Raw genomic sequence first — 129725 nt, 5'->3', positions numbered from 1 at the left:
CACCAGGGTGGCAGGCCATGCCACAGGCAGGCAGCAGAGCCCAGGCAACGAGCACCAGCGGCCAGGTTGGCACTGGGTGCCGAGGGCCTGGGAGTCAAGGGTGGAAGAGGCACTTGAGCCATCTGAAAATTTGCAAGCAAGCGGATGTGAGATTTGGACAGAGAGAGGTGGAGGCTGGGGCAGGCAGAGCCTCAAGGAAGAAGCACAGGCCTTTCCCGATAAGAAACCTCCCTCCCAGCAATGCTCAGCTCCTGCGAAGGCATGCGCTGGCTTGCCTTGATTAGGTTTGATGTAATTACAGCTTTTGCTGGAGTTCCCAGGAGTCACATCCCAGATGGCTCCTCTGGCTGGGAGGAAGTGATGGTGGAGTTCCTCTGTCCTTTGCATGGGAAAAATACTCGTGTGTTTCACGCTGGCTTCGTCTCCCCTGCAGCAGGCTGGGACTCACAGCAGGTCTTGCTGTCCCTGCAGTTAGCTGTGCTTCATTTTTGACTGGGCTTTCAAAGTTCAACACAAAATGCTTCAGCGAGTCAGGAGATCAAAGCTGAGCTGTTTTGAGTGGCTGAGTCTTCACAAATGCACCAGGCCAGAACAGAAAGCAGACAGGTGTGTGAGCCACCCTGCTCTCCACCTGCGTGCTGCCATGACTGATTCGTTTCCCGATCTGCCTTCAAAAGGGCTGTCTGGTTCCCCAGAGACACGCTCCCAGGGGTTGCAGCAGGGTGCACCGACACTGTGTCCTGCTTCCAGGGCCGCTCCTTTAGCCCAGGATGGCCAGGCAGGGGAGCGTGGGACCTAATCACTTCCAAAAGGCAGGTGCAAAGTGGCAGTGGTGGCAGCTGAGCATCTCTGTGCTTTCTCCTCTTATCAGTCTGGGCTGAGATGCTGTCCCCAGCTGGGCCAGCACAAAAGGTTTAGTGCTGTCTGTTTTCCAACAGTTCTCCTATCTCCTCCTTTTCTGCCGTGGGCTCTTTTGAGGCCATAGATCTGCCTGTACTTACAGGTGATGTAGAGTTCCCAAAAAAGCTATTCTTCAAGAAGAGTTTCCTGAGTCTTTGCTGAAACAGGCTGATCCATGACTTACCCAGGATTTTCCCTAGTGCAAGGCTGTTTTGGGAGAAGGAAAACACTTCTTTCCCCATCCAACCCGCCAGACCACTGGCATGGTGAAAGCGTGGACAGGGGTTATCAGAGTCTGGACCCACAGTGAGGGAGAGAGCTCTCATCTCCCCCAGTTACCAGACATGAGAATCAAACCAGTTTCAATAGATGTTAGCATGTGAGCTGGCAATGAGAAAGGGAAATATGTGAAAAGTGCTAATGGTTAATTCTGTCTCTGAGGCTCTTTTCTGGCTGAAAAGCCCAGCTTCTCTCTTATATTGTCCATGAGCTGTTGCTGCCACCTTTCCTGCCCTCCATTTCCAACCCATAGCTCAGAAAACACCATTGCCAGGTCAGCATATCACACCGAAGCTTACTTCTACAGAGAACGGCCTTCCTCTAGTTATGGGACAAATAATAAACTATCAAAAAGCCCAACTTCAGTGGACCTCAGATGATGCACTGGTTGTTTTGTTTCATCCCTTGCACCTACCCGACGTGGGTGGCAGGCCCCTTCAGATTTAGCAGTGTTTCCACACCCACCCCCCACACATTTTGCTGAAGGTGTAAATGATCCTCAAAGCACAAGGCCACTGGAGAATAAGGCCTAGATTTCTCTGTCTCCACACCTACACGTGTTCCCACACACAAGATACAGCATTAATCTAGAGTCGAACACCACATGTTGACAATGCTAACGGTACACTTGAGAAAAACTCAGATCGAAGCCCGAAATGCAAACCCACGAGAAAGTCACAAAGCAGGGCGAGTCAGGACAAGGTCTGGCATCATGTTGCCTGCGCCATACGGTTTGCTTCTGGGAAGGCGATATCACGCCAGATTCCCTTTATATTCCTGCTACTTTCAACAGCTCTCTCAACGCAAGGCTGTCACCTTGAATTCAGGCAGGCTGGGACCAGAGGAGCAGTTTGTAGCAGCCAGCTGCAAATTCTGTGCTTTCCAAACACAGTCTCGAAAAATGAGTAAGACTTTGACCTTGATAGAGTGACATTTTTGTTGGTTAGCCTTCTCCCTCCTCTCCACCACGGTGCCGCAGCAAATGATCTCCCCAGTGCGTGTTTTTTTCACATTCAGGATCACACCATCAACCCAGCCAGAACACTTCCCCAAGGAATTTGCAGGCAGAGGTTTCTTCTCTAAGGAAGGTGCACAGAAAGTGTTGGGCTGGCCAGAAGTAGGAAGATGACAGTGAGGATTGCCAGGGCCAAGCCTGAACAGGCAGGGAGTGATGGTGATGCAGTAGCTAAGCAAGCCTCAGCAATGAGATCTCAGCAGCACTGGGCAGAGAAGCTTGCAGTAGGCATTTTTTTTTCCCCCACACAACTGGTTCAGAACCATCTCAAAATGTAATGAGATGCCCTTTGCCATAGGGCTGCAGGTAGAAAGTGGCATTGAGCCACCAGCAAACTGGAAGATATTTCCAAGATCCTGTATGGAACCCTAAGAGAGGGTTAGTGGCAGAGATGCTCCTGAAGATCCCACCCTCTGGCTTCCACATCCCTTGGGGTTAGACCCTTACCTTCCTCAGAAGCCCCAGCCAGATAAACAGCCAGATTCTGCGCAGCCTGAGGTGACACGCTGATGGCTCATTTGTCAGGACGTGCACAGGAGCCTTGGAGCTCTGTAGCTCTTCCAGCAAATATGGTGCAGGCACTTCCCCATCTTCTGATGAGAAAGCATCAAAACGGAGCTGTCAGTCTAACCACTGGCACCCAGGAGCATAAAGGTAGGTGGCTGTAGCCTTGCTCTTGCTGAAAGGAGGCTGTTGAGAGCTGGGATGCAAGTCATCCCGGGTAAGAGTACCGGGGTCTGCCTCATGAGGAAGCCAATATGCCCAGTCTGTACTGGGGAGGATGCAGCCTGAGAGGTGACATTTCCTGGCACTTTTCAGAAATTTCAGAGATTCACATATAAACACTCTTCCAGCATGCAAAACACAGCACTCAGGAGGCTATAGATAGAGCCCACTCTCTTCTAGGAGATTTATCACCCGCCCCCGGTGAAAACGATCCTAAAAGAACTGCAAGCCATTTCTGAAGAGCTACTAGCAGTCTTACAACTCTGGCATTCCCAGACAACATACAGGGATCGAGGTCCTCAGCCAATTAATTTTGAGTGCTCAAGGGAGTTCAGGGGGACAGGTTGTTTGTTTTTAATAGGGTCAGGAGAAATTACTTGCTTGCTTTTAGGAAGGCTGGAAATTTCCCCTGAAGCTTCCGGAGGAACATCAAGCTTTTCATGAGAGAGACTGAGACACCTTGGCTCCCTACCATAAGGGCACTTGCTGGGGAGGGGGTGAGGAGCTCTGGTTCAAATCAGTGGTCTGGACCAGACCCATCAGGCTCAATGTTATATCTTCTCTCAGCAGGTAGGCGTCAAAATCTTCTGGTTTTGAGCAAAAATTCCATCCTTTGCTGACAAACAGTAACAAATTCCTGTGAAAAGCCTTTTTCTTTCAACCAACTGGCATTTGATCAAGGAATCCCCAACCTGTTCAGATTTTTTCCACTCGAAAGCATATGCCAAAAGCTGGGATAGATCCTCCCCTGAACACCACCATTTCAGAAGCTGTGCAGAGCAGGGCTGGAGCTGATGGGCTGAACAGAGCAACAGAACCAACGCATTTCTTTGCACCAGGCTTTAGAAGACGTGTAGCACTATCAGAAGCAGGGGTTCAAGCATGCCAATGTGTCAGAGCAGTGTCTCTCCACATGAGAGGACAACCCAATATTTTTGGATTTAGAATGGCTTCAAAACATACCTCCCTGACACTTGTGCACCAGCTGATTTATTGCACCAGGTGCCAGCCTGACTTCCTGCCATCAGTGACACAGCGCTGTCAATATCTGGGCGTTCATACCGTTTATCTGGCTGGCTCATCTACTCTTGAAGCACCTTCTCACTTAGCAGTGAATATTCTTATAAAAGAACCCTCTCAAACACAGAGAAACCGTTAAGAACTATTGGTGGAAAGCAAAAAAAAAAAAAAACAAAACCCAAGTTGTTTTTGCTGTTTTCTGTCTGATTTTCATACGCAATTGATTATTGTAGATTGCTATTATTGTAAACATTCTTGTGAATACCAACATGAAACCCAGAGGAGAATGGAGGTCGAGTTTGGAGGTGACCCTTTCTTGCAAGCCAGCCTGCCCTTGGTGTAAAGGGAGTTACTGGGGTGTCCGCCCTGCAGAGTAGGGTGACATTTCTGGGGATCTTAGCAGGTAGGAGATCCCTGAAACTTAAGGATGAGCTGCTTCTGCCCAAAGGAAGTGTCACCCCCTTAGCAAGTGCCAAATCTTTTGCCTCAGCACTGGGAACAGAGTTTGGAGTAGGCAAAATCCAAAGGAGGCCATGGTTGTAGTGTTGCTTGAAAGAGACATAACTGGGAGAAACTGGGCAATCAAGTCAGAAGAATTATAGCTTCCAAATGCATATTGTCATCCTGCTAATTCCTAGCTCTCCCCCTGCTCCCTCCTCTGCTGATGCTCCAGTCCCCACTTCAATACCTGCCAGGTCCTTTTAGAGAGCTGACATTTCCATTTCTGACATTTTCTGCAGCTCCATCTGGGAATTAATGGCCGGATATTAGCAGCGATGGGGCCATTTATCATAATTAGTCTCATGAAGCTACTAAGCATGCAACTATTTTTCATCAGCGCTGAGGAAATAAACTGCAGAATCCAGTAGACGAGATGGACGATTTATTTATTGATTGATTTATTTTGGTCTGTCAGGATGCGGCTTTAAAGTTTGCTGAGATGAGCAATGCTTCTCAGAGGCAATGACGACAGCAGGGCTGGCTCGCCTTGGGTGCACGAGCTGCGGAGAAGAAGCCCTGAAATCCCCTGAGACAGCGAGGGGGCATTTGTGACCCTACCTCTGCTCTAGCTTCCTGCTGATATGAAATGACAGCTTGCAACGCGTTGAGCCCTGGCTGGATAAGCTCAGGAAGAGACAGCTGCTAGCCACACGATGGCATCATGAATGAAAGCCATCTCCAGGCGTGCCTTTTCTTCTCCGTCGGGAAAGCAAATCCAGGGTGCCATTTACCCTACGGGAAGTGGCACATGGGCCAGCAGCTCCAGCACTGTCGTTTGGCTAAGCATGGCAGGTCACCCTCGGACCTTAATGCCAGGACGAGGATGCTGCAGATAGCACGTGTGTCTGTCACCTTCCAGAGGTGCCTGGGAATAGATGAACCTCTTTTCTTCCTTGTCTTCCCACTCAGAACAGCGTGAAGTGCTAGCTTGTTTTCCTTCCCTGGAGGGTCAGCAGCAAAGGGCTGGAAGGCAAAGTCTCATACACAAGAGACATCAGGCTGAGTCCCCCGTGGGTAGGGGAAGGACCCTTGGGAGAGCAGGGGCTCACCATGAGCCACCTTCTCTGGTCCACCCTGTAGTAGTTAACACCTGCTGTGCTCTCAATCTTACTTTATAGGGGCCAGTGCAATATACTGTGTGTTTCTGCGAGCTTGGGTGCTCAAGAAACACGCCAGAGCCTGCACTTCTCTCTGGGGATAGCTGGTCACCAAGCTGCTGAGATCCACCAGATGCTGCTATCCATCCTGATGGCTACTGCTCTGGGCAAGGAGCCTGTGCTGAATTCAGTAGCTCTTCTGCTATCTTGCAAGTTTTGATGACCACCTCACAAGTATTGAATGGGAGGGGATGGGAGACCCCTGCCAGGGTCAGCTGCCTTGTACCGCACTGCAGTGCATGGCTGGTAGCCGGAGCTCCTCTGCCTGCAGCTCCTCTCCATCCAAGCAAGAAATGAGGATTGCAAGCTGTGTGGAGCTTCTGCCTGGAGTGAGCCACAAAGGGCTCCTGGACCCCGTGTTACTCTCTCCTCTATTCCCATGAAAACCCACAAAGTCTTGCTACAACCCATGCACCTCAGTGCTCACCTGCAGCAGGCCCAGCTCCTCTCCCACAGGCTGATTATCAAGAGCATCCTGAGGTTTGCTATGCAAACATCAAACATTTGTGTTTAAATATTACACTCTTCTGCTGATGTGAAGCTAGTAATTACAGCCAGATGGGACCTGGCTCACAGGCAGACACAGGGCCCACACACTGCTGGGTAGTGGCTTTTTTTTTTTTTTTGGCAAAACCACATGGCCAACCACTGTCAGGAATATCAGAAAAGCTGAATGTAATTAAAAACAATGGGGAAAACAAAAAGAGTTTCTAAATATATCAGGCAACGTATTCCAGGTGAGCACTAAGTGTTCCTGACTGCAGTGCCTGGCAGCCTCCGTACTATGCCTGGGACATGATCCAAGCCAGCGTGCTCAAGCTGTACGTCCCTCCAGGCATAGCCTGACAATGACATGCACTGATTTGGTATCAACACCTCCCACAGCACCAACAGGGTCTGATCCTGCAAAGCTTTCCCCAGCCCAGGGTAGGAAATACTTCATTTTCTACCAGCTCTGGGATTTCAGGTCTGATTCTGTTCAAGGTGAAACAAAAGCATTGTAGTGAGTGGTGGATTTTTTTTCCCTGGATGATAGTCCATATTTTTTTGCAATGAAGGTGGTGAAGCACCGGCCCAGGTTGCCCAGAGAGGTGGTGGATGCCCCATCCCTGGAAACATTCCAGGCCAGGTTGGACAGGGGTCTGAGCAACCTGATCTGGTTGGAGATGTCCCTGCTCATTGCAGGGGGGTTGGACTGGACAGCCTTTGAAGGTCCCTTCCAACCCAAACCATTCCATGATTCTATATTAACATTCAACCTCTGATTGTATTTTTAATAGATAATCCTCTCCCTCACTGCTTCTCCCCTCTACATCAAACAGATCCAGAAGGTGAACAGGAACATACCAGATTGAGCAAATGCCTCAGTATTTGTCCTGCCCAACACCTGTGTTTTATATATATATACACACACACATACACTACCAAGTGCTCAGGAAGCCATCCCTCTCCTCACCCTACTGACCTGATCAAGCTCCAGTGATGCAGATAACAGCCACAATTTACTGCCTGAAAGAGAGACCAGATCTAGCTCATCGTGCACCGTTTAAGTAGCCCTGGTAAGGAAGCCACCACAGGTGCCACCACTCCAGGGGAAACGAGCTAAAAAGGCTACAGCCTTTCTGCAAATCAATCTAGCTCTGCTTAACCTCCATCTTCTCATGAGCTGGTGGCTCCCCATCTTTATAACCGGGATACTCTGAGGGTGTTCCCAAGCCAAGTGCAATGCCAGAGCCCAGTCTCCTGCCCAGACAGCCAGGGCTGTAGCAGTCAGCATCACACAGCTACCTGCTCACCTGCCCAATGTAAGCGGTGTCCTGCAGCCAGCCTGCCGAACAGCAGCCAGTGTCTCTGGCTGCAAGGGGAGGAAAGAGAGAAAGCAGCAAACAGACAAAAAAAAAAGGAGGACATCTGGGAGATGTAATAGAAATCATTGTTTTGTGAGAAACAGTAGAGCCCTAGCAAACACGTGCTGTAATTTCAGACAAGTGCCAAGCCCTGATAGGTTTCCCAAGGAAATCGGGATCAGCCTTGGCGAGAGGCGAAGAAGGGGAGGCACAGGGAGATGGGAAGCTCTGATACATCCATCCAGGAGCCCACACCAAAGCTCTTGGACCCTGTCCTCTGAGGCTGTCCGACCAGAAGCCTGGGGCTGTCTGATGCGCAATCATGCTTCCTCTGCTTCTCTGCCACCCTGATCTCACGTGTCTGCTGTCTCTCTGCAGGAGCTGCTTCTCCCTCTTCCTGTGCTGAATGGGCTTCTAACTTCCCAAATCTTCCTCAAAGGACCATGAGTAGAGTTTTCCAAGGAAGCTTATTTCTGCTGTCATATACCCCAGGAGAGTGCTATTTGCTGGGAAGGGGAGGGGAGGAGAGGACTCATCCCTTCTCTGCAGCCAAGCAGCAGAGCTTTGGCATGTGGTTACCAACCTTTGTTTCTGCAGTAACCTTATCCGACGCTGCGTGGGTCTGTGGAGGCTGTGTTGTGCCACTCTTGCCTTCATGAATAATGGATCCCCCCTCCACCTTCCCTCTCCTGTTCCCTGTTAGATCCCATCTCATGTTGAGCATATCTGATATGTTTGCTGCGTCCTTGGGTTGATCTGAACACTCTGATTCCCAGCTCCAGTTCCCCCCCTTCCCGAGATCCAAGTGATACACAGGAGGGCACTAAGAAAACTTTAAGTGGTTATTAGCAGAGGCATGAGCAGGATCTACCTGTTGGGTTTTGTAGAGATGTAAGGTGTTTCTGTTGTTTCCAGTGAGGCTGGGAAGCTCATATTGTCAGGGCCCTGAGGGCACTGATAGGCTTTAGTGGCCCTGACCAGCCCCCCACGTCAGGGGCACAATTTAAGCTCAGACCTGGACCCCCAGTCCTTGCCTGAGCTACATTATAGGTGTGTCCATCTCCAATCCCATGTCTGACCCTGCCTCCTGGATGCACTTTAGACCCGTGTTGTAGCCTTGTCTCCAGTTCTGTCTCTGGCCCTTTTGCTCCTAACGGGACTCTGGATGGACCCTGGAGTGGGTTCATCACTTTACCCAGTCTGGGACTGTCTGTGGCCCTTGTTACCAGCATTTGGCTCTACCTGCCAGGCTCAGATGCTGTGGAACTGTGCCCTGACTGGTGAGGGCACTGCTTATACTGGGGTCACCTTGGGCTCCTGCCTTGCCTTTCGTTAGGGAACAGCTGATCCTTGCTGTTCCTAGAAACCTATAAGCTCTCTTCTGGAACATCACATTTTAAGGACAAAAAGTACAGCTTCAGGAAAAAAAAAAAAAAAGCCTGTCATTCTGGGTCTAAAATGCCAAGTCTCTATGGCTAAAAGAAGCACATCTACATTTCTATGTGTTTTCAGGCGAAAGGAACGCTGGGGACCACTTCTACAATACAGTCTGGAGAATTTCATTTCCCTTTTCTCTGGAAATACTCAGCTTTATTCAGCTTTATCTGGTAAAGACTGGTATTTTAGCTTTATCCCTCTTCAGAAGCCACAGGCTCAGCAGTGAGATAGCCCTGATTTTAGCAGGGAGTATGCTGTGGTGTTCAGCAGCATCATGGGTGTCTCTTTCCTTAGGTCCTGCTGCAGTAGCACGGTGACCCGAGATGAGAATTTGGTGGAGCTCAGCCAAATCTCTTTTGAGTGGCTTTGTAGGGTTTGTAGGTCTGAAAGCCTGTCAAAACTGTGTGCTGATCCCAGTTCATTGTGTTTCTCCTTTAGTCTAATCACTCCAGGCTGTGAGAAGCACCAAGCTTACATGTGCTTCTACCTTACCACTGTGTCTTCTTCTGCTGGCCTCACTAGCCCAGCTCTTTAATCTCTGCTGTCCTCACTTTGTGTTCCTGCCCCCACAGATCTACCCACTTTGGGGGTTTCCATGAGGAAAGCCCGTGTTGTCTGGTATTTCAAAAAAGAACTGTGAGGATCTGAAAATCAAAGTCAAGGGACAGCAAAAAACCTGCAACCAGGAGAGTGGAATCTCTGCGTTTTGGGTGAAAGCCAAATGATTACAAAGGGAAGGGAAGAAAACAGGGTCCTGGGTGAGAAACCCCACTATCAGAAGCCCTTGGAAAGCCACAAAATCAGTTGCCTGGAAACTAATGATGCTCCTCATTATTGTCAGCAACAGGAGAAAGCCACAAGTGCCATAATTTGGGCTGCCACCACCGTCTTTTTCTCTTGACTGAATGGAAGAAGTAAAGAGACTTTTCATATTTTGTGGGTAGAAGGGTGTCACCTTGCCCTTCGCTCACATGGGACCACAGGCTCAATGCTGTTGCATTTGGATGGTCAGTTCTCATGGCAAACCTCATATCCTGAAGGCTAGAGGCTAAACCATCTTCTCCCAACCCGCTGACATCCTAAACGGCTAGTTGTCAGGAGCCTGAGGGAAGGGTCACAGATCATCTCTCCTCCAAGCACCCACCCATGGCTGCCAGAAGGCGAGGCGAGTCTTCAGTCTGACCTGATATGATGAATAAATCCAATTAAGATATTCTGAGAAAGCATTGGAAAAAGCAGTTTGTTCACATCCCTTGTCAAAATTCAAGCTTCTGTTGCTGTGTCTGTCTTATTATAGCAGATAGTAGCTCCAAACACCTAAAGTAGCCTTAGGTTTTGCAGAAGATACTTAAAAAAGAGAGACAACCCCGTTGTCAGCAGGGTCAGAAGTATCTGTTAGGGCTGCTCAGTATTTCCCACTATAAGACCAATTTTTCAGCTGCTTAGAATTTTGCCCAACTTAATCGTTTTCACTGATTTTTCTCTGTAGGGCATCTACTTCTTAAGTTCGGGGGGAGTATATGTATATATTTACTCTATCACCTCTACAGATAATCATAGAATAGTTGAGTTTGGCAGGAACCTCTGGAGACCGTGTAGTCCAGCCACCTGGCTCAATGCAGAGTCAGCTTGAGCAGGTTGCTCGGGACCGCATCTCATCAGGTTTTGAACATCTCCAAGGATGGAGACCCCACAACCTCTCTGGGCAGCCAGTTCCAGTGATCATCCTTATAGTAAAGTTTTTTGTTTGATATTTAAAGAGAAGTTCTTGTTCATCCCAGCTCTTGCCATCCCTGTGAAATATACTCAAATTTGGCCAAAATTAAAACAACTCTTTGGCAAAAAGGATTGTGTAGGTGACTGTCAGAACAAAACATGCTGCATATTGCACTTGTGAATTGCCCAAAGACCAATCTGGTTGCAGTATGAAAAATGCAAGGTCAAAGTCATTTGCACAAACCTTATTTTTTTTATTGCACAGATTTTTTTATTTTGATGTTAATTAAACAGTTGAGCTATTTTCCAGAAGACCCTGGTTCATCCTGTGCACAGGACAAACATTGCATGGTTAGCAAAAAGTCTTACAATACTTCATTTCCACAGAGTTGTTCAGTGCTTGAAGCCTTAGGCAGGATTTACTGCACGTTATTCAATCTCTGCCAGGGAAGTAAGATTATTAGTCTCCTAAAAAGCTCTTCAATCGAGTTCGTTAAAATAGCTGGATGTTTTGAAACTGTTAATGATTTTAGCTTGGCAACTCCCCTGCCAGAGGATGGGTCTGCGCTGTGGCTGTTTCACGGAGGACAAAACTTGAGCCCGGAAAGGCTGAAGGGATGGGATCTCTGAGGTGTTGTGTGGACAAACCTTGGGTGGGACATTGCAGAGCACTTAGAAAGGTGTAGTGGCTTCCCTTCAGACAGGAGTCTTCCTGAAGGACAGCTGCTCCATGGCAGACACCTGGAAAATGAAGCGTGGAAGGAGTTGCTAAACAAGCTGCTGCACAAAGAGCAGATCTGTGCCTGGGTGGTGGCGGAGGGGTCTGTGCTAGCACTGTACTGAGGCATCCCACTGCCTTACCATGCTCACCAGTGCCAAATCATTTCCTACAGCCCAGAACCAAAGGGGGTGCCCATCATTTCAAATAGAAAGAGACTGAGATTGTCCAAACGTGGGTCTAGGCAAGTCTGGCTCATCCTAGCCTGACGACACTTGACGTTTGGCAGGCAAGCTGAAAAAGGAAAGACCTCGAGGGCCAAGCTTGGGCAGACAGGTAGCACAATGCATCTGTCATGTGTCCTCCTGGCCCCGGGGCTGGAGCCGCATAGCCTTCACCACGCAGGTGGCGGGAAATCCCTGCTGTCCACAGCTGTCTCTATAATCCACGGCGGCACTAACCTGCCTGTCTGTAGTCCAGGGAACCTTTTGTCATCAGACCAGAGACCACTGCAGGGACTCCTTTTTCTGATTGCCCCTAGGAGAGGGATTTGCCTTTTGTTTGGGCGAGTGCTTTCCTCGTTCAGTGTGGGAGACAGGGAACACGACACATGTTTCAGGGATTAAATCCGTTGCAGGAACTGAAAAGATCCTAGTCCCCAAAATGCAGACCCACAGTGTCAAGCAGAGGAGGGAAAAAAGGAAGGAAGGTGGACAAAAAAGAGTTTGCAAGGAGCAGACCAAAGGCAGGTCTGAATGTCACCGGCTGCACAGGAGAGCGGAGCCTCCCCTCCCTCTGTCGCCAAGCCCTTCCCTCTCCTGAACACAAACTGCACGTCCCTGGGAGGCCCCTAATCTTCTTTGCTGTACAAAAGGCCCAGTCTACTGGCTTTCCTTTTCTTTTTCCCTCTTTAAAGTTGAAGTGGGGATCGGTTTCCAGACATGCAGGCGGGGTGGGGGAAGGAGCAGAGTGCAAGCGGTCGCTCTGCAAAAGAGATCCCGCGGAAGGCAAGGGCGCAGGTGGCTGCGGGTGGGCTGGGGACACGGGGGGGACAGGGTCTTTGAGGTCGTCAGGATCCTTGCTTTCTAATTACTCAGTTTTTCTGATGCGCTTGGATCTCACTCATTCTTGGGCCAACATCGCCCCTTATTTTATACATTTTTTCTTCCTCCCATGTGCCCTTTCCACCACCCCGGCTAGCGAACCAACAGAGATGATAACTCCTTCCAGCCTTTGTTTTACTTGTGAGATAGAATCTCCAGTCTCTTGATCACACTCGGAGAATTTTTCTACACTGCTGCTGCAGCCTACCTGCCCAGGACTCCTACCCGATGCTAGACGAGGTCTTGTCAGTACTTTGCAAATGCTATTCATAATTTCCTGCTTCTGCTGGAAATATCCCAGGCCCCTCGGGTCTCGTTCGGCGTTTTGTGCCTTTAGCTCATTGGTGCTTCGTAATCACCCATGACTGCTACAACTAAGTTCACCTCCTCCTCAGTCATGTCCAACTGACACACTCCCTGTCTAGTGCAAAAAAAAACCCAAACCCAGCCCTGTGATTAGTCTTGCATTTCGTGCTGTTGAATTTCAACTCCTTCCTGCGTCTCTGCGCTCAAGGTTGTCTGCTGCTTTCTGTTTGATCTCCTGTCTCTGCATTCACAATGCCTCCTCCTTCTGCGTCATCGGCTGGCTTAGCCTAAGCGCTTCCACTTCTTATGACAACATAATTCATGGAGACACTAAACAAGATCGATCCCAGGATCGATTCCGGAGAAACTCCGCTGGTGAACTCTGTCTGGCCTGTTACTGCCTCTGTCCAGAGGTACAGCTTCTGTACCTGACTTCTATTTCTTCCACTAATCCCATCATTTTCAGTTTAATTAGTAATTTTCCTGCTACTCCACTGAGCACAGCTTGCTGCATTTGTCTAGAAATGTGTCTAGATAAATTGAGATGAGCAGGCTGTCTCAGCCGAACGCTTTCCATGGCGTGCTGAGCTGGTTTTCCTCCAGCCATTTAAACATGCTGTTCTGCAAGTTTTGTTCCAGGTCTTTGCATGCTGCTGACCTGTCCTACAAAATGCCCAAGCCTCACAGTAAAAAAAAATAAAGCAAAGGAAGAATGAATGTTATGTTGACAATCTTCATTGTGGTTCTTTCCCTTCCACAAGAGCTTCTGCTTCTGAAAACCTTGCCACTCAACCTGCAGTTTGGCACATTGCTTTGTTCAGAAACCACAAATACCTGCTTCTCCTGGCCGCAGTACATCGACATATCTGACTTTTGTCTCTTATTTTATTACAGCAGTCAGTCTTTATATGGTCATTCTCTACCTTGCATGTTGACCCTACACCCAGCACTCTCATCTCCTCCAGGCTGACTGGGGGCCACATCACGAACATCTTTGCCTCCCAATAGACCTGCTATGTTGAATTGATGCCTGAAGGGTCTTTTCCCCTGTGTCATAACACCCTCTATAAGATTTATCTCAGCTCAGCTTGCCCTATTATCCTTCCTCCTTCCAGGTCTCTTGGCACCAAAACTGGTAGGGGAGGACATTGCTCCCATTAGTTCCCATAGCTGAACTCATCAGCGTGAAGCCAGCACATCCCAGATCCAGTACTCAGTTAGGGGCTCAGGGAGCTTTAGCTTTGCTAAATATCATGCCAGGGCACCTGGCAGTACTGCTTCTTCTGGCCCAGATGGGTCCCAGATGTTCCCATGCCAACCCAGGCCTGCTAGAGGTGCTCTCTGGGGACAGACCAGATCCCCTCTAGTGGGGACGACACCAGACATGGCAGTCACCAGCTTTCATCTGAAAGAAAAATAACAGCTTTTCTCAATGTGATCCAGCCTGCCAGGGTACTGGCATCCCCAAGCAGAGACAAAGGGGTAAACCCCTTCTCAGTGAATGGAGACGAACGGCTTCAGTGAGCAGAGGGATGAGTGGACCTCATGTGTTGTAGAGGAGGCTGGGACAGAGCCCACATCCTGTAATGGGCAGGTGGGACGGACCCCCGGAGGGTCACTGCTCTGCATTGCCCGTCGCAGGACATGCCCTGAGCATCGCTTTGCTCCCTGTGCCGCCCGGGATGCTGCCGGCTCTCTGGGTACCCAGCTTCCCTGGAGACTGTGCCGCTTGCTCCCACCTCACCTGCCTTGCTGCAAACACCAAAGGCGAAGCCGGAGCCTCGCCGTGCATGCCCTCTAAAGCCTCTGTCTTGCGGTGGAAATAAATTGCCTCAGATTCCTGTAACTCAGGCAGAAAACCCAGGCCCCTTGCTGATAAAACCAGGCGGCCTGGACAGCGTTGCCCTGGCAACGTGCACTTTCTTCCCCATCCTTTTGTTCGGCCTCGGACCCAGACTTTTGTACCCAGCCATAATGGGGCCAGACTCTCGGGATGTTTACGGGGTGAGGTGAGAGGAATTTCATTCAGCTGCGTCTTGCTTGGCCCGTCTCCTTCCGCAGGGCGAGGGAGGAATGTTATTGACCAAGGCCCCATGCAGCGACGGGAGGCACTAAAGAAAAGCACTTTAGACTTTTGAGTAAGAAAAGAAATTCCTGCCCTCCCCCATGCAAACATACCCCCCCCTGCCCCAACGTGCCTTTTGTTTCCCTATTTCTCTTTTTATAACTTCCTTGCTCACCCACTTCTGCCTACAGCTGCTCTCACCGGGCACAAACAAAACCCTTTAGCATGCCCCGTGTGCCTGCCAGCTCCAAGCTGCAAGACATTCAACCCTCCTGGATCCCTGTCCTCTGAGGCACCTTGCTGACAAAATGAAGCTGTACGTGCACCGAGTTTGCAGCAGCAGAAGTGCTGCACAGCTGAGGCCGGGGTGTGGAGCAGCCAAGCATGGCAGAGAGCCGGAGCAGGAACCCCAGCCCGCTCTGAGACACCGCTGCACCGGTTCAGGCTGGAAAGGGTTAAGCACATCAGGTCCAACTGCCTGCTGAGAAGACAAAAGGCTGCCTTGACATCCAATATTGAAGCTCCCAGGGACACCACTGAGGAATTCCCATTAGCTGGTGTTTGTGGAAAGCCTTATATCAAGTGCTGAGGACGGCCAGTTTGCTTTCCTGCCAGGCACTGGGAGAGCAGCAGCACCTTCCCAGCGCTGTGTTGCAGGGAAGAAGAGATGTGGGCACAATCTGAGTTGTGCCTTTGTGGAGGACAGGCTGGCAAGTCTTGAGCCTTGTCCTCCCCTCCGTGCTGCCAAGCAGCTCCAGCAGCAGCCAAAACCCCCTGGAGAAACTCTTGCCTGACCTGACTAGGACGGTACCGGGGTCAGGCAGCTCATTTCAGAGGTGGACCCCATAGCATCACTCTCTTCCTGGCCTTCAGACATCATAGTGTCTTAGGATAAGGTAAATAAGTCCAGGGTTTGGGCAGAAAACTTTGAGGACCTGTCACTGGCAAGGCAGTGCCATTTCTGATGTACCCTGCCCCATGCTGCTCTGTTTTCAGGGAAAATGTGCAAAGCAGAAAGTATGGACAGAGATGACATGCTGGGCAGGATGAGCATTGGGTTTTCTTCAGTTCTGCTGGGGACATAAATGAAAACTAAAGCCCAAGTTGTTGTTTGGCTGGGCAAGGACCCATCGAGAAGTGAGTGGCTCCTGCTGTGGGCAGCGTCCCACGGCTGTCCTCCTTGCCCCAGTGCTCAGCCATCCCGAGGGACCCTGGCCCGGTTGATCTGGTGGCAGAGAAGAGCCTGCAGCTCTTGGCAGAGACACTGAGTGTCTTGGGGATGGTGAGAGGCACTGGTGGAAGCTTTTCCTTAGCCCCAAATGGATTTATGTGGTGTTGCTCTCTCCCGGCTGGGTTATCTGATGTGTAACTAAAGGTGGGCTCATCCATCACAGCCTTTCCCTTCAGTTGGCACTGTAAGAAGATGGAGGAAAAAGACCTGGACACATGTTTTCATAACACTTGTCTTTGAGACTCCTACTCTTCCATCACATTTACCCCAAGAAAACCAGCTAGTAGATTAAAAAAGTGATTAGTGAGCTGGGCAGGGGAGAGGAGAGACAACACAGACAGTGGAGGACCACAGACACCTTCTCCTGGGACTATCGCCAACGAAAACCAAAGCCCAGGGCAAGCACAGTTGGCTCTTGGCAAAGGACTGTCGCGCTGGCACCATTTCAATGCTGCTTGCCTCGAAGGCATGAAAACCCAGCTATAAAGTGAGCTGGGAACCAAGTGGAAGCAAAATGCACACCAGCCATGAATAATGGGGCAAATGTGTCAAGGCAAACAGGAACACGTGGCAGCCCTTCCTTCCCGCCGTTCAGTCATGGCAGGGTCTTTCCAAGAGCTGCGGCTAAGGTGAGCCCTCCTGGATCAAACGGGGTACATCCAGAGGGGTAATCCCCGAGCTGGGTTTGATAGGTGTGTTTCAGGGGTCAGTGATTCAGCCACAGTGAGGGTTCACCACCCAGGGGCACTCTCCCATCCTTCCTCCATCACCTGCGCCTCCCTCCCACCAGCCTGCCAACCCCTCATTTTTGGGCAGGTTACCTGAGCATTGCTTTTCCTTTTTAAGGATTTAATTGTGTGATTTGAAGTGCTTGAAAAGGGCTTCTGAGCCAACCCTGAGACGTGAAACCACACTGAAAAGGTCTCTTTTAGTGCATTTGTGGGAGCGTCAGCGTTCGTGTTTCTTCATTTTCCTCCTCGTGGGACTGAGCAGGGCTCAGGGCGGGTGGAAGGAAGCAGGCTCAGGTGCGCTCACAAACAGATCTCCAGCAGGAAGCATGGCAGAAGGGACCTGCTTCTGGATGAGAAGAAGGAACGAGGACTGAAGTTCTCACTGCTGGTGGGAACAGGACTCTTGGAAGGCTGGGAGGAGGCAAGACCAGCTCAGGAGGGAGAGCAGAGGCTGAGACAGTGATCCCTGAGACACAAGAGGGAGAAAGCAGTTCTGTTAGGGAATGTTTTGAGACAGGGAAGACTGGCACAGCGTGCCATCTGGTAAGTAGTCCTGTGAGCTTCCCTGTGACTGTACCCAGTAGGAGCACAGGGGCCAGGACAATGATAGAGAGTAGGATGTCAACCTCCAGTTCCCCTTTTTCCTCCATGTGCCGCATACCCCAGTAGAAAGGCTCCCCAGTAATCATCTAGAGACATCCAGAACGGGGATTTCTCTCCGGAAACGCAGGCCATCTGATCTGAGGCTTTCTCTGAAAGGAAGGTTTGTCTCGCCCTGAGACATGCACTTGAACAGGGGGAGACTCATCTCTGTAGCAGCCCCTCTCTCTCCTCTGATGACAGGAAGAGCACAGCTGATGGTTTCAGCACTGGGCTACTAAACCTTTAGATAGCAGAAATCACAGGAGACTTAATTCACCCAAAGGTGGCCTAAAGTTACTTGCTGCTATTCTTGAGAACATAGCGAGGTGGGGAGGGTTGGTCCTAGATCTTCCAGCCCCAGATGACAGCCCCAGGCCACTCTGGGAAAGGACACTCTGTGGCCACTGCTCTTGCGGTATCAAGGCAGGACCACCACAGCCCTATGGAAACGAGCCCCTCCAGCCCCCATCCCAGCCTTTTCAGGTATTTCCTCGGCTACTTCTCACCTTCACAAGGAGCTGGGATGACCAGCTTCATTTCTTAGAGGTCCACGAAGCAGTGATGCCCCAGGCAGGAGAGGGTGCTGCAGGGACCTCTGTACATGTGAGGGTGTTGGGCAATAAGAAGCCAGATGCCCAAAGCAGTAAATGCACTCACTGCATCCAACCTCATCTTGAAGGAAACCAATTTTGTTTCTATGTGGTTGACAGCGATCTTCAGAGGGCTTCGGGGTCCGCATCAGGTCTCAGTGGGGGAGACGTGCTGCAGCGACTTCTAATGCTGCTTTCAGCAGCGGCTCATCGCCGGACATCCGAACGGGAGGAGCAGGAATCATGGCAGGCTGGCACCAGAGAAGTTCTGCCACTAATTCTTGTCAAGCCAACACGGGCTTAACCTGTCAGGCAAAACAAGAAGTGGTCGAGACAGAGTACCAGTTAATAGGCTTTATGGTATACAAAGCAGCAGGAAACCCATTTTTCTCCAACCACCCACGTCCCATACTGATGTAGCCTTGGGCTTTTTTTTTTTTTCGGCTTTGTGTTGGTGGAAACAAAAGCAAGTCCCTTCTGCAACTGATTTGAGCAAGAAAAATGAGATACAGTCCAGGCTTCTCGGGAGGCTTGTTTTGTCAGAGATGCTGGTGTTCAGAGGGTAGAAAAGAGACCAGTGAGATATGAATGTTGCACTAAATTTCGGGCTGTCAGGAATGTCTTGGATGGGAAAGGGACGTCATTGCGTTCCCTCTCGCTTCGGTCCAAGTGGGTTTGTGCTCTCAGTGCCATAGATGGTTGACAAGGTGTTAGCTGTAACGCTGGCCCCTGCTCTTCAGAGGGCAAATTAGGGCTGGTTTGGCGCAGCGGCAGCCTTTCTTTGTCCAGCCATGCCCAGGAGTCCCCAGGAGAGGTGCAGGTGGAGAGGTACAAGGCAGTTCTGCTCCATGGGGTGTGCACCAGAAGTTCAATGCAGCCAGAGCTAAACTGTTTGTAAATCTGATGAAGTCAGATGGGGTTTGTCTCCTGTTTCGGGTATTGGGTACTTTGATGTGCATAAAACACCTTGGATGGTCAGAGACTTTTACATGAAAGTATTTCCTTGGGATCACTTCCAGCGGAGAGAGAGAGATTTTATCTGAAGTTCCCTTAAAAAAAAAATCCATATCCTCAGTTTTCAGATCAATGTAACCCCCCCCAAAAGTCTATCAAATGATTTCCTCCCTGCTTTCTTCTGACGCTGCCTTTCCCAGCGCTCTCCTCCTCCCAGCCCGTTGGCTGGAGGAGCACTACAGGGTGCTGCAAGGTGGCAGGAGACGATTCGATTGCGGCAGTGCTGGCCTCCCAGCGCCGTCGGTTCCTGCTGCAAGCTGCTGCTTGCGGGGAGCACAGCAGCTGTGTCATCCCACCCCAAAGCTGGGTGTCCACTGCTTCAGTGGGTGGCGGGAGGCAGAGGTGCTTCTGGTTTAAAAGGTGAATTGTTGCTGTCCTTATTCATGAGCTTGAGTTGTGTCACTGCAGCAACAGACACAAATAGGGAAGAAAAAGAGAGACCAGCTGAAGAAATTCCTCAATTTACTTTTTCTGTCTGAAGAACGAAGATAAAAATGTAAAGGGGATCAAACAAATGGAAAACGCATCAAGACGAAGCAGAAACGGTGTCAACTTTCCAGCAAATTACACACTCAGCGTTTAGAGACCACAACTTTGATTTCCAGTCCTCTGGGATATTCCCGTGCATCATCTTCAAGCTGGCTTTCTCATTCAGCCGCGGCTGGGTCCTGACGGCTGGTGTGGGCTCTAAAATCGTGAGAGATTAGTGTTAATAAAGGCAACGCTCCCCCACCCCTTTGCTTTATTTTAAGAATGGCCTTGCACTGGAGATGGCACATTGTTTCCCTTCCACAACCATCCATCAAGGACAGTTCATCGCAGCCTCCGATAAATCCTATTATTCCAGCTGCACATTTCCACTGCCTCCAAATCAGCGGCTGATGATACGCAGAGTGTTGCAATAAATGCTTATGGCTCTGCTTCTCCTCAGCCTTTAATTTCAATGGTTTGATGTTGATCAGAGCGTTGAACGGCAGCCTGTTCGCATCATTACTGGTGTGTGCAAACAGCTCGCGCTGGGGACCAGCGCCAGCTTAGCTGCCGCGCTGATCTTGGCTTGTTAGAGGTGTTCCCAGATACGATCTTATAACTCATGAAAACGAATGGTTTCCTCCAGCCTTGAGCTAGCATCCTGTGCCGTACAAAAAGCATACACTACGGATATGTTTATGCATGGATGAGTGCCCTGGGTGTACACATAGCTTGGGATTTTATTAAAACATATACCCATCTCAGTGCTCCTGGGCAAATTCACAGCTGAAGCACATCATCAGTTTAGGAGCTAGATGCTGGCTGCGAAAGCAGCAATTAAACATTCCCCCAAACCAACAAGCTGCCATTTCCCTGCCAGCCTCCTGCCCTTGCCCACGGAGCAGACAGATGCAGGGGAGGATGCTGCGGCTCTCCTGTGATGAAGCGTTGCAAAGGCCAGGGGATGCTGCCACGGAGGTCAGGATCTGCTGGTGCAAGGCACCATGCAAACACCTACTATTTGCCATGTTTTGGACCCAGCAAGTGCAGCTTGGTGCAGATTTTGGGCAAACAGCCTGTGCAGGAAATCCAAGGCAGAGCTGAGCCTGCATCACTCAGGTCCTTGTCCAAGGCAGCCATCCTTCTACAGATCCCAGGGCAGACTGAGATCCCAGTACCGCCATCAACATGAGTAGGCTTTCTCAGCCGAACATCCTACTGAGACACACAAGCCAAACTTGTAGGCCACCATGGTAGCCAAGTTGAAGGACAGATGACACCAAAGCGAGGTGTGTTTGCAAGGGGGGTGCTGGTTCCAGCTCCTCGCAGGGTGGTCCTGCATGGCTGAGGCACATAGTTTCTTGAAAGATGCTCCAATTCTGGTGAAACCGGAGGCATCACTGTGCAGGTGTCACGGCTGGAGATCTTGCTTGGAGACGGTTCACACTGCAGGAGGTCAGTGGAGATGGGCCTGTCTTCTCTACGCCAGGCTGAAGTCTATGGGTGATGGACAAGGGAGACGGGAGAGGAAAGAGTGGTTCCTCCACGCTGTAGCTCTTTGCAGGTGTCCCTGCAGAGGAAGGCACAAGTCCATGGAGGTTGGTTGTGCTGGGACTCATTGGACGTGAGACCAACAGCCATAGGCCCCAGTGCCTGCACCGACACAGCGATGTCAGGTGGCCGTGGCTGGGGGACCACACATGTCCTCCATCCCCACCACAGGACGCAGGCTTCCACCTGCAGCTGTGGCAGAGCTGATGCTGGGAGGCCCAGGCACAGAGGAGCAAGGGAGGACCAGGAGCTGGGGATGGGTGACACCTGCAGATCATGTTACCTGTCCGGTGACACCACCGTGAGTGGGGAGCAGAGCCCTTACAGGACCAAGAGGAAGGCTCCGGCCAGGAATACCTGCTGGCCCAAGCCCAGGGAAGCAGGGCAAGGAAGATAAGCTGGGGCTCTGCTTACCAGAAAAAAATGAAGTTCACAGCTCGCTTGTCAACACAGAAAGGGGAAGGGGGGGCTTCCTGGGAGAGGGATGGGGCTGGGGAGTGCGGGTCGTTAGCCTTCTGCTCACATCGGCGGGGGAAAGCAGTTTCATTTGCTGGCCTGATTGGACTGATGAGATTTCCATATTCTTCATTAAGGGGCTGCCAGCAAGCGCGGCTGGGCTGCCATTTCCCATTACTCACAGCCTATCCATTATGCAAAAGGCGAAGGGGAGAGGGATGAGCCGGTGAGCCCAGATAGCGGCTGTAATGATCCTGTCAGCCTGCGCACCCGGCTCCGGGGAGAGGGCAGCCGGGGTGCTGCGGAGCTGCCTCGGTGCGCGCTGCCTGCCTGGGCGCACGCTTACTCCCGCGGGTGCCGAGTCGGTGGCATCACGCTCCGCGTCTCATCTGTGCCCAAGGTGCAGCTCTCCTGCTCTGCTCTGCTCCCGCTGCTGGAGCCAGACGCTGGGCAAGTGAAGCCCTTGCCACCCCCAGGACGTGCCCACCAGCCTCCCGACCATCCGAGGGGGACCCCAGCCCCGTGGCAGATGAAGTGGGGCTGCCTGGTGCTCCGCGCATCCCTGATGGATAGGGTGACAGGGAGCTGGGAGAGGAAGGTGGAGAAGCTTCTTGTGGTCATGGAGGGATAAAGGGCAGGAGCAGGTCCATCTGTGCCCCACTGACTCCCAGGTGGGCACTGTTCCTGCCTGGCTGCTGCTGGGTGCTCTCACTGCACCCCACGGGAGCCCCAGGGCTTTGAGCTTGGTACCCTGCTACTCTCCATCCCGAGGGTCATGGTCCATGTGTTGGGCCATTTGATGGGGCTGCATGCGGTGTGAAGGCAGGGATGCCCGAGGGATCACCTCCTGGACCCCAGTGAGAGCCTGCACTGGAGGAGAATCAGGAAAACTGCTTCTCAACCACAGTGTTGAACTGGGTTGCTGCAGGGATGTCTCAGAGCCGGGAGCTCTTCCCGAGGTATCCGTCATGCCTGACCTCAGCTGTCACCAGCAGGCAATTATCTCGGTGCTCAGAGATCGCGGCAGGGATGCAAGGACCTGGCTCTTCTCCCACCTCCCCTCCAGCCCCTTTTTCCCTATCGCACTTGCCGCCGTGGCGCAGGCAGCGCTAACTTTCCATCGGCCCGAGGGCACAGGCTGTGCTCCCCAGCATCCATCCCGGGTTAGGGATGGGGCTCTGCCTGGCTCCTGCCTTGGCGGGAGCTGGTTCGTGGCGTGGGGAGAGGGATGGAGGGAGAGCTCCTCGTGCCTGTACAGCCCCTCCATCCTCTCTCTGGCTGCCAGCCGTATTTCACGGGATTGTTTCTGAGTCTTGCCTCTCCGGAGGGAGCGCGGGTCCGCTCCGAGTGAGGCTGCTACCAGCAGGGCTGCGCTGGCAGGAGAATGCCAAATGCCCAGACGTTGGAAGGAGCAGGAACACGTGGCAAGGGACAGCCTCCATTCATTAGTGACAGCGACCTCGGTAAAAAATAGTCTGGTCTTTGTCACATCTTCATCCCTCCGGTGTCTCCGCGGGGCGCAGGCAGAGTAGCTCTAATTGCTCCCGGGTGCGGAGAGCGGAGATCAGAGCCTGGCCACTCTCTCCTCGCCCTCTCCTGCTTTCTTCTTGCCTTTCTCTCATCCTCTCCACCCTTTTCTCTGCCTTCCCTCTTTCATTTGCCAGTGCTGCTACCACCAGCGCGCTCGGCTGTCCCTGCTTCATCCCTGCCCGTATTTGCCTTCAAATGCCTCCAGGGATCCCGGCCCGGGGACCCTGCAGGGCCCTGGGGACATGTTGCCAGCTCTGTCCCCTGCCTTCCTGGCTGCTCTTGGGGACGACTGTGGCAAATGCTCTCGTCCCTCCCTTGCGTGCGGGCAGGAGGGCCGCACCATGAGGGACGGGCGGGGGCTGCGCACAGTGCCCCACGGCCAAGCCTTGGCTTCACGGTGGGAGACAGGGGCACGGGCAGAGAAGGGTCCCTTGCCCGCGGTGCGGTGCCACGCTCGGAGCCCGTCAGCCGCTGGGTCTTGCGCCAACAGCGGGGCGCTGAATACCTTCCTTGTTGGCCGGGCTCCAGCCCGGCGGAGGAAGCTGCTGAGAAAATGCAATTACAGCAAACAACAGCCACGCGCGCAAGCGCTGCAATCCACACCTGGCACTAATTAACTTAATTAGCCCTTAATGAGCTACACTGGTCGGAAGGCCTATTTTTACTTAATTATCCCCTAATGCGCTTGGCAGAAAGTGGGGGCCCTGATGGATGGAGAGGTTTTGCCTGGCTTCCTCTGCTCCGGCAGGATACTCCATCATCCCAGCATCCCTAACGAGCTGAGCTGCCTGTGAGCGGAGCGGGGCTGTGCCTGGGACGGGTGGGAGCCTGGCACCTGGCAGGCACCTGCCTGGCAAGCGGCGGGGTTGGGCCATGCTCATGGGGGACATGGTTGTCACCATGTCCCGCCTCCCCCAAGGCTGGGTGACAGCTAGGAGAGCCTGTGGCCATGCACTGGGTGGGTGAGATCTTGGTGCTGGAGCAAAAGGCTTTCCTGAGGGCATGGTGGCCTGGAGGCGTCAGGCTGTGCCATGTGGTGCCCAGTGGGATGGCTGGATTCGGCGGCTGGGAGAAGAGGTGGTGGCCAATGTCTGGCGCATCCTCTCCTGTCCCGGGGAGCCCCATGTGAGGGAACACCCTGTGCGTGACACAGGTGGAGTGGGACAGGGTGACCCTGCCAGTCCCCAGGGAAGATGGGACCGGAGCAGGCTGTGGACCAGCACAGCCCTGCACCACTGGTGTTGCCCTCCTGCATCCTCCACTCTCCGGACAAAAACTGGGTGAGAGGAGCTGGTCCTGGGTGCAGGGAGGATGCTGCTGTCCCCGGATCCAGCCCTGCCGTTTCCACAGCAACCAGCATCATCTGGCCTGGCCCCAGTAGCTGCAGCATCTCTCCAGGGGCTTCCCAAGAAAGTACGTCCATCGCAAGGATTTGATTTCTCCCACGTGGGACCTGACTTAAGCGAGTTAAAGATGCAGGAGCCCGCACCTCCAAACCGTGCCCTCGCCGTGGCAAGCCAAGGGGGCTGGCGGTGGCCAGGGAGGGAGGTGATGGCACCTGTCACCAGCCCTTATTGATACTGTCCCTCGATGTAAAGATTTTTTTAAATTAAAAGAGGAGCGAGAGCCAAGAGGGCAGCGCCACTCTCCCAGGTTCGTCAAGCTGCTCCCCAGACGGACATCTCTGTAAATTATAGATCAAATTCACTGCTCTTTCCAGCAGCAGCCGAGCTCGTGACGTGCTTGCGAATGGAGTGGCGGTCCGGAGCGGCGGTCCCCTGCAGCACGGCATGGCCGGACACCTTGGGGCTGGTGCTCTTCTCTCACCACCATCACCACACAGCCAAGTTTGTCCTCGTCAGCAAGCGGCACCGGGCTGTGCTGAGGTGGTGGGGCAGCCCTTCCTCCTCACCTTCCTCCTCCTCATCCATTTCGTAAGCAGATTCAGTGAACAGAGCCGTGTCAGATATTACTGTCCCTTGGGTTTTGTGCCCACAGCTTCCCCTGCTCCTCATCCCGTTGCTTTGGTGGGATGATGTCCTAATGCTATTTTAATAAAGTTTCTATTTCTAATTTCTTCCTCATTAAGCTATCACTGCTCAGACCTTGGCAAAACCCTTGCCTAGTGCAGGCTGTAGTGCAGAGCCGTGGCAGGTCCCTGGCTGCTGGGGTCCCTGTCCCTGCGCCCCGTCCCACCGGACCCCCCGCCTGCCTCCCTCCAGCCTCTCTGGGCTGAGGGGTGCTTTTGCCCCTCCAGCTCCTTTGTTTAATGGGTTAAGGACCCATAAATTGGTCTTTATCTCCTTTCCTGGGTCCTGAAGGATTTTGCTGGGTGTGGGGAAGGCACGCAGGCTTTTGGGACGTTTCTCCTGATCTGAAATTTGGTGAATTCACTCCATTCTCCCTGATGAATGGAATCAGAAGCACGAGGTCCTTTATCCACACCCCCCGCAGCAAAGAAACTGGCCTGTCCCCTGGGGCCATCGTGTCCCCAAGAGGCAACCTGTACCCAAGGGTTGTCCCTGCCCCAAGGGGATTTCTGTCCGGAGGGGAAATCCTGTCCTGCATGGGGGTCCTGTCCCCAAGGGACACTATGTCTTCCATGGGCATCCTCTCCCCAAGAGGTGTCCTGTCCCTAAGGGATGTCCTGTCCTACATGGGGGTCTTGTCTTTAAGGGGCATCCTGTCCTGGAGGGGGAGATCCTCTCCCTGAGGTGTTTTCTGTCCCTGAGGGATGTCCTGTCACAGGCAGAAGTCCTGTTCCCAAGGGTCATCCTTCCCTGGATGGGGATCCTCTCTCCAAAGGGTTTTCTGTCCCCACGGAACATCCTGTCCCCGTGGGTGTCCTGTCCCCATAGATGTCCTGTCCAAGACAGGGCTCCTGGCTCCCCAGCCCCACTCCACGGGACATTTTCCACCCTGCTCACACCATGGCACAGCCGGGCGCCCAAGAACCCCCTGGGCACCCCAGCCTCCTCGAGGTACCACCGCTCCCCCAGCCCGGCCCTCCGCAATGCCCTCCCTACACCCCCTGTTCCCCATGGGGTGCTTCTGTCGGTGCTTTGCTGTGGGAAAAAGGCTCTCAGGTCGCTCAGAGGAGGGCTGGTGGCCATTTCCAACACCAAGGCTGTTGTTTTGTTGTTGTGAAGAGAAAATAGGGCACCGAAGTGCGTTTGAAGGTGAGCTGATACAGATTTATTGGTGGCCAGGTCTCTTTGGGAGAGGCGTTTAAGTAGTGCTAAGAGGATGCTGGAAAAGTGTTTCCAGCAGTGAAATCTGTCATTTGTCCTTAAAGGAGAGCGGGGAGCCCTAGCTGTGCAGCCCACCCAAAAAGCACCTCCTGCTCTCCGTCAGGTCCAGCATCCCCGCCATTGACCCCCACCTTCCTCACCAAGCACCATTTTGGCATCTAAATCCCACAGAAAGAAGTTTTTTTTTCCAAAGGCACCTCGCTCCGGGTTACCCAACGGTGCTTGCCGGGGACAGCAACCACCTCCCTCCCCAGCGAGGGAAAAATCCCACGGCGGGGCGCAGGCATCACCCCCCACTTGGGCTTTATATTTGTCATTTCTTTCAATCTCTCATCTGAAATGGATACCAGGAGGGGAGAGATAAATTAGTCCCATTCTTCTGGGAAGAATGAAGTGACCCTGCGAGGCGAGGGACGGTGGTGATGCCTGCCCCAATGCTAATCTCCCCTTCCCTCCGCCAAACGCGGGAGCAAAAAATGCTAATCGGGCCGACGGCGGGCTGGAGATAAAAGTCTGTGTGTCTGCCTGGGCGCACACAGATGGGTTTGAGCGCCGCGATAAGCTGGCAAACAAGGTAATTAAAATAATTAAAATGCTAAACAAAGGGGAGGATGGAGGCGAGCGGTACAAAGGGCTGGGAGGGACGAGCGGCTCCTGGGAAATGGCAACCAGGAGGAAGTGGAGGGCAGAGGGACGGAGGTGGGTGGTGGGTGGGCTGGGTCTCCCGGGGGAGTGCATCGGGGTCACTCACCCCATCGCGGAGCCCTGTCCCCAGGCTGCAGCCGGCCATGGCCGCGGGGACGTTCGCCTCTCCCCCAGCCCCTGCCGGCTCCTGACCTCTGTGGTGTCCTCTGCAAAGCTGTTGTAGGGGTGGGGGTCCAGCACCCCCAGCCAGAGGGGAACCTCGTGCAAAGGGAGCACAGGCGAATCCCCACCGGCTTGGCGAATTGCTCTGGTGTTAAACAAACTGCCCCAAACCAGGCATGTTCTGCTGCTGGAAATGATGATCCCAGAGTCTCCCTTTCATTAACAACAGCCATTAAAAAAAAAAAGTGAGTTAGAAATTAGAAATTAATTTTTTGTTTCAGGCCATTTGATTTGAGCAAAGCAAAGTTTTATTTAAACCTTTGCCTGGTGCTGTCACTGGGCCTGGCACAAGGGACAGTGCCACCAGAGGTGCTCCAGCCCTGTGTCACCCGGTGCGTCCCTCCTCCCCAGCCACGCGGCACCCACCGTGCCATGGGCAGTGGGGACGTCCCTGCTAGGCTGGCCCCACCACGCAAGGTGCGAGGTGCAACGTGCGAGGTGCAACGCGCAGCAGGGACATCCCTGATGGACCGTGCCCGTCGTGCAAGGTGTGACATACAACATGTGAGGTGTGAGGTGCGACGGGGACGTCCCTGATGCCCTTGCCACGCCACATGTAATGCGCAACGTGGAACGCGCAATCTGCAGTGTGCCATGGGGACATTCCCGCCAGGCTGTGTGCCCCGTGCCAGGCCTCCGAGTGCCCCAGAGGAGTGCGCTCGTCCTTCCCAGGGGCTGCGCGCCCATCCCTGCAGCTCTGCCCGCTGGCCATGCCCCCTGGACGCCCGCCCTTGCTGGAGCAAGGAGCCCGCTAGACAGTTTTAGCAGAAGCTGTGGAGGGTGAGAGAAAAGCAGATGCCCTGTGAGATGGAGTGGGGGGGTCGGGGCTGAGATCCCTCCTCGCCCAGCTTCCCGCTGCGGAGGAGCTGCAGCCAGCAAGCGGGCCGGCAGCTGGCAGAGTGCCCGCTGGCGAGCCGAATCTCCGGCTGCAGTTTGAAGCTCGCAGACAGCTATTTAACACAAACAGCCAAGCTGTTATCTTTTCCCTTAGGGCCACCATCCCTTTCGCTTCTCAAATGCCGAATTACAGCCTACATTTAATTTCAATGCCACGGGGAGATGCATGTCAAGGGAGGGCAGCTTTGTTTAAAATTAGCCACGTTAGATTAGCGGTGATAGAAGCGGGGAGGAGGGTTTCGGAAAGAGGAGCTGTGTCCCCGTGAACTCTGGGGGAATTCCTCCAGGCACCTCGAGGTTTCGGGGTCTGGCAAAGCCGGATCTGCCCCATCTGCTGCATCCCTTGTTCCTTCGGGGATGCTGGCTCCAGGTGGGGATGTCCCATGTCACAGGGGACTGGGGAGGGATGTAGGGTGCGGGAGACACGATGTGGAGCTGCCATGGACAGATGCAGGGCACGAAGCGTGTTTCCAGCCATCAGCTGTTATTTACTTGACCAAGGGAAATTTATAAGGATCTTCAATGAAAATCGTATGGTTTTTTCCCCAGCAGCGCTCATGGGAGCAGGGCGTGAGCTACGGCGTTGGCTTCCCGGCCGCAGCGTTGGCACCAGTGGGATTCCTGTGAGGAATGTTGCTTGTCAGCGTACCGGTCCAGCAAGCGAGGGGGAAAAGAGCCATGAGCCCCTGCTAGTGCACAGCTGCATCCTGCTGTGGTCTGAGCCCCCAAAGTGGGCTTTGGGGAAACAATCAGAGGAGTCTGAAACCAGCCATGTGCACATGAAAAGTGTCGGCCCAGATCTCAAAATTGTTTTCCTTTTTTTTTTACATTAAAATGCAGAAATGCTATAATTGTGGGCAATGCATTCATGGGGAATAGTAGTGACAGCCAGAAAAAAAAAGAGAGAGCCCGTAATTGCAGGCTTTCACTGACAGCAAAACAACCCTTTAATAATAACTAAATATAAGGAGCATGCAGAGAGCAATCTTCTCCAGAAGAAACAAACACTGATTTCTCTTTTTTTTTTCCTCCTCACCAGAAGCATCTCTGCTACAAAAGGGCCGGCCAGCATTGCCCAGCACCTCCTCCAGCCCTGGGGTCCCAGCTTGCCCAGACGAGGATTTCCAGGTTGCTGGCACATGGCAGGAGAGGATGAGCCCCAGTGATGCTCCTGCTCCTCCGTGCTGGTACCCAGCGGTGCCAGCCCGGCCGCTCGCAGGGCGTGCAATGGGTTCATGGCTCAGCAGGTCCAGCATCCCTCGTGTGCTGGGAATCAACCCAGGTAATAAAACTACTCGAAATCACATGGGGTAGCGCTACGGGGGCAAGAAACGGGCACAGCACACCAGGAGAGAAGCAGGAGAAATGTGGAGAAGGTCCCCAGGGAGGTCACACTGCCCCCTCTTTGTGGGCAGCTCTTCCCCACCCTGAGACCACCCAAAATACAGTTTGCCTTCCCACGCCACCGGCCAGCTATTTTTACAGCAGGTGAGAAAGTGGCAGCTGAGGAAGCAGGGAGCAAGGCCGGGCAGAGCAGCGCCCAGCTGCAGGGATGCTGCATCAACATGCGGAGCAGCGTGCCAGCTCGACGGCGGCCGGCCGGTGTCTAGCTCGCCCAGACAAACCGCCGCTCGGAAAGATGGCAAATTCAGCCCCAAAAATAATGGTGGAGGATGGGCCCCCTTGGTGGGCTGAATCCCACCCCTGGGACCTGCTGGCGGGAGCTCCTCGTGGCCCCGTCTGTAATTAGGCTGTAATTTAGGTGCTAGCTCCAATTAGAGAAGCGAGGTCCTCAGCTCGCATAGTTCGGCAGCGTAACCCCGGTGCCGAAGCCGCCCCGCCTGTCCCCTCCCGCTCCCCGGGCTGGTGTTCGGGGTGGGAAGCCACCGCGCCCGGCCAAGGCGCTGGTGCCAGCCCCGGTGCTTGGGAATCCGCCACCTCGTGGGGCTTCAACTAATGTGACTTGCATCTGTAATTTATTTTTAAAAGGGGATTCTTGCTTTCTGTCTCTCCAAGCTGCCTGCTGGCTGCTCCTGGATTTTCCAAGCAAAGGGAAGAGGAAGAGGGGTATGAATAAAATATCATGATGACAGCTTTTATATATATACATGAACCCGCTCCGCCAGGCTGCGAGCTCCATTTTTAAATAAGAAGCTCGACTCCGTTCCCAAGGGGCCGGGAGAACGCAGCGGGCTTTTAAGAGAAGGGACCAAAACAGAAGAGCATTTTCCTCTTCTATCACATCAGACTGGAGCTGGGTTAATTACGCTTCTCTGTCCTGATTTAAGCACGGGAGCTTATTCAGTACAACTGTTCCTTTATTAATGAATTGCAACCCAATTTTAACCAGAGGAAGCTGGCGAGGAGGAGGAAAAAAAAAAAAGAAACCTTTTGCCAGTGTGCTCTGTTTGCTGCTGCCTTTCATTTACATAACTTCAGAGTGATGCATTTTTTAAACCAACCTATTTCTGGGTCTGGCTGGACTGCATGGGTGCAGGGACATCCGTGCGGATGTGCCGCCCGGCATCTCTCCGTGCGCGGCCGGTGCTGCACCTCCTGCTGCATCCCCAACGGGCACGGTTGGGGTCCACCGCTGCGCCAGGCTGGGACCTGGCTCTCCCACGCCCTGCCGATGCCCGAGATGCCGTGGGCTCGCTCAGGCGCGTGTCACCGTGAGCTGAGGACACAGTGCCAGCCAGTCCCTACAGCAGCATCTCTGGGCCCTGGCCATGCCCTGGCCCGTGCTCCCTGGGTTGGAGCAAGGGGCTCATGCAAGGTGCCCCAGGGAGCAGGGGACACGCCGCCCCACTCCTGTGCCCGTCCCGCAGGGCATCGCTGGCACCTCGGGGTCCTGCTCTGCCTCCCGGCAGCATCAGGGGAGGGGCGGGCATCGCCGCCGTGCGCTGAGGAACCGGGGACATATGCTGCTTTTTCACGCTGCGGAAACAACACCTGCTCAGCTCCCTGCTCAGCCCCAGGCAGGCAAGAGGGGAGCCCACCACCCCAGTGTTCCCCGGGACACCCCCATCATGCCCCTGCCCCCTCAGCCTCCCTCTTCCAGCCCTGGGCATCCATGGGTGGCCTGAGCTCCGCAGCCCCATGGGACAGCACAGTTGCTCCCTGATGCCACGCAAGCGGAGAGAGCCAAGAGCAGCTTCCCAGCCCTGCGGTGTGCCGGGACCCGCCGTCGACACCCACCATCGACACCCGCCGTCGACACCCACCCTCAGCTCGCTCCACACGGGAGAGGTGCTGGGGTGGGGGGGCAGCCTCATGGATATTCATGAGCAGAGCGTTCGCCCATCAAAAGGCACAATCCTGTTTTCCTTTATAATATATCTGGTTAATGCGGACTTAATGAACGAATGAATAATAAATTAGTCCAATTTTGTTTTCTTTCTTCTTGGAAAGGCGGGCGCAAAGGGGGACTCTGTGCAGGTTTGATTGATAGCAGGGGCTTGCTGGGAGATCTGCTCCTCAAGCCCTTATTAAATATGAAACAAATAACGGTGCAATTGGTTTAATCTTGTTGCAGCGGCGGATGCCGGCTGGCTGGGGGGGAGAGGAGGAGGAGGATGGGGAGGAAGAGGGATTCTCCATTGCCTTGACCCCACGCTGGGGCAGGGCGCGAGGTCCCTGGGCAGGGGCAGGGCGCTGGGTGGCACGGCATGGTGAGCTGTTCTTGTTGCACCATTAACCGGAGCGGGGCTGTGGGAAGCAACCGGCACGGTGCAGTACTGGCCCAGCACGTGGCCTGGGGTGATGCAAATGGCATCGCGAGAGGACGCATGGAGTCCGTGCAACGTTGCACCAGCTTGATCATCAGAGGGTCTTCTGGGCTTGGTGGGATGATGTCCAAGGAGCTCCCACCAGGAGAAGGACAAGACGATGAGCTCCATCAGGGAAATGAGTCATGGCCACCCTCCATCAGGGCCATGTCCCACAGCCCAACCTGGGATGGCGAGAGGCCAGGGCTTCCCACACAGTGCTGCAGCTCACTGAGCCGGCGCTGCCTCTTCCGGCACGGCTCATTGAAGCCTTTGGGTTCATTTCACATCCCACCTGCTGATGCGAAGCGCCAGGAGAAGGTGTTGACTCACGGGCCACTGGCACATCCTCCGCTCGGCGAACCGCGGGAAGGCAGCTGCCCTGGACAAAGCCCACCCTGGTCAAGGAATGACCAGGGCTGGCACATGGGTCTCTGGGGACACAGATCCCTTCAAAAACACCCTCCTGGCCTCCAGCAGGCTTCAAGGTCTGGGCTCCATCCTGGACGATACCCAAAATACCCTACCAAGGTGCCCGAACTGCCCGGGCTCCCTGCAGAGCTGGCGATGGGAGCATCCTCCTGCCCCAGGAGCACAGCACCCACCTCTCCCCGCACAAGGGTGCTGGGCTCCCTGGGGGGAGAAGGACATGGGTGTCACGGGTGGTTTTCCCCATTCCCAGCCCCCCTCTGCCCTGCCAGGAGGGGATGGGCAGCTGGTGCCACCCAAAGCAGCGCCGAGGCCCTGCTTCACTCCGCAAGGCCATCCCTCTGCCCACGCTGGTGCCAGGGATGCCCCCGTCCCCCCCTGACCTGTCCAGGCAGGAGGAGATGGTGGGTGCACCCTGCTCTCTGCCCCAAACTACCCAGCGATGCCTTACGGCACCCAACTTCCACCAATGCAACCGGCATTTGGTGTGAAAGCTCCGCATCTCCAGGTAGCTTTCTGCTGCTATCACTTCAATCAAAAAAGGAGAAAAAAAAAAAAGCCCTTCCCAGCTGCCGTGAGTGCCGCGCCGCTCCAGCTGCCTTGGCCAAGCCGCCCCGCTTCCCTTTGAGGCTCAAAGCCCCTCGCTGGAGTCCCAGCCGCGGTGGGAAGCTGGGCTGGGGATGAAAGCACCGCTTACCTGCTTACTTCTGCTCCAGCGCCCAACGAGCAGCAACGCACGGATTACCAAAAATAATTCCCCCTAGAAAAGGAGAGAAAGAAAGAGGAAAAAAAAAAAATGAAAGAGAAAAAAAAAAAGAAAGATAAAAGAAAAAAAGCCTGTGCTGTGGGAACGACCAGCTAACCTCGAAAGCCTCTTACCTGGCTAGATTTAACTGCCTTTGTTGCTGCATGAGCCTGAAAAATCCCCTCTCACATCGTGTCGGCGTCGCTGGCAGCTCCGAGTTGCTTCCCTTTGTAATGAAAGGTGGCTCTGTGCGACGCGTGGCCCGGGCTCCTCTGCTCCCCTTTCGGGTTTCTCTCCTGGGAAACCCAGCTCACCTGCCACCCTTTTTTTTCCTTTGCGGGCCTGTGCTCAGTGTGCGCCGGGCTTCAGAAGCGACCCGGGAGGAGTTTGCCTGTGCTAACCAGCCACCCCAGCGTTAAAACGTCTCCTTGAGCCCGCTTGTCACCGTGATCTGAATTGAGGCACTTCCAGTGCCCAGGCTTCTGAGCTGCGTCCCCCCCCCCATTAATTAATTAATGGCTTTATTAATGCTGGAGGAATGGCAGCAGGTTGGACCTGGGGGCTGTGGACACGAGGAGTCCAGCTTGGGTGGTCCCAGAGTGTGAGGGTGAAGCCGGGAGGCTCTGCCCTGGTGGGACGCAGCTGCCCACCCACTCCCTGTCCCCGTCCTTCACCAGGGACAGACCCAGGGCCAGCTCTGCCATCGCGGCAGCAGTGCCACCCTCCAGCCGGCAACGCTGTGGGGCTGGGAGCGGGCAGGACACCGCTAAGCAGTGTCTTCTTGGATGGGCAGGACACCACCAAAGGGCAAGGGGGAGCTTTTGGGGAAGCAGCTGAGCAGGGACGTCAGTCCAAAGCACTGGCAAACTCAAGCCACGTACCAGCCAGCCCCGTGGGCCACCTTCCCTCGTGGTTTTAGGATGAAGTTGCTGCCCTCACAGGGTCCGCGTCTTGCAGCCTAGCGTCCCCTTCTCGCTGTCCCCTCTCTGCCTGGTGTGACGGGGAGTGCTCTGGGCTGGCGTCCCCAAGCCCGGGTGCCATCTGCGCTCTCCCTTTGATTTTTCTGCGGCTTGGCCCCAGCCCTTGGAGATGAAGGGGGAGACAAATTGGTTGTGAGACATCAAAGGGGGAGGCATGTGTGTGGCTGGGGCGCAGTGTCCCCTCCGAGCTGGCGTCATCCAGGGGGTGGGTGGCAGCCACCTCAGTTCAGAGGTGGTGGTACCCATCTCGAGGACACTGAGGGGTGCCCACGCTTTAGTGTTTTTGGGGGACCTGTGTGTGCCCCAGCGCCCCGGGCTGCGGCACTGGTGTGGGATGCACCTGCAGTCCCCAGTTGCCACACATCTGGGGACAGTGATAGCCCTGGCCCTGGCCCTGCCAGAGCTGGGTGGGCAGCGAGTGAGGAAGAAGCCGGTGATGATGCTCGGTCCGATGGTTTTGCTCTTTATCCCAGGGTGGGCACCCCTGTCCCAGGCTGTGCTCCCCGCATGCCCCCCATCCTGAACTGATCCCATCCCACCCCAGCAGTGCCCCCATCCCTGACTGTGCCGCACAACCCGTGCTGTACCCGCCCGCCCCCTCGGGGGTCCCGTGGGGATGTCGGGCAGCGCGGGGCGGGGGGAGGCTGCGAGGAGGCGGGGACCCCCGGCCGGGGCTGGGGGCCGGGGCCGGGGCCGGGCGGACCGGCCGTGCCGAGGGGAGGCTGGGGGCGGGGAGGGGGCGCTCGCCCCCCCCCTTTTTCCCGCTGCCCGCCCCCACGGCAGCGCGACTCGGCGGCGGCTGCAGACGGGGACGGCAGCGGCGCCGCGCAGGTAGGACCGGTACCGGTACCGGTACCGCGACCGGGGGACGGATCCGGTTGCCGGAGGGGGCCGGGAGCCAGCGGGGAGGGCGGTGCTGCCTGGCCGGCCGGGGAGAAAAGGCCGCCGGGATGGAGGGCTGGGGGTCCCGGGGACATCGCGGTGCGGCGAGGGGGCTTCTCGGGTGCTCCACACAAAACCTGGCCGTGGGACACTTCCGTGGGCGTGGGCTCGGGGCGCCGGCAGCCCGGTGGCAGGTGGATGGGAGCGGGAGCTCGGTGGGACACCTCGGCCGCTCGCTGTGTCCCCCACCGTGGCTGGGGACGCGGGGGCCTGGTGCCGAGCCCACCCGAGTGGGGGGGGGCACCCTTGGGGTGCAGGGGCCGTGCCCTGGGTGGGGGGGGCGAGCCCCGCTCTCCCCAGCAGAGCCCCGGACCACGAGGAACTGAGTCCCGGGGGTCCCGGCATCCCCCCAACCGGCCTCGGGGGGCAGGGGGGGGGCGGTGGCTCCGCGGGGGCGCGATGCGTGTGACACGGCCGAGCTCCCTGCTCCGTTCCCGGCTGCCGCCTCTTCCCGCTGCGATTTTTTTACCCTCCCATCCCCACGTCTACCTCTGCAGCCTCCGGTTTCTTTTTTATCCTTCCCTCTTGTTTCAAGATCTGTGGGTTTGTGTGGTTTTTTTTCCAGCCCCCTCCCCACCCCAGCCTGTTTTCTCATCCGTGTTCTCACTCGCTCAAGCCCTCGTCTTTGTTTCAGCTGGGAAAAAAAAAAAGAAAAGAAATAATTGCTTCCCTTGTAAAGTTGGCCCTGGCAGAGCAAGCCCCTGGAGAGCGATGCTGCCCGGGTGGCGCGGGAACCAATGGCAGCTCCAGCACGGGGGGGACGGGGGGACAGCCACTCACCCCAATAAATACCTGTCACCTCCCAGGGAGGGTGGCCTTGGGACGCCCTGCGATTGGGGGGCACCTGTGGTTTGGCTGAGGATCGCCCAGGTACCTCCCGGGCGCTGCATTCCCCAGGGTGGGCTCTTCTCCTGACACGATTTTCGCCGCGGGCCCTGTGGCTCGGTTTGGGCATCTCCATCGCTCGGGTCTGCGCGTGGTGCTGGTCCTGGGGGTCCTGTGGGGCTGCAGGGGCCTCGGCCGGCCTGGGATCTCGGAGGGGTTTGTGTTTCACATGTGCACTGCTACGCCAGGGTTCGCCTTTGTCTGGAGCGGGGACGGGGAACCAGGTGGGGGCCGGTCTTTTATTTTCCCTTTTGCGTCTGTCTTTGATACGGTCCCCAGGAGGGGATCTCCTTTCCCCAAGCCACCTTCGCTTCGCACTGCTCCTCCTTCACTGCTGGGATTCACACTGGCCCCAGGTAAAAGGAGAAGCTGGGACTGATCCGCGCTTCCTGCTCCCCGCACCGTGGGCAGGCCACCAGATCCCAGCTGCGATCCCCCCACGGAGCTGCTGTGCGGCCGGGTTTGGCCTCACCAGCTCAGGTATCGCCTGCCGGATGCCGGCAGCAGAATCTGGCCCCTTGTTTATAAGCGGGGCGGGGAAGTAGTTTTGTCTTTATCTCCATCCACTACGGAGGCCGGAGCTACAATTCCAACGGGATGCTGCGGATCGCTCCGGGCGGCAGCCGGCGTGGGTGCTACCCTCCAGGGGAAGGTGCCAGGGGGATGGCGTGGGCACCTCGAGTGGAGAGGAGCGACGAGATCTGTGGAGCCAGGATGGCGGGTTTAGCTGTGGTTTCATTGTCTGGTGCCTCCGTCTCCCCTCTGCTCTTCCTGGTCCCTTCTCCATCTCAGGTCCGGATCTAAAAGGCAGGAAGGAGGTGATGCTGGGGGTGGGTGGCACACAGTGGGCATGCGGGGTGTTTCGAGGGGTCCATGCACGCTAGGGTCTACGAAACACCTGCATGGATGCTGCATCCTCAGAAGTTTTTGTGGAGGATGCTCTTGTTTTTATCAAAGGTTTTGATAAATGAAATGAACGTGGGCTGCACGGGAGCGGAGCGCGAAGGTGCCGAGCCCCGCGCCGTGGGGTGTGCCAGCTGGGCCCACTCTGGCTCGCCGGTGTTGGCGTTGCCGCGCCAGCTACGTGGGCTGTGTTTGGAGGGATGACGTGTGCCGTGACGGGAGGGAGGGTGAGCAGTGGCCGAGCGGGAGCCAGAGCCGGAGCCCGGCCACGACCTGGGGCTGGTGTGGGCAACACAGCGGGGAGGGAGAGCTGGGGAGAGGGATGCACACGGGATGGCATCTTCCTCCGCTCTGCCCCTCCGCCTGCATCCGCGCTGCTGAGCTCCAGCGCAAGGTGCTGCGAGCCCCTGCCTGCCCCCTCCAAGCCTTTTGAACTCAGCCACAGGGAAGAAGGTCAGGCGTAGGGTTTCCTCCCATCCCTTTTTTCTTTTTTCTTTTTTTTTTTTTTTTTGCTTTTAGACATGAGACATTCCTGAGCGGATATTCGTTGCTGGGGCTGGGATGCCTCCTGCCAGACGAAACTAATGGGAAATGAGGGAATCGGTTTGGGGGTTTTCCTCTCGTGCTTTGACCCTTTGAGTTGTTGGAAAGCCAGCTGCAGATCAGCCCCGCACAGCGATTCCCGCCTCTCTCCAGCCAGGTGTTTCGGGTCTGTAGGTGGTTTGCAAACAAGTCATCGTGAGTACGGGAGCGCGGCTCGCGCTGTCGTGGTTACTGTGGCGGGTTATGTGGTTTTGTCTCTGTTCCACCCCCCCCGGATCAGATGTGTAATTATCAGAATCGGTGAATTGTGAATTAAAAAGCAAAAACCCTCGGTGAAATATTCATAACTCTGCCCTCAGCGAAGGGTCAGCCTTGGGAGCTGGGAAGCCCAGAAGAGCACTCTGCTGCTGTCCCATTGCCTGGCCACCAGCCCATTGCCCACTGTCCCGTTGCCCGCCATCCCATCGCCTGAGCAGCCGCTGGCATGGGAAGGAGAGGGAAGATGCAGTTAGGCAGGCAGGGAGCGGGTGACCTTGTGACGTCCCCGCCATCCGGCTCTGCTCCAGCACCTCTCGGTTTTGTCCAGGCACTAGACATCTCTGAAAGCTGTAATCTGCAAAGCCCTGGGGGGCTCCACACTGCTGGCTGCTATTATCCCCGAGACAAAGAGGGATAGGCAGGCAGATTACCTTGGCCTTTATTTTTTTTTCAGCTGGGAGCAAAGAAAAGCCTTAAATGAGCTTGCTGCCAGGGAGGGATCGGGGAGGGATCGACTGGGCAGAGCCCCCAGCCCCGTCCTCTTCCCTCCCCAGAAGCCGCAGGACCCCATCCCATTCCTCACTCCGAGAACGGCTCCTGCTGCCCCGTCGCTCCCTGGCTCCAAGGCCAGGCGAGGTTTTGGCTCAGGACTGGGGCTCCGTGCAGCACCCCGTAGCACCCTCGCCTTCTCGGGGCACATAGTGCCCGTGGCCAGGAACAACCTGACGCTCGTACCCATCTTGTACCCATCACCTCACTGCTGGCAGTTGCATTTCCAGGCTGGACCAGAGATGGGCAGAGGCAGGGCTCGCATGGATCTATCCTGTGCAGCTCAGCGCCCAGGCTTCTCTCCGTGCCAGAGACCACATCCCCAGCCAGGCTGGCCTTGCGCCGAGACGGCACCGCCATGGTGAGGGGCAGGTCCCCTCCATATGGTGCCCCTGGCCGGCTCCCAGCGCTGGGGCAGGTGCTCTCGTCTGGGCAACACAAAACCCTTTTGTCGGCACCCGCAGGGTTCCCCTCCCCAGGCAGGGACCCGTGCCAGCCCCTGCCGCTCTCCTTGCCCCAGCACCACCGGGGAAATGGCTCAGCCGGGCCAGGCATGGCTGCATCCTCCCCGGGCTCCCCACAAAATATGCTCTCCATGCAGCCAGCGTCCCCCCATGGTCCCCTCCGCTTTGAACGTTCCTGGGCAGCCCCACTGCCGACATCTATGCTGGGTGGGTTTTGTCAACCGGCTGCTGAAGCGCTGACGGTTTTATGCCTGGCACTTAATTATTTCCCCGATCGCCACTGCCATGTGCTGGCGAGCGGTGCTGGCTGTGACCCTGCCGAGCCTGGCTGCGCTGCCGCGGCCTGGGGAGCTGATGGCAGAAGCACGCACCACGTGGAGTTTAATTATTGGCTTTCTTCCTTAACAGAGTACATTGGCTGACCTTAATGCAATTAATTAGGGCTTAATCAACTTCTGGTGGCTCAGCACAGCACACAGCGATTCCTGCCTTTCCGGGAGAGTTTATAAGAGGTTAAAGTGGCTGAGGAAGGGTGGGATGTGGTGTGTGGGCTCTGTGTGGTTGTGCTGGCTGGTGGAGCCTGGTTAGCCAGGCACTGGGATGGGACTTGTGTGTCCTCCCAGACTGAGCTCGTTGCTGGAGGTACTGGTAAAGGCAGGTGGGAGGTGAGCTGGGCTTGGGGGCTGTGACTGGGGTGATGGCTCTGTGCAGAATTGCCTGTGTTGCTTGGTTTTGGCATCATGCTGAGCTTGAGGGTGGCTTTCTGCAGGGCTTACTCCTCCTTTTGTGCTCTCTGGGTGCTCTGCCAGTGATGGGGCTGTGGCTAGGCTGTGCATCCAGCAGCTGCTGGCAGGTGGCTCCTGGGTTTGCACCTGGGGGGTTGAAGGGGCTCCCCACACATCACCCCCATCATTGGCCCTGGAGACCAGAAAGGAGCTGTAAGTCACTGGCCCTCCCTGGCCAAGAGGGAGGCTCCTTCTCTGTGCCCAGTGGCATTTGCTAACTAACAGTGCTAATTAATATTGCAGGATGTCCCCAGCACCTCTGAGATGGGGCCCTGGCTCTACTCTCCATGGCTCCCTCTTGGCTTGCCTGCTGGGTGCCCCATAGCTTTTTGGAGCCCTTAAACAGGGACTGAGGTCTGGGTGTCCAGTGTGAGTATTTATTCGCATGTGTTGTGTTTCCAGCTGCTGGCTCTCCGGTTTCTGAGCCAGCAGGCACCCGTTGGCATACCTGGTGACTGGGTGCCTCATCCCTGGGCTGCTGGCTTCATCTGAGGAGTGGTGGCATCTCCTGGTGTCAGTTGTGGAGACAGGGACCAGGACCGTGGTGTGCCTTGCCCTGCCATGTGTTCTTCTGCCCTGTGTGCTCTGCGGCCTCCCTGCTTGAGCTGCTGTCCCACGGTGGCACGTGTCCCCTGTGTTTCTTGGGTCCCTGTGTCCCTGGCTGTCCCCTACTGTGGGGGCTCTGCCACCAAGCCCCTCGTGCAGGCAACCCAGGAGAGGGAGGTGGTGGCAGGAGCTGTGTCGGCTGCTGTTGCTGGCTTGTTTGCTCCAGTGCCAGTTCATTAATACCAAAGAGCTAATTAGGATTCTGCAGCCCTTCCCCCCCGTCCCACTCCTTTGGAGGCTGGAGGGTACATCTTGTCTGTGGGACTGCACTGCAGCCCTGCGTTAAAAGGATTTGGTCTGTCCCAGCCCAGCAGTTTGTGTCCCTTTCTCTGCTCCTGGCTGATCCACACAGCTAAAGCCTCCTGAAGCCCTGCGAACAGGGAGTTGTATCTGCCAATAATCCTCTGCTCCGCTGGGCAGGCTTCTCATATTATAGGTTATTAAAAATCCAAAACTTGGGCAGCAATAACTGCGGCCCCGGGGAGAGCCTGAGCACAGGTTGCTCCTGGTCAAACCCCACTCCGCCGAAAGGCTGCAGACGGAGGCGGCGCAGCTGGATATCATGGAGCATCTCTAGGCGAAGTCCAGCCCTTCTTGCCAGCAGAGAAGGGATGAGCCACCATCCTCTTCCTCACTGAGGAGTGAGTGGGGATTCCCACATGTTGCAGACTAAATCCTGTTTCTCCCCGCGGAAGCTGTGGGGAGCCCCAGAGGTGGAATAAACCCCGCTATTGCTGGGGCTCCCCGCCCCGGTGCCGACATCCGCTGGCCTCAGCATCTTCCCTGCCGCTGGGGCTGGGCAGGGGCAGGTCTTGTGCTGGCATCTTACAGGGCCAGCATAGAGCCAGCACTGCTCGCCTGCCACCTCTCTAGCACAAAACCAGCCTGTACTCCCAGTTTTTTGCTTTGCTTTGCAGGGAATTTACCCCAAATTTGGGATGCTGTTTCCCCCAGGACAGGGCAGTGATGCTGCTCCATCATTTTCCATGCAGGCCTGGAAAAGAGCGGCCCAAGTCTTGCTTCCTCAGGATGCGTTTGTCCCATGGGAAATCCAATCCACAAGAGATCTGTAATTACTTGTGATTTTATATTGTTGTTGGTTTTTTTTCTGAAAAAATATCGATTTCCCTGCAAGGAGTCTCACTGCAGCTCAAAATGTTTTATTGCATGGGTTGGGGGGTTTCCTTCTGGTTTTAAGTCAACATTTCCCCTTAAAATGTCACTCAGGAAAGGCTGCTTTTTTTAAAGTAAGTCTGATGACATTTTAAGTGGAGAAGAAAATTGATGCTTCGTTTCAAAATGTCAACTTTGAGTGGGGTGAGTTTGGGATTTTTTTTTTCCAGCGTTTCCCAGGGAAAAATGAAACAGTCTCATTAGATTCATGTAACCATTGCCCCCCACCCCATCACCCCCCAATTTTATTTTATTTTTTTTTTTTAACCTGACTTCATTTTTGTAGCAGAGAAACTTTTGCCAGGAGAAGTCATGCTCTGGTGGGATGCTGCCCTAGGAAGGGATGACTCCACCGCAGCCAAACCCAAGCCCTCTACGGCAAATCCTCCGCCACCAAACTCCGGCGGGGACCTGTTGGGAGAGCCTCCGTCGCCCCCGGCCGGCTTCAGTCACTGCGGGAGGGATTAATGGCACATCCAGGTTTTGAAGCTCTCCTCTTTCTGCTTTCCCTCTGCCTCACGCTCCTGGTTTTCTTTTGCACAGCTCACCCCAAAATCGCTTGTGCTAGATTAGGCTAGAGACTGGAGTTATCTTCCTTTTATTTATTAAGGTAATTATACCTAATGATTCACGTGCTCGTGGAGAGTAATTACTCCCAAATACAGCATCGGCAGTGTTCTTACCCAGCCTGCGTACGGTGATTCACAAGCACATCGGATTCACAATTTATCGGATGATGATCCCTGGATAGCTGATTTGCTTTGAGGAGGGCAGGAAGGGATCGAGGACCTGGCGGCGCCATCGCTGTGCCCGCTTCCCTCTGGTGTTGCGGTCACTCGTGCGTGTCTCTCCTTTGCTGTGCCCACAGCAGTCACCGCTCGCCTCCTGCATGGATTTTGCTGGAGATTTTGGTTGGGTTGAGCCCCTTGAGCTGTGGGATTTGTGCCTTTTGAAGAGCTTCAGTGCCTGATCTGGCAGTCGCCGTGGCACAGCTTGGCCGAGGGAGAGCCGAGGCTGCCCCCCTCCAGGGTGGGGACGACCCCTCCATCCTCTGAAAACACGTCAGTGATGTAGCTTGGCCCTCGTCTTTCACAGCTCTTGGAGCAGGTGGGTGAGAGCTTAGGAAATACTGAGGTGGAAAGCCAAACCCTCCAAGTTTTGCACAAAAAAAAAGCCCCTTGCTCTTAATTGTTCCAAGTGAGGCAGCTGCATTGGGATGTTCTCCCCCTTCCTCGGGGCCTAGCAGCCTGTGCCGCCCCAGGGAGGGGACACGTAGGGACTGTGCAGGCTCAGGCTGGGCAGGAGCATCCCACGAGGGACAACATGCAGAGTCCAACCTGCTGAGCAGCTAGAGCCCCTGGAGAAACCCTGACCCTGGGGATGGTGGAAGGTTTCTGGGAGCATTTTGAAGGGTGTTGACACTTCCCAGTGCTACCGTGTGGCTTGGAAAGGCAGCCTGGAGTTTGAAGTTCTTCCTCTGGGTTAAGGGGAGCCCAGGGTGATGGCTCTGGGGTGGTTCAGCCCCTCCGGTGCTGCCTAAGGCAACGCTGTGGTCCTGGGCTGCAGTCTCCTGGGCCAGCAAAAGAGGTTTTTTGGTGCCGCATGGAGAGCAGAGTGTGCACTGCTACTTTGCTCTTTATTTTTCTTCTTCTCTCTAAAAGAAGCTCTTCCCTTCTCTGTGTGTGTCCAGGCTGCCTTGCACAAGCTTGTCCCCTCTTGCCACAGGCGCTGCTCCGGGTCTCCCATCCCACAGATGCCAGAATCGCTGCTGGGATGTGAGCAGAAAGGCAGGAGGAGAGGAGGCAGCGGCACAAAACCTCCTTTCTGCTGGCCACCACTCCGCTTTATCCCCAGCCTTGCTTGGCTGGGCTCCCGTGGGAGCCTGCCCAGGTTGCCCCCCTACCCCAGTACGTGGGGCTGCCCATGGCGGCCACACCAGTGCCGTTCGGTAAGCGTTTACTGGAGCAATAGCTCCCTGGTTTCATTCCACCCACGTCCACCTTCTTAGCAGAGGATCCGTGCTTGTCCGCGCTGGTGCCTGGCCCCCTGTCAAGAGCTCCTGCAGGCAGCCAGGAGCTGCTCCTAATGGGCTGCCAGGGGATTTGTGTTCTGACGGTCGGGTGCTGACAGCTCCCTGCCACCGCTCGCTCCACCTGCCGGGCTCTCCTCTCCTCAGTCAGATGGCGGAGGATACTCCAATCGTTGTGAGGAGGGGGCTGCCTCCTTTTTCTCCCCCCACGAGGTGTTTGTGATGGTGCTGGAGGGCTGTGGTACCCATTGCCTCGGTGGGGCTGATAAAGCCCCGGGGGTGGCGGTGGTGCAAGCAGAGGAGCCCATGGAGGGTGATGCTCTGGGATGGGGCTGGACAGAGGGGAGGTCTGGGGGTACCACAGGGGGTCCTGGGGCGGGGGGACCCTATTTGCTGGGAGAACTGGGAGCAAGTGCTCATACCCCATGGGGTTCCCTCTCCAGTGGTTCTGGGGCCTCCCACACTTTCTCCTGACTGAAACATCACCTCTCTTCTCTGTTTGATGCAGGGCTCCTCTGACTCTCCACGGACCCCACGCAGGAGCTGGGGGAGCTCCTGGGGGCTCCCCAGGGCCCAGCCCCATCCCGGTGGAGGCCGTGGCAGCTGCTGCAGAGGGACTGGCCTGCCGCCCCGCCAGCACAGAGCAACTCGCAGCCTGCCGTCTTGTATGGCTTTTTATTCCTATGTGATTATACATCCCACTTCATATAGGGATTGAAGCCGTGCAATACGCTGGGGTCCTACGGCGGAGAACAGCCCCTGTGCCACGGGAGCCAGCCTCAGAGGAGCCACCAAAGCTCTCCCTTGGGGTGCTGGAGGAGGGCCGCTGGCCTCAGCTCAGGCTCTGTTCTGAATCCCAAGCTCCCCAGCCCTCTCAGGGGGCAGGCGAGGGGTGCCAAGCTGCTTTGGGGTGAGGCCAGTCCAAGCCCACCTCTTGCATTGCATCTTCTTGCAAGGGTGGGTCTGACTCTGCGCCGTTGTCTGCTGTGGAGAGCTCCAGCTGCTGTGCTGATGGGCTCAGCTGCGGGGTGTGGAGGTTCCTGGGGAGCCCCCTGCCTTGCTTTTGCCCCCCGCTATCCCAGGAGATGGGTGACAGCCTCCCGGTGAGGGCACTGGAAGGAGGTGCTGCTGGCAGGACAGCAAAGGAGGAGGAAGCAGAAGAGGAGAAAGGAGCTGGGGAACAGCCATGGCAGCAAGGGCTGCCCCAAGCACGATGCTCTTCGAAGTTTCTCAAGAGGCCTCAGCTGCTTTTTCAAGGTTTGTGTTAAATCTGTCACGTTAGCGAAAATAGTGAAAATTACCCGGCTTACGGACAAGATGAAAGGCAGCCCCCTTCCAGCCCCGCCATAAAGGAAGGGCCCCATTAACACCTAGTGAAATATTAGCCATTAATCAGGCTCCGTGCAAAATAAAACCATCCGCATTTATCATTATTGGATCCTTAATGAAGTGATAATGGGAATGCTGGGGAGCTGTGATATTAATGTCTCCTAAGAGGCAAGAGCAGAGCCAAGGGCGGCAGCCAAGATTTTTAATTTACTGCCAGAATCTTGTGCTGTTAGTAATGCCATTACTTCTCCCGGCCATTAGCACTGCTCAGCTATGAGCAGCCCGCTTAGGAGAGCAAATCGACCCCGGGCTTTGCTTGCCCGCTCCCTACCCAGAGGCTGGGCCTGCTTTTCCCGACGGCTGCTCCCATGTCCGCTGCCCACGTAAGAGGATGCGGCCATCTCCTTCCTGGAGGCTGACTGGTGCAGAAAGAGTTTTGCCATTCTAAAAGGGCAGGGACTGAGAGCACCAAAACCAAGCAGCTTTTGTCCTCGCTCTTTCTGTGACTTGTGTCCTTAGGTGCAAGCGCACCAGAACCACAATGGTGTGGAGCTGGTCCCAGTATGGCCTGCACACTGGGATCACTTGGAGTGACCACAGTCTCGCTCTAGGTTTCTTCATTTGGATGAGAACACTGATGTGATGCTAATATCCCATCCAGGACAAGCTGCACAGCCCTGCTCAGCTGCGGTGACTCACATTCCCGACAGGAAAGCCATCGCTCCTGGCCGACTCCAACAGCCCAGAGGCAAATCGGTACTTGGCAGGTAAGCGATGCTGTTGCATCTTTAGATCCAATTGTTACCTCTTAAATCCTTGCAAAACCTGACCAGGGTGGCCCAAATTTATTCTGGCTCATGCGTGGGGTCTTTTACTGTCAGTGAAGGGACTGCAGATCAGAGGGAGCTGGTTTTGGGCTGGAGCTGTAACAAGCAATTGTGCACTGAGCATTGTCCAGGGGAGTAAAACAATGCCTTGTTTGTAAGGGGTGCACATGCTCCAAAGCTCCTCTCCTCCCTAGGCAGAAGATGCACAAGATCCACCCAAGCAATCCCTCAGAAATGGAGCTTTTGTCTACCCAGACAGAAGCACCAGAAGAGGAAAAGTGTTTCTGCAACCTTGGTGTCCTTGGTCAACCTCCCCATCCTGTTATCTCCTCATTAGAAAAAAAGGGACAAGAACAAAACCGGTACATGGAGGCCAAGTGAATGTAGATGTGAAGTGCACTTCAAACAGCTCCATCCTTTCAACAAACCTTTTATTATCCTTCTCCCCTCCCCAACACAAACTGTCTTTAATCACTAGTGAAAAGCCACTGTTTAGAAAGCAAGGACACCGCTCAGGGTACGTGGCAGGCGTTTCCCAGGACAAGCCAGCGAGCGCAAGCCCAAGGTTTTCTGAACTTGACTGCGCCGCAGCGCAAGCAGCAGCCCCAAGGACTAGGATGGCACTCAGCAATGTCGCAGGGCCGCAGGCAGAGCGTGGGGGTACGGTGGGCAGGTGACAGCGTGCCCAGGCTGGCATGGCGGGTCTACTGCTGAAGGTGCCAGGCACCCCAGCCCAAAACTGGAGTCACTCTGAATTCCACTGGAGCAGAATTGGACAGGAAGCATTAACAACACTTTGGAGCCAGTGATCCTGGCCGCAGCCCGTACTTTTTGGCTGTATTGCTGTGCGTGTTAGTGCCCTGGCGGTGCTTGCTTGCCAGGCATGAAGGAGCCAACCTGCCAGCAACCTGCTGGTGACCTCCGTAGAAAAATGCATGGCACAAAGCAGCTTCTCCTGTGCAACCGTCACCTGACATTATGGGGGCACAGCAAGCTTTATAACGCTTGGCAGGTTTTCCCCGGCAGATAGCAAAGCTGTTTGCCAGCATGAGCAAGTTCAGGCATGTTACAGAAGACCTTCAGACTCGGAGGACAAATGAGATGCGTGGATGAGTTTAAACCACCAGGGTAAGACCGGGGTTTTGAAATCCCCAGCCTTGTGCCTTGACACTGCGCTGGGCTGTGGCCCAAATAGTCCAGCTGCCAGCCTGGCATCGATACAGGGCCCCGTGATGGTCCCGCTGATGTCCCTACTTGTTAGATATTGGCTTTGAAACCAAAGCAGGAGGTGTTGCATCCTCCTCAAAAATCCACCCTCTGATGCACCTTGGAGCGGGGCGCAGAACGACTGTTCAGTGAGACACCGCAACTCGTGGTGTTGGCAGGACGGTGTATTTATGTCACGAGATGAGATCAGCCACACGGAGTAGGTCGGTCTGTCTGGAAAGAGTCTGAGTCAAGCGTGTCCTATTAAATTAGGGCTGGATTTTCAAAGGAGCTCAGCTGCCGCTTAGGCTCTGTAACAAACAGGCAGATATTCAAAAGGAGCTGGACGTGTTGGGTCATACTGGCTGCTGAGCTGAAGTCCTTTGAATATCCAGCCAAAACCGTCATTGTGCCTGTTGCTACAGGCAGAGCCCTTCTCAAATCCAGCCCCACCGTAGGCTCCACATCCTGGGAAACTCGGCTCATCTCTGCTCTCCCACATACTGCACTGCAATAGGTGACGAAACCGCGATAACCACTGTGTCCTTATATGCGCAGGGAGCGGCTCCCTGTCAAAGCACGGCTCTGGCAGCTCTGCCCTTTGATCAGGTCAGGAGAGCTGAGCGTGAAGGTTTCCTTGCCTTTTGTTCTGTGGAATTAGCAGAGTTAATCAGAGTGACAGCGACTTCTGCCTCAGCGCAGAAGAAAGGTCAGTGGCTCAGGCTGGAGGCACAACTGTTTTCTAGGCAGTTGGAAAACAATACCGTGAAAGCTGATGGCATACATGCTGCTGGCACGAAGGGATCAGCAGGGAAGATGTCCCTGCAGAGGGAAGGAGGCTGCAGGACTCCACTCAGCTGGCTTGCCACTGCACCTCAGCCATCCCCTTCCTTATGCTGCACGGTGAAGGAATGCCACCCTCTGTGTCACTGTGCACCGCGTTTGTGTTGTGCACACAGTACCAACTGCTTCTCTTGGCCAGGGTGCTCCTTAGCCATGCTGCTGGGTGTGCATCATGCTGAGGCTGGGGTCTCTGTGTCACCTCAGGTACCCTGGTGTGGGAGCAGCTGCAGGGCACTGTGCTGGTGCTGGGTGTCCCCACCGTGTCCCCCCAGCACCTCCATGCCTCCAGCTGGGCCGAGGCCTTGCTATTGCTTTTACAGCCTTCAGTCACTGTCGTGCACTTCTGTGAACCTGCAAGAGCCCACTGCTGAGCTGCTCTAAAGCTGGGGGACACTGGAGGTGCAACAGCCACAGTGAGGGCTCTCCCCAGCAGCCCTACCATGGCCTCGATCTCCCCACATCTTTTAACTATAGTTGAAGCAGTCACAAGAGTGGTGGCTTCCAGCAGAAGTGTTAAATCTGGCCTCTGTGTCTGTAATGTAACCTTTTACCTTCCTCTGATCCCAATTACAAGTGCTTGCTTTTGCTGTGGACGTCCATTCACATGTTTAATTAGTGGATTCTTTCTGTCAAAGATATTAGCACCCTTGACAGCGAGCCCTAATTTAAGTAGTTTATGTATCTGCAGTGTTGATGCCTTCATTTACTCCTGGTCCTAATTAAATGCATCTGGATATCTGCAGAGGGAGCTCTCATGATCTCTCCGTGGCTCTGATTAAGATAGCCTGGATGTCCATGACGTTGGTGCCCGTCAAGCCTGTCACCAGAAGGTGATGCCCACCTTGGAACTGGCTGAAGAACGTGTAGGAGTCGTTGTTGCTGAGAAAGGCCTCCACATTGAGGCCCTCCTGCAGCGCCTCATCCACCAGCTCCAGGCTGCAGAAGGCCCCTGCCGCCTCCGTGGGTCCGTCCTGCCCGTCCGTTCCCCCACTGAGGAAGACAATCTCACACCTCCCTAGGAGGCCGCTGATGTCCGTAGCGTGCGCCCTGTGCAGCCCCAGCGCCACGCGCAGGGCCAGCTCCTGGTTCCTCCCTCCCTTGCCGGTTCCTTGAAGCTGAACTGTGGTTTCTCCGCCAGCCAAGATGCAGACTGGTCTTTTGGGCCTTAATTCTTGCAGGGCTTGTAGAAACTCCGCAAGATTCAAACCTGGGATCTCTAGCTCTGCTGCCAGCTGCAGGAGATTCACCTTCACCTTGTCACCCAGGGGCCCTTCTCCGAGACCGGCGAAGCCCAGGCAGACCAACCGGATCAGCTGGCAGTACAGCGTGGCAACGCAGCCGACCTCCCCGCAGATTGCTGCGCTCAGAATCAGAGTGGCGTAGCCCAGGCTCTCAGCTTGGCATTTGGCCTCAGCTAAAGCCAGCGCATTTGACCCGATGATGATGTTGCAAACATGGGAGTAGTCTTCCGGAGCAGTGGGCTTGGTGGGAGAGCTGGACAGGACCGTTTCCACTGATTTGGGCAGGTTGTACAGCAGGTTGTATTTGGCGAGTATCTGAAGGCAGTCTTGGACACTGTGGGAGCTGGCAGCAGTGGGCCCGCTTGCTATGATGTCCAGGGGGTCACCAATCACATCAGAAAGGATGAGGCTCACCACCTACCAAGAGAAACATCTGCAGATTACTGTGGGAGGCAGAGACAGGTGACCATGCAAGAGCCCTGGCGTAAGTGCAGCTCTGAGTTATGCTTGTACCACCCCCAGATGGCAACAGGGGCAGATCTTGGCCCATTTTTGATTTATGGTCCTGTGAGAGTCACCTTGCCCTCCTCGAACCTGCAGATCTACAATGTTCTTTGATGCTGGACTGTCATGTTGGAAGATGTAACCTGTGACACTGCACTTGCCAGGCTGATAACCTGGTGTGGGTTCAGCAATGGCACGCACTGAGAACAGTCCCCAGGGAAGCCAAGGGTCGGACACACCCTTGGTAGCACTGTGGTGGAGCACCAGCATGTTGGAAGTGCCTGTGGGCGAGGGCTGGGGTCTGCTGAGAGTGGTGTGATGGGATGGCCAACATCTGCAGAGTCTGATTTCCCTCTCCTCCACCTCTGTCTCCCTGAGAATTTGGGTCCTCAGTGAAATCTGAGCCACAGAGCCCCAAAACAGCGTGCAAAGGTTGTTCACTCAGTAAGGAGAAAAACCCTGCAAGCATGCTTAGGTCAGTGGATTAAACCCCTATTTTGAGGGCAGAAAGGTGATCTCTGGGCTGAGAGGGGGCCTCCCCTTGGTCACCTGTGTAGGATAAGCGAGCCGGGCCAGCCCTCCTCCCTTCAGCAAGGACAGAGTCTTCCGGACAATGTTCAGCTCCTGTATGGCAGCTCCTCGGGAAGCCAGCATCTTTGTGAGTTTCTCCTTCTCTTCAAGGAGGATGGGAGGGATGGGAGCAGGCAGGAGGGCTGATCCACCCCCTAGGATGCAGACAAGATGGCAAGAACATCAGGGCAGCAGGAAGAGGAGGACAGGAGAAAAGCAAGGCTGTCCAACAGCTGAGCAGAGCAGTCTGCAGTGTTGTGGCAATAGCAAAGAAGGGCCAGCAATTACTCTCCCCACTACGTCAGGCTACTGGTGTGTCGTTGCACTGATTTTCAAGGGCTGCCTGGATGGGTGAGCAGGGATCACAGGCCCCACGACTTGCACAGCAGTCAGTGCTAAGCAGATGCAGAAGCTGCCTGCTTTGTTGGCTCCATATATTTAGGACAGTGTGTAAAAACACCAGCTATGGCTGCAGCAAGATGGGAAACTACTGAACTGCATTCAGCTAGGCCTGGGAAGAAAGGAAAGAGGGAGAGAGTAACACAAAGAACAAAGCACACCCAGAGTCCAGGGTGATAGCCTCATCAGTGGGAATCCTGTCTGATACAAGTGGGTATTGGGAATGTGGGAAAGAAGGCAAGAAAAAAGGTTATGGAAAAGTGGAATGGATGGGAAATACAGAGTAGAAAGGAGCAAGATCTGAGCAGAGTGAACATGCGCAGAAGTACAGCTGAAAGCTACTGTCAAAAGGCAAAGGCTGCTCAGAGCTTTGAGACAAATCGGCATCAATAAAACATGATGAGCAAGAAAAACAAATGCAAATGCCTGTGTTTCAGTCAATAGCCAGGGATCTAGCCGAGAGGCAGGAGCAGTTGGGGACCGGCTGCTGTGTGGGAGTGCACATGCATAGGGAGTCACAGCCATGGGGAAATCCTGTGCAGGCTCCCTGAAGGGCTGAGGACTCTTTTGGAGATCCCCATAGCCAAAGGACCGGAGGAAGCCCAGGGGAATCCCCAACAAGCACAGCTAGATTCCAGTCGCTTGGGTGTTTGCCTAATGGCACTACTCTCTCTGCACCAGATCAGGCTCCAGCAGCCACAGAACAATCACTGAGCAGAGGAGACCAAGGGGTTTCTACAGAGCTGCTGCCTGCTTTTGCCCTGCGATGCCCAATCAACCAGCCGAGCTCAGGCTGGGGCGATGTCACTGCATCCTGATGCACAACATCCACCTTCCCTACACAGCCCCACGGGTGGCCCAGGGGCCCAGCAGCCAGGGTCTGGGGGTGTTCATGGCTTGCAGCTCACTGCGTCAGAACCTGGAGGCCTCATTTCCACTGGCTAGGAACAGCAAAGCCTTGGGAAGGGTCAGTCCCAAGTCTCAGCTTACAGATTCACATCCCCGCATAAATTCAGAGCATTGCAAGTCCCCCAAGTGCTTGCTTCTTCAAGTCTGCATCCCCAAATATAAAGAGGGGGCAGGAAGAAAGCATCTTCCTGCCAAGGGGTGAGAGCAGCTGGCAGGCTGTGCCCAGAGGTGCCGCCTCACAGTGGTGGGACAACCGCAGGAACCAGCCTGTGCACCTCAGCCTCTCTCCAGTGCTGGGAGGCAGCGTGTCCACTGCAGCAGCAGGCAGCCCTGTGCCCTCCCCATTCCCTGGGATCCCCATGCTACCTGAGATGAGCACAAGGAGCAGGTCGTCCGCAGTCAGGCCCTCAGCCAGCTCCTGGATGGCAACTGCTCCCTTCAGAGCTTCTGGGTCTGGGAGGTTGTTCTTGGCACCTTCGGTGACCTGGATTTTGCTGTGTGGCTTCAGGAGCATCTCCCTGGTGAGGTAAGAGAGGCAATCACACCACTGACGTGCACCTACAGGGCAGCCAGGCTGTCACTCAGCGGGCAGATGGGCCTGGTGCACCAGAGGTGTACAGCGAGTGACCAGGACAGGGAGGTGGCCTTTGCTGTGTCTCTTCCCCAGGGCTGGGGAGGCAGCACATCCAGTGCAAGAGATGGGCTGTGTCAATGGTGTCACCAGGACGTGACAGAGGGTGAAGACCAGAGTGGTGTGGTGGATGGGGTGAGCACCAGAGTGAGGGCAGCTGGAAAGGACTGAAGGGGTTCACAGCAACATGCCTCAGAGGACAAATCTGGCAGCCCACCCCTCCCAAACTGTCCAGACATAGCCCTCCTTACTGCATTCCTGCTCGCTGCAGGCTCTCCTGGATGCCTAGCGGCACATTGATGATCCCTCGAATGAGGTGGTCTCCCAGGATCTCTTCTGCTGCCGCGGCCATCCCCAGCACAGCTTTGCCGAAACCCACCAGGTACAGGTCCCTCTTCACTGGAAAGGCTTGGCCTTTCACCAGCAGCTGAGGGCACCCGTCTCCCTGGAGCTTCAAAGCCCTCTTCAGCATCGGAGCCGGACGGACAATGTCCACTGCGCTGCGGAAGAGGAACAGCGCGTGCTCGCGGAGGGACATGCTGCGCAGGGTGGCCAGGCTGAGTCAATCTTCTCAGTGGGGTGGGCTTGTACGCACTCTGCTGACACTGGCAAGGCCTTGAGAGCTGGGGCAGCTGGCACCTTCCAACCTGCAAGGGAAAGTGAACACTAGCAGAAGAGACAGGGCTGTCACAGGGAGAGCAGGGAGGCCAAAATGTGAACCACGGAGCTGTAGTTTCTGTTTCCTCTGGAGGAAGGTGCTGCAGCATTTTCAAACCTCTGCCCAGGCAGCAGGGAGAAAAGGAAGGACAGTGTCACATTCAAACTGCCTGTCAGCTTGTGGTTCCCCTGCAATCCCATCACCTCCCACAGGGAAGTTGAGCCCTGCCAGCCAGCTTCTCCATCACTGTACATTTGCCACTGGCAAGCCACCATTTCTATTTGCTCAGCATTTGATGCCTTTCCAAACTGTGGGAGCTGCTCTCTGTCCTGGAGAAAGCAGGGTGCCTGAGTGGAACAGCTTTTCAGTACATTAACTCCCTTCCTCGTGCTAGCCAAACGCTGATCTCATTCTCTGGCTGTGCATCACCCTGTGTGTTCCTGCAGCATCACGCATGGACTTAGGAGAAACAACAGGCTTGTTGACTGCCTGATCCCTTGCTGCTGGTGGCCACAGAGAGACCAGTAATAAGATTTCCCCACCAAACAGCAAGTTCACACAAGACTTAATTTGCCTTTATTTTTAAGCCTTCTCATTATCCATTAAAATCACATTTAGAGCCCAAAAAGGACTTCAGATCCAGGCAAAGTTGCCACCCGTGTCTGTGAAAGCCCCTTTGAGCTAGCCTCCACTGAACGTTAGCATTATATGCAACAGAGTTGAGTGTGGACCAAAAGAGCTCAACTGCTCAAGGGCAGACACTTGTCTTGACAGAAGAAAGGCAGCCCCTGCCAGCACACAAGCATCCATTCCCTCCCAGCATTTCTTCTTCCTTCTGTTAACTGGCAACAAGTTCACTTCTGGTTTCCCGGGATCAAAGACCCTTGTGATCTGCATCTCTCCCACTCACGGCAATTACAGTGCAGGCAATTAAGGCAGGGTGCTAGGAGGCTGAAGCAGCCCGGGCAACACGCTCGATCACAGACCCATTCAAATTACCTGAGAGAGCTAATCCTCTCTCTGGTAGATGGATGTGTTTCAGTGCAAGGCCAGTGGCTGGCTTCCTCGGGGAGAGCTTGAGTCCAGAGGTCTCTTTGTCCTAACACTCCCAGAACATTGCAAGGTGTTAATCATTAAGCTAGACAAGCTTTCCAACAGCTCCTCTGGGTCTAAATCAGCCTTATTTTGTTGCAAGGACCCACAGGCTCTCTGAAAAACTGCACACAAGCACCTTCTTGGGCAGTGAAACTTAGGCATGCTCTGAAATCTATTGGACAAAGGACTTGCAGGTAAAACTATATGGAGAATCATAGGTTTGACAGAGAAAAACATCCAAGAGTCATTTAAGTGGTAAAAGACTCTTAAGATCATAGAGTCTAACTGTAAATGATTCAATGCTTAGGAGAAGCAGATTTTAAAGGCAAAACTCAAGGCTGAAACCTATCAATACTCCCTTTAGATACTGGTCAGAAAGACTGGCTTTCCAATCACAAGGAGACAGAAGAATAAAAGCCAGGGTGTCCTGACCACTTTGTAACCAGACTTTTAAACTTCATGGCAGCAGTTTAAACCACTGAGCTGCAGCTCTTACAATGAGGGCCAGAGTAATTGTGCTAACACCAGTGAGGTCAGCTGTACACCTCTCAGGAACTGCGATTAGCGTCTCCATTCCCAGCACGTCTCTGATTCACCTGGCAGCACAGCGCAATCAGAAGAGGGTGTTACAAAACAGAGGTGCATCACGCCCCAGGTCACCTCGTCTGAGCTGCGATACAGGGTTTGCAGAAATGGCTGGAGAAAAAGGCTTAAATGGAGCCAGGGGAGTTACAGAAAATAAAGCCCCGAAGCTTTTAACAGACTCTGTCTCTGCCTTCATGTTTCTGTGTGTGGCTGACCCTGAAGACCAGGAGAATTGAGCACAACCAGACCTGCAACCGCGGCTCCTGTCACACATGCCCTCCCGGCGGCTCTGCTCAGCTCCAACTCCAGACACGACGCAGCAGGCGCGAGTTGTTTAAAAGCAATCCTCTTCTACGGGAGCTGAAAAAAATAAACGCCAGCTTAATTCATCTGGCACTTGTGTACATACTGCTAATGCTTGCTCTGGAAAGCATTTCACTACAATAGCAGGCATGTAATCTGTTTTCTGCACTCCGAACCCAGATTATATTTTAACCATCGAGGCTGGATCCAGAGGCTGGTGAAGTCAGCACGCGTCTTTCCATTGCATCTAAGGATTTTGGGGCACGCAGCCTGACCTTGATCTCAGTGCACAGGTGTAAACACAGAGTAAATCCTTGCAGTCAGAGGTTATCCAACTTTACACCAACGCAAGAGAGAGCTGGATTTGGCACAGATCAATTAGCTTTGGAGGTTTCGGTGTGTAACTCTGCTCCTTGTCAGCTCTGATTAGACATGCAGGCTCACTGGAGGCTCCCCTTGGAATGTGGGTGCTGCTGCTGATGCCATAAATCCATTTTTATTTAATTTATTTATACAGTCTCAGGCACTGGATATTAAATGTCATCAGGGAATAACTATAAATCAATGCTATGAAATCCCCTGTAGATATTAACAAAAAAATAAAAACTCCTACTCATTTTACTAGGGCTTTAAAAACAAGATCAAGAGAACTGAACATCACCCCACATCAAGACATAGGCAACCTTGTAAAGAAAAATAATCCAAATGGCAGCTGTCAGACTACTTCCACGGACGGTGGGTCTAGAAATGATGTACTTGCCAGTTAGCTGCTGCATATTGCACGTGGAGAAATTACATCCTCACATCCCTGCCTTTTCCTCTTCCCACTGCTGGCTAGGAGGGATCTGGGCTGGGAGAAGGGGCTGATGACGTGACTCATATTGCTCCATGCACTAATCTTTGTTCCCCAGTTTCTCAGGGAAATCACAAAGGGACGAACGAGCCCTCTTCTACATGGATATAAGGTGACATGCTACAGGCACTAGTGGGGCTCTGGTTTTACACCTTCCCTTTGTCCCCGCTTGGCATAATTTGGAGTTGGGGTATTGATAGTTTCTAGAAGTTCACCCTAGGCTTAGGATGAAAAAGATGGTAAGAATTGCCTGTTCCAAAGAGAGCAGGACTGTAAGGGGTTTAGATTAATCCCCTTTAAATGAAAACTCCCTCAGCTTTCTTTGATGAATAGTGTTCACCATCTACATACATGTTTGTGCGCATTACCATTATAAGCTCTTTCTCCATAGGTCTCCGCCTAAGACTGCAGAAATTTCCACTGTTAACTCTCACAACAAAAAGCAGAAAAACCCCAGCTCCTCATTTTCACCATCTCTGGGAAAGACGGAGGGAGAGGAGCTGGACTGTGATAAAATACAGGCAAAGCACTCATTTGCATTACCTTTCATTAACTTTTTAATTAAAGCAATTCTGCAGGCAAGGAGCCAAAGTCAGAGGGAGACAGAAACAATCCAGCACTGGAGGCAGAAATGTGGTAAGCTGCCAGGTAAATTGGATGGTGGCGTGAGACCAAAAGCATGGACACAGGGGGGCCGTAAACTCGGAGTCACACTGGGGAGGAAAACAGTGAACAAATGAGCTGGCCGTGCCCGTGCAGGGAGAAAAAAACTGAGCCAGCACCTCGCTCCACGGCGGGTACCTGAAAGCCAGAAAAATATTCCCTTCTAGGGGCCAGTCTGCCATCGCTGGGCAGAGCTGAGCTATTCAAAGCAAACTGAGTATTCAAATTATTGCAAAGTGCGGTGGTTGGAGGTTTGTTCAAGGGTTTGTATCACGGGCCTGTGGTTTTCTTGAAGTTGGGGCAATTGGGCTTGTTGCAGGCCAACCAAATCACACATCCCAAGCATTTCAGGTGCGGCAAGATCAGAGGATACTGTATGTTAATGCTCCGAGACAGCTCATTTAACTGAGATCTTCAGGGGCCTAAGTTAGTTTATTTTTAATGTCACTGGGACTTCTCTGGATTTCCCCCAGTGTGGCAACAATTGGTGGCTAGCCCACCATGTACAGGGTCAACTCCAAAATCCCTGAAGGGCTTGGAAAAAATTTGAGATGGCACTGAATCCAACTCCAATTGAGCATAATTTTGAGCTCAAGCTCTGAAAGACAGATTACATCTTTGTTACAGCAGTGAACTACCAGTCACAGCAAGTTTTAGCAGTGTCTCTTGCTACTTGTTTTTCTTGCTACATGACTTTCTTCTGGCCTCTTGGTACGTAAATTACCATTAGACTCACCAAGGCTTACCACTTCCATTTTTCATGCATTACCACGGGAGTTTACCTGTGAAGTATAACAGAGCGGAGATTTTACTACCTTAAACTCCCAGGTTCTCACTTACTGACACATCTTTTCTATCATTTGATAAATCAACTTTAATTCGCCTGGTAAGCCCTGCTCAAACTCAAACTTGCTGCTCCAGATGGTCCCAAAAGCACTACAAGAAAATCTTCAAGAAGATGAAGCACTGAACCCAGGAGGAAAACAAAGCGGTGAAGGTTTGTTCCAAGTGACTATTCTGGGAGGATTAGATGGAGGATTTTTCAAGACTAATCTCTTTAAATGAAAATTTCAGAATTTCATTAATTTTTTAATCTGCGCATGGATTTGCATAAAATTACCACACTGCCTCATTCACATTTTGTAGAAGAGAAAACGTCTGCAGCTTGGATGGACCAGCTCATCACTGGTCAGCTGCGAAGGGCCCAGTACCCAAGAGGGTGTGCAGGGACAGGGTGAAAGGTCCTTTTGCCCCTGCTCACTGCGGTGTTCCTGCAGCCATAATTGGGAAAGAAGATGATGGTGGACAGAAGCAATGCGATGGGAGCAGAGAGCTGCACAGCGGGTTTGCCAGGCAGGCTAGGGAGAAAGTAGGATGGAGTCTGAATATCTTTGTTTCAAGAATATGCTGAGCTCTGGGAAACCCAGGAGTTCTAATTTCCAATACATGGCTTTCTACTTGTTTCTTGGAAAAGAAATACGTTGCTTTCAGGACTGATTTACTCACCAGGAAAGTGTCAACAGGGTCTCTTTGCCTTTGATGGGGAATGTAGCCTAAAGCCAAACACAGGGAAGATAAGTGTTCTGTTCAGCATTTTATATATATAGATCAGTATCATTAGTAAAAAAATTAACTGGATTTGACATATGCATCTTACTAGTTTTTCTAGGTCACACTCCCTTCACTCTCTATATACCTTTTGGAAATGATTTTCCCATGCACTGGGGATTGCAGGGGAGAAAAATTTTTCACAAAAAAGTCCTTCTGTAGCTCAACACAGAACAGTACTACCCTGAAGCCAGGTCCATGCCAAGTCTACTTCCTTTCATGCTGCAATTTCTCAGACTCCCTATTCTGAGTCAACTTGCAATCAAAGTTGAGAGTCATTTAAAATACAGGGAAGGACCATAGTATTCTAGAGAAGATGAAAAGTTGCCAGCCTTGAGGACTGGAATAATAGAAAGGGGTTGAAATTCAGTACTGCAGAATACAAGGTCATGCTCTTTGGGATTAATAGGAAAAAAAATATGAAATCCTCAGTTTGAAATAACGTAAGAGGAGAAAGAGCCAGGAATATTAATCAGTCACAGGATGACAATTACGGCTGCCGTCTAGGCTGAGACAAGAGGCTATGGGGAAAGCAGAAAGCGGCAGGTGTAATCTGCCATGATTTCACTGAGGCTTTTGACACCATTCTCATGAGCACGCTGAAGAAGCGTGGGCTGGGCAAACACAGTTAGACTCGCTGAAACCCCCTCGCTCGACCACTGGGCTCAGAGGGTAGAAAACAGTGGCTCAGGGTCCAGCTGACAGCTGGTAATCAACAGGGACCCTGTTGGGGTTAGCGTCACCCTACAGCTTCATTAGTAACCTGGAGGGTAGCGCAGAGTGCCTACTTTGGGGGAAGTGCTGACGGAGCCACCTTCAAGGTGAACTGTGACAAACTCAAAGTCAGGGTCAATGGAACAGAAACCTCACGACGCTCAGCAAGGAGAAGTGTGAAGTTTTGCTGCTGAGGCAGGACCCTTGTGCATCAGGGTGGGCTGGGAAGCAAGTGGTGCAACCAACCAAGGAGCAACATAATAGCAGCTACAACTACCTGAAGGGAGGTTACAAAGACAGAAGAGATGAACCCTTCTCAGTAGTGGCAGAAAGTAGAAGGAGCAATGGCCACAGTTTGTAAGTTGGGACATTCACGTTGGACATCAGCAAAAAGTTCTTTATGGAGAGGGTCACACAGCACTGGATTGGGCCACTCAGAGAAGCTGCAGTCTCCATGTTAGGAGGTTTTCAGGATTTGGCTAGACAAAGCCACGGCCGAGCTGATCACCTGCTGGTGATGGTTCTGCACTGAGTAGGAGGGTGGAGCAAGGCAGCTCCAGAGGTCTCTGCTCCCCACACTTCTGTGATTCCATGTTGAAACAGCAGAGACAGGCTTTGGTGCTCCAGAGCACCAGGCTTAGTTTCAAGAGGCCATAAAGAGATGTCAAATTGTAGGACACAAGTCCTCCACGCAGGTCTTCAGTCATAACTGTTACTCACAGAGAATCACCACTCCCAGCAGAGTCCAACAGAAATGTATTCACCTGAGCAGTCTTGCTTCCAGAAGCATCTCTCTGAAATTCACGTCCACCCATCTGAGCAAACACACGTTGGTCTGTATTGTGCCGGTTACGGTCAGTGGTATCTAATACAGAAATGCAGAGGTACAATGACTGCATTTGATCAATATTACTTAAGCAGCAATTAACCATTTTTTCCATTAACTAATTTTGCAGGGGCATTATTCATAATTCCTACTTAACGTGACATTTTGCTAGGAGATCCAATTATCCTGCCAGATAAATTCCAGCTTGGTATAAACTGACAAACTAAATTCCAAGGATTAGGAAGAAAGGCAGAAGGAAGAATAAAAAGGGAGTGACAAAATATCAAATCAACAACCCACGGTGTTATACAACTCTAAAACTTAGCTAAGTGTTGTAGGTGTTTTGAAGTAAATTGTCTTATGATGGTATTGGTGAGTCACCTTCAGGACCTGCCTGAGAAAATCCAGGCTTTGATCGTGCAGTGTACAGTGTGAAAGCCTGCCACTCTGCGCTTCTCTCAAATCTCTCATCACACAAAAATCAATGGTAGGTTTTGAACTGACCTGCAATGGGGTAGCTGACCCTGAGACCCTTGGAAGTAACGAAGGCGTCTTTTGTTGAGTCTCCCTAGACTCCAGTGCAAAAATCTTGTCTCCGTTTCAAAGTGAGAATTGGGGAATCATTCTGATGAGCCAATCCCATCACAGCATGGAAGAGTGAATTGGGTTAGACGGCTAAACCTGTAACGGTGAGCTCTAGTAAGCAAACAGTAAGAGCAACTCATCTGAAAAAAGACTTTTGTTTCACGAAAATGACGTGCAGGCAGACCTTTGACAACACTTCCCGGACTTACTGTTGTTTGACCACAGGAGGGCAATATCAGCCTAAAAGCAAAACCAAGCTCTATTCTGGAGACTATGAAAGGGCAGGTGCAGTTAACATTTATGAAGGCATCTATGGTTTGTGGGGTTTTTGGTTCGTTTTTTGGGTTTTTTTTTTGTTGTTTTTGTTTTTTTTTTTTAATTCTGAGTTTCTGGGGAACCGAAAAGAGAAAAGATCTGGTGTTCTTCTAAAATTAAAATAGCAGGGTGCTGGAAATCTTTGGGGGCTGGGAGGCAGGAAGATTCTCACAGCTACTGTTAATACTCCAGGGAAAACTTTTTAATGTAAGAGATGTATAAAAACATGAACACAGACCCTGACATCAAGAGCAATGACTGAAAAAGCATAACAGTTCCAAGGTGTCTGTACGGGAGCACCAGCCTCAAAAGCCAAGGTGTCTTTCTCAAAGGTCGAGTGTGTGCTGCTCATCCTTATTTGACACCTCACGCGGTGTGAGACCGCAGCGCTATAGCCGTGGTGCTTCTGCAGGACTGCTTGGAGGCCAGTTTTTAGAAGACTACAACTTGCCGGGAAATGAAAATGTGTAATAATTGAACTGGAAGTAGAGGGGGAAAGGAACAGGAGGGGAGCGGATCAGTGCACGTTTTAAAGGCGGCGGACCTGACCCCGGCCTGCCAGCGCGTACAGACACATGCGGGAGGGGCCCCCGCCGCCTCGTCACCGCAGGGCCCCCAGGGACCGGCGCCCCCCCCAAAATCCTGCTTTCTCGCTAGTTACCCCGGGAAACGCGGGAAAACACGTGGAATTCCGTATCGGGCACGCCACGCGCAGCTCAAGGCTCGCCCGGGGGTCCCCGGAGGCGGCGGCAGCGCCGCTTCGCGCTGCGTCCCCCGAGCGACCCGAGGCGACTGCGGCCCTGCCCGCCACCGGAAGTGACGCTGCGCCCTAGCGGCACGAAGCCGTTGCCCACTCTGCGGCACGACGTCACGCCCTGAACCCGACTTCTTCGCACCCAGGGAGGCGCGGGGCGGGTGGGTAATGGCAGCCTGGCCCCGCCGCAGCCTCCCTGGGTCGCTCCTTCCCATCCCGGGCCCTGCGAGGGAACGGGACACTGACAGCAGCCCCAGGCTGGGAAGGAGAGGCCTTCGTGCCACACTCAATATGGCCGCCAGGCACCGGCCGCACTCCCGCCCGCCGCGCCCTCCCCAATCCCAGCAGGCCGCGCGCGCCCCCTCCGCTCCCCCGCTCCTTCCCAGGGTGCCCCGCGCGCCGCCCCCCGCCGTTCCCGCAGCAGCAAGATGGCGGACACAATGAGGGGGAGCCGCCTCTCCGCGGCCTGAGCGGGCCAAGCCGAGCCGGAGGGCGCCTCCCGCCCCGGCCCGCCGTCCCACCCCGTCCTCTGCCGATCCCCGCCGTCCCGCGAGGCCGTGCCCGTCCCTTCCCGCCGCCGCCCGGAGCCCCGCCCGGCTCCCCTCAGCGCCGCCGCCGCCGCCCTCGGCGCGGCCCGGCCCGGCGGCGGGATGAAGCTGACGGACAACGTGCTGCGGAGTTTCCGCGTAGCCAAGGTCTTCCGCGAGAACTCGGACAAGATCAACTGTTTCGACTTCAGCCCTAACGGCGAGACCGTCATCTCCAGCAGCGACGATGACTCCATCGTTCTCTACGACTGCCAGGAGGGCAAGTGAGTGGCGGGGGCCGGGCCTGGCCCGCCCCTCTGCTGGGCCCGGGGCCGGGAGGGGGATGGATGCCTGCCTTCGGGACCAAGATTTTTATTTCTGGGATTGGGCTGTGAGGGGCGCCGGTTTGGCTTCTGCCAAAGAGACACTGTGCCCGGCTGCACAGAGGAGGTGGCAGACCTGACCGTGGGCTGGCAAGCTTTAGCTTTTTTATTGCTGTTTTTTAGCGTAGGCTTGCAGGTGGAACTGCAGCAATGTCTGACGGGGACTAGTGGATTATAAACGGTTAAAGTGGATTATAAAAGGTCCCATCCAGAGATGGGAGCAGTGTGGTTTTGTCTGCAGTACGGGTGTCTCTGCTTGTTATCTCTGGTAGGCTGGAGCCAGCGATGGTAATTTCCCAAGTGTGAGAGAGTTCATTGCTCTGAGAACTAAATAGTTGTTAAGCTTAAGGGGTTGAATCTGGTCACATTTCCAGGCCTCGGGATTGTTACAAATGTGCAAACTGACTTCTCAGTCTCACTCATTAAAGTGGAAGCAGTTGCTGTGAGCGGTGTACCAGTGTGCAGATTTAAACAACCTAATTTGAGTGTAACTTCCTGGATGAATGCTTTAAGATAAAACGTGAAGGTGATGTGGTGTGTGTTCACTATAACTTCTAAAAACTTGGTGATTTTTCCTTAAAACGTAGTTCCTAAGTGGTGTCTCGGAACGTTGCGGATAAAGGTGGCTTAAATTCTTTTCTCTAGTGTTTTTGTCTGTAAAGCACAGTTGAAAACACACGTGTGGTTACTAAAGGTGTATGTGTTTTTCACTGAGCAGAGTTGTCCAGTTTATCTTTCTTCTTTCATTGACCACACAATGCTTGTCCTGTCTTATGGATAAAAACCCAGAGACCGGCACAGCACTTGAGATATGGTGCTCTTGTTCAGAGGGTAAAACCGTGCAAGTAAGACCACCAGTCACACTTGCAGTTGATGTCTTGGAACGTATGTCAAAGGCGTTTGTGTTCTATGAGAGCTGGAACAAAGTGAGCCGAACAATGTCGTCATTCCATTAAAATCTTTCTCAGTTGGTAGAAGTATGCGTTTGGCTGCTTTGAGATTCTTTTAAAGTTTAAGTTTTAATTTTCGTGTACTTCTTGGTGTAGAGATGTAATTCTGAGGTGATTTTTTTTTTTTTTTGTAAAGTCAAGACTAGAGAGCATCACATACGTTCAGAAAGTGAAAGAATAACGAGCATGTGTATTGTAGGAGAGAAAAGAAAAAGGACAGAGTAATGCAGGAATGAAAAAGAAATGGCTTGGGAGTACCAGGAGGTAGATGTGTCAGTGTAGTGTATATTTTCTACTAAACGATATTTTCCAGTAATTCCTAACCCTCCTGTTTTGTCAAGCACACCAAGGCATCGTACTTGCTGTGTTTGAAAGATTGCATCCTGCATATTCTCTTAATTGTGTAGGCCACTTATTATACGTTATTTTACACTTGTATTTAGTTTCCTTGCTTTACATGTTAAAACTGCTGATGCTCTCCATCTGATAGACTGAACTCTTACTTGAAATGATTTAATTTTTATTTGTGTAAGAATAGGTAGCTTTATACATATGGTGTCTGCCATGGCTTGTATTATAGATCCTGATTATGTACAATAGCAGAAGAGCTGAGTGATGTTAATGCAGATGGTATTGATTGCCCTTCCCCTTTCGAGCTTGTGAAGGATGGTTTGATGCGTTGGGAGGCATTTGATCCTTTCATCCCTATCTCCATCTACTCCTGATGTATGCCTTACAGTCAGAGGGTTTGCTTTAATTAAGTTAAATGTAGGAGATCGATGGTCGTCTACTGCAGTGCTACAGCGCAGTGAGAGTAGTTTCATCAAGGTAACCCGTGTTTCAGGATGCATTTCTCTAATGGTTATAAAATTAATGTGAAAGTTTCTCATGTACTATCAATTGACTTAAAAGCGTAAGCCTGATTTTTAGAGGTACCTAGGGATGCAGGACATGCTTTTTCTCTCACCTGGAAACTTTTAGCTGTGAATTACTTTGTCACAGGAGATTCATGCGGAGATGAAAAATCAAATCTGTGAATGGTGGTTGTTGTGACATCATGGAATTTGACAGTTTCAGGCCTATAGTTTTGGGTTTTTGGTTTTTTTTTTTGGAAACCGCCATTTCAAGGGCCTGTAACTCACCTTCTTGTATATATCATTGCTAATGAATATAATGGCCAGAAGGAAATGTCCTGCTTTCAGGGTTTCAATATAACATACCCTACTTGAGCAAATGGCCTGAGTGTTAAAGCTTTTCCCCTTGTAAAAATTGGGTTGTGTGGCTTTCCCCCCAACCCCAGCCGTGTTATGAAAAGTTATGCTGGTAGAATTAAAAATACAGCTGTGTTTGGTTATACTGTAGGCACCTCCCACCTAGTTTGCTTTGTTTTGCCGTACCAAAATGAGCCATACCGGTAGGACCAAGCCCCATCTCAGTGGACTTCAGTTTCTAAAAGTGTCAGGACAGTTTGAAGAGTGATGTGTATCCAGGAGCTGAGAGGACAACATTATCTCCTTGAAACACAGATTCCCTTATTACGTGTGTTCTAAGCACAGGCAGCAAGCTTAAAAAATTTGTACCACTTTTTCATGAACATCCAATACTTTTGGACCTGAGATTCCACTTCTATTTCAAAATATGTAAACAACTAAATTGTTATTTTTTTAAGCCATTTTGCATCGCCAAGTACCTCTGTAGTAGGCTGGCTCAAAAGCATAGCCAAGAGGCTTACCTGTGTCTGTTGGGGCTTAGGAATGAACTCTGAAAGCTTTTAGAACGGAGTTGTGTGTGGGGAGGTAGATCAGTCCTTGAGACTGGGAATAGGAGGCTCACGGCTGCAAATTTGTAGCTGTGGTACGATGCAATGGTGGTCTAGGAAAGATCTAGCTTGTGTTTTAGTATATATCAATTGTGCATTATTTATATAAATAAGGAAGTGATAGATCTGGACTTCTGCTTAGCTGTGGTGTTTACTAGACCTATTAGTGAGCCCGGTTGTGGGTGATGGTTTTACCTGCATTAGCAGTGATTCAGACCAAGGCACAGACATTATTACAGACCTCACCTGTATTTTGTTCCGTCTTGATAGCAGATTTGACTGTGATTTCATAAAGCATTTTTCTTTAGCAGTATTGCTTGATTTGCAAGTGGGCTGGGTAGATTAACCTAAAACTTGGAATTGTGTTGAGTGGTTGTGATTTGTTTAAAAAAAATGTAAAACTTACTTCTCTTGTTTGTGTTTTAAAATAGTTGATTGCGAACAGGTGGTTGATCTTGTGTGAAGTGATATGCTTCTGCTTGTATCAGCTTGCATGAAAACTTCACCTTTCTTAAAACACAGAAGTGCTTTCTTTCCTTCTTTCTGGTAAATGTGCTTTTGTCAATCTGTCAATCTTTATTGTCTCTGTGTATATTCTTTGGTGTATGTTCTTCTATTCTGAATAGAACTTCTAAGCTTTAAACTTTTCATAGATAAGGAAGAGCGAGACTAGGCATGAGAGTCTTAATATGTTTTGAGGTTGGTGGGATTTTTTTTTGTTGTTTTTTAATTTAGTCAACAGCGAAACTGAGGTAACTACAGAAAGAAGGATGAGGAAGTATATTGGGCATAATGTTCAGAATTTTGATGTCAAAATTTACATTTGATGTGCTGTTTTCAATTTGTAGCATGTTTGCATCTGAAAAATTGATTTTAAAGTCTACTGGAGGAACTGAGGAAGAATCTGTTGAGATTTTTGTATAAGAGGTACAGGTGGTATATGGGTTTTAATTACACTTGCTGTATTGGTTTTCAGTTAATGGAAGCTTGTCCTCAGCAAGTTCTTTTGAAGTTAAAGCCCTTTGACTTCTGCTGTTTGAGAATTAATCTTTAAGAATGAATGTCTATTTTTGTTCTGATACAAAAAGTCTTGAACTCATGCTTTTGTTTGGGTGTGTCAATTTGAGGCTAATGAAAGCAAGGAAAAAGTTGAGCATTTTAGAAATACCTTGTCTGAGGGTGTAGTCTGATAAACTTTTCTTTCGGCAGCAGTATTGGTTCAAGCCACTCCTGCTGTTTGTTTCTATTCCTATGCTGTTGTCTTTGCCTTGTGTTGGTAAAATATTGAGTGGGTCTGTGTAATAACCAGAGTTACAAATTTCTGGATTAGAAATAACTCCCGGAAGAGACTGTATTATTTCTGATGTTGATTGGTATCCTTGTTGGTTAACTGCTCAGCTTTGAAACCAGCATGCTAGCTCAGTTGAGGAAGAAAGGGGAAAGAGGGTGCTGGAGACCTTGCATTGCTTAAACAGTCACTGCTGCTGCTGCAAGATGTGCTTGTTAACCAGCTACTTCTACATTTACATTGCAGTTTAAATTTCTCATACTGCGGTATATCACTTGCTTACTAAAAATCCCCTAAAAATCCAGTTCTATTTGTTGTCTTTGCTCTCACCACATTGTCTTTAATTTTGTTGCATTTGAGTTTCATGCTTTAATTAGAATTGAATATAATTCTCTAGTAGTGTGAGAGTCCCTGTGTTACCATTGCTTTTTTAGATTACTGGTATATATACCTGTTTGTGTTAATACCAAGAAGCCCTGTTTTGAATGAGACACCCTGTTCTAGGTTTTCAAGTAACATAGAACAAAAATACAGATTATGCTCAATCTAAAATAAGCAGCAGATGAAGTAGAGATTTGGATGGGCAAGGGAATGGTGAGGCGGTGCAGCTTGACATTAACGGCTTGTTATGCTAGCTCCTTGTATTCTTTTTACAGTAGGCATCACGGGGAAAAAGAATTATTGGAGGAGACAATAAGTGCATTTTGCAGGTGTTACAGGGAACCCCTCAAGCCTAAGGATGGTCTTGGAGAAAGCACCAAGGGGCTTGTTTGAAAATCAAATAAAAATGCTTTTCTTTCTCTGTATAAAAACTTTTGACTACTTGAAACCATCTTGTAATATCTCAACGAAAACAAGCCGTGTTAATGTGCTGAGTTTCGATTTTAGCTTTTTGTTGCAGTGAGTGCAGTTACTTCTGCTTCCTCCTAACAGACCGAAGAGAACGCTCTACAGTAAGAAGTACGGAGTGGACCTCATCAGGTACACACATGCTGCCAACACTGTTGTGTACAGCTCCAACAAAATAGACGGTAAGTTGTATGTATTTAATCTCCTTACACTTAAAACTACATGCCTGCATAAATAGAACTGAAAAGCTGGGAAAAAAATAACAGCAGCTTTTTGGTGATAAACGTGCTGTCAGAGACAGAGGAATTAATGTTCATCTCTGATGTACAACTCAATCTTCCCTCGAGCATGCTGACGGGAGTTTTGCTCGTTGCTGCAATAAGTAAGGGATTAAACATTGTTAGTGCAATAAAAGTTTCATTCTTGATTCTGCTGTTAGCTTTGCTGTTTGATACCAGCGTTGTCCGCCTCTGTGCATTAATTTCTTATGCGTGAAATGAGGTAAAAGGAGCATGTGGCCAGAAGTTGGGCTAAACGCCGTGGCTCTGTCTGATACACAAGTCAACTGCAAAGGAAGGGAATGTTTTTCTGTTCTATGTATGCAGCATAGAGGGCAGGAAGTTCAGGTAACTCAGCAGATCACCAGCCAAACCTGGAGGATGTCACTGAGCTCTTCTGAGATTAGCTTTACTTCTGTTACTCTGTTTTTTCCATGTAATAGAGAAACCACCCATTTTCATGCTGTTCTCCACAGTCAGTGTCTGCGATAGCTACAGTCTGGTTTGGTGACATCGAAGGGCTTCTAGAGCTTCATGACAGGCTCTCTATTCATGTATTTTGAGTTTAATTTAAAATTCAAATTTAAGAACTGACACAGATAAATACATTAATTCTTCTATCTGGCAATACTTCCAAAGGTTGGAAATAGCTAGTGTTAATTTCAAATTCTATCTCAGTTTTGCTTGTTGTAGTCGGTATCTGAGAGGTTTTCATTGAATGAGTCTCTTAGCACAGCACTTTGTAAATGGGTTTAACATTGTGTTTGTAAACTCATAATAATTTCTGGAGTAGTGGGTTTGGTTTGATTTTTCCTTTGCAGAGACAGAGCTTGACAGGACAGATACTGGTGCCTTGTGGCGTGTGCTAAGTTACTTAAGGAACTTAAGAGACTATGAACTTAGAGCAGGTGGAAGTTAAGAGTTAGGAAGTCAGGTTAAACTAGAGCAAGCTGAGCCTGAAACCAGAGGAATGAGGAAGTTTCCAATGGAATTAGATGTAATTATGTAAAAGGATTACAAGTGTGACAGGAAGCACTTGCCTTTTTAGTCTATTTCACAGCTTACTTTTTTAAAAAATCAAGTTATTACTTTGTTATGTCACATTTTTGACTTGGCTGTTATTTAATTTACAATTAATTAACAATTTAATGGACTGGTTTTAATGCCATTTCTGAGTTGTGAGTTTTTGTTTGTAAGCACACGTAAGTCTTGAACTAAAACTTAAGAGTCTTCATCATGCAGAGTAGCATTATGATAAATTAGAAGAAAAGGAAAAGATAGAATATGTAAGTATTTGTTGTTGTTATGAGCTGTAAGCCTAATAAAACCAGCAGTGTGTTCTGTAGGGGTCCAGATACTCTGTAGTCCCTAATGCATGTAGTCTTGGGCAAGAGGCATTGTGTTTAATCTGTTAATGGAGTTATTGTGAGGGGAAAATGAATCCAGGAACACGTTATAGGAGGGCTGGCACTTGCTCCCAAGCATTTTTTGTGTTGGAATTGCTACCGATCCACTTCCGAAGATTTCCTCAAGACCTTTGAACCGAGTTCCTCTTGCCTGATCCCAGGCTGAGGTAGTAGTTTGTACAGTTTGAGGGTCTATGATACCACCCGGTACAGGAGATAACTGTACAGGCCACTGCCTTGCCCGGGGCAGAGCACTGCCAACAGGAAGGATCACAAAGGATCGCAGTTCCCCAGTGCTTCCTCTCTAGCAAAGAAAGATGAAATTCTGCATGGATACTTTGGAAATCAGGTAATGACAGTTCTTGCAGGAATAACTGAAGATCTATCCTAACACCATGCTTGAAGCATATTGGTTCTAGCCAGGATGGGATGTGACACTGGTGTTAGGGCTTTACAGTTTGGATAGTCACGTGAAGTTGCTTAGAGCCTTTCAACTGGTGTGTTTTGTTTCCAGCATCATGTTTCAGCTTCGTTAGTCAGCTTCAGTTTTCTTACCAGATACTGGAGGGTGGTCTAGAATTCTGATCTCAGCTTGATGTGAAATCTCAGGCAAAAATGGTAACTTGATCTTTTTTTTTCTCACAGAAACCAAATTTTGCTGAGTGAGCCTTTCAGAAAGCATTGTAGCTCTTATAAGCGTTAAAATGCTCTGTGCACACTGCATGCTGTTGGCTGTTGTTCTTCCAAGTCAAAAGGAAAAATGTCCGTTTATCTCTGGGGCCTCAGCGGGGCTTGTAACAGTACAGTCTCTTGGCACTGCGTAGTGCAGATGCGTAATGCCAACCTATTCCATCCACCAATAGCCCTGACTAGTGTCCTCTAGTGTGAGAAGACGTTCTGCTGATGCTGCTTTCCGATACCAGAGGTTTAACTTGTGCTCTTTGTGTTTCATTGCTCAGATGGATCTGCACATAAAGATGAAAAAGTAGCTTCTGTACTTTACTAATTGTTTCCTCTTACAAGGATTTATTTTACTCTTGGGAGAAAGTCTCAACAGCATCTTCCGAAATTCTAGGCTACTCTAAGTATGTTCATCTACACTCGGAATAAAATTACCACTTGAGAAATGTTGTGGTGTTGCTCTGTTTTATTCAATATATTTCTAAGATTGCTTTAAGTGGACTAAGCTTTAGATTATTTCTCTGTCCTCTTCTCAACGCTTAACTGCTTGAAGTGCAGAGAACGTGTGACGCTGTTGATTCTCAGATTTAAAAAGACAGATACTTTTAAATGGTCTTGTCCTGGCTTTGAAGTTCATATTTCTATCTCCCTTCTGGCTAAATGCTTGAATTCACACGTTTCCTATGCTTACTCTTTAGTTTGAAACTTATATACCAGATGTGCACATAGGTAAGAGAGAAAGATTCATGGTGTATAGCAAAAAAAAAAAGTTGTAGTATCAACTTTTTGATACTCTCATTTTTGTGAGAATGATGGAATAAAACCTAGTGGTGCTTAAATTTTAGCAACTTTGAAATAAACTTGCTTAAATCACATAACAGTTTGTAGGTAATATGGCTGCAGGCTGTGGGAAGTACCCTTCCTGGTACTTCATTTCCACTTCTGCCTTGGAAACCAGATTGATTTGTGTCTGTTTCTAACTTGATTCCGTTTCAAAGTCTGACTTGAAATCAAATGACCAGACTTAATCGCTGTGGCAAGATTGCTGTTGCTGTGGGGAACAAGTGTGCTATATGACCACTTTTAGATAACATTGGGTTCATGGTACAGTAAAGCTTATGGTTTCTTTATGTTTTCAGATACAATCCGATACCTCTCCCTGCACGACAACAAATACATTCGGTATTTCCCAGGGCACACAAAAAGGTAAGATGTGGCTTGGGGGCAGTACAGAAGAAATTGAAATAAAGATTGTAACGAGCTTGAGTTATGTTACACTTGATTCACTCTGGATTTTGCTTTTTAGAACTGTTAATGGCAATTACGATCTTGTACACAACTGTTGGGGTAGATGTTGCTCCCGTCCTTCTTTTTTATGTGCCTGATCCGTGTGGTCTTCTGTGTTGCAGAGTGGTTGCTCTTTCAATGTCTCCAGTGGATGATACTTTTATTTCTGGGTCCCTTGATAAAACTATTCGACTGTGGGATCTCCGCTCTCCAAATTGCCAGGTAGGATATAAAATTCATGTGCCTAATGTGTTGCATTTTTAGTTAGAAGGATGAAAAATTGATGTGTGCTTGTAATAAAACAAAAATACTGCCAGAAATGTACGCTTCTGATTTTAGTGTTGACACCTTCCTGGAATGCTGAAGGAGCCTCGATCACAAATCTCTGTGAAATATGTATGTCGTTTTGTGTAATACCACTTGCTTTCTCACCTGGAGAGGTGCTGGGAAGAGCAAGAAGTAACACCCACAGCTGATGAAACAGGAGAAGAGCTGGGTGTCATCAGCTTGTTCGTCAGGCTGCTACCCCAAGCAGAGGGTGTTCTCTCTTAGCCAGCATCTCTCCTGGGTTGGAAATGGCAGCAGAACGGGCGTTGGGAGGTGCATTTTATCTGAGTGTTTGTGTTTAAAATTGATGCCTTGATGCAATTAAATTTGATGAAGAAACTGATGATCTAAAGCCGTATAGCAGCCATGTGGTCTACCCCATCCTTCCATCACCTTTGTTGTTCATCAGACCTGTTTGTGAGCAGATTTGACTTCTAGCAAGGGAAAACCCTATTTGTTTTTATTTATTTATTTTGCTGGAATACTTTATGGTACTTTTTTTTAGTGGAAGCAGGCTTGTGTGGGGTGAAAAAAGTACCAGAGCTGGCAGCAGGGGCAGGAATGAAATACTAGGAGGAGGATCTCCACCTTTTATTGGTGATGAGCTGTTTTGTCCCTATATCTGGACACGTGGTGTTGCGGTCTCACATTTTCCTATCTCCCTGGGACCATTTTGCTTATGAGAGAGGGCTATTTATTTATTCCAGGTGATGTAACTGTAAATGCAAAAGGAATAAAAGATTACACTTCTTACAAAACGTTTTTATCTGTCTTAAACCCAAGCTTTTTCTGACAAGAAATCTTAATTTTTCCCTTCTCTGGGAGTATGCCTTTAATGCCAGTGTGTAAGTTTCATCAGTAGCAACTTTGAGATTCATCCCAAGGGAGACAGGGCTGTAAATTCTATCATTTATGCTAATGCCTGAAGTTGTAAGAATGGTAAAACGAGGACTTGTAACTGGAAGCTGCATCAAGCAAAGTTTGGGAAACAGGTTGAGGAAGTGTTACTTGTACCTTTCAGTTTGCCCATGAGATGGCAGCCGTAGTGCCTAGAAATTTTACGGGGAAACCGGAGCTGTCCTGCTTGCCAGAGCCCCAGTGTTGGCTAGCTTGCCACCTAGCCTTCAGAGATCACAGGGAAAACTGACCTAAATTGGAAAGAAGAGAGAAGTAGTCAAGTCTCTAGGCTTGTCTAGAGAAGAGTAGTATTTCAGAAATGCAGAAACTTCTTAAATGTATTGATGGTTTAATCAAAGGTGTGTATTTTATTTATGTGTTACAAGTTACATAAAGACATTTCGCTAACACCCATAGACCTGCCAGTCAGGATACAGAAAATTATATATCTTGTTGGTTTTTACCAAATTTTCTCAAGTCTTTTCTACTATGTGAGTTAAGGAAAAGTTAATGTTAAAAATAAGCATTGAAAGTAATCTGTCAGTTTTAGTATAGAAGGTCTTTTGGCTTCTGGAAGGTTCAGCAGTGGTGTTCACTGGAGTTGTTTCTACTTGCTTTCAAAATACTATTTATTTTTTTTTCCCCGATGTTGCAACCATAATTGGTAGAGTGTTGCTATCAATCCCAGCAGCAGTGGGTGCTGTCTGGTGTGGTTATTAATACAGCCACATCATCCTCCTTTCCCTGGGTACTTTTTGAGTGGATAACAGCTCAAATGAGGTCTTGATTTGTTCTAATGTAAACTTAGTGATTGCAGCAAGCTGGAAGCTCTGTTGGGTGACCTGAAGTAGTCAAGAGTTGCTTTTGAGAAGTTGAGTTCTGAACCTTTGTAAAACCTCAGTAGTTACAACTGAAATTCAGTTGTTCTTCCTGTCGGCTGCTGTCCTGCTCACAGTGGACTCAGAGGGTGATGGCAGAAATGTAAGCATCAGTATCGCAAAATAATTTGGACTGCTTCTATTTTCTAGGGTTTGATGCATCTCCAGGGGAAGCCTGTGTGTTCTTTTGACCCAGAAGGGTTGATTTTTGCTGCTGGAGTCAATTCTGAAATGGTGAAGCTTTATGATCTCCGTTCTTTTGACAAGGTGAGCTACCTTAACTTCTTACACTTCTTAGCTTGCAAGAAGTACTCTAAACTCAGTGCTCAGAGACTGGATTTTTTTTTTTACTCCAGCTTACTCTCTGAGGTGCCTACTTGGCACCTAGAGAGTTTTCAGTAATTGCACATCTCACAGACAGAAAGGGCTACCTGCTGTCACCAAACAGTAAGACTGGTTCAAGCTTTTTCTCTAACTTCAGTTAGCAGCCTTGTTTGAAAACTTCATCCTACCTTAAACTAATTTCTGCTGTTGAATGTGGTAGAGTATGGGAGTTTTGGGTATTGAAAAACCCCATTGTTCCCCTTTTCTGCTATGGAAACTGTGGATTCATACTTCTTTGAAACTTGCACATGTGGTGACATGTTTTTGCCATGACACTTCCCTCTGATATATTAGGACTAAAGATTTTCTTTTGAAAAATCCTGAACTTTTTCCTGAGCTAAGGTTAAAAGCAGACTCTTGTTAGCAGCGGTGCATACAGAGTCTACATCATATTTCCCATTTTTTTCTTTGAAGGGGCCATTTGCTACATTTAAGATGCAGTATGATCGAACATGTGAATGGACAGGCCTGAAGTTCAGTAACGATGGCAAACTCATCCTTATATCGACTAATGGAGGGTTCATTCGACTAATTGATGCCTTTAAAGGAGCTGTCCTGCATACGTTTGGGGTGAGCCTGTTGCCTGTGTTACCTCCTTGAAACTTGGTGTTAGTTTGGGAGCAGCTGCCCTTTGGCTGCAGGATTACTGCGGACACGCTCTCTACTACACGTTCTCCTGTTTTGTGCCATAGGGTTATAACAATAGTAAGGCTGTCACGCTGGAGGCATCATTCACACCAGACTCTCAGTTCATCATGATAGGTAAGATAATTTTTCTTGAAAGAATTTCAGTGCTCTGTGTTATATAGGACTAAAGTTGTGTCTGTGTTGGGAAGCAGAATGTATTTAAATAATATGATGCTTTGTATCGACAGTTTTCTGGCTTGTTACTTTACTCAGCATTTTCTAGACTGAAATGTAAATGAGCCTGCCTTTCCTTTATATAGGAACACTATTCCAAAAAAGATAAGAAACTGGCAAACTATAGCAGTGTGTGGAGATCTGTCACGTAACTTATGTCAATGATCCTCACCCTGTGCTAGGATGTGCTCATGTCCTGTGTCTAAAAGCACGTTGGGCTGTATGTTGTGGCCTGTCCTCCATTACCTGATGAACAAGGCACTTGTCTGTGCTTGGGCAGTTGGTCCCATAGCCTGGTGCCTTTGTACACCTCTCGGGCACTGGCGACTTTTGCTCATGTGGCTTGTAAATCCCTATGTCTGTGGAACAAGCTCTGCTTAACCCTTGATAAAGCAGTAGGCATCAGCCTGATGGCTCCCAGCATGTGATTCCGCTGGCCCAGGCCCCTTTCCTCCCCTCCGCGGGGGGGACACTTGAGTGAAGTGGGTGGCAAAAGCAGTTGCAGCTCCTGCAAAGTCTGGTGCTGCAGGTTGGGCACCCCAAGGCCAATGCTGCAGTCACACTGCTACGCTCTGCTGCCCAACAGGACCCATGAACACAGGTCAGACGCATCTATGTGGCACTGCCCTTTCCTAGCACTTCCTTTTTGTTCTTATTTATATGGCTGGTAAATCAAATAATGTTTAACTTTGTGGTAATTGGTAACCAGATCCTCATTGTGATGGTCTTGGCAAAATAACTTTATTTGTTCTGGCTGAGAGCTTCCTGATTGCAGAAAAGGCGGGGTAGGGGTGCAGTTCTTTGCTTAGTCTGTCTCTGGAGAGCACTTTATTGCACATATTTACCTTCCTGTTGCGCCCTTCCAAATGAAATCTATAGTGGAAGAAGTTCCAAACCGCTTATTTCTGTTCAGTTTTTACATATGGTTAAATTGTGACTTGTCCTCCTTAATTTTTCCTCCTTGAAAGTCTAAACATATAAATACAGAGGCAGAAGAAAATACCACGCATTTTTATTAGGGATCCTATTTAAAATGAGACTAAAGCAGAATTAAATTACAAAACCATGAAGTGTCCAGCCTCAGAGTTTGCAAAATGCCATTTTAAAGTGAAAAATCTGTCCTGTTGTAGCAATGTGGGGAGTTGACATCTCCAGTGAAGCTTCTGGTATTTGGCATAGTGCATTGAAATCTGGTTACCTTCAGGTAAAGCCTTTGATTTGGTTCTGTGCCTAGCAAGTGAAGTATTTATCTCCTGTGTCTGAAGTGAGAACTTGTCGGAACAGTGACTCCTAGACCCAGCTTTTGGCCACTGGCACATCAGTGCGGGTTGGCAAGGGTCTTTCCTCCTTAGCTGGATGGTGTCAGCTCTCCATTTTTACTGAGTGACGGGAGCTGTTAACCTCTTTGCCAGAGTAGTGTTGCGCTGAGGTGCGTAGTTGAGTCTCTGCAGTGCAAAGATACAGACCTGCTGTTTGGATGCAGGTGTGTGAACTCTGGTGAAGTTTTGTAAATGCCCTAGTGATACTTTGGGAGTTTTAAAGGTTAAGCTATGAAGACAAGGCATGCTTGTTCCTACAGTTCTCTGACAGAAAAGGTTATGTACTTCATTTTCTCTGCTGGCTTCTCCAAGGTATCTGGCATATCTTGTTTTCCGTTTCTGCCTGCAGGTTCAGAGGATGGGAAGATTCATGTTTGGAATGGGGAAAGTGGAATGAAGGTGGCAGTGCTGGATGGGAAACACACTGGTCCTATAACCTGTCTGCAGTTCAATCCAAAATTCATGACTTTTGCTAGCGCATGTTCTAATATGGTAAGGAAAGTGGTTTTCAGTTCCTCCTAGCTCAATGCTGACCGGTTTAGAAATGAATCTGAGAAGGCTCGGTGCCACTGATGGATGTTTCCTTGGGCTTTGGTGAGAGCCAGGTCCCTGTCTGTCTCACCTTGATTGCACCTTAACTGGCAGATAGGTATGCAGGTCAAGCCGGCGTTTGAACAGACACGTGAAAGCAGAACAGTGAGTGAATGCACATGCACAAGTATGAATTCTTTAGGTCACTGTATGCAGCTGGTATTTTCGGTTTCTGTGAGACTGGCTTGCTCTGGAGAATGTGCAATGCAAACCTAACCAGCGTAAGCAAGGATTGTAACCTTAAACTGCTGGGAGGGTGTTGCTGTCTCTTTAGTAATCTGCCTGTGTGCTTATAGAAGGTAGCAGTGATGAGCTGCTGCAATGTGCTGTGGGAGAGACTTGTGTTCTGCTCTGTAAAAGTTGTTTGTTCTTTACTCTTTTCTAGGCCTTCTGGTTGCCAACTATCGACGACTAATTCCTACGCTGCAGCTGCTGTCAGATGACTTCCATACTGCTAACAGCAGCACATCATTGAAGCATAGTATTGGAATTGCCTAGGTCTCCTAGACTGTGTTCCTGTTCCTGCATATGTTTCCATACGTCTTACCTTTATTTGTTGCATTCCTTTGCGAGGACTCTTCCACTCGGCCTCCCAGCATGTTCAGAAGTGGCATGCTACACGTTCTTATCTTCCAGTCCGTGCCCAGCAGGCTTCAGCCGAAGTTGGAACTGACACAGTATTATTTCTAAGAGCAATGAAGTCTGTTTTAGTTACAACATGTTTGTGGCATTTTTTAAGCTGTAATTGTGTTTTCCTTCTGTAAGTGCACAAAGCTATTGATGTTCCGAGGTGGAACATGCGTTTCCTTCCCGTAAGTGCATGTTTTTCACATCTGGGATCTCTGATTTCACTGCAGTCCACAGATGCAAAGTTACTTCTGTGCCACATGTGAACACTGACATTCTTCAACTTAAACAGCAGATGCTGGATTCTCTTGCAGTGGCACACATGCCAAAAGAGTAGGTGACTGTAAATATACATTATACATCCTGTCAGCCTTTTTTTGGCGATTTAGTGTGCAACAAACAACACAGGTTTTGTCCACTGCCAGAGCTTGCCGAAGCCTCCCTGCTGTTTGCTGTGTCAGCATCCCAGAGGGCGCAGACAATCCTGATGAGGTCCAGTCAGTGTCCCAAGCAATAAAGGAGTCTGTCAGCAGGACGATGGAGAAACCAAACTGAGACTGAAAGCACAGTCTGCCTGTGTATCTTCCTCATGTATCATCTTGGCTGATCTTACTTGTAAATATTGGGGGGTGGGAGGGTGGCAGTGGGAATGGGTCATATTTTTTTACTTTTAGATATTAAAGAATATGATGTGGGCCAGTATTGTGGGCTGTCTAGGCTGTTTACCTTCACCGATGCAGTTTTCCCCTCCTGATTTGTAAATAAGCTCCATTAAATTCTCCCCACGCCAGGCTTAGACCTGTATCCCTTTGTTGATAAAACTGACATGCAGTTAGTTCATCATGCGTTCTGCTACAGGTCCTGCAGGTTTTCAGCAGCAGCCTTGGAAAAGCAATGCTTCCTTTGTCAGATGGTGTCTTCAGAACTGAGTTTTTAAAATCTTACATGTGACTGTGCTGACTCTGCTTTGCTGTGGCCCTGCTCCAAGGAATGCCCCTGCAAAGAGGCGGGAGGGATGTGCTTTCCTGCTCCAGAGAGGCTTGTGGGCAAATGGTACAGAAAGGTTGGCAAGCTGCTCTTCAAGCCTGGTTCCAGTTTCTTTCTTTTTCCTGAAACGCTGCATTGATCAGTGCATACACCAGCAGGCTGGGACAGGCTCGGTATGAATGTGGTGTTCATTGTATTCTTGCCTTTGCAAACACGCTTGGCTTTACGTGCAGGGTGACAGCTTGGAAAGTCAATTCTTTCCCTCGCCCACTCACGTGTGCTTCCCCTCTCCTAAGTGTAAAATACTGGTAAGGTGACAAGCACAGTAGTGGGCATCTTCTCTGCTCTCAAGTGCCAGTCCATACTGGAGAGCTGTGCTTGAGCATTTTACCTTCGGTCAGGTGTCTAGGTGTTTCCCTGCCACAGCAACGTTCATCTCAACTGTGGGGCCTTGTATATAATTCAGAGCATGTCTCCCTGGAAAAGTTGGCTTGTAGAGCAGCTGCTTCTGTTCTGCTTTTCCTTGCCGTTTTTTTTTTTTTTTTCTTCCCCCTCCGCAGTCGTCGTCAGTGGAAATGTGCTGTACTAAGAGCTGAGGATGGGGCATGAGCATGTCTCCACTGCTGGTTCCCTTACAGCAGCAGCGCACGCTGAGCTGCAGCATTTGCCTGTGACAGTCGGCAGGAGGACTGCCCGCATGAGGCAGTCAGATAAACTTGATGTTTGAGATGATGCTGAGTTGAAGCTTCTCCTTGGGCTCTGTGGTTTGCCTCTGCTGATGCTATTGCACGAGTTTAGAGCCATGGCTAACGAGAGGGGTCTGTGGTGGGAGTTTGCTGTTGTCCAGACTGGAGGAGGGAAGGGCACAGCAGACTGACGCTCTCGATGTTGCCAAACAGGCCTGCTGTTGGCAATGCAGGTGAGATACTCATACTGTTACACCAGCATCCCTCTTCTGTACTGTCCCACCATCGCCTGTACGTGCTCAGCACGAAGGGAGGTGGTTATCTCGGTCCTCATAGTTGACAAGCTTTCCACAGCCACATCTTCAACTCGGTATTGTTGCATTTCAGGCTGCTTGGTGCTATTTTACCATTGTTGGTGTTTCCGTAAGCAGATGTTTTGCAGTGGTTTGTAACATACAAGTATTTGGGGTTTGTAGTGCATTTTAACAGCTAAACTAGTATGCAGTAGCAAAAAATCTTTCAGGGTTTTACCAAGTCTGTTGCCTGAGGAAGTGAACAGTTAGCCTCCATCCGTTTTTCTTGTTACTTTTCGGGGGAAACATTTGGAAGTATTTTGTTCTAAAAATGCTCTTTGCTAACGTGGTTTGAGCACTTGTCTAAAGACGGTTGTGCAGCTCTCTTCTGCTTGCAGTGATGTAAAACGTTGTGCATTGCAGCATGAAATGTCTAAGAAAAAGAGGACCAAAGGACCAATCTAGAAGGACACATACACTAAGAACTTCAGTAGCTTTCTAGAGTGAAGATAAATTTACAGGCTTGTGCACAACGCAGCACGAAGGCTCAGTTCAAAATTAAAGCCAAATGCCTTCCTAGGGCCGACTGCCACCCACACAGGCAGAGACATCTTTCTTGGCTGATGTAGCACTCGGTATTTCCATCGCCTTTAAGAGAGAGAAATGTGCCAAGTTTTGTCAGGAAACCTGAGTATCATGTGTTTCTAGAATGTTAGACAGGAAAGGTAAGTAAAGCTTTTACCTTCCAGCTTCTATGTGCTTCTCTAAAAGTATCAGGGCTGCAATTCCTGTGCTCTTCAGAGCAGCCAGCTAATGAGAAACTGACCTCCTTAAAAACAGCTCTCCCAGCTCTAACAGAGTGTCCAACCTTATGTAAAGCCAAGCAGGAAATGGCATTCCTTCCAAATTTACTATTTAAAAGAGGAATCCCCCTCACATCCTTTGGGATGAAGGCAAGACCTTTCTTCAAAACAAGGGGGAAGTGAGACTCGACAGCCCACCTCTAAATAAGCAGTGCTGGTGGCTGAGCACATCTGCTTGGGCTGTAGAAGACTTTGGGTGTAATTCTCTTCTCCAAGTTTCTTTGAGAGATTTTTTTTTTTTGAGGCTCTTCTGTCCTCAGTTAATGTCCCGACCCCTACTCTGGAGGATACAGGAGCAATGAAATGAACAAATTTGAAAGCAGCAGTGTATCTTTTCTGACGCCTCTTGACTAAATTTGCACTTTAGGAGACTTCACCTTGGTTTTGGATCAGGGGCTGGGATCCTGGCAAGCCTTACAAAAACTGGTCTCTTTGGTCGTGAGCTGGTCTGGGGAGTTTCACTCCTAGGAGGTATCTGCCAGATGAGTGTAAATACCTAAAGGCAAATCATGCTTTGTCACAAAATATACGTATGTGGAGAATTCAATGTTGTGGCTGTTAACCAATAAATTTTTTTGTAGAGAGATCAGAGTGCTGTAAGTTTTGCATTTGTCCGGCGTGATACGACTTGCTGTTTTCTTAGAGGGGAATGGGAAAATCTTTTTTTTTTTTTTTTTTTTTTTTTAAAGCCTCTTTGTTTTGGAAAATCAGAAGCTCTGTAGTGGAAATTGTGAGGCTCTGAAGCTATCCCTAGATAAACTGCGCATTTTAAGATGGTTTTTTTTTGCCTAGGAATGTATCAGGATAGAGAAGCAGATTTGTCACAGCTACGTGTTGAAGTATGGTGCCCTAGGTGGAGGGCTGTCACAGAAGCCTGACGTCTCTTTGGAGAGCCGAGCCCATTCTCAGCCGGAAGGTGGGGAAATAGCTTCTTGGTTTGGAGTACCAGGAGAATTGAGTCACTGCAGTCAGTGTATAATAGAGCATCATTTTCAGGCTAAACTTGAGAAGATGGGGGGAAAAACGAAGCTGGAGATAAATGGCTTTTGTTATATCCCTTGCCTAAGCTACAGGCAGATACCTGAGAAGGCTTCCTCATTCCTGGGTCCAGGCCTCCCACTGCAGGAAATCATCTTTTGACACCCAGCCCTTTGGGCAGCACTGCTGAGGGAACGCTTCTAGTGACAACCTGGGTTTTGGCAAAGCCAAATCCCAAGCGAAAACCCCTGCAATCTTCTAAGGCTGTTTTTCTCCATCTCGGGTCTGTGTAAAACCTCTGACAGGAATAAAACTGCAGTAAGATGCATGGGGGGAAAAAAAAATTATTTGGACTTTTATGGAACTTAAACATGCGCTGGGGTTTGTCCGCTTCACTGGGGAATCTTGCAACTTTTATAAGGAGTAAGAGAAACAAGATGGGGACTTGGGGAGATGGGAAGCTTGTCCAGACCTGAATTTCCCTGGCTAATGAACAGGTTGAGAAGCAGATTCTTAGAATTAAGGCACAGCTCAGTTTAGCATGTCTTCTGTGCTGCTGTTCTGTTGTAGTGAGTGTAAGCACTTGTGATTCAGCACTGCAGACAAATTTCAACAAACCTATTTTATTTTACTTAGAGCTCTTCTACTGAATCAGCTGATGGACTTAAACACTTCTGTTCTCATCAGCACGACTGCTAGAAAACCAGCCTTGCTGGGAGAAGTTACCTGAATGAATAGAAAAAGTGTTGTGGACTAAGATTTGTTAGAAATCCATACACTGCATTACATACTAACAGACTTAAATGCTCTTAAATAACAGTCAAGCATGTATCTCTACACAGGAGGCCCCTGGACGCCAATGTGTAGCTTCACCTGCTAACACGGTCTGTTTTGAGGCGGTGCTGCCTACAAACGGCAACTTTCTCAAGAGGCCTGGGCTACTGCTTCAGCACAGGCATTCGGCAGGCACGGCCGTGCCTAACGCTGTCTTACCAGCAGCTCCTGGGTTTTCAGTACATCTCGCGTTACAGCAAATGGATACAAGAGAGACTTCAGCTTATCCATCCAGTTTTATACGACTTAATTCAAGTCTCACTAAAATCCAGCTCTTGAGACTGGTTGGATCTCAATTGACCCTCATTCTTCAATATTAAAAAGGGAGAGGAGTCACTAGAAAAATGAATGATTCCTGCTGTACCGCAAAGATCTTAGAAATAGCACCCTTTGCAATTTCTCCTTGGCCCGACAATGAGAAAGGAGGAAGGGGAATGATTTGTTGCCCACTGTTCCTCTCTTGCATGTTCTTAAGGAGCTAATGTTCTTGTTGATCTTCTGCATAAGTGCTGGCTGTGCATTTCCAGGTTTCACTGCAGACGGTTTTGCTGGAAGAGAGCGTACGTGCGCAGCAGAAATCCGTCAGTCCCGGGCTGATGCTGAGCAGCACCACAGGAAAGGGACACAGAGATCCTGCTGTCATGCTAAGTCAGTCCTCATCCCTGTTGTGTAGTGGTATGACAAATACAGATATGTCATCGTAGGATGCCTCGTGGCTGTCATCCAGCATCCACTGGTGGCCTTTCTTCTTTCCCCTTGCTCTGTGTACCAAGCACTTGGCCAGTTCTGAAAACCTGGAAAAAATGCGAGGTTTGGTTTAACGTGGCACTATCCTTGAAAAAGAACACGGAGATGTGGCTTTGTGTTGTCAAAATAGGTAGACGCTAACTTTATAATTGTTCCTTTAGGATGGCGAAAGATTAGGAGGCAGTTTCCAGAGTCACAGAAAAGACTGCTTGCTCATGCTAGAGCTGATCTAGAAGCAGAGCCATCTGAGCCTGCTTTTGGTCTGACCAGGTTCTTTGTAAGGAAAAACAACGGCAAGGCTGGTACTACCTGTGAGGATCTGTCCTGTTTTCTGCAAGGAAGCTCCTGACCATATGGGCCACCTCTTCGTTGCACAGAACATCCCAAAGGCCATCAGTTGCCATGATGAGGACATCGTTTTCCTTAATGTCATGGAGAGCAAAGTCAAATACATTCACCTGGAAAACACAGGAGTAAATCAGTGACGATTCCTGCAATGTACCGGAGGGGCTAGGAAGATGGCTTTTCCCTCGAGAGATGACTTAAAGTGGGACCACAGTGCTTTGAATCCTATATGTCCCCTTGCTGCTGTGCTTCTAGACTCCTCTGTCTTGACGATTCTCTGGGCAGCACGCGGAGAGGTGGGGGATGGAAAAAGGCTCAGGTCTGTACAGACCTGCCAGCTCTCTAAAAGGTGGGTGCTACAGAGGGGGAGCAGCATGTTTCATTCCACCCTGCTATTTCCACGTGCCACGACTGACCTTGGGAATGCAGGACAGGAAAGGTTTGACTTCAATGTTGGTGTCGATGACTTTGAGTTTATGATCCCCCAGACCTCGAGAGACAGCCAGAGTCCCCAGCAAGCGAGCCTGTCCCCAAACAAAACAAACCAGTGTTGATACACAAGAATGTGGCAGCTTTAAAGGCTGATGTCTGGCGTGTCCTGCCTTATCTGTGTTGCCTTTAGGACCCTTCTCCAAGCATCACCCAAAGCAGCCCCTGGAGGCGTCAGAGATGGAGGAGCAATCGGAAGCGATGGCCTGATGTGAGTGTGGAAACAGCCTGCACGTGGATGGCTCCTGGTGGCCCATGGGTGGCTCTGGGTAATGCTACAGATCTCGGGAACCCTATGGTGCCATCTGGTCCTGATTTGGGATGGCAAGGAAGAAAATTGGGTTGGTTTGGGGGTGGCGAGGGGGTCCTTTCTCCTGGCAAAGGAGGTTCTGCACTAACTCCTGGCAAACTCATCTGAAGTGAGTTCCTGTGTGCAAGGGGAGATGAGGAAAGGGCAGGCTGGCTCAGGGCTGCTGCCTGATCTGCCCGAAGGTGTTCTGGAGGAGAGTGCAACCTCTCTGCTCTGGAGGGCTCTGGTTTATACTAACCAGGCAGCACGGTGCCAGTGAAGGGAGCTGCTGTACTGGGGCTGCGGGACTGTGCCACGCTGGAGAGCCCCACAGCACTGGGTGCTCTGCAGCCCCAGGCTGCCGTAGGGCCCTGGAGTGACAGGGATGCTGAGGACCCCCAGAAGATTTTCCTCTACCTTCCCAGTGTGTAAATCATTAACCTACCTGCTTCCCGTGACCATGGACAAGAGGATACTTGAGGTCAGCTTTCTCCACGGTCTTGTATCCCCTGGAACAGACGACTCAGTGTTGATTTGGGATTTGTCTGACTTAAAAGGTACAACACAGTCCAAGCTTTTAGACTGTAATTTAACCCTCGTGGTGCCCCATGCACAGGCAGCTGGCTGAGGCAGGGGCAAGGTGACTTGCTGAAGCAGATGCAGTGAATATGACCCCTTGCTGAATGGCCAGATGTTTTTCCCTCTCCTTCTTCTCCAGCTTGTACCTGCCCCAGCCCCACCTTACAAGAGCCCAGAAGGACCATCTCAACTGTTCCCTAACCACCCTGCCAAGGTCTGACACAGCGCTGCACTGTCAAGCCTGCTGCTCTCACCAGTGGGGCATGCCCCTTCTCCCTTCTCCTCCCCATCGCTACGAGTGGGTGAAGCTGCCCTGTGCCGCACCCTCATCCTCAGGCAGAAGAGACTCACCAGCCCTCCATGAAGTAATCCCGGTATAGGACTTTCTGGCCCACGTCATCTCCCTTCAACCTCCGTGGAAACTCAAAACGTGTGAACTCACCGTCCAGGAGTTTGGGGAAAAGAAAAGCCTGGAGAAGGGAATGAAGGCATGAGGATGGATGGGCTCTGCTTCAGCAGAGATGGGCACCAAAACGGCTTCTGTCCCGGGACTGGCACTCCCAGCAGCACTCCCAGCAGCAGAATGGAAAACACAATTGGGAAAGCACATCCCAAGGAAGACATGAACATCTCCCATAATAAAGGCTGTTGGTTGACTCTTGCCCCCAGCCCTGCTTGGTGAGGGCCAGATGACATTCTGGCCTTTGATGAAAGCTGGTGGTGCTCTTGCCACAAGCCCTGACCCAGTGGGATGCTCACAGCTGGACTGTCTGATGCACGGACGGAGCCACTCACCAAGTGCTGGATTCGCTGCCTCTCTGTCTCAGGTGTGAACTCGCAGCTCACGGGCACAACGCTGTCCCTCAGAACAAGAATCGCCCTAGGAGAGGGAAGAGGCAAAGAGCTGAGCTGTGTCCGTCACCACAGCCCTCCTCTTACAGAGGCTAGCCCCAGGGTCAGCCAGGCATGGGACTGGGGGTAAACGTTTAAAAATGCCGGTGCATTTTAAATAATTCCATTCCAATTGCACTGTTGCAGCAGAGAACTGAGCCTGCCTGGTTTGGCGATGGCAGAGCTCACCGCTAGAGGAACAGTGGGCCAAGGCCAGAAGAGGAAGCTCTCAGGATGCTTTGAAATCACCTTCCAGTTTTAAACATCTTCAGGGCTGAGCTTACTGCTGCACCACCATCCCAATGCTGCCCTGTGGCTGGGCAGTGCTAACTTTTTCCCTTGAAATCCCCAAACCCTTTCAGGAGGCATGACAGCATCCATCCATCCAGCGGGTCCTGCGGGAGGCAGGAGGGAAATGGCTAGGCTGTACATTTACCTTCCACAGGATTAAACAGGATGCTGGAAGCCCAGCTTATGTCCCAGCTCTCAGCCCCCAGCAACCTCCCCCTTTGACTGTGACTCACCTGCTGTCCCCAGCGTTAGCCACGTACAGCTTTCCCTGGAAATACAGGGCAGCCAGAGCAGTGCAGCCTCCCGTCTGGTTCGTAGCTTCCATCTCCTGGCCGATGACTTCATCCTGTTGGTTTAAACAAGCCTGGAGAGTGACCTGAGCTGGGCTACTGCCTCCCAGCAGAAATCCAGAGCCAAAACTGGTTGCAGATGGGAAACCAACATGGCAAAAAATGATGTTGCTTTGGTACAGCCAACAAAGCTGTCGCTGCTGGACTGAGGAATGCTTCAGGAGCGTGATGGGGAGATCTTAAACTTGCATGCGCTGTAGAAGTCTGACAACAGCCACCATCAAGCCCTGAAGAAACACACTCCCTGGGTGCAGGCTTAGCAGAGACGCTGTAGCTTTGCTCTGAGTCAGCACTGCTGATGTGCAACCAATCTGAGGCAGATCTTGGGGAGCGGACCCAGCGCGATCTCAGCACGCTTAAAAGGTTTGGCCAAATGTTCCTGCATGCTGGATGAGCTGCAGAACGGCAGACCTTGCCCACCCCGGGCAGCAGGGAGGGACAGACAGACTGCCTGGGGCAGCGGGAGCAGTGCCCTGCACGGGGTACTCACGCATTCCTGGAAGGCGTTTTCCAGGGCTCCCACCACCAGGTCTTCGGCTTGGATGTGCTTCTCCTCCACAAACTGAGGGTCGCTGTCGCAAACACAGCGTCCGCTCAGGTGCATGGGGGGATGGGCTTCTGTGACGCCTCCCACAACCTCCTCCAGCTTCTGCTTGATGCAGTAGTGCAAATAGTTGGAGGCGATGATGGCAGCTTCTGGGCCACCATGGCCATCAAACAGTGCCCAGTAGTAACCAGTCAGAAACTGCAGTGGGGAAAATGGACAAGACAACAAAGGAGAGCTTCAGAGAGGGGGAAGACAGGAGCTGGAGAGCGGTCATACGGACAGCAGGCTCACAGCCAGAACGTTGCTGTACGCATTTTGTCTGGCTCTTCCACCCCAGCTACCCTTCCCTGCTGCCAGTTAATCCCCTGCGCAGCTGGAACTCATGTGATGCCCACGTGCTGCTCTGCCAGACCCATTGTCTGAGCTCCGAGTGACCGGATTCGCAGCCACCCACCCTCACATGCTATTCCTCTGTGTCTTAGGGGACATGGGGCCATTTTACAAGAGGTGAGGCAGAGTCGCTCCCAGATGAGGGTTGCTGTCCCCCAGGGATGACAGCACACACCAGCCCTTGAAAGCAGAGCGAGGACAATAAAGGAAAGGTGAGGGCACCGAGTAAAGGGCTTGGACAACCTCAGATGCTGCAAGGCATGGGCCACAGAAGTAGAAATGGCACGTATGGGGAGAACTGGGTGTTGCTGGCACATAGGGTACATGGGTCCCCTAAATGCATCCAAGGAAGGGTTTCAGCACTTGGGCATGTAGGACTGATGGGGCAACCCCATGTTTGCTGTACCTGGACCCTCGGGTGCGGGGGTGAGCACAGCCTGCCCGTGGGCTATACCTGCGTGGAGCACAGGATCAGCCATTCCTCGTCCTCCTCCAGGCCTGGCTCTCTCCTCCGGATGGAGATCTGACAGCAGGCCGCCTGGTCCTCGTTGAACTCTGACTTCTCGGCATTGGTAACCCTGGAGGTACAAACGCTCCGGGTAAGGCGTGTGGACGCGCTGCACCTCGCCTGCTGCCAACCAGCCATGCTGGGCGCTCCGCAGCCACGGTGAACGGCTGCACCTTGCCCCGTCCTTCCAGCCCCATGCTCCCCGCTCCCTTTTCAGACTCGAGGATCTCTTTGCTGGGGACCTAAATAACAACTCCTTTATGTGCAGTGGGAAAAAGCTTGGCCAGGGACACAGAGACAAGTGGTTTTGGAGCACCCTGGCCTCAGCCAGCCATGTCAGCAGCCCACGCTGTGCCATTTCCTTGGTGACACAGTGAATTGCAAAACCACCATTACTGTTTTTCTTTCCAGCCTGACTAATGTTTGTCCCTGGATGGGAGTTTGCTCTACTTGTACAGCTAAAATTCTGGCCTCTCCCCCACTTAAGGAGCTTTGCGAGGAGCAAGGGGATGGATGCCCGGTGCAGCAAGCCCCCCAAACCACCCCTCACCCCAACATCCTCCCTGCTCCCCTATCCCATCCCCCTGCGAGCCCAACGCAGCAGCCCCCAACCAGGGTGCAGAGCGGGGGACGGGTGATACCCCAGCAGCAAAATTAGGATGTAAACACTATCGCCTTAGGGGACCTGATGCTGCTCTCAGGGATGCCCCCGCAACTGTCACCAGCCGGGGTCCCGGCACCACGGCTGGCAGGGGGTGGGCGGCGCGTCCCACGCTGCTGCCAGGCACCCACCCACCCGCGGGGAGGGAGAAGGGCCGGGAAAACACGCCGCCGCCTCCAGCCTCGCTCGGCTGCTGTGTCCGGAGGAGGAAGCCGGGAGGGGGGGGACGATTTGGGAGCCGTCCCTCTCCAGGGGAAGGCTGAAGCTCCGAGGGGAGCAGCGTGGGGCAGTGGGGAGAAGAAGCGGGGTGCGACCACGCCCCCCCTCCCGAGCATCTCTCCTGGAGTCCCCTAACCCCCTCACGCACTCCACACCCCCCGAAAGCCCCCTAACTCCACGCAGGCCCTGGGCGTCCCCAAAAACCTGCACTACCCGCCCCTCCCAACCCTACAAGCACCCCGGGAGCCCCTCTAACCCCGCACCCCCCGGGGCGGCCCCGTCGCCGGTCCCGCACTCACTCGGCGTAGCCCGCGCCCCAGGGCAAGGTCCGCTCGGGCCCGGTGCCCCGCACGGCCCGCCCACCCCTCGGGCTCTCCTCCAGGCCGCCACGCAGGAACTTCGGCCGGCGGTAAAGGAGGGCGGTGGGCGGGGGGCCCGGCCCGGGCCCCTGGGGGCTACCGGGCCGCTCCGCGGGGCCGCCCCGCCGCCAGCGCCTCAGCCACTCGGCGGACATGGCGGGGCCGGGCCCGGTCAGGCGCGGCGCCACCGCCGCAGTCCGCCAGGCGGCGCCGCAGTGCAGCCCCGGCGCGGCGGCTCCTCCTCGGGGCGGGGCGGGCGGCGGGCTCGGCGCTCCGGAAGCGGGAGGCGCGGCTCCCCCAGCCGTTTCCTGCCCGGGACGCGGCGGAGCTGGAGCGGAACGGAGCCGAGCCGAGCCGAGCGGAGTCATGACTCACCAGACCGGCATCCACGGTAAGAGGCGCCCGCCGAGCCGCCGGTCCCCTTCTCGCGGGGTGCCTGTTGCCTCGGGAGGGGATCCAGCGGAGACGCGCTCTGAGCATCCCCCGGCCCCGCCGCGACGGGATGCCGGGCGGCGCCGGTAGCAGTGATGGGGGCGGCGAGATGAAGCTTCCCGAAGGAACCGGCCGGTTTTCCTGCGAGTAGCCGCGGCGGGGGGGAGCACCGAGCCCGACTCAGAGCATCTGGGTGCTGGAAGTAGGGAAGGGGGTCTGGCTCTGGGGATGCTGCCGGTGAAGGGCTCTCCTGCATCCTTTGTCTGGGCTGATGCGCCCAAAACCGCCGTGACACCGCTCGTACCGGCGCTTTCTGCAGCGGCAGCACCTCCATTCACCCACACCCGCTGTGCCGCAGCCCCGCATCGGCCCCGGTCGCATCTCCCCTCCCTGCGGTGCTGCCGGGCCTCCGCGCGGGGGGTGCCGGAGAGCCTGAGGAAATTCCTGCCTGACCGTTGCCGTTGGATCTGGGGGGAAGCTCCCGGCTTTCTCCACTCTCTCTACAGGAGCAACCCGGCACCCTGAGACGCCAGCTTTCGCCTTCATGGGTGCATGACTGCGTCCTCACGGTATTTCCCCCCGCTCCCCGCTGCTACTCAATTAACAGTATTAATCAGGACTAGAGGTGCTGCATAATTTATGTAACCTGATCAATATGCGAGCTGGGATGCGAGAGCAGCCACTCTGAAGCCCTGCACCGTGCCGGTTGTGTGCGAATCCAGCACAGCTGTGTGCCCCGTGAAAGGAGCTGGGATGCCGGCCTCGCACCTCCCTTCCTCACGGCCAGCGCCTTTGTGCCAGGGCGCTGAGCTGGGGGCTGCTGTTCCTTCATGGCACGAGCATCCCTGTTGCTGGAGTGCCCCGTCAAGAGCATCCTTCCCTACAGATGCTCCTGAGGAGCCGCAGTTGAGAAGCGGTTAGCGACAGTGCTTTGGTGTTTCTCCTGCTTTGCTTGGGAGCGCTGGTAGCTGACAGCGTTTGAGTTCAGATTTGTTACTTCTAGTTTAAGTGGAAACACTGAAGTTCAGGCTCTGGTTGAATATTCCCTCAGCTGTAAAATAATAACCAAAAAAAAATAATCAGCAGGATGGACCCCAGCGCCCACCTGAGCTCTCGGTGTGCCCACTCTCCGGTGGGGTTTGGTGCAGGTGAACCCTCCTGCACTGCCTGCATCCCAAGAGGCTGCTGCCTGTTGCTCGCCACTGTGCCCATCCGCTCCCGCGTCGCCAATGTCGTCCTCCCTGGCACCGCCACGGGGGATGCGCTGGCTTGGCAGAGCTGATGAGCCGCTCTCTGGGAGCGCTGACCTTGGCTGCCCGCCGCTCGGCAAACCCTGCTGGGACCAGCGCTGAGAGTCGCTGTGAGTTGTCGTTGCCCATAGGACGTAACGTGCCCCGTCAGCAGCGATCCGCTGGAAAGGGGAACGGACTTGGACTTCCCCCGAGGAGCTGCAGCTGGTGCAGGGTGGGGACAGACTCAGCGCCTCTGCCCAGGCAGCAGATCCCCAGGCTGGGGGGGTTAAAAACCTCCCTGCAGTTGTGAGAAATAGCTTGTCGGGTGGTCTCGCTCCTGCAGCATCTTGGACACCTTGGGTGGCTGAGCTCTCCGGGTCTGCTCCTCCATCTCCTGCTCTGTGGTTGCTCTTCCGGGAAGCGGCTGTTTCCTCTCTGAATGCAAATCTGCCCCTCCAGCACCTGTGATGCTGAACTGGGGCACTCCGGGCTTTAAGGGAACCACCCCGGTGGGGCTTGTGGGGTCTGTCAGTCCCCCCGACCCTGGCACAGTGCTCAGATTAATTCCTTTTCTTGGCAGCCAGCGGATTCGATATCAGATGAGGAGCAGCAGTCCCACTGCTACTTTCATCCCCTCTGCTGAGATCTGGTGTTTGCCGAGGAGGAGGAGGGATTTTCCACATCTTCCAGATTTCTGGGGCCTCATTATTTTTGTGCGCGGGCGTTGCTTTGTGTTTTTTAATTCTCATTTCTCTGCTGCTTGCAGGAAGGTATCTGCTCCCAGGAGAATTGTCATCAGACCCGCCGGCTGGCTTAGGGGAGGTTTTGAGAGATTTTGGTCACCACCGTGGTACATCCAGGCGATGCGGTGGTGGGGGAGCCCCCAGAGCAGCCCCCTTCTGCGATGCTACTGAGTCATCCCAGTTTTGGGGAGAAGCAAGTGGTCCTCAGGAGGGGGAGTGATGGCAGCGCTCAGCCAGGGGTGTGGAGCTGCAGGTTTGGGGTGTTTAGTCAGAGCTGAGCCTTTCATGCAGAGGCAAGAGGCTAATTATTATTTTTTTTTTGGGTATCCGTGGCAGCTCCCGCAAAGGTGCTGGCAAGAAAACAGGGCTGCCATGGAGACAGCGGGGCTGGGGACGTGGCTGGAAGATACTGAGGGCTGCTGTGGGCTTCTCAGGGCTGGAAACCCGCTTTTTAACTGCAGCTGGGAGGATTCAACGAGTATTTTTTCAGTCCCTGTTCTGCCCTGAGGAGTGTTAGATGGGGGGACAGCATTCACTGTGCAAGTTTAAACCTTAGGAAGGCGATGCTGAACCAGGGCTTTGATGCTGGTGGGAAGTCATCTGCTTTCATTGCTTCTGGATACTCATTAACGACCTCTGGGTAGAGAGAAAAAGTCTCTTAAAGGGTTGTTGTTTTTTTTTCTTTTCATCTAGAAAGTAAAGAAATCAAATGCATGTTGTTTCTTCAACCAAAAAAAAAAAACCAGAGCTTGGTGCCTGCTCTTTCTGGGGGAGGTGGCAGACGTGGGGATGGGGAAGGACCCTCCCTCCTCTCCGTGGCCGAGCCACTGCTTTGCCCCAGAACTGGATCTTGCATTGGGAAAGCATCCGGTAGGAGCGGCTGTTTGCTTCAGGAGAAGAATAAGTGATGCGCGCGGGCAGGAATGATGTCAGATGAGGAAAAAAGGAGCAGAAAGGGGGGATCTGGGAGCTGCTGGGTCTGCAAAGGTCTTCTTCAAAAGCAGCCAGCTTCCTGGCTCTTCAGCGAGAAGAAAGCTGGAGAAGAAAGAAGGAGCTTCTCTCCCCATCCACCACTTCCTCAACCACTCTCTTCCCACCGTGCTGGGAGGCAGTCGTGGCTCCTGAGGTGCCTGGCCTCCTGAATTTTGTGGCAGGGATGCTGGGGGTAACCCCCTAACTGGGGATGTATTGTGCCATGCCATCAGCAGAGGAGGAGGAGGGATGGCTGGTCCGTGGCCCCTGGTGTCCACGGGGGACAGAGGGCACTGGGCTGCTGCCAGGGTGGTTTTGAGGAGCTGGTTCCTGCTTGTGAGCTCTTTTTTGGGGCCAGCACCCGGCTCAGAGGTCGACACCTTGCAGGCAAAGCAGGGCTGTGCACGCCTGGCTCTGGGATGATGCCGGCGGGACCCAACTGGTGCTGTCTGCAGGGTGGGCGCTGCCTACCCCGGGGCGAGGGAAGGGCTGGATAACTCCGATCCGAGTTGCCAAAGCGGAAAAAAGATGAGTCCTGGGCACACACGTGGAAAATCGGGTGTTGAGAAGCAAATGGCTGGTGTCAGGTGGGTGGCTGAGGGTCTCTGGGTGGGATTTGCAATAGGGACCAGGAGCTGTCTGCGTGAAATCCTGCAGGATACAGCCCAGCCCCGCAGAAAACTGGGGAAAAAAGTTTTCCCTGTGTCTTGTCTTGCTCAGATTTTATTTTTCCCTTCTTACTCTTTTCTTGTGATATCTGTAGTTTTTTTCCTTGAGAAAAGGTTCCCTGCAAGGACATTTTTTTCTTTTTTTCATACGAGAAATAAAATCCTCTTAGCGCTTAAACTGGCCGGCCGTGCCTGTCAGCAGAAAAGCGCTCTGCAGCCAGCACTGCGTGACGGAGTGACACTGGGACAGACTGGAAAGGGGGGATTTTAGCGGCAGCAACAGCTATTTTGTGCCTGTTGCAGTTGTGCCTTTCGCTGGATGCACTGGCAGGAGCCGGGCACATATGCCCATGCAGGGAAAGCGAGAGTGGTGCAGACGCCACCGCGTTTTATCCGTCAGCATCCTAACTGCTCTCTGGCCAGGGATCCCTGGAGCTTGGACGCAGGTTTAGGGCTGGATTTTTGGCAGAGTTTCTGCGCACGCCGCGCCCCGGACGGTGAAAGGGAAGCAGCCGCTTGGAGTGGCATCAACGTGGAGATTATGTCCAGGGAATGAAAGATTGATGGCCGGAGGCTCGGGTTTCCCGGCAGGAGGGCGAGGTGAGGCGATGTACTGAGCAAGGCATCCGTTTCAGGGAGCATGTATTATTGATCTGGGCGCTGTCACCAGGTTGAGGGGGGATTGGGAAGGGTCAAATAAGCCAAAAACCTGTTCTTTCCCCAAGAAGCGAGCGGGAGGATGGAGAGGTGCAGGGGCGGCAGTGCAGCCATCGCCTCCATCCCCATCCCTGTGGCGCTTCCCCGGGCACTGCGCGGGCGGCTCCGCTGGCATCCCCAGGGAGAGACCGGCCGTTGCTGTGGCTACGCTGCCATCGCTGCGCCGTGCCTCCATCTCTCTCCGGCCTCCGTACAGCCTGCCTCTGCTCACATGAGCAAACTGGGGCTGTAAACATCAAAAAAAAGGCTCGGCTTTAGGGGCGGCTTTTTGTGGCCACCCCCGTGCCACACCACGAGCTGCCCAGCCTGGGTGCCCTGGTGCGATGGCCACCGCCGCTCAGCCCTCCATCCCAAACAGGGGCCAGGTGCCGCGGGGCAGGGAGGTTTTGCGGTGCGAGGGGACCTGGGACGCGCTCTTAGCTGGCTGCTCCATGTGTTTTAATCCATGTGGGCGGCTCGTGAATAAGGGACAACTCATCTGTAGCCTACGAACAGGCAGGGGAGGGAGGTGTCGCACGACGCTGTGGCTGGAGGCGATTTTTGGGCTGCCACGGGAGCGTGGCTGAGGAGGCAGGGGTGCTTGCGCACGCCGCAGCTGGCAGGAGAGTCAGCAGCAGGGCTGCCTTGTGGAAAGGCCAGAAAGTTCCTCAAGATGCCACTGAGCTCACCCTGCCTCGAAGCAGCAGCATCCCAGGAGGGTTTTTGGAGACCTTTCAGGGCAGGGATGGAGGTGTGGTGACCTTCCCAGCGTTTAATCACCCTCATCGTGAGATTTCCCAAATGCCGAGGTGGAACCTGGTGTTTCCGACTGGAAAACCAGTGTAAGTTGCTCCTGTGGCTGACCGGCTCCAGTTCCTTCAGTCGCTCCTGCACGTTGTGCCTTCTGGCGTAGGTGCCGTCTGTCCTGCGCCTTGCTTCTCGCACGGTGCTGAGCCTGGACGTGATGTTCCTGCTGCGCCTCAGGCCTCGTCGGCACCAAATAATGTGGTCGTACTCTTGTTCCTGCCTTTGCAAATGACTTTGCCTGCAACAAGGTGAAGCAATTAACTTGTGATTTGGCTTGCAACTCATTTCTCTTTTCTGGAGCTGCTGGACCCCACCCTGCGTTGGTATATAGCTGGTCCTTCTTCTAGTTAGCCTACTCTGCCTCCTATTGAGTTTCATCCTATTTCTTTTTATTCCAGCCCATTTCTCCAGTCTCCTAAGAGAACGGTGAATTGTTCTCTGGTGTGCGCTTGCATCTCCTCTAGCTTCCCACCTTGTAGCTGCAGAAAACACTATTGCAGCTGCCAGAGGGGTTCCTGGACATGTGGACTAAACCTGGACCCACTGCGGGTCCCCAGGAGACCTTGTTCGATCCGACCTCTGACACCTTCTAGAGTGAGTTGCCCGTGCCAAAGAGGTTCTCCGCCTCCAGGTTTCCGAAGCTGACTTCTTGGAGACTCTTAGAAAGCCGAGCTGAGACCCTTGAAGCCCCCAGGTCTGTGGCTCTGCTGGAGGAAGCTAGGTTGATCTCATACTTTGCTCTTGGTAGGTCGCTCCTGGCTGTAGCCCAGTGTCGGTTTGTTTCTGGATTATTTGTTCCAGGATTTTCCAGGAGTCCATGTCAAGAGGGTGAGTTGGAACTCGCAGGTCCCCCTCCAGTCCCCAGCCCCATCACTCCTCCCTTCCCCATCCCAACACAAGGCTGCTCACAGCTGGCCCCGTGCATTGGCCGTGCTGATGAGTGCCCAGCACCTGCTTTCCCACCTCGCCTTGTTGCCAAATGCAGAAGTTGATAACCAGAAAAAGAAGCTGATTTTTGTGATTTCCCCACATATGGGTTTTTCAGCCCTTGGGTTGGGTCCTGGAGACTTCCCGGCGTGACAATGCTTTGAGGCAGAGGTAACGCCCTCCTCCATCTCCAGGGTAAGGTGTCCTCCTGGCCTTTCTTCCAGAGGCAGCTCTGGCATTTTATATTACTATTTCAGGCACGCAAGCCATCTTGTCAAGTCTGCCGTGCCAATTAAGTCGTAATCGTGCTGTAATGAAGCAGTTGCTGAGCTCATGCTGAAAACCTTCGCTAGCTCATTCCTCTCCTTCCTCGCTGCCTCTTGGCTGTGTTGCGAGAGACAGAAGGTGATGTTGAAGATACCTTGGTGATTTTTTAATTTAAATAAAAATTGCTTTTTTATTGTTATTTTTTATTATTTCAGCGGAATTAAAGCTCCGAAGCCTGCTCTGAGGTTTTTTTGAAAGCTTGGCCGCTGTCTCATCTGGAAAGCATCTCTCCCCTTGGCAGACCTTGCGGTATTTCCCGTCGTGTGCCCGGCTCCTCCGGCAGCATCCATACTTCTCCCCACCCCTGAAACCTCTCCACACCTACACAAGTCCCGGTGCTTGGCCGTCACTTGTCAATCACTCAACTGCCAATCATCCCAGCTGTCCATCCAATACTTCTGGGCTCTCCTAGCGTTTCCAGGTGGGCTGAGGGGTTACGTTTGCCCAGCTTCCTGATTTTCCAGACCCTTGTGCCTCTTTGGATGCTAGAAATGACAGGGTCAGGCCGGAGGGATTTGCAGGCCCATTAGCACTGCAGCGCTTTCCTCTTTCTCCCCCGCAGCTGATGCTACAGAAATATCCAAGACTGATGTTATTCTCTGCTATTTTGGCAGTGGAACAGGAAAAAGCTTAATGCTTACGAGGAGCTTTTGTCTCCTGCACAAGGCTTCCTGGATGTATAGATGTCTCCTTTTTTTTTTTTTTTTTTTTTTTTTTTTTCTCTCCTCCTCTTCCGCCTTGTGCATTTGCAATAGCCACAGATGCTGCCGGAAGGAAAGAGCCGCTCTCAACAGGGAAAGGGGCTAAAAATACCAGAGCAGCCTTGGGTGGGAGCTGCGGGAGCAGGCTGGGCTCCCAGCCGGCACTGGAAGAGGGTGAAGGTCTGTGCGGGAACTGGGGGAGCCGCGTGCCTTAGTGCTGGTGGAGGGAGGAGCATGGTGGCCCTGCGTGTCCCTTGGGGGAGCGGTGGCCAACGTCCTCCCACAGCGCTGCTGGGGGGCTGCGCGAAGGGTGCTACTCGCCGCCGGTGGGAGTGAAGCGGGATGGATACGGCCCTTGCCGGCAGGGGATGGCTGCTCTGGCCACCGCGCCTTTCCAGCTGATGTAGCGGTGGTTTCTTTGCGAAGTGCCTTGGCCGTGGATGCTCCCAGGCTCTGGGGACCAAAGCAGGGCTCCTTCCTGCTGCGGGCTGCTCCGGCACGGTGATCAGTAACGGGGAGGCGGCACAGCAAAGCACCAGGAGCCGGGGGCTGGTGACAGTGACTCCGAGCATAGATCCTGGTGTGGACTAAGAGGGGTGTCTGCCCGCGTCTCTAATCTGTGCAACGCCGGTTTCTTTAGTGTTTCTAACAAGCACGGTGCTGCCTGTGTCTTTGAACTCGCAGGGCCTCCTTGGCGGGGTGGCCGCACACGGGAAGGGGCTTGGGTGTGTGATCGAAGGGGCTTCCAGGGAGAGCTGGGCTGGGAGATGTTCCTTGTCCAGGGGCTCCGCCCCTCCAAGCCACATCTCTTGGGCATTCCAGCAGCACATCCCGGGTGGGATGGGGAGCTCGGCACCAGTGATGCTGTGGGCTGCCCCTTTAACCTCCGCTGTTCCCTCCTGGTAGGACGCCAGACCGGCTGCTGGTGCTTGGTGCTCAGGGAGGGGGGATGAGGAGGAAGGTGGCTCCCCAAAATGCTTCCCAAAAGCCTTCTGCAACCAAAGCCTCATTGGCTTCGGAGCAAAACCGCTGGGGCTGTTGCCTTTCCTTTCTCCAGGGGCTCAGCTTCAAACCAGTGCCTCCAGTTTGGGGTCGTGCTGGTCCCCAGCTGCCTCGGGAGCTACATCCCCACCGTGTCATGAGCGCGGGACGTCACGGCCTTTCGGGACATCATCCAGCCACCCCCCGTATGCAAACCCTGCCGCTCTGTAAAGCGAATAAACTTGTCACTTGAGCTCTCCCTGCCTGCACCGGCCAAGCCGTCGTCTAAATTTGGGTGATTATGTTCACCCAGGCCAAGTATCAGGTTCTCTGGATCACATGCGCTCCCAGCTGCTGTTTAACTCTGACGCCTTGGGGAGCCGCAGCGCTTCGCTCCCAGCTGTTTGCGTTTTGTATTATTTATTTTTATAATTTTTTTTTTTTGAACCAGTGACTTTATTTTTTTAAGTTTTAAATTTCTGCCCTGCCAAGTTGCTCACCAGCCCGGCTGGTTGCCGAGCAGCCCAGTGCCGGCTTTGAGTGCTAAATCTGATCACGATGTTTCTGGTTCTTTCAGCCACCACGGAATTAAGGGACTTTTTTGCCAAAGCCCGGAACGGTTCAGTTCGGCTCATCAAAGTCGTCATTGAGGATGGTAAGTCTCGTTTTTAACCGCTTTGATTTACGCCATGTCATTTATGCTCTGTTTTGCTTCTCTTCCTTTCCTCTCCACTGCTGCGGTGCCAGCTCATGTTTTTGGAAACCTCGAGGAAAATCCCGCTGGGACTCCCTGGCGCGTGGCAACCTGGAGCTGAAACACAAGCCCAAAATTTGGGCGTGCTGGGGAGCAGCTATTGGAGTCCAGGAGCAGTGACTTAGCTGGTGGACCAGTGTTGGTGTCTGGCTTTGGTGCTGGGCTCGGTACTGGGCTCTGGGGGTTTTTCCTGCCACTGCGTTGAATTTTGTTACGGGGAGCCCCTTGAGAAGCTGCTGCAGGTGCCGAGGGACTGTGGTCGGGGATGATGAGCAGCATCTTCCTCCTTGGATGTGGCGTCCCATGCCAGGCAAGGAGATGCTCTGGGCGGGAGTGAGCACAGAGCTCAGCATGGGGCCCCAGTTGCATCCCCCCAAAACCCACCCCAACCCATCCCAGCCCCTGCTCCTTGCGTGGGGCTGCCCCTGGCCCGGTTTGCAGACTGGCACCAACCCACCCGCGTTTGCCCCGTGGGGAGGTGCCTTTGGGTGGCTCTGCATCTGTCAAGGCAGCAGAGCAAAGCACTGATTTGGCGTCCCGGCGAGGAGCCTCTGCGGTGTAGGTTTCCCGTTGCGTGGCCCCGTACAATTGCATATGGATGACTTGTTTCTCGTGGCAGCGGGACCTTAGCACCCTGCCAGGCTGCGTCGCCGCATCCCTCGGGTGGGCTGCCAGGACCGTGCTGTAGATGCTGAAGTGGACGTGGTCGTAAGGAGCCCGTGCCGGCCTTTGGAGGGGCTGTGAAGCCTCATTTGGAAGAGCAGTGTGACTTGAAACACTGGGACACAGCAGAACCTCACCGCGAGGTTCTGTGGTGTTGGCTTTGTCCTCAGCAAGGTCCCTGTGTGTTGGAATGTGACCTCTATGTTGGTTTTTTTGGAGCATCTTTGACAATTTTGATTTTTTTTATATATATTTTTTTTTATTTTGCTCTCTTGGCTCCCTTTGCTTTTAAAAACTGGGAATTAAGTTTGTGTTAGGATAGATGCTTTGTGCTCCCCAGCCTGGCTCTCCCACCCTGCCAGCTCCTTTCCCCTGGCCTGGGCTGGCCATGGGCAGCTCTGGAGAAGCTTGGGTGTCTGCAGAAGCCTCTGAGATGCAGTGGAGCCTGAGGTTCCTGTGGGTGGGCAGGTGGAAGGAGGAGAGCCGGGACCACCTCTGTGCTGAAGGACTTGATCTGCTGGGGACAAAGTGGTGGTGGTCCCACTAGCCTGGCTCAGGGACCTCCCGTCTGCCTGCCCTCATCACTTGGGACAAGATGCTTGCCCTCTCTGGGCCACCGCTCTTCTGTAACACAGGGGACATCAGCCTGCTGCTGCCCACCAGAGAAGGACCTTTGGGCAGTGATGAGCGGCCAGGCAGATGTCACGACAGCCAGACTCAAACACGCTGACCGTGGAAGGGATGTATCCCAAGCCAGCTGCCCTGCCTGCACAGGGGACGCGGAAGAGAAGCCTCCAGCTCTCTTCGGTGGCTTGCAGAGGACCTTCTGACCTACAGGGCATTTGTCTTGGGGCGTTTTGGAGCGTTTCCACCCTTTGGAGCGGGCAGCAGCAGGTGGAAGGAGAGGAAGATGGTGGAGGGAGCTTGTGGTGGATGCTCTGTGTCCGGGCATCCCCAGGACAGCGGCTGTGGCCGAGCAACCCTTCGGGAGCCCTTTGAGCTGATGTCACCTTCAGGGGCAAGCCAGGAGAAGCTGAGGTTGGATGGAGAAGGTGTGGCGGAGTGATTCCCTGGCATGAGAGCAGCTTGTAGTCCAAGGTATTTTTAGGTGATGCTCTACTTCTCGCTGTCGGGGGGTTCCTGGGCAAGGCTGGCTCTGCGGCCTCCCTGGTTGGGCGCGTTTCTTTGCGAGCAGGCGAGGCTGCGCGCTGAGCTTTGCGGGCTCCCGCGGCGCCTGCCAGGGCAGCAGGCAGGGCTGCCTTGTACGGGCATTTCGGAGCGAGGCCGCCTGCCTGCCGCTGAGCGCTGGGGCACCTCAAGGGCCAGAAACGCTCCCGGCTGCGCTTTTTCCAGCAGCGGTGCCCTGCAGGAACAGAGCCTGAAATAGCCGGCGCTGAGAACGATGCTGCGCTGAAAGGCGGCTGCTCCGGGTTTCCCTTTCCCAATGCTTCCCAGGGAGGAACGTTTGGCCCTGTGGGAGGCAGGGGGATGAGCGGCTCCTCCAGCCCAGGGGGAAGCTGGAGGCTGCCAACTTACGGCGGCACGGCCGGGGTCCGGCTTGGGCACAGCCCGGGAATTGCCTGGAGGGACCCGGCACCGATTGCCTCATGCGTGAGGTGTCGGGATCTTTGGCAGAGGCACCCGTGAGCTGCCAGTGGGTTCGGCCAGGCAAAGTTCCTTGCAGTCTCTTTGGGATCCCAGGTCTTTGCGCTGCACAAACCCGTTTCAGGGCTTTATGTTTAGTTTAGGGGTACATTGAGGTTTTTACGCTTTTCTTTGTCCAAACAGGTAGTTTTACTGAAGGTAAAGTATTTTCAGCACATTGTTCCTCCGCTGTCCTTGTCATTGTACTGGGAGCATGCGCCCCTGGTGCACAAATAGTTATGGGTTCAGCGTGTGACGGCGGACGCCGTTGCGGGGTGGTGCTGGGCGGGGAAGGGCTACGCTGCTGTCGACCGGGGAAAGCAGACATGGGAGTAATTCATCCCAAACGCTTTGCCCCTCAACTGTTTTTCTTCAAAGCTTTCCTGCCACGGGACTCGGAGCTGCTGAGCTGGGTGGGTTGGGAGGAAGAGGGCTGTGCCGCGGCCAAGGGCTCCGGGCTCCCCGTGGGCAGAGGTCCAGGCAGGGCGCGAGCCAGGCTGAGCACCCCCTTGAGTGCCAACTGTCCAAGGCCCCAACTCATTTCGCTTTGGCACATCTCGATTTTCCTACATCTTGTTCTGAGTCCCGACATCTCCGCCCAGACCTTTCTGCATCTAAAAATGGAATAAAAATACAGGCTGTTTTCCAGGAACCTGCGCTGACAGTCTCCAGCACCGTTGCTTTTCCATCCAGCCATCCCAAAGCTTGGTTGACCCTCACATAGGGGGGTTCCATGTTCATATGATGCAGCATTTAAATCCCAGCCGAGCGCTGCCCGGCTCGCAGGGCTCTCAACCCGGCCACCACTTGTTCAGCAGCTGAAAAAAAATACCCTCCAGATATTTGAGACACTACCACGTGTGTGAAATACGTAGCTTGCTTCCAGAGGCTGGGGCTCTCCTGGCAGCGTGGTCCTCCCCAGGCTGGGGTCTCTGGGCCATCCCTGCGGACACGGGTTTCACGTATCAGCTCTGATTTTTGGCCTCTCTGACGTTGTGGAGAATCCGTTGAGAGCAGCTTTGGCCCGTTGCCCTGGCTTTTGCTGTGAGACCTTTGTTTTTTTCAGCACCTCGTGTCCTTGGCGAGGTGTTCTGGTGGGGTGGAGGAGGTCTCGCCTTCCCCCGTGAGCAAGGAGGGATGCTCACGGCAGGGGGAGCAGAGCTGATAGAGGCTGTGAATGGTCACCAGGGAGGAGACCTCGGCGGTGAGGAGCGTGGGAAGGGAGGAGATGGTTGGCGGGAGGCGGTGGGACACTGGCACACAACCAGCCCCTCCGCAGCCTTGATGGCATCTCCTGGGGGGTTGTTCCTGGGGGTGTGCTCTCCTGCCCGTGACTCGAGATCATCATTTGTTTCTCTGCAGGGCGGCAGTGTTGTCGGTGCTGGAGCAGCGATGAGCCCTTCGACGAGCCATCCTGCAAGGTCAGCCTTGTCTTCATCTAACGCCGCCTTTCCCATCTTCTCCTTCCAGAGCAGCTCGTGCTGGGAGCCCACAAAGAGCTGTCCCGGCGCTGGGACGCCGACTACGACGCCTTCGTGCTGCCGTTGCTGGACGAGCAGCAGCCGTGCTACGTGCTGTACCGCCTGGACAGCCAGAACGCCCAGGGCTACGAGTGGCTTTTCATCTCCTGGTCCCCCGACAGCTCGCCGGTGGGTACCACGGAGGGCTGCGACGCCCCAGCGCGGGTGGGGGAGATGCTGGCCAAGCTGACTTTGCGCTGGGGCTGAGGAGGAGCGTTCACACCCTCCGTTGCCGTGCTCCGGTTAAGGAGAAGTGGAGACTGCTTTGGGGAGGGGGGAATTTTTTAAGACACTGGGACTGTGTCTTAAATTTTAGGAGGAGGTGGAGGGACTGGGGCGTAGAGCGGGGAGTGGTATGGACCAGGGGGCTGGGGTGGAGACGTCCCACGGCCGCTCTGGCTAAAAGCATCTCGGGGAAGAGCTGGGACTGGCACCGACTGTCCCGGCCACGCAGCCAGCCTGGCCCCGCTCCGCGTGAGGCCTGACGCAGGGCGGCTGCTGGCCCAGCTCCAGGCCCCGCTCCAAAATCAGCCTTAAGAAGGGCCGGGCGGGTGCTTCCCTCGGAGCCGCGTGTGGCCGGGCCGGCATTGACACCTGCTGGGCTGGAGACGGTGTCGGAGAGCGGGCGCAAAAGGGCTGGGGGGTGGGCTGGTGGGCTGGGGGAGGTCAGCGTACGGCTCGGAAAATGCCGTCTTGTTCAGCGCATCTCCATGTGTGTATACACACACATATCCACCTCTCTATATATTTGTTATATATGTTATATAATCTGTGTGCTGTATAGATTTGCTGCCAGGTTAATACATGCACTTGTCATATATAGAATCACAGAATCACAGAATGGTTTGGGTTGGAAGGGACCTTCAAAGGTCATCTAGTCCAACCCCCCTGCAAGGAGCAGGGACATCCCCAACCAGATCAGGTTGCTCAGAGCCTCATCCAGCCTGGCCTTGAACGTTTCCAGGGATGGGGCCTCCACCACCTCTCTGGGCAACCTGTGCCAGTGTTCTACAACCCTCAGTGTAAAAAATTTTTTCCTAATATCCAATCTAAATCTGCCTCCCTCTATTTTAAAACCATTACCCCTTGTCCTATCACAACAGGCCCTACTGAACAGCCTCTCCCCATCTTTCTTGTAGGCCCCCTTGAGGTACTGGAAGAAAATATATGTGAAAATATATAGATTTGTTATATATATAACAAATACATGTTAATATTATATATTATTTTATATATTATAGCACACGTGTGTTAAAAAGACCCTCTGCAGTTTGTTGAGATATATCTAATATATATTATTGTATACACACACGTATATACAGTTGTAATGATATATAATTTTATGTGTGTGTGTACATGTCTACATTTGTGTCAGGTACATACACATGTATTTATATAATAATATATAGTAACAGATAATTTTAATATATATTTCTCAACAAACTGTGGAGGCTCTTCCTGCAAAAGCACGGTGCGCCGAGGAGCGCTTGCCAAAGCTGTTCCCCGTGTTTTGCAGAAGAACGATGCAAAAGAAGCGCCAAGAGGTGAAAGTCCCCTTTAGGTGACTCCGGCAGTTTTTTGCGCCTGCTCGTACCCGGGTGGGGGTGAGAAAGGAGAAACGATGTGCTGGAGCTCTGGGCTGGGAAAGCAAAGCACAGGATAAACCTGCGGATTGGGGGCAGCACTTGGCAAGGTTGCGCCCTGGAAATTATATTCCCTGGCCGCTCCCTTCCCAGGGATGCTGCGGTTGGAAGTGAGCCTGGATAAGAGCTAGGAGGTTGTTCCCAGGGAGGGCTGAGGTTTGCGGAGCCGGTGGTGGGACAGCGGCCACGAGCGCTGGGCGCCTCTCACGCGGAGGTGCTGCTCTCCAGTCGTGCCGTGCGGGATGCTCCCCTCTGACTGCGCGTGCTGCCTCCCTCCCCTCGCAGGTCCGGCTGAAGATGCTGTACGCTGCTACCAGGGCGACGGTGAAGAAGGAGTTCGGCGGGGGGCACATAAAGGACGAGATGTTTGGAACGCTGAAGGTACGGTGGTGGTCCCTGGGCAGCCTTTTGAGTCCAGCCCTGAGCTTCAGCAGCCAGCCCTGGGCTCGATGTGGGACGTGGGATGCTGGCATTCGGCGGGAACACCGCGGAGGTTTGTTCCTCGCGCTGCTTCAGTCCCTGGGGTGGCCGCTGCTGCTTTCTCGTGCCCGCGCTGCTGCGGTCGGTCTGTGATGGAGACCATGGAACGGGTGGGAGGAAGGCTCAGAAGACATCCAGAACTTCACTCTGAGCAGGAAGAGAAGCACCACGTGGTGGCAGTGTCACTCTGGCCACGCCAGGGTTATCCGGCTGCCTTAGCTGGAGGTTTCTCCTTCACTTCCATGGGATTTTCACAGCAGGAGTGGCATAGCCAGGAGAGACCCCACGGCTCTGTTGGGTCGCTCAGACACAGCCTCAAGGCTGGGGGCACCTTCAGCCCCATGGCGGTAACCATCCCCTGACACTTCCCTCGTCCCTGTCTGCAGGAGGACGTGTCCCTGAGCGGTTACCAAAAGCATGTGTCCTCCTGCTCCGCCCCGGCCCCGCTGACCGCCGCTGAGCAGGAGCTCCAGCAGATCCGCATCAACGAGGTGGGTGACCGCCGGCCGGGGGGAAGGAGCCCGAGAGCCTCGTGGTGCGCAGGGGTGTGGGGTGCGGGGGTGTGTTTGCTGCTGGCTGTGTGGGAGCGAGCGTCCCAGCATCCAGCTGAAGGAGATGGCTCATTTTTACTGAGCTCTCTTGTACCTCTGTGTTTTAACCCGTTCCTGCCCTCCCCTTGGTGGCATAAAGAGGAATTTAGACTTTTTTTTTTTTTTTTTTTTCCTTGCTAGAACATGAGCTCAGAGCTCCATTTCACTCGCTGTAACTGGCAGTCAGAAGACAGTTTGAGGCTGAAAGCCCGCAGCAGTCTCTAACCTTTAGGTACCAGGGCAACAGCCAGAGCTTGGTCTGAATTTGGAGGAGAGGCAGGAAGAACTCAGACTTATTTCTGGGCTGCAGCAGCCTCCTTTCCCATACTCTTCCTCTGAGGCTATAAATATCAGGGATGCTGTCCTGAGAAATACAGATCTTACCCTAAATTTGGGGGCTCATGTGCTGGAAAAAGATGTGGAAGCGGCCCAGGGTAGGGTTGGGGCAGACAAGGCTGTAACACCATCATCTCCCTGCCAGCATCTCGTGGCACTCGTGCCAGCCCCTGTGGTGCTGCAGAACACCAAGGCTGGGGCGGGGATTGGCTTGCCGGCTGGGAATGCCACCTGGAAGCAGGATTTTGTTGGGATGGGAGGATTTCATTTGGATGCTGTGGAAAACCTTCTTCTAGGGAAGCATCCCGCTGTCTTCCGCCTGTGCTGGGGCTGTGGGGCTCACGGGTGGATGAGGATGTACCTGGACCGTGCGAGGCCAATCAGCCTAATGGCATTAATTAATGGCAAATGATGAGGCAGGAGCTTTCCACCTGCCAAAGCAGGTCTGGGGGTGGTGGCATTGAGAGGCGTTTGGGAGATGCCACCAAGGGGTGGTCCCCACCACGTGGATCTCCGCGTGGGTATCCCAGCTGCCAGCCTGGAGGGGATGGGCAGGATTTGTGCTGGAGGGTCTGAGGTGGTGCCTACACGTGGATAAGAGGGGGATGGATGCTGATGGTGGCTCTGCGGCTCGTTTGGCACCTTTGGGCATCTGTGCCGTCACCTTGGCTGGCCAGTGCTGCAGGATTAAGTAGTTTTGGGGGATTTTTTGGCTGTGTCTTGCAAAGTCATGTGGCCCAGGTAAGTGGTGCTCGTGGTGCTCGTCTTCTGGTTGATCTGCTGTGCTCTGCTTCCCACCCTCGCCTTTGTGAGATGTGGCTCCTGGGCAAAGGTGCTGCTGCCGTTTCATTTGGCTGGGGGTTATTTTAAAGATATTCTGTCCCCTGTGTCAGCCTGGCCACGGGGAGTGGTCACTGGCATTTAGGAGGAAAGGAAAATGGGTGTATTTTTGCCTGTGGATTTAAAAGTGGGAAGTGGCCGAGTGCTGGGTGTGCTGAAGGGTCTCTGTGTTGGTGCAGGGACTGCGCTCACTCAGCCCCGGGCACGGAGCAGGAGGTGCTGGGAGTTACAACGCAGGCGCTCGGTGCCATGCTCGGTGCCACGCTCACCTCCCCAGGGCGGGGAAACGCACGACTCTGCCAGGAATGCAGCTTGGAGCGAGTTTCTGGAGCCACGCTGCGCGTTGCCTGCAGGCTTGCAGGGTCCTGGCACGTGTGTGCGCGTTGTGCACAGGCTGCGGGATCCTCGCACCAGCGTGTGCGTTGCGGTTTCGCTCGGAGGAGCAGACCCAGCGCGTGGGAGCGAGCAGACGGGGCTGGCAGCGACCTGGGAAGCAGCCCCTGGGCAATCCCGAACCTCAGCACTTCTGCGTATCCGCCCCTGCCCTCGCTAGCGGTTTGGGACCCTGCGTGTGCTCCGGGGTTCCACCAATCCGTTAGGATTCTGGAAGTGACACGAGGGACACAGTTTTGTTAAAAGCCACCAAGTGCTTTGCTGTGCCCCCTGCGTGCAGGTGCAGCTCTCCTCTCCTCCAGTGCTGTCGATGCACGAGCCTCCGAGATGGCACCCAAGTTTGCGGTCTTCACCCCAAAAGGTGGCCGCATTCCTGGGCTGGCAGAAGCTTCCTGCGATCCCCCTCAGCCACCGGATGAGTGCGGAAAAGGGATGAGAGGGGAAAGGCAGCAGCAGCACAGGAGGAAGGAGGAGATGGCCGCATGGCAGCGACTTCGGGGCCAGCACATCGGCCCTTTACACCGAGATGGGAAGGACCGGGGTTTGCACGTCCCCCGGGAGGGTGCCCGGCCTTTGGTAAAGAGAGTTTTAGGCTGCATGAGCCACGCTTCCCCTGTGCTTTGAGGATTGCGTGGACAGACACGATGTTGTGAGCTACCCTTCTCCTTGATGAGTGGGTGGGAGCTCGCAGAAATTTGCTGTTCTCTTTGTTATATATCTATACATTTTAAATAGCTGGAAAATGCGCCACCAGCTTTACTGAGCTGGAAGTTGTCAGCAGACCGTGGGCTAAGAAATGGCGTTGGATTTGGCGTTGAGCTGCCTTAACACCCACGAGTGGGACGTCTTCCTAGAAGCATCGCGGGCTCAGAAACAGGGAGGGGAGGCAGGCGTATCGCGTCGGCAGGGCCGTGGGGGAGAGGAGGGCAGCTTTGGGGCTGAGGGATGAGGCAGAAGAATGAAGAGGAGCTAAAGGTGGCCGTGCAATTGCGGCGTTGAGGGTTGTCATTCGTAGCTGCCCCATGGTGTTGGTGGGTGGGTAGAGCAGAGGCTTTGCCAGAACTGCGCCTCTCCACAGGGCAGAACCGGGCGAGCTGTTGTGCGTCCTCTGAACCCCTGCGCGCTTGCCCTCGGGCGCTTGCTGGTGCCACGGGACTGGGGAGTGGTGGGACAGCAGAGCCTGGAGCTCAGCTGGACCTCTTGCCCACCTCTGAGTAATTATTTCCCGAGAGCTGCACGTTCACACCCTGTTCATCCTCCAGGATGCCGGCATGGATAGAGACTTTGGTGTTTTTTTCCCCCCAGACTTTTAGTATGTGCTGTTTGGTGGAGGACAGCCCAAAATCTATTGCTGCAAGTGCTCAAACTCCTCCAGACCCAGGTTGGAGGCACTGTGGCTGGGGAGCCGGCAGGAGGTGGGGCAGGGATGGGCTCTGCGTGGGGCTGTCAGCGGAGACGCTGCATGCGGAGCTGCTGGGGCCGGGGCTCTCCCTCCCGCTCCTCCCCAGCGCTGATGTCTCCTGTGTCATTTTTTGCTGCTCTCCCTGCCTGCGCTGCCAGGACCTGCCTTCCCTGGCCTCCAGCAGAGAGATGGTATGCCTCCATCCTCCCAGCATGTCCGTGTGTCCCCCTCCCCTTCTCGTTTCACACGAGACCCCCCTGCTCCGTCCCTGCACGGGGTGCCGTTGACGGTGTGTCTCCTCTCCCCACGCTGGCAGGATTCCCGTTCCCAGGACTCGAGCACCGAGATGGTAGGCTGCTCTGCCCGCTTGATGCCTGGTTTTCCCTTCTCCCAGTGGTGTTTCTTCTGCATGCTCTGCTCCGAGCACCCCGGGTCCGTCACCTCCCTGGGGTGTGGGTGCCGCGCGGGGCTGCTGTAACGAAGGGCAGCTCGTAATGAGATGTACCTCGGTGCTGCTGAGCTGTTCTTGAGATGTGAGCTAAAATTCCTGCATTTCTCTTGGCATGCCTTGATTTTTCTTCCTTTTCTCTATCAGGGGGAGGGGAGAAAAAAAAAAAGGCTGGACTGTCTTTATCCAAAATGCCCCAATCTGATCCCAAAGGAAAGGGACCCACGCTCACTGCAGAGCACCTGGGTTGGCGTTGCTGGACTGTCTGCCTTGTGTGGGGGTCTGGAGGTGGGATGGGCTCCTCCGCCGTCGGGGTGACGCCGTCTCCCTGTATTCTGTGGCAGATGGTGGGGGGCTGTTGCTGCTGCCCATCGCTGGTAGAGTACCCCGGCCCCGAGGAGGTATGCCGCGCCTGCCGCGTCCTGCCCCCCTTCCCCGCTGCCGGCTCGCAGCACCCTCCGGCCCCGCTCAGGGACCCCCAGGTTGCGTCTGAATGGAGGCAGCCGGGGTGATGCGATGCCTCCGCAGTCTCTTTCTCCCCCCTTTTTGAAGTGGGGTTCAGCCTCCTGGAACAGGAGTTTTTGCTCAGGGCATGGGCAGCAGCCTCTGCCTTGCAGGGGCTGTGGGGAAAATGGCAACCGGAATCTTTCCAAGCTGTGGATCTCTCACTTCCCAGCTCTGGTGTCAGAGGGGCTGCCTGTCTGCTGCAATTAAACCCCCCGAGGGGGGGCTTGCCCTCCTCACCGGCGGGACCCGTGCAGCTGAACACTGTGCTTCCCCCGTCGCCCGCAGGTTGCGGTGGGAGATGATGGGAGACGGACACACACCGGCGTTGGTCACTGCATCCCTGGCAGGGACACACTGGGAAACACTGGTTTTGAGATGGTCTTTGCTGGGAGTGAAGCGGGGGGGGGCGCAGGGATGCATGGCTGGGGCCGGGTGATCTTCTGGCACAGCGGTACGGTGACAAGCGTCGCTGCCCTGAGCCTGGCTGGCTTCTCAGTGGTTTAATGCCATGGTCCCCGTGAGCTGGCTGTCGGGCAGCTCCTTGGATGAGCAGCCTTTTGCCACGGCACCAGCTGGTTTTCCTCTCTCTCCATTCCCCACCCTTTGCCCATCTCTGCCCTGACGCTGGGGGTGGTCTCCATCCCCAGGTGAAGACGGAGATCAGCGTGGAGAGCAAGCACCAGACCTTGCAGGGCCTGGCCTTCCCCCTGCAGCTGGATGCTCAGCAAGCCATCCAGGCACTCAAGCAGAAGAAAATTAACTACATCCAGCTGGTAGGTCCTACCGCAGCTCCCCCGCACCCCGCTCCCCGGCTTCTTGCTGCCACCCCTCACTCCCATCGGCTCCCCTGTCCCCTCTGTCCTTCAGAAGCTGGATCTGGAACGGGAGACCATCGACCTGGTGCACACGAGCCCCACGGAGATCACTGACCTGCCCAAGAGGATCCCCCAGGACTCGGCTCGCTACCATTTCTTCCTGTACAAGCACTCGCACGAGGGAGACTACCTGGAGTCTGTCGGTGAGTGCCTCAGCACTGGGGGCAGCTGGCTCCAGTGCTGGTCCTCGCTCTCCCTGGACCATCGCTCGCACGGGGAGCAAGTGGGAATGGTGCAGCAGGGCACCTCGAGTCTGTTCCCGTTTGCCGTCCTCCCGTGGTGGGCGCTGGCAAGTCCTTTGGTGCCGAAAGAGGCCGCTGTGTGGGGTGCAGGGCTCTCCAGGTGCTGCCGTGGAGAAGTTGTGCCGCCGTTGTGTTGCAGGCACGCCAGAGCCAGGGTAGATTTGGGGAGGGGTGATGGATGGGATGGCTCGCCTTCTGCTGCTGAGTGGGCTCGGGGCTGGAAAAGCCGTGTCTGGGGTGGGATGCGCCAGCCCGGTGCTCCCTGGCTACGAGCCTGGCCAGCACCACAAGCCCCGCTCTCTCCTCGCAGTCTTTATCTACTCCATGCCCGGGTACAAATGCAGCATCAAGGAGCGCATGCTCTACTCCAGCTGCAAGAGCCGGTTGCTGGACACTGTGGAGCAGGAATTTTGCCTGGAGATAGCCAAGAAGGTAAGCGTGAGCCCGCCCGGCAGTGACGGAGCAGGGACCCCGCAAGGGAACTGCACAGCCATAGTCCGGCCCTGCTGGTGGGCTTGTGGGCGTCAGGGGCCCCAAAGATGGGTGTCGAGACCCTGCTGACCCCACCTCTCCATTCCCGGGCGCAGATCGAGATCGACGATGGAGCCGAGCTGACGGCGGAGTTTCTCTACGAGGAGGTGCACCCCAAGCAGCATGCCTTCAAGCAGGCCTTCGCCAAGCCCAAGGGGCCGGTGGGGAAGCGGGGACAGAAGCGGCTGATCAAGGGGCCGGGCGAGAATGGCGAGGACAGTTAGATCCCGCAGGACCGGGCGGTGAACGGACAGCATCCCCGCGGCGCTTCCCGGCTTCCTCTCTGCTGACCTGGGGATCTTTCCCTCCATCTCAGCCCTTTTTTTTTTTTTTCTTTTTTTTTTTTTTTTTTCTTTTCCTTCCTCTCCCCACCTTCTTTTTCCTATTTCATTCCTTTTTTTAACCATCAGGATGGCTTGTTGTACCCGGGGGAGAGTGATGGGAAGGGTTCGGGATCGTTGGTGTTTTTTTTCCCCGTGTCCCTGTGCAAGCCCTGGGGCTGCCGGGGGTGGATGGGGGCAGCAGGGCCGTGTCCCCCAGCCTTGCTCCTGTCTCTCCCGGGGTCCCAGCCGCCGCTCGTGGTGTCCCCTGCGTGACTGAAGGACCCGCTCGCCTGCAGGCTGCTCTATGCAAAGGGAAGGGGATGGTGTTGGGGATTCCTGTTTGAAAAGAGAAAACGCTTCTTCACCTGCTCCCTCAGCCCCCGGATTTTGCTCCCCCGTCCCGCTCTCGGTGTGCGCAGCCCCTCTGCCCCAGTCCCGGAGCGATCCTGCACCCCCTCAGGGTGCGGGCAGGACCCCTCCCTGTGGGGTGGGCTTTGCTGGCAGGAGTTTGTCCCTGAGGAGGAGGAAGGTCTCCCCTGAGCTCAGCCTGGCCCTGGAAAAAGGTCCCTCTGCCTTTGGGCGATGTTTGCATCCCCTTTTTGACCCGCCCCCCCCAGTCAGGATTTTCCCCTTGGAGGGAGCCGTTACAGCCCTGACTTGGCCCCAACCCTGTTTAGGATGGAAGCTGTGGGGGGGTCCCTGGGTCCTGTACCCCCTACTGTCACCCCCCTGGTTTGCTGCTGGCTCTCTGGTCTGGGGCAGCCCCATGTCTTAAAAAAAATCACATGGGCTACCCCAAATCCTTGCATGGGGAAGCATGGCAGCCGCTGCGTCCCCCACCCCGGGGACATCCCCGGCCGTCAAGGGCCAGCACCGGCTCTAAGGGATGCGCTTGGCCCTGCGAACTGGGCTCCACTGGGGGCTTTGGCAGGGCGAGCGCCTTGCTGCTGGGTACCAGCGAGGGCTTGAGAGTTGCCTGTCTCCCTGGGGAAGACGGAAGCGCGGTCGGTGAAACCTGCCCTCTGCCTTCCTGCTGCCCCTGGGAGCGGGCCGAGGTGGCCGTGGCCTCGGCAGAGCAGGAGCCGGCGATGAGGGGGTTGAAGCTGGGGGGAGCAGAGCACACTGTACTGAACGCTGTATTTTCTAAAGAATAAAGTATTTTTAAAACAGTCTGATGCTCCTCAGAGGTCCCCTGGGTTCCCCAGGTTTGGGTGTTTAGCAGGCGCTGGAGCCGCAAAGCAAATTGCTTGGATATCGCTAGCCGGGCGCCGGGAGCCTTCGTAGCCTGCCTGCGGCCAGGTCAGCGCTGTGCCGTGTCTTGGCTTTACTCGCTGTGTCTGGGATGAGGTGGAGGATTTGGGAACCTGCATGTAAAACACCACTATTCCCAGGGGGAAAAAAAAAAAAGTTTAATACAAAAAAAAAAAAGCACCAGCCCAGCTGAGTTTCCCTTTGGCACAGAGGAGGAGGAGGAGGAGGGAAGATGCTGCCATGCGTGGAGCAGGAGAGGTCCCTCTGCCTATAATTACTGATAATCCTTCAAATACACTGAAAACACTGGAAAAAAAACAGCTGGGTGGGCATTAAAAACTAGAATGGGGAGGAAAAAAACCTGGTGAAAGAGATTTGCACCGTAAACAGGATTAAAGCTGCTGCTGGGCTAGTGGGAGTCCCCCAGGGTGAGCAAAGGGGCTCAGCTGCAGTGGGGAGACCCCGGCCACTCCCCACGGTGCTTGGGAGGGGGCTGGGACCCCCCCACGGCAGGGGGACAGCCAAGTCCCTCCTTGGCAGGGACAGGTGGTGGCTGTGCAGCTGGAGAAGACATATCTGTGCGGGCAGGTCCCCCCGTTGATCCTCCATCCCAATGTCACCAAGGCTGCCAGAGGCCAGCTCCTGTGGTGACAGCGTGGGCTGACACCACCAGAGTCGTTTGACAAGCTCACTCACCCTTCTTTGGATCCTGCTCCCCTTCTTTGCTCAGTAATTTCTAAAGTTGCCTAAATACTGAAAGGGACTGAGGGGTGTCCCTCATTTCCTAACCGCCCCTCTCACTGCAGATCCCCAGCTGGGACCCCATCCCATCCCATCCCATCCCATCCCATCCCATCTTGTCCCTCCTGTCCCCGCTCATCCCACCCCACCCATGTCCCAGTTGCAGACCCAGAGGGGCCACCAGCTTTTCCAGTCATGGTGGCCAGCAGAGTCTCTAGGGTCTAATATAAGGGTTGGGCACAGGAGGCTGCTTCTCCCAAGCACAGCCTGGCAGGCACACACCATCTGGCTCTGCTTTTGTGAAGCTTAGAATCACAGAATGGTTTGGGTCAGAAGGCACCTTCAGAGGTCATCCAATCCAACCCCCCTGCAAAGAGCAGGGACATCCCTGACTAGATCATGTTGCTCAGAGCCTCATCCAACCTGGCCTTGAACGTTTCCAGGGATGGGGCATCCACCACCTCTCTGGGCAGCTTGGGCCAGCGGTCCACCACCCTCAGTGTAAAAAATGTCTTCCTAATATCCAGTCTGAATCTACTTCCTTCTATTTTAAAACCATCACCCCTCGTCCTGTCACAACAGGCCCTGCTGAAGAGTTTCTCCCTCAAGCTTGCCAGGATTTAGGCCAATTTACAGCTCACCCTCAGCCAATTTTGGTTGAAAATTAGTAGACTAGGATCTACAGAGTGGGACGGGAGGGGACTGGAGTGGGGCAGGAGAAGGAGAGGAGCTGAAGAGCTCGCAGGTGGAGCACCGACTGCAGTGCGTGCCGGGTTCCCTTCGGAAAGCTGGTTACAATGCCAATGCCAGCTCCACACCGAGCGGTTCCTGGGGGGAATTAGAGCACTCACAAATCCGCTGCTCACGAACTCACTGCTGCCTCCCAACCCCGCATCCCTACACCCAACGTACACGTGGGAGGTCACACAAGCATCAACCCCACTCTTTTCAAGATTTGAGCTAAAAAAAAGTCTCCCCTGCTGTGTACCCAAAGCCCTGGGGTTCAAAGCAATGCTTGGGAAACCCACTTGTGGCCAGCAGCCACTGGTGCCACCTCAGGGCACGCGTGCTGGGGACAAGGCCACCCCATCACAGCATTTGCCTAGCCGGGGAGGGACAGCAGAGCACAGTCAGCTTCCGAAAGAGGAGGCAGCTGTGGGTGGATGGGGAGAGCATCCCCGCAGCCAGCCCAAGCGCTTGGGTTTTTCACGGCTCACAGCCTCCACGTCAAATGAGCCACGGGGGAAAGGATGGGACCAGGATGCTTTTCCCTATGGGGTTCGCAAGTGGAAAAGCACAAAGAGCAAAATCTCAGAAGAGAAACTCCTTTGGCTTCTGCTCCTCCGAGAACCAAAGCAGAGGAGCTGCAAAGGAGTCACACCTGGTTGTGAGATGAATGTGTGAATTGAAAGAGCCACTCGCATCTGGGCTGTGAAACCACAGGTGCCGGTGGGAAAGGGAGATGGGTTCTCACCCTCTCAGGAGCTCCGTGCCCTGCCGAGAGCCCGGCCTGGGGGATGGCAGCCAAGAGGGAGGAGGGTGCAGGAGCAGTGGAGGGATCTTTGCCCAAGGAGGTAAGTGTATCCAGGATCAGCACCCCATGTGCGAGCCTGGGGATGCGGGTGGAGGGAAGGGAGCTGGATGTAGCCTGGGGGTGATGAGGGTTTGGGATCAAGCTGGAGGGTGGCTGGGGCACAGAACATCTTAAATAATTGGGAGCCCAGTCATGCTGGTGCTGGGCTAGTGGCCCTGGGCCAGGGGCTGCCCTTGTGTGAGGGTTCAGTTCTTGTGCTGGCACCAGCTCCAGCCCGGCCAGTGTCTCCCAGAGCTGTCTACTCGGGTGAGAGCGATTTACCTGCCCAAACTGCAGCAGTTTGCAGTGGGTCCCCACTTGCATTCCCACTGGTGGTGGGGCAGGGGACTCATGTGCGGTCCTTTTGTGAGGAGCTCCCTGCTGCCCTTTCCTGGGGAGCAGCAAACATGGCTGTTGCCCCCTCTGTGTCCCCCTGCCCCGTGATTGCCAAGAACTGGGCTTTTCTGTCTGCTGAGGTGGCCAAACCAGGCAGCCAAGGGAGGGCTCCTGTGCTGGGGCTGGCGGGACCCCCATGCAGTGGGTAGGAGGTCTGCGGCAGCAGCATCCCTTCACAACTCCTCACGGAGTTGGAGAACTGGGGGAATTCTTCTGCTGGAGGAAGGGGCGTTGTTGGGAAGGGCAGCTTCTCCCCACCCCGTAGAGCCTGCCACCTCCCTGGGGAGCATCAGCAGCGGACCAGGCTCCGCTGGGGCTCAGGGAAATCCCGGTAGTGGGGCTTGGCTGCTTCCTTCTGCGCCCTGGGATGGATCTGAGGGGAGAGCAGGGCTTGAGATCTCTGATGCTGTGAATATTTCCCTGCATTAGCAGCCCGCTCCTGCCTAAAGCACCCTGTCTGTCCCGCTGCCATCTGTCCCTCCAGCTAGGGACGTTAGCAGTCATCCCTGATGATTGAAGGCTTTGCTAAAGTTATAAATATTATCTAAAAGCAAGTGTCCGTTCAAGGCATAACCCCAGACTGATGCGTAGCTAGATGGCCCATCTGAACACAAGAAAAGCAGGAGGTTCATCCCAGTGATGTGGTTATTTGTCCATGCTGCTGGAGTTTGCAGAGCCAGACCTACTGTGTGCACCCACCTGGAGCGCGTGGGAGGCGGTGGTCCTGCGAGGAGTTCAGCCTGGGTTTTTAAGAGGAGTAAAGCATGGGTTTGCTTTTTGGGAGCAGGAGAGGAAAGGTCTTTCGGGAGCTGAATGCACCCTGAGAGAAATGCATGTGGTGAGCCACCAGTGTGGGCTGTAAACCACCCATCACCAGGCAGGAGCCCCTTCCCTGAGCTGCGGGTATCGAGGAGCTCGTGGGGATTTTGGAGCCCTGGCACATGGGGCAGAGACAAGCTGCATGGCCCTCCCTGTGCCAGGAGAGAAATCCTGTCAAACATGAGTGCTGGGAGACCGAGCAGGGGCTGAGGGGCTACAGCGCGAGAGATGTGCCCCAAAATAAATGGGTGCAGGGCACCAGGGATACAACAGCTGCAGATCTGGTGGTCTTAATACTGCTCCTATTATTATTATTATTATTATTAATATTACTGTTGCTGGCTAGGAGATAGCGTGGGCTTACTGGGTGAAAGCTGCAGCAGTGAGAGCAGGCACTGGGAATGGTTTTCAGGGCATTTTTTTCCCCAGGAGGGTGTTTCAGCAAAGGGCAGCTGGGGCTGGGTGAGATGAGTGAACACCTTGCACAGCCCAGCAGCCGTGACAGCGTCCTCCTTGCTCCTGCGGCAAAGTCTTGCCAGTGGGAGAAGCTGACCCTGGCCTGATGAGCTATTTTCAGTCCAGTTCCCTAAAGAAGTGAAGGTCATGAGCTCGTGATGCTGGTTTCCTCCTTCTGGGCTGAACCCATGGGTTGTATTCAACCACCCACAGCACACAGCAAAGGGCTTGGTGGAAAACAGAGGCCCCAAAAAGCTTCACGAACATTAGCAGCTCTGCTAATTAACGGTCTCTGCCCGGTGGGACTGCGCAGTGGGCAGCGGCAGAGTGGGGAGCAACTGGGTGGAAGGCACCACAGCCTGCTTAGCCCAGCACCCAGTCCTGGCTCCGGTAGGAAGAGCACACTCCTGATGCTCCCTCCCAGCAAGGGGGAACACGTGCTCCAGTTTGCATTTGGGATGTTTTCACGGCCCCTGTACCGCCTGGGGTTTCTCTGTTGTGTAAACAGGTTGAGAAATGGAGGTGGGTATGAGTTAAGGGCTATGCAACATTCAGCTAGATGAATTATTTTTGTCCCAGACAAACATTAGCAGTGGCTTTATGGCTGCGTTCTTGCTTGCTTACTCTGCCAATGCCATGGACCATTTGTCTCAGACTTTAAACATCTTTTACCGATTACTTCCTCTATTATTTTTCCAGAAACCAAACTAAAGCTTACATAACCATCCCTAGTTATGCAACCCACCATTCAAGTTTGGCTTGCTGGGAAACAATGTGTGTTTGTTTTCTCATTCTTTGCCCTTTTCATTGGGGGAAATGTATCCTTTCTATGTGTCATTGGATTTGTCTTTCTTTTGCAGTTAAGCGATGGATTTCCGCCAGCCTCTCACTGCGCAGCGGTTCAGCCTTCACACCCTGGCGTGCCAGCACCCGATCGTAAGGTAACCAGTCACACGTGGTGTGAAGGGGTGCGGAGGCACCGGCTGCCACGTGCCGAGGTTAGCTGTGCTCCTGTCATTCTTCTAGCTTTGGATTGGAAATTGGTTCTCTCCTGTGACTCATTTGGAATAACATTTGAGATTTCTGATTGATGCTACCCTTTCTGTGTCTTATTTCTTCTCCTCTGCAGTACGAAGTGTAGAGTAGCTGCTATAAAATATAGAAGGAAAGAAAGGGCTTACTAACTGGTGTGCAAAATGCACTGGGCCACTACTGAATGCTTTCAGGGATGAAACTAGAAATGCAAATAACCTTGTACTGTCAGATTATGGCTATAGATTAGTCAACACATCATGTGTCTTTTCCCCCCGCCCCCATGGATTGCTTACACCAGCGGCGCAGAATGGCACTGAGGGTACGTTGTGGTGTTGGGGACACTGTTCTAGGAGAAGTTGCTGTAGGATCTGTGGCTTTTTGCTTGATGTCTCAAGTTAGTGTAGAAATATAACCTAATACATAATAAGACAAGCTCTGTAGTGGAGATGCATATTCATTCAATGTTAGACCACAAACTGCTCATCGCAAGGCAAGGAAGCCAGGGCGTAGCATTGTATTTTTCCTTAAGTAGCACCGGAACCCACCTCAGTAAGACCAGGATAACTTCGGAGCAAGTGAAAGCTAATCCACTTGAGCAGCAATGCAACTACTTGCAGATATGATAATCTGGTGGTGGGTCTGAGCGTGCCAGTTTACAAACTGCTTTGTTTAGCAGCAGAACTACATTACTGTGTTAATCCTATGGCCTGGTGGAAGGTAGTTTCCTCCCTCCTACAGAACACCTGCACATGACAGAGGCAGCAACTGCTTGACTGGCTGGCAAGTGGCTTTTTAAAAGCAGCTTGACAGCTTGGGAAGTCAAATGTTTTGCTAGGCATTCTTCTGAGAAGAGCAGTGTGCATCAGGACATGCTTAAATGCCCAGCAATCTCAATTGATCTATAGAGCTGATGATTTTGCTTTAACTTGGGCTTCTATCTCCCCAACACGTGGCTACCTGTGGTATTATAACAGATCCCTAGTAGAGCCTCAGAGCATTCCTGTGAGTATGACAGCAATAGGCAGTGCCAGGAGATTGGCTTGTTACATCCGGAAAACAAGAGTACCTGGCCAGAGAAGCTGTTCAATGACTTGTGAAAGCTGGACTGCAGCAGTTATTGGGCATGCCTGTACATGAAGGAAGCAGTTTACTGCTTTGCTCTAGAGTTCATGCCAATATTGACCTCTGAGTATATGTACACAACCACAAAATTACTTCCCCCTGTTCAGAGATGCAATGGCATCTTGCTGTTCATGAAAGCATTTAAATACCACAGCCATTAGGCAGCAGGCCTAAGTTTTCAGAGGGGTTGCAAAACCAGTGCTGATACTGTCTTACAATTACTTCCGTCAAAGACCTGAGTTATTAGATTGTTTACTGATAAACAGTTTTCACATTGAAATCTCTGAGTGCACGCCGTGCAGACTTGGAGAGACACAGGCAGCCAGAGCCAACTTGCACCTACCACCTGTAGCAGTAAGTGTGCCCTCCTCTCCCAGCTACTACACCACCCTGCCACCTTGGTTTTCTGTCAAGCAGTCACAAAACACCACCTATTAAATCCCAGGGGCACTTTTTTCCACTTAGAGAGCACCATGCTGAACACCAGAGGGGCAACACTTGTGTACAAAACTACAAAGGAAGGATAGGGCAGTAGAGGGAGACAGCATCTAGCAGAACCCCTTCTAAATGCTTCCCTGCCAAGAAATGGGTGGAAGCTGCTTATACAGCATTTCTTAGGCAAGAGTATGCTATTTGAGTTTTAGTGTACATGTAGTACTACACCTGCATGTTTTCAAAAGCTTTCAGGTAGAAGTTCACAAGGAACTATAAATACCAATTTTGTCTTTCTGTAATAAATAAAGCCATCCCTTGTGGGAGACCAGGAAAGACTATTGAAGTTCTTCTGGTGTACAGTCACTGCAAAGGGAGTAGTTTGGCTGAAGGGTATGAAGCTGTAGGCCACTGTTTTTATTCCATCAGATGCACTTCCAACCAGTCACTTCAGTTCCATTTATGGAAAGTAAGTAGAGAAGCAAACAAAAGCACAACCAAGCATAATGGCTCTAGAAGTTTATTTTCAGAGCTTAATGCTTCAACTATGATTAAAATGCTTATTAAGCAATTTAAAAATGCTACTGACTGGATACTAGAGCTAGACAGGAACACAACTAGCACCACTACTTTCATGCACTGACAGATACTAGCTTGCTCATGCCACTGAAGTAGGATCTTTCCCGTTCACTCATCGCTTCAAAATGCAGGGGTCTTCTACAGAAGTTGCATTCAGCTGATGAATGTGGTTTCAGGTCCAGACCAACATCCTTCCATGTAGCCAGCAGTTTTTCTGTTAAGAACAGAAAAGTTAATCAAGATTAAGGCTTAAGACTATTGATTGCTTTAGAAAACTAGGAAGTGTCAGCATACTTGTTCTCCTAGTAAATGAGGATGGATAATGGGAATCCACTGTGACATAATTTAGCTCTTGAGGGAGGTGACTGGGCTGCAACTAAGTTTCAGCTATCCTCATACCACCTCTTCTGGCAGGATTGAGAAATAGCTACTTTCCCTGGACAGATCCATGTTTAAGACAGGCCACAGCTTAGCTGAGGACAGATTTCTTTGAACCCCCCATAACAAATGAAGATTGGTTTGGACCAATCTGATGGTCCAAACCAGTCTGATTTGGACCAGTCAGGAGCAGAGCCCCAGCAGCAGTGGCTGTGACAGAACTGGCTAGATGTAGGTTTGCACTGGCCTTGCACACTCAGTTTGAGGTTGCAGTGCACTGGCCTTCACATGTCATGCTCAAAGCAGGTTAAGTGCAGAAGTATGTGCTTGTATGCTGCAGCAGTAGAAAAGATATTGTCCAGCTAGTGATATCTAAACCTTAAGTGCTTCCTAGTCTCAACTTTAGTACAAAGACTGCATAGACAGCCCAGTATTTTCATTGCACTTATCCAAGAACCCACTCACCAAGAAAGTAACTCATCATCTGAGGGGTGTGGTGAGGCGTCGGGGCAATACGTAGCAGCTCTTCTCCACGGGCAACTGTTGGGTAGTTGATTGCTTGGACGTAGATGCTGTGCTCGCTCATCAGCTTGTCACAGATCTCTGTATTTTTAGCAGCATCTGCAACCTAAAGTTAGAAACTTTAAGTTACAACATCAACCAAAACACGCAAGGTGGCCCAGCTCAGCTAGTCACAAGAATTAAATAGGCCCAGTCTCCATTGCACCACTATAAATAGAACACACATCAGAACGAAGGGTTAAAAGCTTGTGCTGTAGAGCTCTCTGGGCATAAGCACACCATTGCAGCTTAGGTAGGTAGCTGTCTATACCTCAAGTGTCTTTTCTAGCTTGTTACCAGTTTCCTTGCTTTCTGTATACTGTTAGATTGTGGGTTTCATACACTTCACTCTGCTTTACAACCCTTATAGCAGGCTGAGGTCAACTTAAGCCAGACTCCTAGCACATCACTGCTGAATACTAGGCTGGGTTTGAACTTTGTGAAGTTAGTAATCAATACCTGAAAGTGTAACATGATAATAGACAGGAAAACAGGCACCACAGTCTATGTCAACAGTATCCCAAGTACTCACCCTTATTGGAATGATGTGACTGGGGCAGTGCACCACAGGAAGCCCTGCATCCATCAGCATCTGTCTCAGAAGCTTCACATTGCGTTGGTGCTGACGCCTCAGAACTTGCCCTTCCGCGCTCTTCAGAGTTCGGACGGATTCTAGGGCACCAGCTAAGAGCATGGGTGGCAGGGACGTTGTGAAAATAAAGCCAGCAGCATATGACCGAACAGTGTCTATCAGAGAACTTGTACTGGAAATGTACCCTCCTACACAACCAAATGCTTTGCCTAAGGAGAAGGAAAAAAAAAAGCGAGCAATTAAGCTTATTCCTTTCACCCATTAAAACGGCTTGAAGTATTACAGCCTTTGTTTTCACCTGAAGGGATGAGCTACTACATTGACTACATACTTAATGCAGTCATGGCAGGCAACAACTCTAGTCCTCCCACCAAACTTGTACTTACTCAGCACACGTTACAACTTTGTTTTTAAGCCAGTCCTGGTAACATGGATCTAGTTATTACACAGCAAGGACAGTTCAAGACTCTCTCAAATACTCAGGTTTTGATTCTGGGGAAGGCCACATAAACCCAATCATCAAGCATAGACTTCAACAGTAGCCTCAGGAGATCAACGCTAAGTCTCTCAGCAGATTTAAAATAATCTGTTCCAGAGATGCTAGAAATAGCCTACGCTTCTAAGGAGTGCACTACACAGTTCCTGTGACTGTGCAGTCAATACCAACCCTGCCTTCCAAGCATTCAGGTACCAGAACAGAGACACAGATAGAACTGGGGTGTCCGGTGAATGCTTCTGTTTCTATTAGGCTGTAACCCAAGATCGTAAATTTCAAAGCCATGAACTTCCCTAGTAGATTTTATTTATGTTTTGGAAGCTGTTTAAACAACTTCGCAATTTGCAGCAGTAAACTTACTCCTAAGCCTGCATTCTACTCAGATAATAGTAGCTGCTTCAGTTCTTGCCAAATCTCTTTACATAACTCCCCATCTCAGGTTTCTAGATTAGGAGCACTGCATTTCACATAAAAGAACTAAGTACTACTAAATATAGAGTACTACCCTACTAGCATTCTCACCTGAATTTATTCTCAAGTTGTGTAATACACGACTGGAGGACTTTTTGCTAGCTTGTTTAAAGAGAAAAACAACGCTACCTTAACTGATTTGTCAGGCAGTGTAAGTAGCTTAACACAAGCTTTTCAAATGGTGGGGTGTACTTAAATCCCTGGGGCTTTTTGAAAAACCCTAGGCCCCACCAACCCGTAGCAAGTTCATTTGACTAGACCGATTTTGAGTTAACCCACTTAGTTTGTCTGCTCAGCAGCTTTGCTGCCTTAGCTTCTGTAAAAGTGCCAGGCTGTGCATACCAAGCGTTCCAGAGATGATGTCCATCTTGTGCATGATTCCATCCCGGTCTCCTATACCACCACCTTGAGCTCCATAGAGCCCCACAGCATGCACTTCATCCACAAAAGTGATTGCCCCATGCTCGTGGGCCACGTCACATAGCTCCTCTAGAGGACAGACTGCACCTAGGAACCAAAGCAGTGTCTGTCAGTTCAGGCTTCCCTGTACTCAGCTTGGATAAATCCTAGAAGTACCCCCAAACACTAGGCATTTCAGAAGACTATTTTCATGTAAACCCTTAAGGCACTGTATGCTTTTAGACCTAAAATACAGATGATTTGAGCACTAACTGGTCTGGAAAAAGAGAGAAAAGGGTTTGATGTCAACTTACCATCCATTGAGTGAACAGTTTCAAATGCAACAATTTTAGGGGTAGACGGATCAGACTTCTTCAATAGCTCTCGAAGGTGGTCAACATCATTATGGCGAAATATGTGTTTCGGCACCCTGCTGTTCCGGATCCCCTGGATCATGGAGGCATGGTTTCCAGAATCAGAGTAGATCTCACAGCCTGAGGAAACAGTCCAGTTACACTTTAAGTATAGAAAGCACTAGCAAATTCCCAGCATTGCTTTATGTATGGAAAGTGTTCTGGCAGCAAGGGATAGCATGTTCTAGGAAGTAATGCTCTTGATCAAGTTACAGACCATGAAGCAACAATAATATTTAAGGGTTATTTTAGGTGTTTAAACTAACACATACTTGAGCTTGAGAAAACACAGAAGGGTTTTTCCAAGTCCTTAATATTTTTATCTAACTCTCTTAACTTCTGAAGTTAGAGAGAGGAGTTCACACTCACAGGTGTGGAGACACTAAACTCCAGCTGCCTCATTTCAGGTGGCATTTAAATACAAGAGCAGAAGACTGTGCTTTTTGTCTAATTCCTTCTGCAGTTCCCAGCTCTTAGATCTCAGCCTCAGTAGGCTGCTACTATGATTTGCATGAATTGAACATAACTTGAATATGGCATTAAAAAAAAAGAGAGACAAGCATACTTTGCTGATGGAGTACAATGAACCCTCACTTTGGGTAGCCATTTGTAAAATGCACTCCCAACTGCTTAGGGCAGGGCTGTGTTTTTTGTGGTAAATAGGGGGTGAAGTTTGAGATCTCACCTGGCAGCATTTTAGCTAGAGTGAAGAGAGTGGAGTCATTGGCTACAAAGCAAGATGAGAACAACAGTGCTGCATCTTTTCCATGAAGATCAGCTAGCTCTTTTTCCAAATCAACGTGAAATTTACTTGTTCCCGAAATATTTCTTGTGCCTCCTGCTCCTGCACCATGTTGTTTTAGCGTTTCCCTACAGAGGGCCCAAAGAAAGGCATCAGTGTTACTGCACAACACACAGATGAGTAAAGGATCGTTGCTGAAAACATTCTATACGTAATCAGTATTGTTCTAAAAAGGAACTGGCTGCAAAAAGCAGCTCTTAAGTTCAAGGTCTTTGAGCAACCTGTGCAACTCAGGGATTCAATAAGCTAAGAAATCAGTTACCAAGTACAGCTGCAATATACCATCTAGTTTATCTGGTAAAATTTGGGGGCTTCTAAGGAAATTCCAAGGAGCAGGGTCAGTGACTGACACGTATACTGCAGCCCTGGAGCTAAATACTGAGTTACCTACCAGAGCTCAAGAGAAGAGCGTAAGCTTAAGAATAATATCAGAAGCAGCTTAAGTAGCACAGTACAGAAATCACTTCTTCAGAAGCCTTCCCACAAAAGCTTCTGCAGGGCACTATAGCTCAAAACTGCCTCTTAAGAATACAGCACTACTCACATCACTGCTCCGCACACACGAGGGTGACGACTCATCCCCAGGTAATCATTGCTGCACCAGATAGACACCTCTTTCTTGGTGACCAGGGAATCAGTGTAGTCATCCGCCATGGGAAAGACCTGCGCCTTTCGGTTCACTGTTTTGAATACTCGGTAGGTGTGATCCTTCTTCTTTTCATCTATCTTTTTCTCAAAGAACTGATCATACTGGAATGTGGATACAGCTGAAATGAGACAGAGACTTAAGCACACAGAAACTCATCACAAGGGACCTGGCCTGTGAGGGTTTTGTGAAACAATCTTACATTTTGGCAAGTTATCCTGAAGCAGATGAGAGACACTTTCTGGTCTTTGCTTCAGCACGATATCCTTAAACTTCTTGAACAAGCCACTCTGCTCTTCTCCCTCAGTCTCCATGTTCCCCACTGTGGAAGTAGTTGGTATTTTGGCAAATTCTGTACCTACAGACATTGTAATAAATTCCAGTGAGCTTAATCGGTTTGAAACATAATGAAATTAGAATGTTTGCTTTGTTGAACTCAACTAAGTAACTCTAACTCTTCATTCTTTAGGAAGCACGTGCCCAAATCCACGTGCCCCTGTTAGGATCAACTAATTTATTTGCTGACAATTTTACACTGTACGAGACAAAGGGAAAGCATTGTTAATCAATGACAATACAACACGTAACTTCCTTACAACACATTTGGTTCATCATGACTCAGAAAACCACTCTACACAGCTACAGCATTTGTCTGAAAGAGCTGGTACGCACCTAACCAAAGGCAGAGTTCTAGTTAGCTGCTTCCTTTACATTACTAGTATTTTGTTCAGTTAGCACAAATTTTTTTTTTTAATCTATGCCACAGAAAACAAACAGAAAAGTGAAATAAGCTTCCTGAGACAGATGGCAAGGCTTTACTGATATTAGTGAAAAGTTCCTTCCTTTGAAAGGCAGCTCTTCCGCACCAGGACTGCGAGCCAGCCAACACCCTTTAATTCCATGAACAAAACAAAAAAAGCATTTGCTTGCTTTCCAGCTTGGATCTGTGCCGGTACTTCCCTAGTACCTCAACCCAGGTCTTTCTTTAGCCTCTGGATATAGCACCTCTGGCTATACTAGCATGGTGATACAGCTCTCTTCACTCCTAATCATCCACTTTGGTGCAAGCATAACAGCTCAATTCACATGTTTAGAGCCAGGCTATCAAATACAGCATACGGTATTTCCACACCGAAGTCACCCAGGGGAAACACTGCACAATATTGTAGGTATGTCACTAACACCTGCATTCTCCAACAGCATTTTATTGCTGTCTCCCATAATCCTACCCACTTAAATTAAGTGGTGACTGTTAGACTTGGCACACTCTAGAGTAAAGTCAGGCACCAGAAGCTCTCGTAAGGAAACAACACTTGAGTGCACAAATACATACCTTTCCTGTCCACCTGCATTTCCTGCACGTCCTCTTGGAGTTCTAGGCTGGCTTTGCAGAAAACATTACTGTTCTTGTGGTTCATCTCAGCTGCCAGGAATGGGCATTTGGTAGCAGAGCTCTGGCTAGTAGCAGCAGGTGGGTGGCCAGCAGGCAGCTGGGACCCATCTGTATTCTGCTGGCCCACCTCTGTGGCATTTTTGGCCTCTGAAATGGGGGCAAAAAAAGGAAAGCGCTTCAGCATTTTAATACAGTAAGTAACTTCAGCTTTTCTTTTTTCCATTACCTTTGCCATGAATTTGGCACAAGCCATTCAGAACTATTTAACTGAGCAGCCACATCTTATTTATACAAGCACAAAAATCCCTGTAACATACAGGTAGCATCTGATTTAAGATGCCAGATGTAGCACTGTACCTTTGAGGGGATTTTTTTTTTTTTTTTGTGGAGTTCAGCTATTTTCAGCCAGCAGACCTCCCTTTCCTGCAAGCCTCAGCCCTTTTCCCCGAGTGCCAGAGTAAGAATCCCCCAAGGAATGTGAGCGGGTGGGGTGACAGAGCCGCTCGAGCGTGAGAAATCCCAGCTCCGCGATCCAGGATCACGGATCCCCAACCGGGGCTCACCGCGGGACATCCCGACAGCCCGGTTTTCTGACCCGTGCCTAATTACCACAGACATTTAAAGGATTAAAGAGCCAGAAGCTGCCCATTCCAGAAGTTTCCTTCTACAACATACGATGTCCGTGTATATAATTTTATTTTTTTCCTCAACGGCGACCAGGTCTGTCCCTAGGGAAGCTTCCCCGCTGCAGCCACCGTGACCCAGCCCAGTGACCCGCTGCCCACCCTCGGGACAGGCCCGGTCCTTGAGGCGCAGCCCGAGGCCGCCGCTGCCCCTTCCCGTACTCACCCAGGCGGGCGGCGGGGGTCTCCTTCTCCGCCTGCTGCCTGCGGGCGGCGGAGGTGGCCAGGGCGCGGGCGGCGGCCGGGGGAGCCGCCTCCATCATCCGCGGGCAGTGCTGGGCATAGAAGAGCAGCGAGGGCCCGGCCTTCTGTAGGAAAGCCTGCGAGACGCGGGCCAGGAACGGGCAGCGCCGCACCACCGCCTCCATCCTTGTCGCTGACAGGAGACCGGACGTGACGTCAAAAGCCGCCGTTAACCACCGCCGGGAAACGCTCCCCTACCAGCACGGACCGGCGCCGCCGCTGCCTATATAGCCCCGCCGGGCACCGCGCAGGCGCGCTGCGGCTGCCGCGCCGCCACACCGCACAGGCGCGGGCCGGACCGGGAGGGGTTGGGCGCGGCTCCTCCGGGTGTTCGCGGGGGTGGCGGGGAGTGGAGCGGCGCCCGGGGTCGTGAGGGGGTGGAGGGGGAAACAGGCGGCTCCCGGGGGTTGTGAGGAGATAGAGGGGGAGCCAGGCGGCTCTCGGGGCGTCGTGAGAGCACGGAGCGGGCCCGAGGAGCTGCCGGGGCGGTGTGTGAGGGGGCAGCGAGGGGCAGCAGGCCCCGGGGGGCTGTGAGGGGGCGGCCCGCGCGGCGGGCGCGGCTCGGACGGGAAGAAGACGAGGGTGGTTGTCCTGCTCTGGGTTTCCTTGTAGCCCCGGGATATGAAACGCTTGTTTCCGAGAAGTACTGGAGTCCCTTACCCTCCGGGACGGTAAATTTGGGGGCTCCTAGTGCCACTGTGAGTCAGCTGAGCGGGGAAGCCCAGCGCTGCGCAGACACAGCTCGTGTGCGTTCTCCCCAGCACCCAGCGCTGGCTCCCTGCGGAGGCCTTGCGCAGGGGCTCAGGAAGCAGCGGGTGGTCTCACTGGCGGTGGTGGGGTGCTGAACCCCTCTCGCTTTGCCGGCAGCCCGTATGAATCCAACAGTTTTTCTACGGGTGATGCTCAGACTACCACCACTGTGTTCTTGAGGCCACTGCCTACATTTTGAAGAAAAATAAGACTTGTGAGAATGACAGCAGCAAGTCAAATTGAATCCTGCGTCCTCTGGTTTGCAATGGACATTAAAGTTTGTTTGTTTAAAAGAATATTTGCAGGTGGGTAATGATAGAAGAATCTCTATACGTCTGGCCATCCAAGCTGCAGTAGTACCGTATACTAACTGCTGAAGTGTGGAAAGAACGGAGAAGAAAGATGACGATGCATTTTTTTTTTCCTCCTCATCTTGCGAAACAATGGTTTCACGCAAGACAGGATCTGGGCAGAGTGCTGCCTCTCTTGGCATCACATCCCTCAGTCAGCTGAGAGCTGGCTCGGGCACTGTGAGGCAAAAGTGGTTTTTGTAACAGGTAGAGTTTTGAGGAGAGCTCTTTTAAAGCTTGCTCTTACTTGAGTGGTATCTTGTGTGTTGTCATGTTGTGTAGTTACTAGAAGGTGCTTGTGGTACAGTGATTAGATGGAGCTCTGAGCAACCTGTTCTGGTTGGAGATGTCCCTGCTCCTTGCAGGGATGCTGGACTAGATGACCTTTAAAGGTTCCTTCCAACACTAACTATTCTATGATTCTAAATACAAAAACTATGGAGGACTGTGGCTGCTGAACTCCAGTTTGGATACAAAAGACCCTCAGAAAATACTGTTCAGTACTTCCATGTTGCAAATGAATCTTTTGATTACTCCTCTGTTGGAGGGCAGGGGGAGGACTAGCAAGACACTTGCCCGACTCCTCTCTTCGTCACTGACTCACCCTGAGGATGCTGGCTGCAGTATGTAACTGTGATCTGAGTAAGTAGATCAAGTAGAAGGCAACTTTAAACCATAGTCAAACGGCAGACTGGTTCTGAACTCCAGCGTGTTACTAAGCTCTGAGGTGGGAAACGGGACAGAGTTCTGCCCTCATGTACTCCTCGTGGGGCCCTGAAAAAGTAAATAGGGCTTTACAAGGCAGGGCATGAGATTTGGGTTTTAGTAGAGCTAGATGTTTTTTTAAACACAGTTAACTTCTTGTTTATTAGGAATTTAAGACAACATTGTTTAATAACTCTCAATGCTTAGATCTTAAACAATACAATTCAGCAATGTGATGCAGAAGTTACCGTTAAGAAACAGTCTTTCACCAGCGGGCATTGTTAAACTAGCACTTGTAAAACTATGTGCTAGTTTTAGTTTGTTCTGTAAATAAGTGGTTAAACTACAGCTGTAGTATTTGACCCGAGCCTGTATAGTAGTTACACTAGCAAGAGTCTTGGTTGTTTGGTGATACTGGGACAGTGCTTCAAGTTATTAGTTCAGTTTGCTCATGAAAAGTGCTCTTTTTTTTTTTCACAACTGGCTTTCAGTTAGTGTTACGTGCCTGAAGTGTTTACATTTTGCAAAATATAATAATTAATTAGCACCTGAAGTGTAAAGATACTTGATCTGTGTTAGATTACTGCTATCTCCCTTCCCCTCACCATCAACATTTGACTCACTACCCCGAAGCTTCATATCACATCAGTTACTTTAAAATACGAGGAAACATCACGACTTTCTACTGTGTAGATACCTGATGCGTGCCCTTAGAGCACAGAGTTAATGTGCCTGAACCTAAGGGATCACTCCAGTGCTCTTTGGATTAATTTCAGTTTTAACAACAGAAATCAAGTCCCATATGCTTGATTTATAGTATGTTGATGGTATTTTTCTTTCTCCTCCTGTTCTTCCCTTATTAATTGACCATGGTACTTAAGAGGGACAGAGGGAATACATGTGTTGTTGTTAGAGGCACCAGAGAAAGGTGTTGTGCAAATATGCTGGCAGAGCACAGCAACAGGCTGCAGAGCTCTTCTGCGTAGACACCTGCTACAGCAGGTTCAATCCCACAAAAATCTGATAATCCTTTATCCTGGTAATCTTAACAGCAGCATCTTACCATGTTGCAAGGTTGAGGAATTAAGTACGTTAGTCTGCTCTGTTGCTGGAGTTTAGAAACTCGTGGTTCTGTATTCAAAAGTGCATGTGAAGCCTGAAGGGCATCTGATTTTTACAGAAACATCATTCAAGGTTGGCAGCTGAGACACAGTGACCTTGGCTATGATACGGAGATCTCCAAGAGGAGCAGAACTCTCGACTTTCCTGTCAGACTTCCCTACAATCTGTGCTGTTAATCAGACCCTGCAATAACACTTCTCTAGAGCTTGATTTTGGTGAATTTATTTAACCTTGTACATGACAGGAGTTGCACAGAGCTAAATAGCAATGCAGTGATACTAACTTGACCCTCATCTTGGAGAGCTGCCGAAGGAACATGTCCTTGTCAGTGCACAGAGATGGCTGTGAGCTCTGGGACCAACAGAGCGGGGAAAAGTCAGGGGAAAAGGGTGTCTCCCCAACTGCTCTGCCAGTTTGTTCCCTTTGGAAATATTGCCAGAGCTTACATTTTGAAGATTAGGTAAATACTAATAAAGCTGCCATTAATTAAAATGTCTTATGGCTTCAGTGGATTAATTAAATGGTATTTAAAGATGTTAATTGTGGCAATGTATTACTGTTATCGTACAGGGCTCAGGAGAAACTAGCATGAAGTGCCACGCAGATGCTGTTTGCCACACTCCAGAAGGAGGACGTCAGACTGTGACAAGAGACGGTACCTTGGCAGCCCAAGGAGGAACAGGGAGCCCATCCTGAGAGAGAAAGCAGGCTTACGTAGCCCATCTGGAGAGAGATGGCAGGTACAGCAGGCAGGGGAATGCAATGACTGCCTGTGAATTAGTAGAGGGCAGAGTAGCATGTAATAAAGAAGGAAAAATGGTTTAAGCTGAGGGGATAGCATTGGTATGAGAGCAAATTTGTTCAACTGGCCATGACAAAGTTTAGGTCAGAAGGTAGTCAGAAGTTCCTAACTGTAACTGTTTTGGAATAGACTTTGAAGCTGGTACCTGAGACAGTGGGTACCGGATGGATTCAGCAGAGGAAGCTTGATCTGCCTGAAGGGCCCACCTGATGCAGTGGTAGGGGAAGGGAAGACTCCCAGCTACCCTGAGAGCCTCTGCTGATTTTAGTTTTCTAAAGCCCATTCCATTCTGATGATTTGTCCATTTCATTGGACAATTGCAAGAGCAGGGGGAGGTGGATGAGAAGCCATAGAAAGTGCTTCCCATACAGAAATTGAAACGGGGGAATAAAATCCCCTGCCACCGGGTCAAGTTGAGTTCTGCAGATGTCTTTGAAGAGTTGCTGCTGAAGGTGGTCTCTTTCCATGTTACCAGTTTACCATATAGGCTCAGGAGTACGTTACCTTCGATAATTCCCTCCCATCCCTCTTCTCTCAAGCACATTTTGCCCAATGATCCTGGAAACAGAACTTGATTCACAGATTTGTAGCTTTCATCCAGTTTCACATCTGGACTCCTTTCGTGGAATTTTAATGAATTTTATGCTTTTAAGAGAGCATTTAAATACTTCAGCAGAAAAGCAAGAGTCAAAGCCCCTCTGCACTCAGCCTGTCCAAATGAAAGCCTGTAACTGTACCATTAGCAATGTTTAATCCCTTTTGCCCACTTCTGAAGTCAGAGCTGAGCATATTCCTTATTTTTTCCCACCCCATCAGTGTCACGAGAGGGCAAGCCAGAAAAACAATCCCCCTCCCCATGCACAAGCCACTGTCTATATTGAGATCTGAATTTTCCAAGGGAGTGGATGTGATCCTGACATCTGGATTTAATCCAGACTCAAATTCCAGGCTTGGAGCTGAGAACTTCCACCTCCGGTCCTGAGACCAGCAGTTCTTAGAGAGAACTTAGTTTACCTTTTAAGGCAAAATTTGAGGGTTGCGATAGTAGCTGCATAGTGAAGATTCTTTCCATGCTGAATTTCTTTAGCAGATTTTCCTCATTTGGATCCAGTTGTCTTCTTTACGTGACAGAACAGGAAATCTCATTTCTTTATAGGACCCTCTAATTGGCAGAGGATTTGACCAAGCTGGAAGAGCTGCTGAATGCTGAGGCACATGCAACCTGTCGCGGAACAACTGAGCAGCACCCCTGTTTCATGGATGCAGGCCAGGCAAGCTTCTTACCCCATCTCATACAAACAAGCGCCAAGTTGTTTTTCTCCTCAATGTAATGGGTATCTTTTAAAATTCGTGAACTGCTGATGGGTCCTCACAAGGGTATTGGGTCAGGTCACTTTTGCCCATCTGCCAGGCCCCAGGTGCTGCCTATTGATGCGGAGGAGTGTGGTCTCTTGGCAAAGTCCCATTACAGGGGCATGACTCACGCTCAGTCGGGACAGCAGAAGCTGTTGCCACCCTCATAGAAGATACTCTGCCCTTCTGCTGAAGGGCACCGCTCCCACACCGGTGGTACTGTGGTCCACAGCCCATCTGATTAACACATACGGCATTCATTTATCTTAATTCCAGCATATCTCCTTGATATTCCATCACTTGCTTCAGATGTGGACAATCACACAATAA

General features: G+C 52.3%; 5 protein-coding genes and 3 long non-coding RNA genes across 17 annotated transcripts; 4 read left to right on the top strand and 4 right to left on the bottom strand.

Annotated features, from left to right (window-relative positions):
• Positions 1 to 31525: 31525 nt before the first annotated feature.
• LOC147599504 (uncharacterized) lies at positions 31526 to 33407 on the bottom strand. Of its 2 annotated transcripts, none has more exons than XR_015259593.1 (3): positions 33097 to 33407; positions 32915 to 32977; positions 31526 to 32186 (listed from the first exon to the last, which is right to left on the bottom strand). It is a non-coding gene; the product is annotated as an uncharacterized LOC147599504 (long non-coding RNA). The 2 variants fall into 2 exon arrangements; XR_015259594.1 differs by having other exon boundaries at positions 31526 to 32170.
• Positions 33408 to 34638: 1231 nt separating this feature from the next.
• Positions 34639 to 37546, top strand: LOC147599503 (uncharacterized). Its single transcript, XR_015259617.1, has 3 exons — positions 34639 to 34773; positions 36049 to 36249; positions 37192 to 37546. It is a non-coding gene; the product is annotated as an uncharacterized LOC147599503 (long non-coding RNA).
• Positions 37547 to 45649: 8103 nt separating this feature from the next.
• On the bottom strand, positions 45650 to 60534 carry GLYCTK (glycerate kinase). 5 transcript variants are annotated; one of them, XM_086755520.1, is made up of 10 exons: positions 60405 to 60534; positions 59348 to 59524; positions 58782 to 58882; positions 57202 to 57248; positions 56442 to 56477; positions 54125 to 55833; positions 51790 to 52185; positions 51274 to 51425; positions 49579 to 49754; positions 45650 to 48942 (listed from the first exon to the last, which is right to left on the bottom strand). In XM_086755520.1, the coding sequence occupies exons 7-10, from the start codon at positions 52074 to 52076 to the stop codon at positions 48037 to 48039; spliced, it is 1521 nt and encodes a 506-aa protein (XP_086611646.1). In that variant the 5' UTR covers positions 52077 to 52185; positions 54125 to 55833; positions 56442 to 56477; positions 57202 to 57248; positions 58782 to 58882; positions 59348 to 59524; positions 60405 to 60534; the 3' UTR covers positions 45650 to 48036. The 5 variants fall into 5 exon arrangements, with proteins under 5 accessions (XP_086611646.1, XP_086611645.1, XP_086611647.1 ...); XM_086755519.1 differs by lacking the exon at positions 54125 to 55833; XM_086755521.1 differs by lacking the exons at positions 54125 to 55833; positions 56442 to 56477 and having other exon boundaries at positions 51790 to 52204.
• A 360-nt stretch (positions 60535 to 60894) lies between these two features.
• On the top strand, positions 60895 to 79264 carry WDR82 (WD repeat domain 82). The gene is made up of 9 exons (XM_086755605.1): positions 60895 to 61308; positions 66398 to 66495; positions 69818 to 69884; positions 70088 to 70187; positions 72218 to 72334; positions 72866 to 73021; positions 73144 to 73213; positions 74981 to 75123; positions 75608 to 79264. Exons 1-9 carry the CDS (start codon positions 61148 to 61150, stop codon positions 75635 to 75637), a joined length of 942 nt encoding a protein of 313 aa, XP_086611731.1. The 5' UTR covers positions 60895 to 61147; the 3' UTR covers positions 75638 to 79264.
• Positions 79265 to 80263: 999 nt separating this feature from the next.
• PPM1M (protein phosphatase, Mg2+/Mn2+ dependent 1M) lies at positions 80264 to 87340 on the bottom strand. Its single transcript, XM_086755280.1, has 10 exons — positions 87096 to 87340; positions 85863 to 85986; positions 84962 to 85216; positions 84355 to 84467; positions 83735 to 83819; positions 83291 to 83409; positions 82806 to 82869; positions 81999 to 82106; positions 81547 to 81695; positions 80264 to 81284 (listed from the first exon to the last, which is right to left on the bottom strand). Exons 1-10 carry the CDS (start codon positions 87308 to 87310, stop codon positions 81140 to 81142), a joined length of 1377 nt encoding a protein of 458 aa, XP_086611406.1. The 5' UTR covers positions 87311 to 87340; the 3' UTR covers positions 80264 to 81139.
• A 108-nt stretch (positions 87341 to 87448) lies between these two features.
• TWF2 (twinfilin actin binding protein 2) lies at positions 87449 to 108848 on the top strand. Of its 4 annotated transcripts, XM_086755284.1 has the most exons (10): positions 87449 to 87546; positions 96219 to 96296; positions 100173 to 100351; positions 102151 to 102246; positions 102732 to 102836; positions 106223 to 106255; positions 107509 to 107634; positions 107729 to 107879; positions 108289 to 108410; positions 108566 to 108848. In XM_086755284.1, the coding sequence occupies exons 1-10, from the start codon at positions 87522 to 87524 to the stop codon at positions 108731 to 108733; spliced, it is 1083 nt and encodes a 360-aa protein (XP_086611410.1). In that variant the 5' UTR covers positions 87449 to 87521; the 3' UTR covers positions 108734 to 108848. The 4 variants fall into 4 exon arrangements, with proteins under 4 accessions (XP_086611410.1, XP_086611408.1, XP_086611407.1 ...); XM_086755282.1 differs by lacking the exon at positions 106223 to 106255; XM_086755281.1 differs by lacking the exons at positions 87449 to 87546; positions 106223 to 106255 and adding an exon at positions 88109 to 88503.
• An 8313-nt stretch (positions 108849 to 117161) lies between these two features.
• ALAS1 (5'-aminolevulinate synthase 1) lies at positions 117162 to 124508 on the bottom strand. Its single transcript, XM_086755746.1, has 10 exons — positions 124237 to 124508; positions 123328 to 123534; positions 122197 to 122352; positions 121893 to 122115; positions 121232 to 121416; positions 120448 to 120627; positions 120077 to 120241; positions 118708 to 118976; positions 118080 to 118242; positions 117162 to 117450 (listed from the first exon to the last, which is right to left on the bottom strand). The coding sequence occupies exons 1-10, from the start codon at positions 124436 to 124438 to the stop codon at positions 117290 to 117292; spliced, it is 1911 nt and encodes a 636-aa protein (XP_086611872.1). The 5' UTR covers positions 124439 to 124508; the 3' UTR covers positions 117162 to 117289.
• A 331-nt stretch (positions 124509 to 124839) lies between these two features.
• Positions 124840 to 127736, top strand: LOC147599502 (uncharacterized). Of its 2 annotated transcripts, XR_015259563.1 has the most exons (3): positions 124840 to 125057; positions 125181 to 125368; positions 127299 to 127736. It is a non-coding gene; the product is annotated as an uncharacterized LOC147599502 (long non-coding RNA). The 2 variants fall into 2 exon arrangements; XR_015259562.1 differs by lacking the exon at positions 124840 to 125057 and having other exon boundaries at positions 125083 to 125368.
• The last annotated feature ends 1989 nt before the right edge of the window (positions 127737 to 129725 follow it).

This window comes from Chlamydotis macqueenii, chromosome 10 (assembly GCF_036417535.1).
Source record: "Chlamydotis macqueenii isolate bChlMac1 chromosome 10, bChlMac1.mat, whole genome shotgun sequence".
Lineage (NCBI taxonomy): Eukaryota > Metazoa > Chordata > Aves > Otidiformes > Otididae > Chlamydotis > Chlamydotis macqueenii.
Note: the sequence above shows the minus strand (reverse complement) of the source record. Positions and strands in the feature narration are given on the sequence as shown.

What these genes read in the sequence shown, in the direction of transcription:
- ALAS1 (XM_086755746.1), bottom strand. Translation starts at nt 124,438, where the DNA reads ATGGAGGCGGTGGTGCGGCGCTGCCCGTTCCTGGCCCGCGTCTCGCAG. An exon ending in TCTAGCTAAAATGCTGCCAG is followed by an intron (nt 120,628 to 121,231) that starts GTGAGATCTCAA and finishes CTGTTTCCTCAG; the next exon opens with GCTGTGAGATCTACTCTGAT. An exon ending in AACTGTTCACTCAATGGATG is followed by an intron (nt 120,242 to 120,447) that starts GTAAGTTGACAT and finishes TTTGGTTCCTAG; the next exon opens with GTGCAGTCTGTCCTCTAGAG.
- WDR82 (XM_086755605.1), top strand. Translation starts at nt 61,148, where the DNA reads ATGAAGCTGACGGACAACGTGCTGCGGAGTTTCCGCGTAGCCAAGGTC. An exon ending in TACGACTGCCAGGAGGGCAA is followed by an intron (nt 61,309 to 66,397) that starts GTGAGTGGCGGG and finishes TCCTCCTAACAG; the next exon opens with ACCGAAGAGAACGCTCTACA. An exon ending in CAGCTCCAACAAAATAGACG is followed by an intron (nt 66,496 to 69,817) that starts GTAAGTTGTATG and finishes TTATGTTTTCAG; the next exon opens with ATACAATCCGATACCTCTCC.
- GLYCTK (XM_086755520.1), bottom strand. Translation starts at nt 52,076, where the DNA reads ATGTCCCTCCGCGAGCACGCGCTGTTCCTCTTCCGCAGCGCAGTGGAC. An exon ending in CTGCAGCGAGCAGGAATGCA is followed by an intron (nt 51,426 to 51,789) that starts GTAAGGAGGGCT and finishes TTACCTCACCAG; the next exon opens with GGAGATGCTCCTGAAGCCAC. An exon ending in GCTCCTTGTGCTCATCTCAG is followed by an intron (nt 49,755 to 51,273) that starts GTAGCATGGGGA and finishes TCTGCATCCTAG; the next exon opens with GGGGTGGATCAGCCCTCCTG.
- PPM1M (XM_086755280.1), bottom strand. Translation starts at nt 87,310, where the DNA reads ATGTCCGCCGAGTGGCTGAGGCGCTGGCGGCGGGGCGGCCCCGCGGAG. An exon ending in TGATCCTGTGCTCCACGCAG is followed by an intron (nt 85,217 to 85,862) that starts GTATAGCCCACG and finishes TCCCCACTGCAG; the next exon opens with TTTCTGACTGGTTACTACTG. An exon ending in TCCATGGTCACGGGAAGCAG is followed by an intron (nt 82,107 to 82,805) that starts GTAGGTTAATGA and finishes GTTTGGGGACAG; the next exon opens with GCTCGCTTGCTGGGGACTCT.
- TWF2 (XM_086755281.1), top strand. Translation starts at nt 88,341, where the DNA reads ATGCCGGCCTCGCACCTCCCTTCCTCACGGCCAGCGCCTTTGTGCCAG. An exon ending in CAAAGTCGTCATTGAGGATG is followed by an intron (nt 96,297 to 100,172) that starts GTAAGTCTCGTT and finishes TTCTCCTTCCAG; the next exon opens with AGCAGCTCGTGCTGGGAGCC. An exon ending in GGTCCCCCGACAGCTCGCCG is followed by an intron (nt 100,352 to 102,150) that starts GTGGGTACCACG and finishes CTCCCCTCGCAG; the next exon opens with GTCCGGCTGAAGATGCTGTA.